The sequence below is a fragment of the Rhinolophus hipposideros genome (genome assembly GCF_964194185.1).
Source record: "Rhinolophus hipposideros genome assembly, chromosome: 9".
Classification (NCBI taxonomy): Eukaryota; Metazoa; Chordata; class Mammalia; order Chiroptera; family Rhinolophidae; genus Rhinolophus; species Rhinolophus hipposideros.
In genome coordinates this window covers 7602115-7724010 of record NC_138055.1, presented here as the reverse complement: position 1 = coordinate 7724010, position 121896 = coordinate 7602115, and the positions used below count along the sequence as shown (strand labels likewise).

Here is a 121896-nt window from a genome sequence, read left to right as displayed (position 1 = left end):
AAAAACAAAATAAATGAACAAACAAAATAGAAACAAACTCAGAAATACAGAGAACATTCTGATGGTTGCCAGACAAGAGGAGGGTTGCAGGATGGATGAAAAAAACTAATCTTTTTCTGTAGTTTCTGTCAGTTGTTTCCGGGTTGCTCTGTACATTTTTCAAGAGCATGTTATATATATACTCCAAAAGCAGGGACCCATCACAGAAATGAAAATTCTCCACTACTAGTGTGAACCAGTGAATACAGTTCCCAATTAAAATCGCATGCGTGTGGCTATATGACATTTCTCAGGTTTAATTAGGTGGGAAAAAGAGAAATTGAGACAATCTCTTCATCTCCAAACCAGCTCTTAATATATGTCCTAGTTCTGCCCCAGACTCTGCTAATTTGGGTGTAGACATGAAAGAGGGCAAGGATGGGCGGGGGAGTGTGTATGGAGGCGGACAGCTCTTCAGAAACAGGGGAACCAACAGAATATCCAGAAGGTCTAGGGTGGCAGCTTGGGCACAGCAGTCCTAGGTGTGGGGGTGGTGAGCAGCTAGAAAGCAGGAGGTGAATGAAGAGGGCAAGTGTGGAAGGCAGGAGCTCCAACTCCCCCCCAAGCAGGGGACAGACAGGCTGGACCTGTCCATCTTCCCCACTTTCCTTTTCCAGCCAATGGCACCGCCACCCACCTGGCTACCTTTACCTTGAATTGTGAGGCAGTGCGACCAAGTGGTTACAAGCACAAGCTCGACACCAAAACAGACCAAGAGTCAAGGTCTAGCTTTGACCCTTACTACAGTGTGACCCTGGAGAAGTTCCTTAGCTTTGTTCACGTGCAAATTGACAATACTAGGACCTCCCTGGTAGGGTTGTTGAAAGAATTAAAAAGTGCTTATAATATTGTTAGCATTCAATAAGTGTCAACCCTTATTATTATTGTAGTAGTAGTAGTAGTAATAATAATGATAAAAGTAATAATAAAAAAACAATTCTGGAGCTCATCCTTCACTCCTTATCTCTCACCACACATTTTTAATTAATCACCAAGTCCTAGAACTTCTACTTTTGCCTCTATGGGTGTTCTGCTTTGTAAGAGTGATGGGGGATACACTGTAGAAGACAAGTTCTCAGCTGCAGCACAATTGAACACACAGATCGTGCTATTTTATAATGGAATTTTACTGTTTGAATAGCTGCAAATGCCTGAGGGCATAATTCTGCAATAATTACCATATCTTTGAGAACTTTCTGCACCATCAGTGAGAAAACAGAAATCGAAATTACCAAACAAAATCGTCTTGAAAACCTAGTTTCTTCTGAGCCAATTTACTCTTTTCTAAGCCTGCCTGCTGATAAAAGGTGGCACCATATTCTGCCACAACAATAACGTGATTGGCTTCCTCAAATGACTTGGTGTTCTGCAAGAAATAAAAATCTCTCAATTCCACATCTCTAAACTCTTTTATCACATCTCAGAATCGATTCTGTTAAAAATAAAGTGAAACCTAGCAAAACAGTCCGCAGTAACTGAGTATGTAACCAATTCATGCAATATTCCCAGTATTCCCTTTCTCTTTAAAATGAGGGCACAAAAAAGTAAGGATCCTTGCACACCCAGGAGCAAACCACTGTCACAGTGAACTTATTCTGTGGGGAGATGAGTCACCAAGGTCTACAAACCCCCTTTTTAAAGTCTATTTTTATCAGTTTGGGAATAGATTTTGGAAGCCCTTTAATCCCCAAATTTCTACGACACTCTACTTTCAATCTGATCCATTTCTGTGTCATTCAGTCTTTTTCTGTGACTCAGGCTATAAATGCTATTTAACTACCATCTACTGTGTTGCCCAGTAAAGGGAAACGAACAGGCTCAAACTTTTGCCCCACCAGTTTTGTACATCCCATTCCCAAACTGGCCTAGTTCTCTCTTGCGCCCAGCTTTTGTACACATTATTCTCTCTGCCTAGAAAATTCTCCTTCTACCCCAACTCCCCTTGCTTGACTAACTCCTGCTTATCCTTCAGGATTCAGCTTGGACTTCATTTCCTCCGGGAAGCATTCCCGGACCTGCAAATCAGAGCTGGCTGTCACTTAACCCGGCCTTCCCACACCACCCAGTGCTGCCCAAATTCACAGGACTTGCACATTACACTCCAATTACCCATTTATCTCTCTGTGTCTCCACTAAGCTCAGCTCTGAAATAGGACCGCATCCGTCTTGTTGACAATTGTGTCCCCAGTGTCTAGTAAATTGCCTCCTCATAATGGGTGCTTAATAAATATTTAAAGAATGAACACACGAGCAATTTGACAGTAAGTAAACTGTAAAATATTTTTATAACTGCCTTATAATAAGATCCTCAAGTTCCAAGTAAAATACTTAAGAGAGTAACATCTAATGAGATATTTTTAAGCTGAGATAATTACAAAGTCAATCAGAATATACCCACTTTTAATTTAAGCCAAGTTTGTTCTATTCTTTTAATGGAGTTGGCTAAACAGAAACTCAAATAAGTGCTTGTTAATTATGCTAATTAACAAATGGTGGAATTAAAATATGTGAGCTATGTGAAACCTAGTTAAAATCTGAAGTTACTAGTGTGTGTGTGCAGGAAGCACATAGTAAGTAAGGTAGTTTCTCAGAAGGATAGTTTTTGCTGCCTCAGTTATTTGTGGGGTTTGTATGTGTAAATTTCAAGATACCTGGTTCAGCAGGTTTTGGTGATGGAGGATGGGGAGGAAGGAATGCTTCATCTCTGGAGGTTTTTTCATCTCAACTCTCAGTACGGTACAACTTGGAAATGTGATAGCCAGTACAAAAGGGAGACAGCATATCCTTCTCTTCCCTAAGAATCCACTAGTGGACCTTCTACATGTATGAAGGAAGCCAATAGAAAAGGTCTTAAGATTTTTTTTATGTTCTATTTTATTCCATAAAAAAAAGTTTATTTGCCGGATATGTCATCAGCAGCATTTATTTCAATAATCCTGGAATTCACATTTCAGTTCAAAAGTTACTTTTGAATTCCTAAAAATTCCTTCATCAGGTCAAATCCTAAATATTCTTTCCCAGAACTATTAGCCTTTATATTTGTAAGAAACAATTTGATCAATCTTTTCAATTAATCTATCAAACAACTCTAGAACTCCAGCTCTGTGAAGACAGGAATTGTATCTGATTTTGCTCACCACTCTATCCCCGGGGCCTGGGACAGAATCTTCTGAGTAACAGGCACTGAAAAAGACAGAGACCAGATAGGTAAATGATCACAGAGGCCCCTATTTCCCTAAGGGCATTGTTGAGTTCAGCAAATTCCTACAGTAGTTTTGATAACATTGAAAGGTGACAGGAACAGAAATCACCTCACACAAGATGGGCAGTCTAACAAGAGATGGCCCTTACAACAAAGTGGGGCCCAGTGACTCTGCAATGGGAATGAATTGGAAATGAGCCATCCCTTATGAGGAATTTGTAATTCACCTGAGTATTCTAGAAAATTCCAACAATGGTCTTCAAGAACCTATACTATCTGGCGCTACTCCCTGTTCTTTCCTCCATGACCGCAAATCTCCCACTATTCTCCCCTTTCCTCACTTGGCACCAGCCACACTGGCCTTCTTGACATTCCTCAAACGTGCCAAAGATCCTCCCGCATTAGAGTCTTTGCACTAACAGTTCCCTCCAGTTCCTAACCCTGTTGGGAAGATGAAAATCAGGTTTGGTTCGGGAGTGGCACCCAGGCATTTGGATATTTTTCACATGTCCCATATTTCTTCAAAATTACCAGGGATCATTTTAGCTTTTAGTAGATAATTGTTGACACTGAGTGATGGGTACATGCAGCCCCTTACACTGTTCCCTCAGATAAATATAAAACAAAATAAAAGCTTCTCCAGTGATTCTAAGATACAGCACAGTCGAGAAGCTCTGGTCTATAATCCCCAAAGTAGATCATTTTCCCCATAAGTATAATAATTGGGACATTTCTATTTGAAAGGCTGTCTTCATGAATTTAAAAGATACTTATAAGATGAAAAGTGTCAAATTTATTTTCGAAAACACAAGGAAAAAGAGTATACATTTGAATTCATTTTGCAATATACGTTAACAATAACAACACCTGTTCCATGTTCTCTGTCTCATCTTCACTGTCAACCAACATAGCATCCACGAGAAGGAATAAGTTTCTGGCCTTTGGTCTGCAGAACTTGAAACTTGGCACGAGAACATGTGAACCATGTACCCCAGACTCAATCCTCCTAACTCAAGGCAAAGGCTTGTTAACAAGGACGTCCCATCCCGATGAAAAGTAAACGGCTCTTACTGCCAACTTCTCCAGAATAGTCACCTGCAGTTTGAGGTCTTACCACAACTTTCACTAACGCTAATGCATTTTGACGTAAAGTACAGTGCATGGAAGAATGAAATTCTCTTTAGTTGCAAATGAACTAATATCTAAATGTGAAAATATTACCAAAGGTGATACCTTTACTGTTTAAAAAATAAACCACTAAATGAATTTATTGGTTTGAAAGATACTTGTGCATAAATCAGACGAGGGAAAATCAAACCATCACCCTATTGTTGCCATAGCAATGATAATCCATGAAAGGTTAATTTCGTAGTCTTTGGGAAGTGGGACCACATGAGTTCTATCAGAAATGGCTCTTGTGATGATTAGATTTGACCTGGGCCCCCCTCAGAGGACTGGGGAAACTGCAGAGACGTGCTTTTTTGTGGACTATTTCCACTCATGCATACCAGATGGTTACTGATGACACTAAGCTCTTGTATCACCATACTCAGATCTTCGTGTAATTTGACTATCGCATTTTTCACCTCCCCTAGAAGAACTTGAATGGAATTGTTTGCTTCGGGCTCCTTAGGCAGGCGTTTGGTTGTCTGCAAACTAGAACAGGACACAGAGGTGAAGTGGTCTACATTTTGGGTGGAAAACTCTACCCAGTTACTTTTAGAAATATGACTTATCTTCTTTACATCAGAATCAGAGTTATCTGGAATAATTTCCAGTAGATTGAGGTTGTCAGTTTCTTCTTCATCAGAAGACACTGTGCTCTTAGGATCAAAGGAATGATGGACACTGGCTGTGTTATGTTTATCTTTAGAGGAGGCAGAAGAAGACTGTTGATGGGACAAAGTCCAGAAGGAAGATCTGGCCAAAATCGAGGATAAGAGAGGAACAGGCTTCTCTAGAGAGGTTGAATCAGGAGACGACACAGATAAAGTAGAAAAGGAGGATGTTCCTTCAGAGGTGGTTGAAACTAAAATGTATAAATGAGAAAGAAAGATTATGCAAATACAAATGAGAGTAGTAGCTCAAATAACTTTACAGTGTAAAATCCTATCTGGGAGGATACTTAGAATTTTATATGCTAAATAATCATAATAAGCCTAAATAAACTCAAAGCAGGAAATAGCGAAAATCTAAAGATGCCTTATATATCAATGATACCATAGAAATGAAACAAAAATAGAACAATATTCATCTTGACTCTCAAACCCTGACCAACACATTTTTATGCTTCACTTATCAGCAAGAGCAGAAAAGTAAAGTATTACACCCTCTTCTACTGGTAGTATTTTAAGTTGGCATTTAAAATAGTCAAATATAGTCAAGACTGAAGTCCAACCCATCGGAGATCTAGGACAGTAGCACATGTGCACAATTAATTTTCCCACCAAAAAACTGGAAGTAAAATAGAAAGCATTCTAAACCAATTTTCCATAAAATTAAAAACTTAGTAACACTTTAACTTCCTTTCAGGCAGAGTCATATAAAACCTCTTCATTCATATGCGTACTTCATTCTAAATCATTATTTCCCAAATGTGTTCTGAGAAATACTGTGTTCCTTAAGATGTAAAAAGATATTTTGTGAAAACAGCTCTTCTAAGTCAAGTAAGACTCGCATAATGGGCAGCTATATAATGGGCCTCCCATTCGGAGATTAACAATGTCCATTAGCACATTTAAAGTTCTGAGAAACCTACAGTAATTTATTCAAATATTTTCCAATCTTTCTTGGACACAGAATTTTTTCTTGTGTCCCTGGAATATCTATGTACATTCATTTATGTATTAGGTGGTACAAATTGGTGAAATCCAGTTCTAAAATCTTTGAAACTAACTCTGGACTTGCTACTTAAATTTAAAAAAAAATTATTCCTTATAGTCATAGGATGGGGAAATTAATGCTTATCATTTGGCACACATGAATTATCTGTTTACATTATTTTACTTCTTTTATATATTCATGTTCCTCTAAGCTAAATTGGACCTCCTGTAAAAATCATGGCTGGAGTAGGTGGCTTCTATTTTCTGCTTCAAAGCTCTCCAGTGCTCTGGAAAATTTCTAATCACAAAATTTTGGGGGGTGAAATGAATATTCTCAGCTGATGCAGCAGCAGAATGAAAAGGAAAGTGGGGACTTTAGCCCATGGTCAAGACAAGAGAAGTACACTTAAGAATCTAGGTCAGGCTTCTCTGGACATTCTATCCTTGGATTAAAAAGGGTCTGATGGTGATGGGCAAGCTCATGAGGAAAGCCTCCACGTATATGCGCCCCGAGTCAGAGTCACACTGCTGCATTCTCAAGTGGGAGCAGAGACCTGTCGTGTGACACTTCCCTTCACCATCCTCTTGTGGTGGGCTCTGTTTTCTGTATCCCATGTTTTTCTGTTTCTTGGTTTACTCTCATTTTGGAGTAGCACATTCTCTAGTAGCTCATTGAAAGGATGCAGAAGGAAAAGCTTTGAGTACTTGCAGGTTTTGAAAATGTCTGTATCCTACTTTTAGGCTTAATGATAGTTTGGTTAGGTGAAGAATTCTAGGTTGGAAGTCCCTTTCTTTCAGACTTTTGAAGGCAAAATCCCCGTCTTCTTGCTTTCAGTATTGCCGCTCAGGAGTCGGAGCCATTCTAATTCTTATTCATTGTATACAATGTGTTTTAGTTCTGAAGTATTATAGAATTTCCTCTTTGTCCCCAGCTTTCTGAAGCTTCTCCGTGTGCCCTGAGGGGTATTATTGTCAGTCACTGAGATCAACTGAAAGTCAACTTATTTAATCGAGCAACTCACTTCCTTCAGCTTTAGAAAATGTTCTTGAATGCTTGAACGATTTCTCCACCATGTTTTCTCTTTTGGAACCTCCTCTTGTTCAGATGTTAGATCTCCGGGACTAGTCCTCTAATCTTCCTATTTTTCTCTCCCATTTTCCCTACCTTTGTCTTTGTGCTCTAGTTCTTGAGAGATTTTATCAACTTTAGCTTCCAGTCCTACCAAGGAATTGTTAATTTCTTCTACTATATATTTAATTTCCAAGAGCTATTTTTTTTTTGGTTCTCAGAAATTCTTTCTGCAACACCCTGTCCTTGCTTCATAGATGCAACTGACTCCCTTATGTCTTGTGTCAATGTTCTATGTTTGAAGTTTTTTTCAGAATGGCCTGGTACTCCTTGCTGTCTGCTTATGATTAAGAATGGAGGATTAGAAAGTTGATGGGATGCTCTGAGTGGGAACGTGGGACTTGTCGACTTAGAGCTTCAGTGCACAGTCATTTGGTGGTTCATTTATTGGGGAACGATTAATGTCAGTATCTTTAGTTCTTTCCTCTGACGGGGTTAGATTCTTGTGAGCATAGTTTTCCTACCTCCTGCCAAGAAGGGAAAGATCTGGCTCCCAGGGTGCAGGAGTCTGGGAGGGAAGCGGGCTGGGTTCTCAGCATCTGGCATTTGTTTGCACATGCTCACATAATTCGGTAGTGTTTGTTACAGCACCCGCACACTCACCTATACCTAATACCTCTCATTTCAGAGACCCTCCATCTACCTTCTCCAGAAAACACATCTCTAGACTTCTGCAGAGGGTATAGGAGTAGGTGGTGATTCAGGGCAACTGTTTATCTGTTTGGAAATAAGAAGTCTAAGGATTTAACTGCATTTCAAATAGCTGTTTTCTAATTCTCTTTATTTAGCACCATCCTCCAATAGCAACATGTGGAATAGGTTTTACAAGGTCAGACGATTAAGTTCGTGAACTCATCCTAGAAAAAGTGCTACACACCTCATTGCTGAATATCACTACGGTCACCTTCGAAGTACTCCCCTTGGGAAGCTATGCACCGACATGAGCACCTAGTCCACCCTTCAAAGCAATTTTGGAACTCTTGCTGGAATGGCCATCAGAGCTGTCGTTGTATTACCCTTAATGTCCTGAATGTCATCAAAATGTCTCCCTTTCAATATTTCCTTTATCTTCAGGTAAAGAAAGAAGTCATTGGGGGCCAGAGCAGGTGAGTAGGGAGGGTGTTCCAATACAGTGATTTGTTTACTGGCTAAAAACTCCCTCACAGACAGTGCCGTGTGAGCTGGTGCATTGTCCTGATGCAAGAGCCATAAATTGTTGGCAAAAAGTTCAGGTCGTTTAACTTTTTCATGCAGCCTTTTCAGCACTTCCAAATAGTAAACTCGGTTAACTGTTTGTCCAGTTGTTACAAATACATAATGAATAATCCCTTTGATATATAAAAAAAGGTTAGTAACATTGTTGCAACAAGTTCGCGAACTTAATTGTCAGACCTCATATAAACCCATTTTAAACACGAGGCAAAGAAATCTCAGAGGCTAAAAATCTTGCCCAAGATCACAAGGGTAAAAAGGGGCAGAGATGAGACTCAAATTCAGGAGTCTGATGTCAAAACATATTATCTAAAACCACTATGTTACACATCCATGCCATCCCAGTATATTATTACAGAATTAATTTTACTCTATTACAGAATTATCTTAAATTTATGTGTAATTTCTGTATAAATTGATGTTAAATTATGCATAAAATTTAGAAGGCAGGCAACCAGGAGACTGAGGGAACTTGACATCTTATCTATAAAGAATGGTTAATAGATACACAAATCTTTACCCAAAAAGGGATAGTGGAAAAAAGGGTGAGAGGCTATATTTAATTATTAGAATATAGTCACAAAACCTTGGTAACATTTATCGTCCATTTCTCATATTGCACATGAGTTAGAACTTGGGTTAATAGGCGAAAGTTATAGAAAAACAGATTTTAGCCCAACTTAAAAAAGAAAACTTTCTAATAGTCATGGTTTTCCACACATGAAATGAGCTGCTTTGGTAAATGGTTTCCTGACATCCATGAAGCTCATACACACCCTGAATAACCATTTGGCAGGAATATTACAGGCAGGATCCATGCATCAGGTGACCAAACTATATGTCCTTGATGAGAGTCTACAATTCTAGGACCCAAAACATATTTGTTAGAGTACTAAGAAATAGTACTAAAAATAGTTCACTCTAGTCAGAAAGAATGATTTTAAAAAGAAATATTTAATTAGGCCAGAGCCAAAATAATATTTGGGTCAAATACTAATATAATGTTACCTTAACATATTTAAAGATAATACAGTCAGTCTGTCACTTACATAGGATGTGATTAAAGTGCCTGGCATCTAACTTTATGCTAGTGGTTCTCTGAGTGTGGTCACTGAGTGCTTGCTTCGGCAGCACGTATACTAAGTGTGGTCACTGAACCTGCAGCAGCGGCGTCACTTGGGAATTTGTAAGAATGAAGTTCTCAGGCCCCATCCCAAACCAATGGTATCAGAAACTGGAGGTCGGGCCTGGAAAACTGAGTTTTAACAAGGTTCCAGGCGTTTCTGATGCATGCTGAAGTCTGAGAAGCCCTGCCCTCGACTGCATGTCCACCTTTCGTTGGCTTTGTAGTCCCAACTGCTGGCTGGCTACAGCTTATCATTGTTTAGAGTTCTGCAGCTTTGATTCACGGGCTCCATGATGTCTTCGCTCCTGAAGAGCCACTTCATGTCTAATTGCTGCACACCAATTTACTTCAGTTTCCAAACACTCGCAGCTGTACCAGGCACTTAGAGCTGCACTGCGGGCTGCATCTCCCCGCCTGCTTGGTTACCCTTCTCTGCTCACTACAGAAGTTGTCTGGGGATCTTGTCAGCATTCATCATCTTCACACAGTTTACCTGCCAGAGCTGAAATGCAGGGATTATTGCAAATAACCCACAATAAATGGCTGGGTTTTAACACATCCAGCCAATTAATGCTGAACTTGCTTGAAGATGTACCGATAAAACAATCAAAGATGCTGTGATGTGTTAGCTCTAACTTTCTACACTCATGGGTAACACTGGACCAGTGAGTTACTATATTGCAGCTTGAAATTTAAAAAGCATTTAGAACTACAGCGCTGGAAAAATAAAATCACAAATACATTTCTAGAAATATTTTAGAATTCTACTTGGCTATAAATATAAATTTTTCTGTAAGCAGCAGGTTCTTCGTTAACTAAATACTTCAAACAGTTCATTGTAAAACAAGGGTTTTTTTTTCATTCTCCACTTCATTTCTTTCAGTCTTCCTAGCATGTAATAACTGTCATGTAATGACTGTCAAGTTAGCTATACACATAAATTATAATATCCCGATTTTGTTCAGTGGTTTAAAAATGGAATATTTGACACATTCATAGCAGAATTATTCATAATATGTAAAAATGGAACAACTCCAATGTCTATTGACTGTTGAGTGGATAAAATAAAATGTGTTTATCTATACAATGGAATACCAGATATGACAATTAAGTTCACGAACTTACCACCGTGTGCTTACATTGGCAGCTCTGTACAAACAGCTTGGGAAGGTTTCATAACCTTGGTGTATCAGTGTCTCACAGCTGTGTTCGTGTCGACATGTGGCGGTGTCTTGCTGAGTGGTGTTCATTATTGTTGTTGCATGTTTTTGTGTGCTGTCATGAGAATGTCTGAGCTTGAATTAGAGCAAGGAACAAACATGAAATTTCTTGTTAAACTTGGCAAGAGTGGAAGTGAAATCAGGAACATGTTATGGTGGGTAATGCCGTGAAGAGAACAGCAGTGTACAAATGGATTAAACATTTTTCTGAGGGGAGAGAATGAGCCACTGATGAAGAGAGGTCAGGAAGGCCAGTAACGTGCAGAACTGACGAAAATACTGCAAAAATTTGTTGAATTGTGTGTCAAAATCATCGGCTGATGGTGAGAAGCATAGCAGACCAAGTAAACATCAATAGAGAAAGAGGAAAATCTTAACTGAAAATCTTGGCATGAGAAAGGTGTGTGCAAAAATGGTCCTGAAGGAGCTCACCAATGAACAAAAGCAAAGGAGAGCTGAAGTTTGCCAAGACCTTTTGGAGAGGCAAGACGATGTTTTGGACCGTGTTATCACTGGTGATGAAACATGGGTGCACAATATGACCCTGAAACGAAGTGTCAAAGTGCACAATGGAAGTCAGCCAATTCTCCACGACCAAAAAAGTTCTATCAGTCCAAATCAAGAGTCAAAACAATGTTGCTAACCTTTTTTGATATCAGAGGGATTATTCATTATGAATTTGTTCCAACTGGACAAACAGTTGACTAAGTTTACTATTTGGAAGTGCTGAAAAGGCTGCATGAAAACGTTAGATGACCTGAACTTTTCACCAACAATTCATGGCTTTTGCATCACCACAATGCACCAGCACACATGGTATTGTCTGTGAGGGAGTTTTTAGCCAGTAAATAACTATATTGGAACACCCTCCCTACTCACCTGCTCTGGCCCCCCTTGACTTCTTTCTTTACCCAAAGATAAAGGAAATATTGAAAGGAAGCCATTTTGATGACATTCAGGACATCAAGGGTAATACGGCGACAGCTCTGATGGCCATTCCAGAAAAAGAGTTCCAAAACTGCTTTGAAGGGTGGACTGGGTACTGGAGTCAGTGCATAGCTTCCCATGGGGAGTACTTTGAAGGTGACACCGTAGTACTATTCAGCAATGAGGTATGGAGCACTTTTTCTAGAATGAGATTGCGAATTTAATCATCAGACCTCATATTATTCAGCCATAAAAAGGAACAAAGAACTGATATATGCTACAACATGGACGGATCTTGAAAACATTGTGCTAAGTGAAAAGAAGGCAGTCACCAAGACCACATATATTATATGATTTCATCATATGAAATGTCTAGACTAGGCATTTGTAGAGACAGAAATCTGTAGAGATAGAAAGTAGATTAGTGATTGCAGGAATCAGGGAGAGGGAGAAATGGGGAATGACTGCTAAATGGTACAGGACTTTTTGGGGTGATGAATTAGTGGTGATGGTTGTACAACTCTGAGAATATACTAAAAAGCAGTAAATTGTACACTTTAAAAGAGTGCATTTTATGGTATATGAATTAGGTCTCAATTTTTAAAAATAATATTTGAAAATTTATTTTTAATGTCATGATTATAACTAAGCTACATAAAAGAAACGATTTAGGAATAAGATATGGTTAGAGAGAAATGCTAATAAGTCTGCCTCTAAATCACTTATACTAAATTTTCACTGAAAAACTGCATTACTGGATTAAAGATGAGATTTCTCGCTTACCTATGAAGAATGAATTTGGTTCGCTGAATTTTAAAAATCAGCTCAGTGTGTTCTTTGGTCTGCACATATGCAGTAAGAGGAGCTGTGCGGCTAGAAGAGCCACTGGGGCTGTGTCTGGGGGCGGGGCTGTGTCTGGGGGCGGGGCTGTGTCTGGGGGCGGGGCTGTGTCTGGGGGAGGGGCTGTGTCTGGGGGCGGGGCAGAACATTGGCAGTGACTTTCCTGTGTGTAAGGCTCCCTTCAACACGCTTCTGCTAAACCAGCCCGACCAGTAGCTCAAGGTTAGCTGAGATGGTTTGCAGAACTGTGTTCTGTCATTTCCCCCATTTCTTTTAGGGAAATCGTCCATTGTCCTGGCTCTGAAGCCTTTTGGAGAAAAAAATGAAAAGAGCACGGTGAATGAGTGTGTGTGTGTGTGTGTGTGTGTGTGTGTGATATGTTTCGTTTCTTTCCCTAGCAAAAATGAACTGAAAAATCCGGAACAACTACCACTGAAAACCAGAGTTAAAAATGGAACTAATGAAACACAGAAACAAAGGATGAGAACACTCACCACTATCCCAACATAAGAAAGTACAGAGTAGCGTTTTTCCCTCCAAAGAAAATTAAAGTCTAGTGCAGTCTAACACACTGACTGTGCTTATGAGAATATAAAGAAAGCTGCCTGCCACGAGATCTGGCTTCTAAACATCCACTAGCTCTTTTTCCCTTTTTAGTATGCATGATAAGATATCTAATGACCTAAAAGAAGAGTTTGAGCTACAAATAAATAACTTAAATTTAGATGGAGGAGCAGAAGGAATGGGTTGCTCTAAGAACGGAGGGATTTAGTATCAAAAGGTCAAAGGAGGTTGCAGTAGCAAATCAAATCGGTCCCTCTCATTCAGTAAAAATATTAAGGTGTATTAGCCAGTGGCCTCAGACAGCCTCCCTGATATTTGAGATCCACTAAAACACGAGTGTGCAAGTATTTTTTAAATTTGCCCAGCTCGTTATCTCCAAAGAATTTATAACATCAAACCTGGACTCTTCATATAAATAAATACTTCTTAAAACCAGAAGATAGATACGGCAGCTCCCCCTTATCCAAGGGGGAAATGTTCCAAGACCTATATATACAGCTGACCCTTGAACAACATGGGTTTGAACCACGCAGATGTACTTATATGCAGATTTTTTCAATAAATACTGTAAATTTATTTTCTCTTTCTTTTGATTTTCTTAATAACCTTTTCTCTAACTTACTTTATTGTAAGAATACAATATATAATACATATAACACACAAGGTATGTGTTAATCGATTGTTTATACTGTCAGTAAGGCTTCTGGTCAACAGGAGGCTAATAGTTAAGGTTTTGAGGAGTGAAGAGTTATATGCAGAGTTTTGACTGCTCAGGTGGGTGTTGGTGCCCCAACCCGGTGTTGTTCAGGGTCATTTGTAACCATGTTTTTTTCCTGTACATACATATCCCTGATAAAGTTTAATTTATAAATTAAGCACAGTAAGCGATTAACAGCACTAACTAATAATAAAATAGCACAACTATAACAATATACTGTAATAAAAGTGACGTGAATGTGGGCGCTCGTTCCAGGGGAGCCCTAGCTGCAGTCTCCGTACAGGCTCAATGCTTTTATGGTGCAACATGCTGTTGGCTTGAACATGTTTTCTGCTCACGTCTTCCACCCACAAATTTAATGCCTTTTCCATCCTAACTAAGCAGTTATCACGCACTGTGGCCATAACTTTTGCAGCCTGAGGTGCGACAGCAAATCTAGCACAGATTTATGTTTCCTTCTTGACAATTTCATGGGCAGAAGATTCGTCCTTACCATAGATCTTAGCAACCTCAGCATACAATGTTTTTCTTTCCTTATTGAGTGGAGAACTTTTACCTTTTCACTTAAAGGATGCACTTTGTGGCTTCTCTTTGGTGTATCCAAATTGCCAGCATCCCTACTCTTGCACTTAGGGGCCATGATCGAGTAAAATAAGGGTGACTTGAACACAAGCACCGTGATAGATCCCACGGCAGTGCATCTGATCACCGGGATGGCTACTTAGTGCCTAATGGGTAGGCAGCGCATACAGCGTGGACAAGCTGGACAAAGGGATGATAAACGTCCTGAGCCGGATAGAAGAGGATGACACAGATTTCATCACGCTACTCAGACCAGCACACAATTTAGAACTCATGAATTATTTATTTCTGGAATTTTCTGTTTAATATTTTTGGACCACAGTTGCCTGGTGGTAAGTAAAGTTTTGGAATGCAAAACCACATTTAAGGGGGGAAATACTGTACCATCTTATCTATCCTCCATCATCCCAGGTGATGCCAGTGTCCATGGAGACTAGCCATCTATCCTTTCCTCATTTCTTGGAATTCCTCAACCTCAATACAATGACCTTCAGCCATTCCTCTGAGTACTCCCTAGAACATATAATCACTCAGAACTGCTTCGCTCTGAAAGCTTTTCCAAGATTACTTTCCTTCTCGATTACTTCCAGCCCCCTCATTCCTTCTAATACATTTACACTTTGGCCTCACTGACACAACAGATTCTTTTTTGTTCTCTCATTTTTATCAGCGCCCACCTGGCTCTGCCTCCTTTCTTGTCCAGTCTAGGACCCCATTATCCATCATTTTAACCACTTTCTTGCTACACCTTTCTTGCTGTCTTCTGCCTTACATGCTGCTAATTCCTAATCCAGGAGTCAGCAAACATCTCTGCAAAGAACTAGATAGTAAATATTTAGGCTTTGTGGGACATACAGTCTCTGTTGCAACTACTCAGTTCTGCTGTTGTAGCCCGAAAGCAGCCAAAGACAATATTAAACCAATTAGTGTGGTTGTATTCCTATAAAACTTTATTTATAAAAACAGGCAGGGGGTCAGATTTGTCCCCGAGACTGCAGTTTGCCAATCTCTGTCCTAATCCTATTTCAATTTAAATATCTGCCTTTTTCTTTTCTTTTTAAATTAAAGGATATCGGTTTGACAATTGTTAGTAAAGTTACATAGGTTTCAGGTGTACAATTCTGTAATACATCATCTATATATCATGTGTGTTCACCACCCAGAGTCAGTTCTCCTTCCATCACCATTTATTTGATCCCTTTTATCCTCATCTACAAACCCTCTCGTCCCTTATCCTCTGGTAACCACTAAACTATTGTCTGTGTGTATGAGTTTTTGTTTCTTCATTAGTTTGTCTTGTTCCTTTGTTGTTCATTGTGGCTTTATTTATGGTTACCAAGACATGGAAACAACCAATGTGTCCTTCGACAGATGATTGGATAAAGAAAATGTGGCATATATACACAATGGAATACTACTCTGCCATAAGAAAAGATGAAATAGTGCCATTTGCGACAACATGGATGGATTTTGAGATTATTATGCGAAGCAAAACAAGTCAGACAGAAAAAGTCAAGAACCATATGATTTCACTGATAATGTGGTATATAAAATTGAAATATCTATGTGTTTCATTCCTATGCCCAGGCTGCTCAGCACTATTGGAGAAAAGCACAGGATCCCGTAAATCAGGACTGCTACAAATGACTACTCCATCTTATCAGTGTCTTATTAGCTCCCTCTTCCATTCTCTAGAGTGGCTACTCGAAATCTCTACCAGTCTCTTCATGCTACTATGCCACTCCCAACTCCTCAGTCTTGGCAGGTGACATCAGACAATAAGATATTGAGGCCAATATGGCACACAAAGGCTCCATACGTCTTAATTACTAAAATCAACAAAACCCTTCCCTCATCCTTTCTCCTCCTTCCTTACAGGCCCTCAGGCTGAGGTGACTCTGTTCTGGATTCTGGCCCACCTCCCCCAGATCATGCTCCATCTCCTGCTGTCTCCTTCTATCCCGCCTTCCCGTCTCCTACTTCTCAGCCCTCCTTTCCTACAACAGCCTCTGAGGTGCTGCTGCCCTGTTGCACCACCTGCAAATCAATCTACCACATTCTCTGACAGAATAATTTTTCTAAAACACATTTGTAAAGCTACTCACCTATTTAGTGACTTGCATTGTCTTCAAAATAAAGCCCAAACTGAACCTGGCTATATAAGTCATCATCTGTCCTGGCTTAATTGTCCAGTGTTTTCTTCTATTCCTCCTTCACGCACATTTTCCATTCCTGCTCTACTAAGCTGTCTTTAGTTTGCTTATTAAATATTGAGTGCCCCTATATGCAGGGCACTATGGTTGGTGCTGGGGGTATAACAATAAGCAGGGCAGACATGGTTGCTTCCCGCATGAAGCTGACATTCCACTTGGGTGGGAAAGACAATAAACAACTTAATACGCATGTAATTATACTTAATTAGAATGCAATAAGTGCTACCAAGGAGGATTACAGGGTACTAAGATAGCATACAGTTGGGGGGATTTGAAATAATCTAGGGGTCAGGAAATCGTGAAGAAGTGATACTTTAGCTGACCTCTGAAGGATGAGTACGAGTGAATTAGAGAAGGGGTGGGTAAGAAGTTAGAGGGAACGAGAGTCCAAAGGTGGTGAGGCCACATGGCTTATTTGACAAATGGAAAGAACGCCAGGCTGCTGAGAGAGGCAGAAGCTAGACTGCGCAGGGCCTGGAAGGCTATTTGATCTTTAGGAACATGACAAGGGGGCCATAGTTTAAGTGGGGAATATTAGTTATCTGGTCACTCTGGCTACTCCACCGAGGTCCCCAAGATCTCTTTGCTCAGTCACAGCTCAATATTATTCCTCAGCCTGGAATGCCCTTTCTGGAAGGATAGAGTCTTAATTTCAACTTCTTATTTCTCAGCTCTGGAATTTTCATTTGATTCTTTTTTTATAGCTACTCGTATTCTGATGAAATTCTCTATCTTTTCTTCTGTCTTCTTGATCATATGAATCATAATTATTTAGAAGGATCTGTCTTACAACTTCAGTGTCTAGATTATCTGTGACTTTGTTGTCTGTTTTACTCCTATATTTCTGGCCATTTGTTCATTTCCTGGTATGGCGTGTAATTTTTTTGTTGAATGCCAAAAATTTTGCACGAACAATGGTATTAGCTCTCAAGAAAGCACTGTCTTCTAGAAGACCGACAAACGAGGCTATCACGAAGCTGTAGTTGAAGCTGGGTTGCAGCATTTGTGAGGGCTGCTGTACTTCTGGTTTGTCCTTACTCCTAGCGTATAGTTCTGATGCATAGAGTGGAGCCCGTCAGAGGTCCCAGCTGAAAGCATGGAGTATTTTTCTGGGCCTCTGCATTAGGCATATCCTGAACTCCAACCGCTGTCTCCTAGGACCACGAGATTTTCAGAATCTCTGCTTAGCTTGTTGCCCTCTTAGAAGCTGCTTCCCTTTCAGTTTCTTGGCATCTCATCCAGAACATGTCTAGCTTAGCAATAGGCAAATGTTTCTGTGAGAAATTGTACAAAGACTTGTGGACTTTTTTCCCTATGATTCCCTCCCCTCTGGAATATTGGACCCTTGAATCTGCCACTGTAGGAGCCCCAACTCTAACCTTATCTCCAAAGCTCAGTGAGAGGTGGTATTCCCTGACATTCCCTGATTTTCCCTCAGCTTCTATCACCCTGCTGTGATAATAGGCAAAGGATCCAAAGATGGAAAACTGAGGTGAATATGAGTTCCATTATGTAGGCATGATTGATCAAATCACTGGCCATTGGTGATTAACTCAACCTCCAGCCCCTCCCTACTCCCCAGAGGCCAGGGGGTGGGGCTGAGAGTTCCAACCTCTGATCACCTGGTTGTCACTCTGGCAACCAGCCCCATTCTCCAAGAGTCAGCTCATTAGCATAAACTCAGGTATGATTGAAAGGGGCTTATTACAAATACCAAAAGGCACTCTTCTCACTCGATCACACAGGAAATAACAAGAGTTTTAGAAGCTGTGCCAGGAACCCAGAAAGAAGACCAAATATACATTTCTTATTATACTATAATATCATGGCCCTTTTCCCTATGATCTTGACCCACCCTGTGTTTTCCACCTTGGTTGTTTTACAATTGACTTCAAACCAGTTTTTAATAGTTTTCCAGCTTTAACTGGTATTTTTGGTGGAGGGTCAGACCAATACTATCTACTTCATTATAAGTAGAAGCAAAAGTCCTCCTTGCTAACTGGTTTTGGAGGAACTCTAGCTCATTTTTATAATTAGGTGTACTTGGCACACAGGCAGTGCCAAAAACGATGTTCAATTATCTTTTTGTAGTATTTGTGAAAGAAATTAACCAAAAGTAACAACTTCTCAGGAGACCGCCATGCACATAAGCCATTATAACCAGTTTCTGGTTACGTCAACGGTCTCTGCAGAAAAGTGAATTTGGTGACAAAACTAGAATCAGTATTTTTAGGTTATTCAATTCTAAAAATTCTGGAAAGGGTTATAAGGAGAATCTTTTATTATTCACTGACCTTACTAGCACCAAGATACATTTCTTTAACTTCAACATATTGGCTTCTACTGTTTGTATTTACATGGTACTTTGGACCTGAGTGTGAGGCAATTTAAAAGACTTATATTAAAAACTTTATATGCGTTAGTAAGCATTATTATAATAAGAACCAATAAGACGATTTAGTCTTTGAAAAATGCATGAGCAAACAAATTATTTTCTTACTAATTAACTTTACAGAAGAAAGTATAATCATAAAATGTAGGATTTAATAAATGACAGCCAACAACCTGGAATCTCGACCGCTTTTATCCTTCATCATCCAGTCAAAACAGCACTGCAACTCTCTCAATGTTTTATAAGACAGAAAAAAGAAGAGATTCTCCAGCCCTTTTTTTTGCAATCAGTACACAGCCCGTTAAAAAAAAAAAGGGCACGTGCACATATATTGGGTTTGTGTATACACCAACACACACAATAACCAATTCTTTTTCATATAGTCTCTTAATAAATAACCTAAATGTCTAACAGCAAGGTCTTAATTAATGTTGGTTCTTTCTAATTTGTTCTCCATCAAAATTTCTCAGAACTTGTGCTTTAATCAAACATTTGGAACCCAAGACAATGAACTGCCTATTAGCCCTTTAATAAAAGGGACACAACTAAGAAGTACTTCTATGGCATGTACTTTATTTCATGCCACTGGATGGAGAGTGAAAGGAGGTAACAAAAAAAGGGGACAGAAAGCAGAGAAAAGTAAAAGATGAATGCTTCAAAGGAGTTTTTTGTTTGTTTGTTTGTTTGTGGTGGGGTTTTTTTTTAGACTCACCCAATGTTGTTAAGGTCTTGAGGTTTTCATTATTCGTCTGAGCAATGCTGGGTTGTGTTGATTTCTGGGAGTCCTTATTGATTACAATCTCCTTCAATGAATCAAACATTTTGAATGAGGGAGAGACATAGAGTGTCTCTACGGAGGCTTGGTCGTAGAAAGTAGAATCTGACTTTGATATCCTTAAATTAGGGCTGATAAACTCTTCTTTACTTGACCAAAATGCTGGCAAAGTTGTCAATGTTTCAATACTTTTTGCAGTTGACTGCTCTTTTAGAGGCATTTGCAAAGAGTTTTCTGTTACAGTATTTGTAATGGTACTGTCTGATTTGTCTAAACTCACATTTGTCTGCAGAGATGGGTTATTTTCTGAGGGAGGAGGCACTGCATCTGTAAAATACCAAATAAAAACTATACTCAAAAAATAAAACCAAAAATACTCGATTTCAAATGTTGCAATTTTAATCAATTAATCTTTTTTATGCCCTTACAGCATTCTTTCCTATTAGTGATTTCTACTTTCCTACTATGTTTCCATTCTGCCTATTTGAAGTATATCCACACTACAACTGATACATTCGTCATTTGGTGGCTGCCTTCTCTCTCTCTCTCTCCCCTTATTGAAGTGCAAGGCAAGGAAAGCTCCAAATGACAGTCTTTAAATATATCTCCCTTCACCCATTTACCTGTCTCTGAAGCCACTGTATTTTTAGTACCTTCAAACTTCCAATTTTTACAAGATAAACTAGAGAAAATATACCACATAATACTGGTCTAGCCTTACAGAACCCCCAGCTACAAAAATGTCTTTTTCCCCTGAAATAATAAAATGTCCTTTTGCCCCAGTGTTTCTACAAAGCCTATGAAAGAAATTACTTTAGGGAGTAGCCTAACTTTAATTAAACCCTTTGTCTACGTGGGAGTAAAGAAGCAATCTTTCAGAGCCATTGAGATGATTACTAAAATGTAATTTCCATCAGGTTGGGGATCTTTGTCCATTTTATTCATTAATATCACCAAAGTAAATAGAATATAACAAAGTACCCGGAATATGACAGACAAATAATGTTTGTTACAAATAGAAGCAATTGGAGGAATTTTAAGGAATTGAAATTTAAAATAGGTGTGAAATAGGAATATATATCTCTTGAACCTATGAATTATGAGCCTGGTCCAAATTTCTAGATGCCAATTGTTAATCAACACTCTCAGTGCTTGACTTGTTCTCAAATAGTTTCATCTGAAGTTGGATATGGAAAGAAACTGATTTCTAAGAGGGAGAGTTCATGAAATTAGAAGCATAACTAGGTGAGAGAGGGCAAAAGGAAGATTCTATCATTTGAAGCTCCGAAAAAAGACGATGATACAGAAATTGTGTAATTCATCATTGAGTGTTTATATATCACAATGTACATCATAACAAACCTCATAATGCACATTTATTTTTTTAAATTTACTTTAAATTATAGTTGACATACAATATTATATTAGTTTCAGGTGTACAACATCAGTGATTCAACATTTATGTACCTACAATGCACATTTATATGCTATCATCATCACTTTCAGGCTCTGAGTTATTAACAAAAAGAAATTTTCTTTGACACTAAAAACCTTCCTATCCATTTTCATTCACAGTTGAAGGCCAGCCTGAGCAAAATAACGCTGCTAGTATACCAGTCAGACAATTCAAGAAACTTACATCACTACCTCTACCAGGAATTTCTGTTTTCCCCAACCCTCTCTCATCCCTAAGCTTTTTCATCTTTTAAAACTCAATTCAAGTATCACCTTCCCTATAAATCTTGCCCCAATCCTTTTCTTTCCTGCCCCTATCCTATTATGGTCTGTCTTAACATATCCTGTTTGGAGCCCTGTGCGTGATAGTAACACTTCATCTCGTTTAGTATAAGTCTGACCCCCATACCTGAAAACAGCCTCCTTGAGGAGATCTTATTAGGAGTTATCTTTGTGTCCCAGCACCTTACAGTGCCATTCACCCAGGATGTGTTCAATAACTGCTCGTTGAGTGAAAGGACAAACTGAAGCACAAGGATAAAGGAAAAATAATGCCTTTTTACCCCTGAATTGAATATAGGTTACTTAATAACGATTGAAGGAAATGGAAGACTGGTAGATGAAAATAATTTCTATGATACTCCTAATTTGCATATAATCAAGTTATATCTAGTTGATAAAATGTTCTGTTAAAAACACTGATATATTCTTAGAATATTAGATTTATAATATTCCAAAGTACATCACCATATTTACATAAACGTGTTCCTTAAAAGTAAATTTCAGGGGGCCAGCCTGGTGGCTCAGGCGGTTAGCGCTCCATGCTCCTAACTCCGAAGGCTGCCGGTTCGATTCCCACATGGGCCAGTGGGCTCTTAACCACAAGGTTGCCAGTTCAATTCCTCGAGTCCCGCAAGGGATGGTGGGCTCTGTCCCCTGCAACTAAGATTGAACAGGCAGCTTGAGCTGAGCTGCCCTGAGCTCCCGGATGACTCAGTTGGTTGGAGCGCATCCTCTCAACCACAAGGTTGCCAGTTCGACTCCTGCAAGGGATGATGGGCTGCGCCCCCTGCAACTAGCAATGGCAACTGGACCTGGAGCTGAGCTGCGCCCTCCACAACTAAGACTGAAAGGACAACAACTTGACTTGCAAAAGAGTCCTGGAAGTACACCCTGTTCCCCAATAAAGTCCTGTTCCTGTTTCCCAAAAAAATTAAAAAAAAAAAAAAAAAAGTAAATTTCAGTCAAATATTTTTTCACTGACTTTCATGTTACATGTGAGAAAATGGGGAGCAAAGTCGTTTTCTATAGTAATAGAATCATTTTAAAATTTAGTAATATGTAACCTAAGATAATTCAGAACAAAGGCTTTCTGATGAAAATATTCGTAACACTCAATTTAAATCTCAAAATGGTATATGTATAATGTATAATGTCATCTATATTACCATTGTTTTAATGTTTAGTGCGAAAACTTAAAATTACAAAAGAATAAAAAATACCTCAAAATTCAATGAAACAAACCAGACTGAAGTCATTCTGTTTCTATCAACTCCCTTTCCCAATAGTTGAGGAAGAACAGAAATTTGGTTGCTTAGACATTTTTTTTTTCTTTTTAACCCATAACCTTTTCAATGAATAAAATACTATGATCTAAAAGAAAAAAGCATGAAGACAAAAAAAAAAAGCACTGATTTTCAAATGCATAGATTATCTAAAAGAGGAAATGTTTATTTAAACAGAATGCTAAAGAGGCCTGAAAATTCTAGAAAGCAAGCTGAACTAGGTTTCTGTGCCATCAGCCTTGCTCCACCCCTGCTCTTTCTGTGCAACATGCCAAGTTAATCCTCTTCAATTTAATCCCTACTTTAGTTATTTATAGTTCATATTCAAAAATCCTTCAAAAACTCCCTCTTATTTCAGTGACAAAGTCTAAATTCTTTGGGTTTTAAAGGCGCTCCATTACTTATTTCTATCACTACTCAACAGAAAACTAACCCGCCAGGCCACTGTCGTCACTACTCATACGCCCCATATCCACTGAGGTCCCTTTATCTTCGTTCTCCATGTTAATTCCTGTTTATCTCCATTACCACTGATCCCTTACCCTGCACTCTAACACTGGAACACCTTCTCCCCCTTCTCTATCCGTTTAAATCCTATCAATTCCTTAAGGCCCATTTCAAAAAATTACTACGTTTGGAAGCTATTTCCAATCAAGTTTATCACTCCATCCTAATCCTTCCCTTCTCTGAAATAATAAATATTTCTTCATGTAAACTCAGTTTTTCACCTAATTATATGTGAGATAGAGCTTTTTGCAGGTATACAAATACAGAGGGTGCCAAAAAAATATATACATGTTTTAAGAAAGGAAAACTGTCTTAAAATTCTAATACTCAATATATACCGATAACAAAAGATGAATACAAGTCACGTTTGACTTCTGCAATTACAGGAGGTGCTCATAGTGGTTACCATCAGCATCCAGACACTTCTGATTATAGTGAACTACTGCTTGAGCCACGTTGACCAAAGTGTCCACTTGTATACATTTTTTGGCACCCCTAGTATTTGTTAAATTTAATAATTCCTTAATTTATAAAGTATCTAATATCAATTTTATATGTTGATTTTATGTATAATGATATATACGACATGGTGAAGACTAAAAGTAAGAATGATCAATAAAGAAACACATATTGAGCACCCACTTTTTGCACTGGCAATATATATAAGTGGAAGTCGTAGTTCCTACTGTCGGCGAACTTAGGATCAAGTGTGGATTTTAGATAGCTAGGTAGGTAGACAGGTAGAAAGAAACAATATATACATATACAGATACTTGCATAGATGTACACACACTCAAAAGCATATGTATGATAAAAATATAACTAAAAATAACTAATAATATAAGTTACAAGTTTAATTTGACAATATCTAGGAGATTGTAGTTTCTCAGTAAGTGAGTGAACATAAAGAATATATATTTGTATAACACAGTAAATTGAACATGTTCCAGTTTGGATTCTTCCAAAAGCAGACTCTGAGAAAAAGACTTGGATCACTGACTAAGGCTGGTGATCCCAAGAACACAACTGAGGGACTGGGAAAGGTCAAGTACAAAGGGGACAAAAGCCAATACAGTGTATTAATGACCAGGTTACCAATGGGAGCCAATGAGGTTCAATCCTGCTGGGTGCCTCAGAACAGCCCTTCCAGGAATGGGGAGGTGGAATATTTACTCACTCTTACCTTGCCTGGCTGAAGGTTGTCCCAGGAGTGCTAAATCTGTGGCATTTCTAGGCTATCCTGCCACGTAGAATGAGTGTCAAGGTTCCAGAGAAAAGTTTCAGGTAGAGAAGCAGGGAGACACAGACGCTCTCAGTATAGTGTTGGGAAGTGTTCCCAACACTGTCAACCATCTTACTGAATCAACGTTTATAAAGCACCACATTCAACCACTGCAGAATATACATTCTTTTTTTTTTTTTTGGAAGTTTGCAGGTACACATGGTAGATTTATCAAGATAGATCATATGCTGGGCCATAAAATAGGTCTCAACAGACTTAAAAAGCTTCAGTTCTTACATTAAATTCTCTGACCACAGTGGAATTGAATTAGAAATAAATAGCAATAATGCACCAAAAAAATACTCCCAAATATTTGGAAATTTAAAAACACACTTTAAATATCCATGGGTCAAAGAAGAAATTCTCTGTTAAAATAACTAGTGTTGATTAGACTTTCTCTTCTGGCTAAGATGGAACAGGGTCTGGATTTAACCTACTGCTTGCAACAACTAAAAACCTGGACAAAATAAATAAAACAGTGTATTCAGACAAATGAAACGGTGTATTCAGACACTGTGCATCAGACAGCACAGGATAGTGAATGTTGAAAGAGGGAAATACACAAGGTAAGCCCAGGATTGTGCCAGTGTACTGCCTGGAGAGAGTTTTCAGGCCACAGAGCAGGAACGGGGACCTCGTCAGAGGGCAGTGGTCTCCGTTCCACCTGGATCTGGGGAAGCCACCGTGATTGGAGTTTGCAGTGCAGAGCCCTGGAGAAAGCTGTGGAGACCTGCTATCGTGCATGGAGGTAAGGAAACTGCCGGAAACCAGGGCAAGCAGCCCTGAAAGGAAGAGCAGGCGTGCTCTGCAGAGCTCACGCTCCACCAGCCAGCAGATACCTCACCATTCACAGGACACGGGTAGAGTAACACACTGCTGGTGGGACTGTAAAATAGTGCAGCTGCTTTGGGAAGCAGTTTGGCTGTTCCTCAGAAAGTTAAACACAGAATTACAAAATGACCCAGCCATTCCACTTCTAGGTATTTGCCCAAGAGAAAACAAACCATAGTCCTCACAAACACTTCACAAATATTTATAACAGCTTTATTTGTAATAGCCCAGATCTGAAAAAAACCTAAATGCCCATCAACAGGTGAATGAATAAACACATTATAGTAGATCCATATAATGAAATACCACCCAGTGATAAAAATCAATGAGCTATTAATATCACAGCAACATGGTTGAACTTCAAAATAATTATGCCAGACAGAGAAAGAAGTCGGACAAAAAAGTACCTACAATATGATTCCATTTATTGAAAATTGTAGGAAAAACAAATAATCTATAATGACAGAAAGTAGATCTGTGGTTACATAGGGAAAGGGATGGCGCAGGGCATGTGGAAAGAATTACCAAGGGCACACTGAAACTTTTGGGGTGATGGACATGTTCATTATCTTGATTGTGGTTGTCATTCTATAGATGTGTATGTATATCTTATCAAATTATTAAAAAGCTATCAAATGCATAAATTATACACTTTAAATATGTGCATTGATTGTGATAGTGAAGTAGTGAGAAACATCACTGGCACTGTTTTTTGGTCTCTTGACTGGACTCTGGCTGATACAGTGCTTTAGGAAAATTATTGTTCTATTTTTAAATGAAATGTTCTGGGCTGGGAGAGAATAGAAATAAGGAAATCAACCCAGAGACCAATGAACTAATTCAGATTCTAAGGTTAATTTAATAATAAAACAAGTACCAAGAAATTAAATTTAGGCACTGTGCCAGGTTTAGAGGTACAAAGATGTAAAAGAGGTTCCAGGAAGTCTTCTAAAAGAGGTGATGTTTGAGCCAAGCTAAAAGGTTGGGAAAGTCAGCCAAGATGAGAAAGACAGGAAGGGTGTCCAATGGATGGAACAATACAAACCATTCAGTGTCACCAGTGCAAAGTGTGTGGCAGAGAGTGGAGGAGCCAAATCTGGAGAGAAAGAAAGAAGCCAGGTCTGGCGGACCTCTTGCCTGATAGTGTGAATGATGAGGAATGAAACCGAAATATTAATACAATCTCCTTGAAACTCCTTCCTCTATAGATGCTTCAAGAGAACTTGGCTGGCTCTCTAGGCAATCTCTTCATCCGTATTGTTCCCAAGTCCTGTTTCCTCTAAAACGCAGTCTATTCTTGACCCTTTTCTTCCTCCTCTACAGTCTCCCAAGGTGATGTCATCAGTTATCTTACTGAAACTAGGACTAGAACTAGCACCTGTATGCAAGTAAGTCACACATTTTAATCCTCAGCCCTGACTCCTGCTGAGGTCTAGCCCTAAACACACACCTATCCCTCTGCACAGGGAGGTCTCACTGACCTCCAGAATCCTCCTCTTTGGATGTTTGTTTTACCTCTATTAATGTGACCACCAACTTCCCAGTCACTCAGGTTATTTTGAAGATACAGTTGCTAGCACAGCCTCTAAGAGGTTTTGTCCCCTCAGTTCATTCTGCACAGCACAGCTAGTGTGACCTTTCTAAAATGAAAATCAGATGATGTCACTTCTCTCCACTACTTCTTCAAACTAGTTAACATGATTTATAAGGCTCTGCATAAATTAGCCCCCTTTTGTCTTTCTTGCCTCACTTTGTACTATTTTTTCTAAATCTGTATGATCCTGCTACACTTAAGTTCTTTCAGTTCGTCAAATCTCCCACGCTTCCTCTATGCACCCAGCTTTCACTCATGCTGTTCCTTTGGCCTGAAATGCTCCCCCACCCCCACCCCTTCATAGTTAGCTAAGCGGTTTCCAACCTCCAGGGTGAAGCCCATTAGAAGGAGATACATTATCACGTCTCTGTGCTTTTGCTCACGCTGTTCGCTCAGCCTAAAATATATCTTTCATCCCTACTCTCTTTCTCCATCAAAAATGCTTTCGTTCTTCTACACTCAGTTCAAATACGACTGCCTTTGTGAAATAGTTTACCTTCCGAATTAAGATGAAAAGTTTTGCATAACATAAGTATTCATATTTTCCCCATATTTCATTATGTCAAATATTATTAATCCATTTGATAAATATGTATTAAGTACAAGGATGTGGCAGGTATTATTCTAAGCTCTGATAACAGCAGTAAACAAATTTGTCGTTTATGGCTTGCTATCATTTCTTGCATATATTATCTGTCACCTCCATTAGACAGCAAATCCCTTCACGGCACACATCTTATCCAATTTATTTAACAGGTGACTAGCAGAGTACCTGACAACCATTTGATAAATGTTTGTTCAACGAATCAGTATCTGGATAGTCTAACTGTAAAATAAACTCAACTGGAGAGAAAGACATCTTAGAGAACTAGACTATTTTGACCCGTCGTCATACACACAGACCCTGAGGCTTCCAGGAGCACACAATGATTGAAGAGCGGAAGCAGGATGAGAAACCCCGATTCCTGAATTCTCAATCAATGCTCTTTTTCCTAGAAGAATAAAGGAAGGAACAAAAAGTCTGCTCGGACCGGCTATAGCATGTGTTTCTTTACTAACAATTGTTCCCACAGTTCAAAACTCTAAAATGAGTGAAGTTTTACCTTGGGATCACTCCATTTGTCCCTGGTGGTGCTTTCAGAGACGCAGGGCCATCTGGAGAGGAACTGAGTTAGGTACAGAGTTGGTCTATGTATCTTAGATCCATATAAACAATGAACAGCATTTATGGAAAATTTTCTGGAGCCCAGAACTTGTGGGGTTGATGGAGAACAGCAACGAATATTTATATGTTTGAACACAAATCACATAAAATGTATACACTGTAAACACTAACGTGATTGTTTCATGAGGGCTTCCCAGAGTTCCCTGAGAGAGAATTTCTCTGAATTCCACTGAAAAGGCACAGACGAGCAGAGAATGAATTAATTTGGTTGGCTTGCTTTATCTGGTTTCTCATTTTCTTTCCATTTAAACCTGAATGTCAAAGAGCTTTGTTCTCAAGTATGTACCCAGCAGGCTCTTGGATGGGAAGCCTAGTATTAAATTAAGACTGTATCTAGTTTTCTTTATTGTACAGTGCTTTACACCTGCTAATATACTTGATGAACATAAAATGGGACCTTGAAATGTTGGTCATATCAAAGCTAGTTTGATTATTCTTGATAGTTATTTTTAGGAAGCAGCTTATTCTCTATGTAAGATGTCAGACTGCAAATTTAAATACAGACTATCACTACAATGCCTGAAGTAAGGAAGAAAAAACACACAAAACACACAATAGCAACACACCTCCATGCTTTGAGCCCAAGGACAAAAGAGAATAGCTATGCTATTGAAGGTACTGAAAATGTTTTTGCTAGTTTGAGAAGACAATGAAATCATTTCTGAAAGAGAACTTCAGATTTAATTCTGAGTTAAAAGACTTTGCCTACAGATAGGAACATTCCATTTTGGTAACTCTTTTTCATTTTTCAATAATTCTGCAGCCTTATTTCAGGTACTAGAATTACTGAATATTATTTTATATTCCATTATACCGTGTATCTAATAATGAATGTTATACCCCAACAGAACTATTGCTGGTATCAGTTCTCCTGTTGGTCTGATACATAGTATCCAATTACAACTACATAGCAGGGAGCTGGCAAGCATGACAAAAGATAGATGCCAAAATATGTCTTCTTGTAGTTTAAAAATGTATAACTGAAGGAGCTTCTACTTTAGTAATTATGTTAATCAAGGATATAGGGTCTGAAGATAATACGGCATTTTGCTAAGAGGCCACAGGTATAAATGGTTAATATAGAGGGGTGATCTGAATTGCTCATTGATATATTGGTTTAAAGTAGACATGCCACTAATTTAAAATGGATATTTAATATGAAACCTTAATAACATATTTGACATAAAAATCTTAATATATTTGTCTGACAGTATATACATGAAACCCCAAATAATCATAATAAGTTAGAATAACTAATTTCCCTATGGTCTCTGTTAAGAGTGTGTGTGTGTGTGTGTGTGTGTGTGTGTGTGTGTTTGTGAGTGTGTATGTATACACACAATTGTAGATTCTGAGAATTTTTTTATCTTATATCATTACATTTAACTGTATTATGTATTATATCCAAATATTAAAATAAGAAAACATATTTGGAAAATATAGCTATAAAATATGCCAAGTATATTTACTACTTTCAATATAATTTTGAATTAATAGTTTAACTTCTCGTAGGAAAATAGAGATGTGGATACACTTAAAGGTGCTTTTCTTTAAAAATCTCTTCAAGTCCACAGCTGAAGCCTTTTCAGCCATGGAAATGGATTGTAATAAATGCATTATGAAATAGGTACACGATGCTCGTTATTAAATTTTACACCATAGTTATGCTTCGATCAATTTAAAAAATCATACTTTCCTTCAACAGATTATCATGATAAAGATGGAAGCTGAGAATGTCTTTGGGAAGCTGGTGATCATTCCCTATGTCAGTGTTTTCTGTCTCTTAGGTTGGAGTGGAAACGGACTCTGTCTCCAATGCTAAGGTCTCCATGCTTAGAGACAAGCAGGGGCCTGAAGGCACCAGTGTTTGTGACCCTCAAACTAATCTTTATAATGACAATAACACCTTACAGGTAACGCTAGGAGAGTAAGAAATCAAGCTAGATTGGGTCAGAGGTTTACTTCTGACATGAATTAAATATATGGAATGCTTGCAATGGTACTTGACACAGAGTAAACGCTGTGTAGTTATTTACTGGGTTTGTAATTATGGAACAGTGGGAAGAACTGGAATCAGGAGGGATCTCCCGCCGTGACCTGAGTGGGAGCAGACAGGACCCGGAACACACCAGGACCCGGAACACACCAGGTACACTCCCCCGCTCCAGAAACCCCTGTGTTTATAGGCCACCAGCACAAAGCACACCCTTTGTGCCCACTGGTTCTTTCAGGAGAACTGGTGTACTGGAAAGACGGCAATGAGAACAAGAATTCTTCACCATTTTCCCCGTTAGATGTACAGACCAATAATAAAATTTCTTACCACAATACTGAGTAAGAATCATGCGTAAGTCTGCAATAAACCTTTGAATGTCATTTACACTGTGAATTCAGACACAGTGCTATTTCTCATGAAGCACAAGTGTGCTATTACTCAAAACAAACAAACAAAACCCCCAAACCAGAAACCCACGAAAACGAAAAAACACCTACAAAAACTTCATGTGTTATATCTGTCCCTTTGGAAGACATCTCACTGAATACCTAAGACGACACATACCATTTCTCTTCCCCCCCAGGCAGACGCAAGTGTACGGTCCTTGTTCTCATAGCTCCTTGCTTATGTTTTAATAATATGACTTACAGCACTAGATTGTACTTTATTAATGTTTCATCTGCTCTGTTTGTTCCAGCACCTTCCACATATTTTCATTCATTCATTTTTGCAACAAATGTAGTGAGGGTAGACATGTACGAGTCACTGTGCCTGAAAATACAAAAGCCAGCAGCGTTAGACCAGCACAGCCTTTAGACCAGCACAGCCTTTATAGATTGTAATTCGCTGGAATTACAAAACAGGGAAGATAAAATAACCACAGCTACACTGAATATGTGTAAAGAAATAAAAGCTAGCAAATATGAGCAAGGGACAAGAGATTATAAAAATACAACCAAGTAGATTCAACAAAGATCCAAGCAGACTTCCAAAAATGAAAAATAACTGAAATGAAAAAATAATTGGTTGACTTTAAACGTCAGATTAACTCCCATTGAAGAGAAAATTGGGAACTGGAAGATAGGTACAAAGAGATTTGAAAAACGTCCAGCACAGAGATCAAAGAAAATGAAAACATGAGAAGAGAGGTTTATCATCACATCTAATCAGTTCTAACTATCCTTCCAGTCTAATTACCTGCTCCATCACGTCAGCCACTCTAAACCACTTGAATGACTTCCCTGCTCACCCGGTACTGTCACACCTCTGTGCTTGTGAGATGGCTGCTCTCTCCTCTTGGTCTCCTCTTTTACTTTTATTTTCCTTTCCTCTTCTGGAAGTCAACTTATGGGACAAAGCAGCCTATAGGTCACAGCTCCCTCCTCTGAACTCTGCTCTTCTTGGGTGTTAGAACAGAGGAAGGGCAGTCAGACACAAGTGTCGGTGTCTCTCATGCGGCTACTGTTGTGGTCATGTATCTGCTGGTTATTGCTGCTTCTTTGGCTAATATGGCCACCCATGCCCGCTCTACGACAGGTACCCAAATGCTGGCTTTCTTGTGGAGTAAATCTGAGTCTACCCTGCGGAGCTCCCTAACTGCACCATTGCTTCATGTGGGACATCCAGCCACATCCCACCGCATGCCCCACCCCACCTCACCCCCGCCAATGATTTTTAATCTTTGCATCTAGCACTGGGGCCTGACACACGTCAGAATCCCATCCTTCTGTCCGCTCCCAGGTGACTGACCACTGCTGAAGAAGATTCACAATGTAAACCCATGGTCTCCAAGTCAGCTGGCTCCTCAGGTGTGCCCATCAATCCTGTTGCTTGTCCTGAGGTCTCTCCGTCAAAGACAATTCCAAATATTCACCATTCTCCTCAGGTAGCCTGTCAACTGGACCTTTTCTACCTCACTTTTAGTAGATGATGTTCTCCCCTATCCATCAAGAAAAGAGGCCTTCAACCTGACCCGCTTCAGCTGCTCGTCCCCCTGCTTAGCAACTGGACGACAGCACAACTGTTCCTCACACCCTTCCCTGCAGGCTTAAGGTCCAGAAACCCGTCCATTCAGGCCTGTCCTGCATTCTGTGTCACTGAAACACCACTCAGGTCACCTTCTCTGCTCCCTGTCTTCCACTTCTTTTTATTAGCCTGCTCCTCTCATCTCACAGAGGTGCCCAGTCTCTCCTATTTTAAATACTTCTTCTCTAGGCCCCTCTGGTTGTTGTCTAATCTTTCTCCTGCTCCCCAAACCTAAACACACTGAAAATAATCATTTTTTTATCCCACTGAATTCACTTCCTTTTCACCTGTTCAACTCCTCACAACACTACGATCTGGCTTCCATTCCTACCTCTCAACGGAAGCTGTCTTTTGCGAGGCCATCACTGACATCTTAACTGTGAAACCCAATGGCAATTCCCATCCTCCTGTCACCAGGACTGTGGCATTTAAGATGGATTAGTCTCCCCTCCCTCTGCATCCTTCACTTCCTACCTTCATTCATTCAGAAGATATTGATTGGGCAGCGTGTCACACTAGTCTAGGTACTAAAACGACAACAGCGAACAAAAATGCAGTCTGCGTCCTCTTGGAGCTCAGGTCACAGTGGGGGAAGAAGAAATTTACAACTGCACCAGTTTTTGTCACAGTCAGTTAGATGGTGGCAGCGTCTGTGGAGGTCAGTGAAGCCATTAGGGGTGCAGGGAGTGCCAGGGAATGAGCAGGCTGGTGGGGGAGAGGACAGGCCTCACTGTTAAGGTGACATTTGATGACAAAGCTGAAGGAGGTGCGAGGAAAAAGTGTGGACTAGTGGAGGGCAGTGTTCCAGTCAGAGGGCAGAGTCACTGGAGAGACCCAGAGGCAGGAAGTCCGGGGAACACGCAGGGGCCTAGGCCTGTGGCAGAATGATGAGGAGGAGGAGCGGCAGGAGAGGAAGCCAGGGATGAGGCTGGGTGGCAGATCAGAGCCGTCCTTGTGTAAGATGAGAAGACCTAGGAGGGTTTTTAAACAAAGGAACGATATGATACGACTTACTTTTTATAAAAATCACTTTGGCTTTTATGTGAAGAAAGGCTGTGGGGACAAGGGAAGAAGCAGGGTCACAAGTTAGGAGACTACTGAGTAACCCACATAAGTGATAACGGTAGACACGACAGGGACAAGCAATGGAAGGGATCTGATTCTAGTTATATTGTGAAGGCAGAGCTGATACGAGAGAAAGAAACAAGCCAGGGACGACTCTAGGCTTTGGGACGGACGCATCTCTACCCACTGCTGTTTGTGACACTGTCGTCACAGACCTCTTGCCGCTTTCTGCTACAGTATTTCTGCCCTCCTGCCAGCCCTCGTGGACAAGCCCCAAGGTGACCACGATGGCTCTCTCTCCTGCACAACCTATGCAGCCCTTGCATTTATCAGCTAAATGGCATGGGCCACTCCCAATTCACCAGGCCTCCGTGGCTTTACCACCAAAGCTACTCATCAGCTTTTCTCTTTCCCAGGCCGGAGTCAGATCCTGACTCCAATTCTAGGCATAAGTCTGGCACCAGTTCTTCAATTCCAAGGGACATATTTCAGAGCCTCTCTCACTGGGATTGGGTTTAGCGAGTGGCAGTCTTCCTACTGCTCCCAGCTCCCTCCCAAGAAATCTCACCTCTTCTACCACACTGTCCCCTTATAGGATTCCAACTCCCCACCCCCCCAAAAGGATGGGGCTCAATGGTTACAGAGAAGGTTTTCATCCATTTCCTTTAAAAATGTCCACATATGGATTTGATATCTGACATCCATTTTATTATTAGCACCTAAAACAAAAGAGTCAGAAAGAGTCCTATTTAACATCCTAATTCACATATGCACCCACCTCCTGAATTGTTAGTCAGAGACTTTAGCAGAGGCTAAAGTTAATATATTAACCCACTTCCTGAATTATTAGTCAGAGACTTTGGAACTCTGTAACTCTAACTTACCCCTCTCCAATTATATGTTACTGTTACCTAACATTTTAGTTCTTTTTTCTAACATCATAAAATTAGGTGTTATAATTATTTTTTTAACTACATTTATTTAGATTGACCTACACATTTACCAATTTCTTTACTCATCACTCCTTCTTACACCTCAGATCTTCCTTCTGGAATCATTTCCTTCTTCCTAAAAATATACAAGTTCCTTTACTGAAGGTCTGTGTTGGTAAATACAGTTTTTGTTTATTTGAAGTGTCTTTTTTTTTTTTTTAAAAAAAGAAAACACTGATGTTATTTCACTCTTGTTCTTAATGATTACACCCTTTAGGTTGACAGATACTTTCTCTGAGAATGTACAAGATATCATTCCCTGTCTTCTGGCTTCTACTGTGTTGTTGAGAAATCTGCTCTGTTACTCTTTCATAGATAATCTGCCTTTCTCGCTGCCTTTGGTATTCTACAGCTTCACTATGATATGTGAGTTTGCAATTTTTTTTTTAGTTCTTTATCCTATTTGGTAGTATACATGTGTATTGTGCTTCTTGTATCTTTGGATTCATGTCTTTTATCACTTCTGGAAAAATTATCTCCCATCATCTTATGAAGTGTTGCCTCTCTTTTTGCATATATATTCTCTTATTCTGGGATTCCACCTGGCAATATTAAACTTCATTTAACGTTTGTGTCTCAGCTTTTCTTTAATATTTTCCATCTTGTCTTCTCTGATGCATTCTGGGGAATTTCTTCTGATACACATTCCAATTCCCTAATTCTCACTTCAGTTTTATCTAATTTATTTTAATCTAATCACATCTACTGAGTTTTTACTTTAAAACAATTGTGTTTTTCCTTTCTGAAAGTTTTACTTGTTATTTTTCAAATATGTCTAGTCATCTGTCCTTTAGTAATTCCATCTTTTTTTTCCCTTAAGCATTTCATACTCAGCTTAATATTCTGCAGCTCTCATATCTGAAATCCTAGGAAGCTAAACCAGTGGTTTGTATCTTTGTAAATTCTCAGTCATGCAGGCTTGTTCCCTTGTGTTTTTGGCTATCACTGACCTTGTGTTTGGCTGTGGTTAACCTGTAAGAGTCCTGGGGGTCTAAACCAGGCCACTTCCCTCCAGAAAAAAAATCTACATTTCAGTCACGAGCTGAGACTACAAACCTAGAGCCAGTTTAGCCCCCTTGAGTGATCCACTTAATGCAAAAGTCTGAGGCTCCACTTCCTCCCTTGCTGTTGGCTCAAGCCTTCGTTTTCTGAATGCAATGCTGATACAGCATTTGCCTTCAGGGAAACCTGTCTTATGATTCCTTTACACTCACGGCTCCCTGTTCCAATCAAGTTAAGTTCTCAGGTTTATTGGGTTTGTGTGCTTTTGTTCAGTTTTGCCTTTAGAGATTTCCTTTAGCTCCCATGAATCCAACAATGCATTAAAAGGCATCTTTTATCCAGAATCTAGTTTTTTTTTTAAACAGCAGGAGGACCTGCAGAGTGTCTAGTCCACCATACTACTAAAAATGAAAGAAGTCAGGAGTATAGTTTTTATCCTGCAGATAATGAAAAGCCATTACAGGCTGCTTTAAAGATTTGTGTTAAACAGATCACGGTGGAGCTTACGTGGCAGGCAGATAGGAGTGAGACTCAGGCAAGGGGATCACGAACAAAGGTATTCTAACAGGGCAAGCACCAGATGACAAAGGCCCACAAAGTGGGGACAGAGATGACAGTTAAAATATGATTATCAAAGAACTGTCATAATTTAGAGATTGAATATTTCTGAATAATCAAGCTTATAGGTAGCAAGGACTGATAACTGTCATTATCGGAGTACTAAGTATTCCTTTCTGGGTTTTTCTTCTCTCAGTTGAATGAGTCAAATATGTATTCAGACGTGCCACTCTGGCCTGCAGATTACTTCAAGTTTAAACAATCAGGGCTTAGAAGGCTCAGGAAGCATCTCTGGCCTTTCCCTTAACTGCCTAAAAGAATCTAACAGAGGCCTAGTTCCCGGAAGGGAGCTGTCATCATAGATAACTGTCGTTTACTATGAACTAGGGAGGAACCTAGCAAGGCCTGTCTGATCAAACCCGCCTGTGTCCTATTGTTAAAGACGGCCCAGCAAACATCTGCTTACCAGACATTCACTTTTTTCATCTGCTCGTGAACTGCCTGACTTCACTTTGAAGCCTAGGTCCCTACTCCCACTCCTTAGTCCTGAGTCACATACATACCTCGTTTTGCCTACTGTCTTTGGAATGCCCATGCTTATGTGAATTCCCCGTATGCATGTATTAAAACTTGATTTCTCCTGTTAATCTGTTGTATGTCATTTGAATTGTTCCACCAGAAGAACTAAGTGGGAAAGAGGAAAGTTTCCTGTCGCTGACACCTCCAAGAAAGCACAACGCCTTTTTCACCTACATTTACTAAAAACATTTACCCTTGGCATGAACCACAGCTGAGCTGTTAGAATTTGTGACTGCCCTAGCCCTTTGCTTAGCTTGTCTCCAGGCCACACTGCATGTTGATCCAAATGAAACACCTGCTGCAAAACTCCAAGGCGCTTCCAGAGTACCTTTTCTTTGTAATGTAATCGTGCTATCACCTTACACACACACACACACACACACACACACACACACACACCATTAGAAAGGAGAAGAGAACACCTGCAGGAGTCTAATCTACTTACCAGAAACTAGGTCATTCATTGTCTACTTTGCCCAGTCTCCTAAAGCATCCATACTTTGTTGTACGGGAGATAATAATACAAAGTGGAAAAATTAAGTACCACTATTTACATTCTGTTAAAACTGCTAACTTCAAGTAAAATGAAACTGTTGTTTGAACATGCTGGACTGTAAACACTAGATTTCTCTCAGAATTTTAGTAAGGGATTGGGCATATTTGGTGATGACCTACATTCAAGGTGTATTCTTTCTTTTTTTTTTCTTTATAATGGAATGCTCAGATCTCTGAAATACGCAGCAGCCATACAACCATCATCCAGAAAGAAGTTAGAATATTTAAAAAACTGGGTGTCTCAAGGAAAGAGACTGATTAAAGAGGTAGGAAAAACAAGCTCTAAGTTCCAATTTAGTTATTTTAGTGTACTGATAGTCAATATTTCCAGAATACATGAATTTAAATAGATGTCACAGGCACCTCAAATGTAACATATGCAAAAGCAGCTCATAATGTTATCCCCCAAACCTGCTCTCCCCCTCATCGTCCCCTTCTCAGTGAATGGCACCATCAGACACTCAGTTCCCAAAGGCAGAACACTAGGAGTCATCTTCGTTTCCACCCTTTCCCTCTGACAACCCATCATCAGGACATCTTGAGGCCTGAACTCCAAAATGTATCCCAAATCGACACTCTTTCTTCCATAGCTGCTGCCTCCGCCCTCGGCCACGGTCACTTGGACGATCTATATAGCTTCTTCATTGATCTTTCTGCTTCTGTTTCCCCCATAATTCATTCTCTTTGGTTTATATTTAAGAAAATATCAGTTATAGTCTATCACTCCTATGCTTCAAATGTTCCCACCATACTCAGACTTCAGTCTGAAATGACTCTGCATGACTAACGTGGTCCTGTGTGATACGGCGCCTGCTTACCTCTCGCTGACCTCCTCTCACACCATCCACCCCTCATTTGCTGCATTCCAGCCTCATTGGCCCACTTGCAATTCTAGGAGCAAGTTAACCTTCTTTTCTCCACGCCTGAGCTTTTGAACATGCTATTCCCTCTGCTTGGAATGTTCCTTCCTTCTCTCAAATCAGATCATCTCTGCACACAGGCATTCTCTGACTACCCTGACCAAAATTAACACTCCATCATCACTTTACTGCAGCTCCTGTTTATTTCCTTCATAGCATGTGTTACAATTACGTTATTACTGGTTATCTTCATTAGAACAGAAGTTCCTTGAGGCCAGACAGGACCTGCCATGCTCACTGCCATACCTCCATGGCTACCATAGTGCTCGACACACGGCAGAAAACGCAATAATTATCTGTTGAATTAAAACCAAATTTCTCAATCTTCCCTTTTAGAATTTCACTACTATTTAACTCTTAATATCTAGTTGTTGATAGCTATTTCAGATTATACTTATAAAAAGTTGAATAATCCCTGAGTTTTGACTCTAACTTAGAGACTTTATTTACTATGTTGGGGTCTAGAGAGCACCTACCATCGCAAGCCATAAAAATAACAGCAATACTTCTTATTAGTATTAACATTAACAAATCATGTAGCTTTACTGAACAGAATTCTGTTTCAACAAAGAGTCAACAATATGGACCATTCCTTCTATGTCTCATTTCATCTTTACCCTGAGGACTCCCCCAAGCTTCTACTCTTCTCTCTTCAATATCTTACCGGTTTCTGACTCATCCAATATTCAATTCCATAGAGATTGAGAGCCTACTATGTCCTGAGCATTGTGCTAGGAACTGCTGATACAAGGATGAAAGGATGATGAATGAAGCATTAACAGACACAGTCTCCCTCCCCACAAACTCCACCCACATCTACTGAATCCCCAAGGCCCTTCCCCGGAGCATAATCACTGAAATATGAAGCTGCTTTTGCCCAGGAGGAAGTTTCATGATGGGTTCAGAGATAAAGACTTAAATTAAAAACAAACAAACAAAAGCCAGATTAACCTGTTATGGGGAATTTGGGATGAAATATTGGTTTAGCTTCTCTACCCCTACCCCAAACTCTAAGCATTTACTTCAGACTAAAAATCCTCTGAGGGAGAAGATAAACAGAAGAAGCAAGAGTTAGCTACTGGTGAGGAAGGTCTCCCACCGAGCCTGTCCAGGGCCAGGTCTCGCAGAAAGAGATGTGGACAATTAAAGAACAACGGGACCAGTTTTCTCTCAGCAAAAGTTATGGTAATGAGATGCCCAGGAGCCAGGGAGCGGATACCTCCCCTGTCCCCATGAGGCCAAGCTGCTCACTGACACTGATGGCAGCCTCAAGAGGAAGAGGAAAAAGGGATTCCTGAATTGACTGAGTTTAAACCAGAAAACGACTGAGAAAACAGAATAACCAAGGTTGTATTTTATGTCACCAGGAATGTAAGATTATCTTGAATTACAGAAAAATATAGTTCTCCTTTTGGCACACTTGAGGTCAAGGCCTGAAAATATCATGCCCCTGGCTCAAGCATGAGTAAGGTGCCACCCCTGACTTTGAGAAGCTCTTCATGTCCAGATAGCCGTTCGTCTGTCTTCACCCATCTCCTGTAATTCACCATTAAAATAGTCCTTCGGGGCTCTCTCTGCCCTCCAGACTTTCCTTCCTCTGAGACCCACTAAGTTGAGTAACAGCATCTAGAACTGGGGAGAAACCATCCATGCTGTGTCTCTGGATTCCTGCCATACTAGAGACAGGTCCTGGTTCCATACCACACTTGAAGTGGTATGAAAGGAAAAGCTACATAAATAATATCTGGGCCAACACCAATGCCCATGTGTATTCCCTCTCTATATCCTTGAATGTTATTTCAAACTGTATGTGTTGTGAGCACTTCCTCCTTTTAAACAGACTCTCTTTAACTCATATAACAACCAAGTGTTCACGAGGGATGAGGAAGAGTCTTCAAAAGACAATTCTGCTGGCCACAAACCTCATCGGTGAATTTAAGAGTACACCCATTGTGCTGCTCAGGCTGCTCTTCTTTGAAGGCACTACGACAATCTTCTCTGAAGACACTTTAAAAGTATATGCAAAAAATACAGAAATATTGGGTGGCCAGTTGGCTCAGTTGGTTAGAGCGCAGTGCTCATAACACCAACGTCGCTGGTCGGCTTCCCACATGGGCCAGTGAGCTGCACCCTCCACAACTAGACTGAAAACGACTTGACTTGGAGCTGATGGGCCCTGGAGAAACACACTGTTCCCCAATATTCCCCAATAACAAACTTTTTTAAAATACAGAAATATCATTTCAAATGATACTTATTTAGCCAACAAATATTTTATGGAGCCCTTATTAGGTGGCTAAGCACTGGATTAGTGAGAGAGAATACAATGATGAGCAAGACACAGACCTTCTCTCAATAAAATCATAGTCTAATCAATGAAAGACTAGAGATTCCAGAAATAAACACAGGCATGTATGGGCAATTAATTTATGACAAAGCAGGCAAGCAGATACAATGGGGAAAGAAGAGTTTCCTCAATAAATGGTGTTGGGAAAACTGAACAGCCACATGCAAAAGAATGAAACTGGACCACTATCTTACACCATATACTTAAATTAACTTAAAATGGATCAAAGATTTGAAAGTAAGATCTAAAACCAGAAAACTCCTAGAAGAAAATAGAGGCGGCAAGCTCTGTGACATCACTCTTGGAGATGATTTTTTTGGATCTGACACCACCAGCAAAAATAAACAATTGGGACTACATCAAACTAAAAAGCTTCTGCACAGCAAAGGAAACCATCAGGCAGATGAAAAGGCAACCTATTGAACGGGGAAAAAATATTTGCAAATCCTATATCTGAAAAGGGGTTGAGATCCAAAATATATAAAGAACTCATACAATTCAATAGCAAAAAACCAAACAATCCAATTTAAAAAATAGGCAGAGGATCCAAACAGACATTTTTCCAGAGAAGACGTACAGATGGCCAACAGGTACATGAAAAGTGCTCAGCATCACTAATCATCCGGGAAATGCAGATCAAAGCCACAGTGAGGTACCACCTCACACGTGTCAGAAGGGCTGTGCTCAAACAGACAAGAAATAACAAGTGTCGGAGAGACTTGGCACACAGGTCTGTCTTACTCCGTTCATGGCTGCAAGAAAAAAATGTCACAGACTGGGCAGCTTATAAACAGCAGACATTTATTTCTCACAGTTCTGGAGGCTGATGTCCGAAGTTGGGGTGCTGGCATGGTCAGATTCTGAAGGCCCTCTTCCCGGAAGCAGCCCGCTGACTTCTTACTAGTCCTCATGTGGCGGAAGGGACTATGGAGCCCTGGGGGGTCTCTTTTATAAATCATTAATTCCATTTGCGATCTCCACCCTCATGACCTAAGCACCTCCCAAAGGCCCCACCTCCTAATACCATCACCTCGGGGACTAGGTTTTCAACATAGGGATTTGGGGGAACACAAACAGACCATAGTGACGCCACTTTGCCCAGGAAGCTCCAGGCTTATACTTGCTATCCTGGCGTAAGTATTAATTGTGCCTCCTTCCACTTCAGAAATGTCCTGGTTTGGAAAATAGATTACATGGTGACCTTTATTGATACAACTTAGCTTGCCTTTCTGGCTTTGTCTGGCACCTTTCCTGCCATCCACTTAATCCTAAGGCCCTGCTACAATTCTTTCCGTTCTTCCAATTGCCCAGCTTCCTCCTACCCCACCCCGTGGTCTCTCACACACCGTTCACTCTGCCTAAGATACTCTCTTCTTCTCTCCTCACTTGGTCTGGTTCATTCTGTGCAGTAGGTTAAATAGCGCAGTGAACTGTTTTTCAAACTGTGGGTTGTGACTGGTTAGTGGATTGTGAAATCCATTTGGTGGGTCACATCCAATATTTTTTCTTCAAGTAAAACTGTCTAGAATAAAATAGAAAAGATCAGAGTACACTGCCAGTAACTATTGTTTTGCGAAACTACTGTTTCAGGTGCGCATATGAGTGTGTGTGCTGGGTCATGATGTAAAAGGCATTTCTGACTGAATCACAGTCAAAGGTTTGAAACACGTTGGCACAGGCTCTAGGATCAGACTATTTTCATCTAAATCCTGACTCCGTCTCTTCCTAGCTCTGTGAACTTGGACAAGGTATTTAAACTCTCTGTGCCGATTTTCTCATCTATCTCACAAGATTGTTACAAAGATTAAATGAATTAAAATGCTTAAAAGTACACCCAGCACACACAGTGCAAGTGTTGACCAGCTTATCATTACCTACCCTTCAAGTTCTAGTTTGGACATCACTTTCTCCAGAAAGCTTCCCCTAGCATCCAAAGTCAGCGTTCGGTGCCCTCTAAGTCCTCCCCGCAACTTAACACTGATCTCATTTGTCTCCTTAGATCTGATCAGGTCTGATTAGACCACTAGACTGGGAGCCACATAAAGGCAGGGAACTTGTTCATCATGGACATCTAGCAGTTAGCACAGTGCCTGGCACATAGTAGGTATTCAGTAAATCTTTGCACGATGACTCATTTACTCACTGTGGGAAATAAATACATAGCCATTTGTTTCGCTCAAATAAAGTCAACTTGGGACTTATACACCTGAGAGGTCACAGTCATTTTGATGAAGAATCTGTCACCTTAGTTTAGATTAAGCTTGATTTTCCTAATTTGAAATGTCAAACGGGTTATATGACTTTATAATACACACACTCATTAGTAATGTAGTAAAGGATTTAGGTTGGATGGCTTCTTGACCTAAAATTCATAAATAATTTAAAAATCAGCATCTCTTAATTTTTCTTTTAATCATCACGATGAAAAAAATTGGCCCCTGCATGAAAAATAAAAGGTGGCATCTTTAAATGGAGTTACTGCCCTTCTAGTCTGTTAAGTATCTAATTGACTTCTGCAAATGATTGTGGCTTTGCTCTATTCATTCATTTCAATGGAAGTCTTTAATAGTTTCATCTATGTCTGTTTTTCATTAATCATGTTCCCATATTTTTGAAGTAAAAAAAGGAAACAATTAAGCTTAAAAAAAAGTTTTAATTGGCTTTCTTAATACCAACCATATAATGCACAGTTACTGTGCTGATAACCTTTCAACTTTCTATAGTCAGTTCTGTAATTTGAAGCATGCTTTGTAACACTCTGAGCATTGATATAAGGACTACTTCAGGGAAATGTGAAAGCATACAGCAACTGCCCTCAAAACGAAAGGCATTAGTGCAATGCACCCAATTCATGAGCAACATACAAAAATCATACGCATCTCTTGAAAAGTGTCACACGTACCTAAAAGTGGCAAAGAGCAGAGTCCAAAGTCAGGGCTGTGATTATGGCAGATTCACTATGATACCTGTGGGTAGTCCGGGGAACTCCCATATCAGACTATCCTCTTACTAAATGTCAGATGATGATAAGTGTTACAAAGAAAATGAAGCAAGGTAGAGGGATAGGGAGTGCCAATGGTGGTGGCACGTGTCAATTTTTAATAAAATGTTCAGGAAAGCCTCCCCAGACTGTAACATTTCAGCAGGACCTGAGAAGAGGGCGAGAGAGCCAGAGAGTGAGAGAGCATCGTGTGAACAGGCACATCTAGGGCACACTGTAAAGGAAGCTTAAAGGCTCCACAAGAGGGGATTGTCAGGGTGACAGGTGTGTTATGTTCAACCTTCTAATTGCTCTGGAGGGCATTCCCTCCACCAAGGCATTAAAAAATGTACAGTGATGGGGTACCAGCCCCATTGGAGCTCTCTGATGGTGGGTCTTCTGCAGGCTGGAGATGACCATCAGGAAGGTGCAGTGGAAACCTGATCTCAATGGGATAATGGCCTCCTGCCGTGGTAAAAGCCAGGTGGCGGTGCGTAACTCTGGGAGACAGGCGAGGCACAAGGACCACAGGAGGCCACAGACGTGATGTCTGTTCTGTTGGTAATGCTGTCGTACTTTCAGGGATGTATGGTAATGGTTAATGAACCACAAGATCTATAGGAAATAGGTGAGTAGCCTATTAAGTGCTGCTTAACGTACATAGGGGGAGACTTAACCAGCGTCATCCTGGGGGATTCACGGCCTCTTCCCCAATTCCTAACCCAGTTCACAGAGCCAGAACCTCTTGACCGAGGGGAAGGTGGGACCCTTTGGGGAAGAATCCTGAAAGGCCACCACAGGTGTATGTAATAAACCTTCCTCTAAGCCCTTCCTAGAGGTGCCTGAAGCCATTTACAACAACAACTGTACTTGGAAAGGGAAATACACAGAATTTCCAAGTCTTGTTAGGTACTTGTTCTTAACCGACACCAATCCCTGGAGATCCAATAATACCACTATAGTCTGAGTAGGATTTATGGAAATCAGGTGACACACTAAGTCTCAGTCTGGGCTCCACCTCACAATGGGTCCAGTAAAACCAGACCTACCTCTAGTTATTTCCATGGTCTCAGAATGTATAACGAGAACAGATACACTGAGTAACTGGCAGAACCCCCACATTGGTTCCTCTACCCATGGAGTTCAGGCCATATGGGTAGAAGGACCAGGTTGCAACCCCTAGAATTACACCCCCTCACCCCAAAAAACCTTTCAGGGGGAAACTGCAGAGATTACTGCCACCATCAAAGACTTGAAAGTTTTAGGAGTGGTGATTCCTATCACATTCCAATGTAACTAGCCTGTTTTCCTGAAAAGCCAGGTGGATTGTGAAGAATGATTGCAGATTATTGCAAATACAATCAGGTGGTGATGCCAATCATAGCTGTAGTTCCAGCTGTGGTATCCTTCCTAGAGCAAATCAACACAGTCCTTAGCGTCTAGTGTGCAGCTCTTGGCCTAGAAATGTTTTCGAGCGTCTACTAATCAAGATAATTAGAATCAGTTAGCCATCACGTGGCTGAGACACAGTATACCTTCACTATCTTGCCTCCCAGTTATGTGAGCTCTGCTTCTGTCTCTTAATAGAGACCACAGGAACTTGGATTTTCTTGACACCCCACAGAATGTCACACTGGTCCTTTACACTGATGATACAATGTTAACTGCTTCCTATTAAGCAGGAAATAGCAAGTATTTCTGGTGCTACCTGCATGCAGAAGGGGGGAGAGAAGTCCTGGGAAAGTTCAAGGGCCTGCCACCTCTGTGCACTGTTTCTTCAGTGGTCTGGAGCATGTCAGCGCATCCCCTCTAAAGTGAGAGACGAGGTGCTGTACCTTAAACTGCCACAAAGAAGAGAATCACAGTAATCATGTTCTCTTTGAATTCTGCAGGCAAAGTATACCACATTTGGGGGTGCTGCTCTGACCATTTACCCCAGTTCTGAGTGGGGATCAAAGCAACAAAAGGTTTTGCAGCAGGCTCAGGCCACTGTATAAACTGCCCTGACAGTATAATCTAGAACTTGAGGGGCTTGAGGCACAGCGAGATGCTAAATGCAGCCTCTCATGAGGACAATCACGAAGCTGACCTCGAGGGCTTTGGAGGAAGGTCATGCCTTCTTTTGCCTACACTACAAGACACCAAATGACTATGTGCCCATGATGTCATGTGTGTCATCTGGTCCACAGAACATAAAATTGGACCTGCACAGCAGATTCCCATTGTAAAATCAAAATGACATATATGAGACCAGACTAAGCTGGTCCAGGACGCCCACGTGAAATATGCTAGCAGGTGGCTCGGACTCCATGGGACCTGTTTCCACTCTTTTGCTGCCTCCTCCCAACCCACACCTATAACTCCCTAGAGAACTGACAGTTAAGAGGGAAAAATACAAGCTTGGTTTACAGATGAATCCGGAAGACATGCCAGCACTAGCCAGGAGTGGATATCTGCTTAATTAACTCCTACTCACACGTGCCCCTGAAAGACACTAGGATAATCCTCCAAGTAGAATTGCAAACTACATCTGAACGCATACTTCATGCGGAAGGCAAGATGCAATTCACAGTGGCGAAGGGTGCACCTGGGGACTTGGAAAGAATCAGACTGGAAGATTGGTGACAAAGAAATATGTGGATGGACTTCTCTGGATGTTTGTGCGTACTATGTGAAGACATTCATGTCCCATATAAATGCCTATGAGGGAATATTCACTGTGGAAGAGACTCTCAAAACTCAGGTGGGCAAGAGGCTCTGTTTACTGGCTGCCGATCATCCTCTCTCCCCATCACACCAGTGGTTGTTCAGTGGATTGACGTGGCCATGTGGCAAGGATGGAGGCTATGCCTGGGCACAACAACATGAACTTCCTGTCATCAGGGTGACGTGGCTACCCAGCATGCTGAGAGTAGAGGTTAATGCTGCATCCCTCACATGTCACCATTTTCCAGGGGAAACGGCAGTTACCTGGTGTCAGGTTGATTACATTCGAGCCCTCCATTATAAAGGGTGCAGTACTTTGTCTTCATATTCTGGGTGCAGATTGGCCTTCCCTACCTGCAGCCCTTCTGCCAGCACCACCATTTGTGATCTTGCAGGATACCTTATCTATTTTCTCATCATCTCACAAACAACCCTACACAAACTATTCCAGAGGATGAACAAGCAAACAAACAACTTTCCAACGCTTTTTATGAGTCTAGCAAAATCTCAGCGTCAAAACATGACAAAGAGAAAATGAGAAAAGACATTTCTGGCGAATTTCACTCACAGGAATAGATGCAAAACTCCTAAACAAAACGTTAGCAAACCAAACCCAGCAACATATACAAAAGCTCATCTGGCATGGCTAACAGGAGTTTATTACAGGAATTCAGGTGGTTTTCTCCATTTGGAAATCAACTGATTTACAAAATCAACGACTCAAAGGAGAATAACCTATATCCATCAATGTAGATGCTAAAAATGGAGAAATTCAGCATGTATTCATGATAAAAGTGTTAAACCAGGAATGGAGATCCGCAAAAATACATAGAGTAAACGTGCTTTAATAGCAAATGTTGAAATTGTTCTCTTTCCGATACAGACCAAGTCTAGGAAGCCGACAGTAATGCTTTCGTTCAGCACTGTCTGAGCGGTTCTACCTAGCATGACGAGATAAGAAAATGAATACAAAGTATATGGTTTACAAATGAAGAAACCAATCTGCCATCATTCACAGATGACACGATTTTCAACATAAGAAACCCAGAAGAATCAACAGATAAATTAGGAAAATGGGTAAGAGTTAATTAACGAAGGTTACTGGTACAAAATCAATATACAAAAATTAATTCCATTCATTTTTAACATCAACAGTTAGAAAATACAATTTATAAACTGTCCTTTACAGCAGCGACAAAAATACATAAAGCACCTAGGACTAAATCTAACAAAAGATACACAAGTCCTGTATGGAGAAAACTATACAATATAATACATTAAAGAACTTAAATAAATAATTTGATATGGTAAAGATGTCACTTCTCCAAATTGATTTCAAGATTGACGATGCCAATCAAAACTCTAACAGTTTTTTTTCAGGAACTTGACAAACTTTTATGTGGGAAAGCGAAAGGTCAAAAATAGACAAAACACTCTTGATGAAGGAGAAGTCATCATGAATTATTACAAAGGTAGAGTAATTAAAACTATTTGTTGGAGGAGGGATAATCAAAGAACTTATGAAACAGAATAGAGAGGCCAGAAACAAATCCACACGTATGTGTAAACATGCTTTAGGATACAGATGGTATTATCGTTGCGTGGGGAAAAAGAAAACGGGCTTTTTGATAAATGATGCTGCGACAACTGGATATCCATTTAGAAGTACTACTGGACTCCTGCTTCTACCATACACAAACCAGTCCAGCTGCATTAAATGTTTCATTGTGGAAAGCAAAACTATAAAAATTTTAACTTATATAGAAGTATCGCTGTGGTCTTGAGACAAGAATTTTTAAAAATAACAAGATACAAATAGCACAAACCATAAAAAATAAAATTCTACCTCATTAAAACCGAGAACTTCTGTTATTCAAAGGACTCCTTACAAAGTGAAAAGACAAGTCATGAACTGGAAAAACGTATTTACAAAACGAAATGTTTTGCCTCCAGAATAGATAAAGAATTCCTACAAATCAATGAAGAAAAAGACAAACAACCAAATAGAAAAATGGCCAAAAGACATGAACAGGTAAAGAAACATGACTGAGCCATCTACATATGAAAATATGCTCAATTGCATTATTTAAAAAACACATTTTGAACAAATGAGATACCAATATTCACCCAACAGATTGGTGACTTTTCCCCCCAAAAAATAACAATATCAAGGGTCGGTGAGGACATGGAACAGCCAGAACTTTGGAAAACAATTTGGCATTGTCTAGTAAATTTGAAGATGCTCATATTGAACCATTGGCAATTTCAGAAGAGCCCTAAAGAAACTCTTGTCCATGAGAACCAGGAGTCTTACACAAGTATGTTTATAAACAGCACCGTCTGCAATACAAAAAACTTGACACACCATATCAACGATAGTGTTGTAGAGTAGAATAAATAAATATATTCTAACACATGTACACAAAGAAATAGTATACAGCAGTGAAAACAAATGACAACCATATACACACGTAGATGATTCTTAAGAACATATTATTGAGTGATAAGAAGTCACAGAAAAATAAATTCTGAATGACTCCATTTACATAAAGTTTAAAAGCCTGTAAAACTAAATAATATATTGTTCAAAGAATTAACATACATAGCAAAACTACAAAGAAAAGAAAGGAATGATGAGCACAGAATTCAAGAGAGTGGTCACTGAGAGAGGAAAGGAAAGGGCTGGGATCAGGGAATCAATGATGGAGTGTTGGTGAGGGTGTACATACCCCTATGTGCCACAGGCCAGAGTGTAAACAGCAGGTCCCTGTGCACCTAAGGAGGGGAGAGGCAGGAAGGAAAGAACTGAGGAGGCCGTACTAGAATGACTTTTCTACTTTATTTTTGCCTTGGGCTGAAGTTGCCAAAATTATAACATGGAAATTAGAACCATCTGTTGACAGGATAAGTTAGCGAGCTGTACAAAATTTACCAACAGAAATTCAGAATACCGTATTTTAAAATCTGCTTCAAATTGTGGAAAATTATAAATAAAAAGCCTACTTTATTTGAGAGAGGCGAAAGATGCCATTTGATCATTATCTAAAATAGTACAAATATGAAAATAACTTAAGTGATCACTCACATAATAATAATGGTTAAACAGGATACATTCATACTATAGCATATTATTATAAGAGCAAAAAATTAAATAGACCAGGAATAGAAAAATGGATCAATGAAACAGAATAGAGTTGTCAAATAGATACTATTTAGTACAGGTTCAAGAGACATTTCAAAAGAGAAGAGAAAAATGAAGCACTCAATAAATGTTGTTGAGACAACGGGATGCCCAGTGACCTATCTAAAACCATTCACAAGTGCTTTAAATAAATCCAGCTGGATTAAAGAACTAAGGCAATTACAGTAAAATACGGTTGAATATGTAGTACGAACATAGGGAAAGCATCTCAAAAACACAAAAAGTTCAGAAGAAAAAGAATAAATGTGGCTACACAAAATTTCTATAAATATACCAACAAAACTTTAAAGAAAGTTTAAGGACAATTCACAGCCTGGAAGATGGTATTTGCAATACACATAACAGAAAGGAATAGTAACACATATACAAAAATGCTGCAAAACCAATTTAAATGAATAATACACAATCCAAAAGTAAAACAGGTTAACGATATAAGCATGCAATCCCCAGAAGAGGAAACAGAAATATCCAATTAATACATGCAAATACCCAAATTATACCTACTATGCAATGCAACCTTTATTCAAGTGATAAAAATGTAAGACCTGAAAAATATCAAGTACTGGTGAGGGTATGAGTCAATAGTACTCTTATATACTGCAAGCCAGTATTAACTGGTATTGATATTCTGAGGGGTTATTTAGCACTATTAAATAAAATGAAAATGGGCAAACATTATGACCCAGGAATTCCACTTCTAGGACTCTACCTTGAAACACTCAAATATGTGCACAAAGCTATTCACTGAAGCATTATTTGTATTAGTGAAAAATATAAAACCCCAAAATGTCAATCAGCAGGGAAATAAACTATAATGTCCAGGCAATGCAAGAGTTAAAAAAAAAATACATGGTGAATCTCTAAATATTAACACTGAAAGATTGCCAAGTGATACTATTAAAAAAAAAAGTTTCAGGAAAATACAGAACAATGTCCTAAAACAAAATAAAGTCAATTCTACATACTTCTAAAGATAGATGTATGTATGTAAATGCACTGAGAAAGGTCTGGAGAGTAACCAACAAATTAATAGTAACAGTTAACTCTGGAGAGGGGACTACGTTGGGGTAAGGAATAGAGAAGAAGATTTTAACTCTATATTGTTTGAATTTTAAAAAATAAGATTATATTCCCTTATTACTTACATAATTTAAAAATAAAAGGTAAAATAATTATGATACAAAACCATAAATTCTATACTAGGGTATGGGCCAAGTCCTGTGGGAACATAGTGAAAGGAGAAGTTAGTGTGTAGAAAGAGTTCACAGCAGCAGTGACATTTGAGCTGGGCCTTGCGGTTTGAATAGGATGTTGTCAAACACTCATCATTTGGCGGGGGACTGTGGCAGATCGTATTTTCCAAAGATGACTGTCCTGACACACCTCCCATCCCATATGCTTTTCTTTCAGAATGACATTGACACTTGTCCATGGGGAGTCGGGAGTCTACGTCCCCTCCCCTTGAACTTGAGCAAGATTTTGTAATTGCCTTGATGAACTGAATGGGGAAGAAGCATCACAGCATGACTTCCCAGATTATTCAGCTTCTGCCTGGTCCTCTCTTTCACAGGATGCTCACCCTTGGGACCCCGCCACCTGTGTGCTGTGAGGAAGCCCCAACTAGCCCATATGGTGAGACCACATGAAGAGGCCCAGGAGGAGAGAAACTCAACCCCCACCGATAGTGACCATCAGCTAGCAGATCGATGAGTGAACAAACCTTCAGACGATTCCTATCCTCAGCCTTGGTATTCTTGGGCTGAGGCCCAAACATACAACATGGAGGAGAAAAATCATCCCCACTGTGCTGCCCTGTCCTACTTCCCGACCCAGAGAATCCATGAGAAGAATAAATGGTTGTCTTACCCCACGAAGTTTTAGAGCAACGTGTTACACAGCTGAAATAAATGGAACAAAGACATTGTAAGGAGAAGACAAGACACAAGTAATAGAATTTCACAGAGCATTGTGAATATTGGCCGTGTTGGGTGATGAGGGTAAAAAGGCTGGCTGGGATCAGACTATGAAAAGTCTTATATGACAATACAAAAAAAAAATTAGACATTCTATTGGCAATGGAGCACTGTTGAAAGTTTTTAAGCTCGAAAGTGAAATGCTAAGATCTGCATTTTAGCAAGATCTCTCTGAGATCAGTGTAAAGATTGGAGAAGAGACAGACTTAAAAATAGGAAAAGCTCCTTCAATTAAGATGAGATCTGGCCAAGTAAAATGGTGGATCCATCCCTCACACAACATATTTTGTGACTTTTTTCTTCTTAAGGGTTGCCAGTAATGCTCATTTACACTCAGTTCCACTTGTATTAAAATGTTGGCGGAGGAAATTTTCAGCCACACAAAAACCTGCACATGGATATTTATCAGCTTCATTTATAATCGCCTAAACTTGGACACACCAAGACATCCTTCAGTAGGTGACGGGTAAATACCTTGGTACACCCTGTTCAGCACTAAAATGAAATGGGCTATCAAGCCACGAAAAGACACAGAGGAACCTTAATGCATATGACTAAGTGGAAGAATCCAGTCTGAAAACGCTACATGCTGTATGATGCCAACTATATGATTTTCTGGAAAAGGCAGAAGTATGGAGACAGTTAAAACATCAATGGTTGTCAGGAGTTAGAGGGGAGGGACAAATGAACAGGCAGAGGATTTTTAGGACAGTGACACTTCTCTGTGTGACACTATAATGGTGGATGCATGTCATTGCACATTTGTCCAAACCCACAGAATGTACACCACAAAGAATGAGCCCTAATGTAAACTATGGACTTTGGGTGATAAGGACGTGTTAATGTAGGTTCACTGACTGCAACAAATGTTCCACTCTGGTGGGGGATGTTAATAGTGGGGGAAGTAGGGGTGCATATGGGGAAATCTCTGTACCTTCCACTCAATTGTACTGTGAACCTAGAACTGCTCTAAAAAATAGTCTATTAAAAAATGTTGGGGTGGGGGAAATGCATGGGAATAGTAGAAAACAAAAACGTTTCCTTACTGTTCTTGCAAGCTTCTGGGATAGTTTACATAACGTATATTCTAAGAATACAAAGCAAGGTGTTTAAAAAATCATAACCAGTTATAACTAATTGCCCATGTGAATAATGCCATCCTTGTACTACAAATATCACCATAACACACAACGTCTTGTTCCTGTGTCTATTAAAGTATCATTCTCACTACCAGTTTTATGAAAGAATTATATAAACATGAACTTGTAAAACAAATCTATAATAAACTACAGTTTTTATATTTTGGATAGTGGGGATCTATATAAAGGGAAAAGTGAGGTGCATGGTCCAAAGATGAGGGAGAGGATGAAACTCAGAACATAAGGAGCCACTGCTGTGATACTTTTGGAAAGGATGCCCACTGAGTTTCAAAGCAAAGATATATGAAAGATACTAATGAGAAAGTTTCATTCACATCTTGGCAGAAGATCTCTCAACCTATTTTTTGAGAAAATCAAGAGGAAGAATGTACTGAAAACTGACAGTTCATGGAGAATAGAGACAGGATGGAACAGCTCGACAGTGAGTCAATCAGACCTTCAGGAGCAGCAGAGTCCAGCTGGAATCTCATCGTATAATTTATTGTCAGCCAGTTTGGTATAATTTTACACTGTGCCTTTCCCTAATGTTAATTCCTCAAGAGGTGATTAGTCAATTTGTGGGATACCATGCATCTTGCGTGTTCACATTTTTGTCTAATGCCTGCTTCTGGAAAAGGTCATAATTTAAACTTTTTTGTCAAAGAGAAGCTAATACAAATGAGAAAAGGAACTAAAATTAATATTTTCTGCTATTCTTAATGATTTGTAAAAGCATGTAAGGTTTGTAGTTAATAATTTTTAAAACGATGAAAAAAGAAAAATAGTGAAAAAGATGGAAACAAACGGTAAAATAAGGTTATAGAATCACCTGTGCATTGACGTTGTCCCTGCTGGCCGTGTCCCCCATTATCGAATCTAAATTAAAGCGTTGTTGCTATATTTCACAAAATAAAATCTGATGAAAAACCTTCCTGCCCAGTGTTCTGATTCATATTTCTGAGTAAACTTCCTATCTTTAACCAACTTACCTACATTCCAGAGGTTACACACGTCTGCTTGCCCTTCTGACAGCCATGCAATTGATGAGATGATGGCAGGAGGAGCTGCTGGCAAAAGTGGCTTTGGGTCATCCTCATAAAACAGCATCAGGTCCTTATAGAAAACAAGAGGGCACATAAAAGTTAGGAAAAAACGAACCCCACTGCCTCAATTTGTTACAATGGATGGACAATTTATGGAGATACAATCTATACGTGCTAACATCATCATAAACACATTTTGATTGAAAGAAATCACACATAAGTTATCTGTCCAGTTGGGTGTCAGCTGAGTGTAGGGTGATTCAAATGAAATCTAGACAGTGGGGTTGGTTGATATGACTTTTTTCCCCATGAATGAGGATTTTTTTTATAGTATTTTATTATGGTATAATTAACATACAGTAAACGCATAAACCTTAAGTGTAGAGCTCAATAACTTTTGACTTTATGTGTGTACCAATATAACCACACTTCCTTTATTCTGGAAAGTTCCCTCAAGCTCCTTTCCAGTTGATCCATCACCAGTAAACAGTATTCTATCTTCTATCACCATCAATGAGTTTGCCTGTCTTGAACTTCATATAAATGGAATCAGACACTATGTATTCTTTTGTATCTGATTCCCATTGTTCAACATAACTTTTGTGAGATTCATCCATATTTTGTGTGTAAGTAATCCTTCCATTATCTGAGGTTTTGCTTTCTGTGGATTCAGTTACCTGCTGCCAACCATACTCCAAAAATATTACATAAAAAATTCCATAAATACACAATTCGTAAGTTTTACATTGCACACCTTCTGAGTAGTGTGATGAAATCTTGCGCTGTCCCGCTCTGTCCCACCCAGAACCTGAATAATCCCTTTGTCCAGCATATCCATGCTGTAGACACTACCAGCCCATTAGTCACGTGGTAGCCAGCCGTCTTGGTGATCAGAACAACTGTCCTGGTATCATGGTGCTCGGGTTCAGGTCAAGCTTACGCAGCCTAACGATACATCACCATGTCTACGTCACTCACTTTACTTCATCTTATCACAGAGGCATCGTATCATCTCTCGTCATCACAAATAGAAGGGTGAGTACAGTACAATGAGGTATTTTGAGAGAGACTATATCCACCCTAACTTTCATCAGAGCATATTGTTATAATTGTTCTTGTTGTTGTTGTTAATCTAGCTGTTGTTGTTAATCTCTTATGTGCCTAATTTATAAATTAAACTTTATCATAGGTATGTACGAGTAGGTATAAGAAAAAGCATAGGTACGAGTATGTATAAGCAAAAGCATACTACATACAGGATTCAGTACTATCCTCAGTTTCAGGCATCCACTGGGTTTTAGAATATATCCCCCAGGGATAAGGTGGGACAACTGTATTTGTAGTTTTTTTCATTTTTGTTTTTTTTGGTAAGAAGTACTCTGTTGTATGAATATATCACAATTTTTAAATCGATCTTCCTACATATGGACATCTGGGTTATTGCCAAATTTCAGCTATTATGAATAAAGCTACTATGAATATTCTTGTATAAATCTTTTTGTAGACAAATGCACTCATTAGTCCTGGATATTTACACAGAAAACAGACTAGGCCATAGGATAAGTTTATTTTTAACTTCATTAGAAACTGCCAGGCCAAGTGATGTGCCACTTTTTATAATTCAAGTTTTAGTTTTAAATCATTATAGATTCACATTCACTTGTAAAAAATAATAGAGAGATCCTGTGTATCCTTTGCCCAGTTTCCCCTAAAGACAACACACTGCAAAATTACACTATCCCATCTGGATTATTGACACACGTGGTCAGAACATTTCAATCACCATAAGGAGCCTTCCTGATGCCTTGTTATTCCCATACCCTTTCCCCACAACTACTAATCTGTTCTCAATTTCTGTAACTTTGACATTGAAGAATGTTACAGGAATCATACAGGATATAACCTGTTGGGATTGGCTTTTTTCACCTGGCATAATTCCTGGAGATTCATTTAAGTTGTGTGTATCAATAATTTGTCCTTTTTTAATTGCCAAGCAGTATCCACGGTATCCATGGTAAGATAGTTTAACTCATTAAAGGGCATGTGGGTTGTTTTCAGATTTTAGCAATTACAAATAAAGCTGCTGTGAACAGCGTGTATAGGGTTTTATATGATAGTAAGTTTTCATATCCCTGGGATAAATGCCTAAGAGTGAGATTGCTGGGTCGTATGGTAGTTGCATGTTGAGCTTTATAAGAAGCTACCAACTGTTTTCCTGAGTAGTTGTACCATTTTACAATCCCACCAGTAATATATATGTGATCCAATTTCTCCACATGCTCACGAGCATTTGGTGTTGTCACTATTTTTTATTTTAGCAATTTTGATATTTCACTGTGTGTTTAAATTGCATATTCCAAATGGCTAATGATGCTGAACATCTCATCATGTGCTTATTTGCCATCTGTATTTGCTGAAGTGACTGTTCATTTGCCCATTTTCTAAGTAGGTTGTTTGGTTTTTAACTGTTGAGGTATTTTATTATTTTTTTTCCAGTTATAGTTGACATTCAACATCATTTTATATTAGTTTCAGGTGTACAGCATCGTGGTTAGACATTTATATAATTTATGCAGTGATTTCCCCCCAATTAGTCTAGTACTAATCTGGCACTATACACAGTTGTTTCAATATTATCAACTATATTCCCTATGCTGTGCTTTACGTTCCTGTGACTATTTGGTAACTGCCAATTTGTGTTTCTTAATCCCGTCACCTTTTTCACACTAACTGTTGAGTTTTAAGAGCTGTTTACATTCTCCAGATATTAGTCCTTTGCCGGATACGTGGTTTGAAAACATTTCTCCCAGTTTGTACCTTGCCTTTCTATCCTCTTCACAGGGTCTTGCACAGAGCAAAAGTTTTCAATTGTGATGAGGTTTTACATCATTGTTTTTCTTTTAGGGATGATGGTTTTGGCCAGCCCTAGATCCCAAAGATTTTTCTCCAATATTTTAAAACAGATTTACAGTGTTACATTTTATAGTTAAGTCCGTGATCCATTTGGAGTAAATTTCCATACAATGTTTAAGTTGCGAGTCATGGTTTTGCCTGCGAATGTCCAATTGCTTTAATATCATTTGTTGAAAACGTTATCCTTCCTTCATTGAACTTTGTCAAAAATCAGTTGGCCACATTTGTGTGGGTCTATTTCTTGGTTATCTATTCTATTCCACTGACCTAACTGTCCATCCCTCCATCAACATGAAAATCCCTAAATGATTACCAATACAGAAATGGTTAATAAATTAAGATTCATTTATCCATCAAGAACACAGCACAGTGGCTCTCTCCGAGGTTGGCTGTGTAGCTAGAAGCCAAGCTGGCTTCTGTCCAGGTTGAGCGGGCGAGTAGCCTCAGGCCTTTGGCAGTGGCCTTTCTTTGACATCTGCAGAGATAGTGAGAAGCTGATCTGCAGGTTGAAGCTTAAAAGTAATGATTAGAGCCCTGAAATGAATTAAAGGTGTTGGTTGTAGACTGAAAAAAGTCACACGAAAACCATCATGTTAAGGTGTTGAGCGTAAGGATCTTCGTGATGAAATTTTTATAAATGGTGATCTCCCAGTAGTGCCAGACAGAATCAGCAAAGCCTCTGTTGCTAATTGCTAAGGCCTATAAAGTATCCCCCCAAAGGAGAAGCATTTCACAGTTCTTTGGACTTCATCTTCAAAAGTAGCCGAAGAATTCAAGTGACAGTGAATTTATCCCAGAAAATCTTTGGCAGTCAGTGATGTTAGAGTATAACTAAGAACATTCAGGACAGCACAGTGTAGGTAATTTGGGTATTACTCACGTATTGGCAGGACGACAGCAGTTGTACACTGAAGGCAATTAACATGTATATGCTCTTTTGTGGAAAACTATGGAGAAACAGGTGCTCAGCCTAGAAAAACATTTCTCAGAGTAGATTTCCTGTGAAGTCAATGTGTTCTGGGCTTACATTTTTAGGACAAGCAAAAATTTTTTCAAATGAAAATAAAAGAATACAGCACAGTTATATGTACTGATCTAGAAATATGTCCTTAACATTTAGTTTAGGGAAAAAACATACGTTGGAACAATATATATTGAATGATTGCATTTATTATTATAAAACAAAATCCAAAATATATCGCTTAGTTCAAAGCATGTTGCAGAGCAGTATATATTGAATGAATCCACTCAGGTAAAAGAAATGTGTGGATACAGAAAATTTTCCCCCCCAAAAGTCATAGAAAGCTGCTAGTAACAGTTGCCTCTGAGGAAAGGAACTGACGGACTGTAGAGAAGTAAGAAGAAACTGCTTTTCACTCTGAAGCCTTTCATATTGTTTAAATTTCTTTCAATAAGTACTTTCTAATTTTTTTTTTTTTTTTGCCTTTTTTTGTTGAGAGCCCGCTGGCCCATGTGGGAATCGAACCAGCAGCCTTCAGAGTTAGGAGCACGGAGCTCTAACCGCCTGAGCCACCGGGCCAGCCCAAGTATTTTCTAATTTAAAAGTAATAAAAGTACCTACATGAAAATCAAAAGGGATTTTTAAGCATAAAGCAATAATGCAGAAAAGAGGTAAAGGAATAATAAATTAACATAATTAGAATAAGTATAATTTCCAGTTCTCTAACAGCTTTGATAAGTTCAGATTTTTGCAAATATAAATGACATGCTGGTAAACCCAAAGATAAAAACTCTTTACTCTTCACTTAGCAAAATAATAAATGGAGGCAGTAGGAAATAAACATTTATCTTCTATCACTAGCAATTTAGTAACTTACAACCAGACTGAAGGCTTTGGTCAGCTTTAATTTTGTGGGAACCAATTCATAGCATCCCTATCTGTTGCTATGGAAACAACTGTTACCAAAAAAGTCATAACCTTTGCTGAATCTCCTCTAACAGGAAAAGAGGAAGGTCTTTTGAGGTGATGAAAAGCTACAGATACCTTTATTAATTAGCAAATTTAATAAAAAAATTCTGGACAATAGGCAGAGAGAAAACACATCCATGTCTAAGAGTCATAAATGTAAATAAAGACTTTCCTTTACACAGGTAAGCACTGTTCTGCTTTCGAAAGCCTTATTCTGTGAAGAATTTTATTTACTGCTTTAAGATAATTCTTTCATTTGTAGAAAGACAACAGTTAAAGAGGTTTCTATTTAAAGTTTTTAAAAGATACTTTTTAAGCATCCCTCATTCTGCCTAAGCAACCAACAGTATCATTTCCTTCTCATTCTGTATTAAGAACATGAGAATGTTAATATAGATGCAGTACATTTGGCAAAAACAATTAGATTTACTGTTCAACTTGATAGCTTTTGTCTCCTGCTGCAAAAGCAGATTACTGAAGAGGACATATTGGAATACATCAAATGTTTCTAACAGTAATAAGAGGAGATGCTTGTCAGTAGGATGATGGAATAGTGTTATGATATAGTGATATTTTGAAAATGGAAAATCCAGCTTTAAACTTCTTTTGAAAGAAGGGCTTTTTCTGCTCACTGATATAAGATGTGCAGTGATGTAGATCAATGACAGTAGGTTCCTCTAAAATAAGAAAAACCAATAATAATGAGAATTTAAAGACCCATACCAAAGAAACCAAAAAAAACTAAGTGGTATTTTATGCCTTCGTTAGGCTCCAAAGCATGTTAAAATTATTCCAGTCTATTTTCTCCCTTAGAAGTCATCAGCAGCAAATAAACTGATCTCAAATTTAAAAATCATTTTGACTTACTATCTTTTAAAATAATCTACATATGTTCAATCTGCGGACTATTATGCAGTTAAGGAACCGGGAAATTTTAATTTTATGTACTTTTGGTTGCTGCTAGAAAATCAAGTAAATTCAATACCTAATTGGGTTGTAGGAAGGGGTTGGGAACACAAGGTCAAGAAATAATTTCAACCTCCATCACAGGAGCTGTGGCAGGGAGCACTAAACAAAGCACTGAGCAGGGGACCAAAGAGGCCTCTTTCACAGGAAACACTGGAGGCGTCAACAGTGAATGTCTACTATTCCTTCATTTCTTCATTAACGAAAATGTGGCAACTGAACATTTGGTAATGAATAAGACTAAAAAGGTCTCTACTCTCAAAGAGCTGTCCTGCTAGTAGGAGAATCACACATAAAACAGAAAAACAGATGAGTGAATCCAACAATTTCATATTGTCTTAAGTGGAACAGATTTCCAGTCAAGACAGTTCTGTAAGTTCATACTTTGGGGCACCTTCCTTCTCCAAACACATAGCAATGAAAGAGAAAATACAAATGTGAAAATTAAAGACCCAGTCATGCTCAAAAACAAGATACCTTCATGGAGGAGAGCAGGAATAGAAAGTGGGAGCTGTGGACCTTTGGGGCTTTGGGTCCAGAAAAAAAGGCAGAGAAAACCAGGAGCTCAACTCCTGAGAGGTAAATACGGATTTAAAGTGTCCGTCCAAGATAGGAATGTTAAACATGGGCTCACTACTTGAAATTATGCCCGGGCACTGGGATCGCCTACTTATAAAGGAAGCTGAATTAACCTGGCATCAATCACAGCCTGGGACTACGGCTTCTAAAAGTTTCACACCCAGGTGGGTGAGAAGATACAAACTCAACTTCACCAGCAATTGGTCCTCAGTGTCCCTGGGGACCAGATCTGCAATATCTCTGATATGAGCAAAAATGAAGAAGCCCCAAGCTGCCAGTGTAAGTCCTGAATGTGGACCTGCAGTGCTGGGTATCGGGAGGAGACAAATGAAAAACTGGTAGGCAGGGAAAGGTAAGAACACTGAGAGAAGGAAGATAAAAAAGAACGTGAACCACTCAAAAGAAGCTTACGAAACAATATTCCAAAACACAGAAAAAACTGAATTCACTCCTGACCAAATGAAGCTAAGAAATCTAAAAAGTATTTAAAATTAAGTATGTTTAGAGTCCTCAAAAAGATAATGGAAAGGATAACATTAATTTAAAGGAATAAGAAAACAAGAAACAAAAACAGGCAAAGATGAAATAAGTACAAATGGATATAAATAAGCAATGAGAAATCCTAGAAATGGAAAATATGGCTATTGAAATAAAACGCTTGATGCATGGAGTTTATAATGAGACAAAACATATTTTTAAAAGCAGTTGAAAGACATGGAAAATGAGAAAATAAGTGGCCCAATATATCTAATAGAAATTAAGCAGAAAAAATATTTCAAGGAAATAGAGAAAAAGTAATACTTGGAGAGCTACAGATGCCAGAATTGAAGATACATGTTTTCATGTGAAAGTACTAACAGGAGTAAATGAGTGTATGTCTGAGAAGGTCAGAGAACCCTGAAGAACAGAGCAGGTTCTGGTTCTGGTTCTCGTGGGTCCCCTCTCAAGATCAACCCTGGAGGTACTATAAAGAGATTACACCAAAATGAGAAGAAACTAGAGAGGCTGCTGGGAGGAGATGGAGGGGTGTTCTGACCTGGTACGCTTGAGTGAGTGGGGGAGGGGAGTCAGTGTAGGGTTTTGCCTGAGGCAGAAGGTGGCCTGAGCCGTGGTTGGATAAAATAAGGAAGAAGCTGGTAGAATTACCCCCACCATGCGTTGCCTTGGAACTTGTCTGCGCACCTGCTGTGACTCAGATAGCTGTCCTCAGGAGCGCTTCTGGTCAGTGCAGAAGCCCTGAGTGGGTAAGGAGAAGAGAGCAATCAGTGGGGACCTCTTCCAATCCCCCAGGGTGGGGGGTTCACAATTTAAGGAGTGTCTCCCCCTAAAGCTTCTTCTTGGGGTGCTAAGGATAATGATGTAACTTGACGCATTGATCCTTACAGTGAGGAATGATTAACTCTCATATTCTTGGAGGGAGAGGGTAAGGGAGAGAAGTGCTCTCCACACGAGTCCATTTCCCCCACCTCCCACTTACACTGATAGAACTGATACACACTAAGTTTCCGCCTTTAGCAATCCCAGGCAAAGCAGCCATAACCCCTCGGAGTAACCAGTACCTTGAGGATCTAAGTTATTTCAAAAGGAAAGTTTTAAACTGAATTATAGGTTTCATCAAAAGCACAGCTATCAGAAAAGATGGACCAAGAATTTAAAATACGCTTAATATACATACTAAAATAAATAAGGAAAGATATAAGCAATATGAAACAGGAACAAACACAATAAAAAGAATAAAATAGAATGTTGAAATAGAGGACTCAGATGGGATTAATAGAGGAATGAATACAGCTGAGAACAAATTAGTAAATAGGAGGATCAGACTGAAGAATTCCAGAAGAAAAAAGAAAACAATAAAGAAATAGAAACTTTAAAGAAAAATGAAGCGATATACAGGTAGAAAGAAAATTACTAATACCCAGATATGAAGAGCCCAAGAAAGAGAGAAAAATGAAAATAAACAATAGGAAATATTTGAACCAGAAATAACTTTCTCAGAATTAAATAGAGATGAAAGACTTCCCACTGGCAAGTCTCACAGGGTGACAAACAGGAGAGAAAAGGAACTCACCTTTAAGCGTATACCAGTAAAATTTAAATCTTTTCAACAAACAGTATTGAAACAATTGGACATTTGTAGGCAAAATAAGTTTTTTTTTAAGAACTTCGATGTATACTTTACCCCTTATACAAAAATTAATTCAAAATAAATCACAGACCTAAATGTAAAACATAAAACTATAAAATTTTTAGAAGGAAACATAAAAGATAACCTATGTGACCTTGCATTAAGCAGAGTTCTTAGATATGACACCAAAAGGATGATCCATAAAATCAAAAATTGATAAGTTGGACTTCATCAAAATTTAAAACTTTTGCTCTGTGAAACATATTGTCAAAAAGAAAAGACAAGCCACAGATTGGAAGAAAATACATGCAGATCATATCTCTCACAAAAGACTTGTATCCAGAATATATGAAGAACTCTCAAAACTCAATGGTAAAAACCAAACAATCCAATTAGAAAATGGGCAAAAAATATGAACATATATTTTACCAGAGAAGTTAGCACGTTGAAATAAGCACGTGAAAAGATGTTCAACACTATTAGCCATTTGGGAAACACAAAACCACAGGGAGGTGTCACTACAAACCTGTTAGAAGAGCTAAAATGAAAATAGTGGTAATAACAAAAGTTGGTGAGGATGCAGAGAAACTGGGTCTCGTACGCACTGCTGGTGGGAATGTAAAATGGTACAGCCACTCTGGAAAACAGTTTGACAGTTTCTTACAAAAGCTTAGTATGCACTTACTATAGAACCCAGCAATCACTCTTTGGCCTTTATCCCAGAGATATGAAAACTTTACATATAAAAACCTGTACACAAACGTTCACTGCTGCTTTATTCATAAATAGCCCAAATTGGAAAGACCCCAAAATCTTTCAATGGGTGAGTGGTTGAATAAATTCTGGTGCATCTATAAGATGGGATGCTACTCAACAGTAAAAAGGAATGAATTATTGATATATGCAACAACCTGAAGGGATCTCAAGGGCATTATGCTGAGTGAAAAGAAAAATCTACCTCAAAAAGTTACATATTGTCTGAGTCCATTTACAAAACATTCTAGAAATAACAAAGCTATAGAGATGGAGAAAAGATCAGTGGTTGCCAGGGGGTAGGGTTCTGCGGCGTGAGATGAGGTGGGTAGCAAAAGGGGCTTCTTTTGTGGGAATAGAACAGTTCTCTATCTTGATTTTGGTGCTGGTTACATGAATCTACACTTGGGATAAAACTACACACACACACACACACACACACACACACACACAGAGGTTAAACAATTGAGTACTAAATCGAAAATTTGAAAACTGATTGATGTACCAATGTCCATTTCCCGGTTTTGATGTTGTAGGACAGCTATATAAGGTGTCAACATTGGGGGAAGCTGGGTGACGGGTACATGGGACTCTGTACTATTTCTACAACTTCCTATAAGTCTACAATTATTTCATAATGAAATGTTTTTTAAAATGAGTAGAGTAAGATGGACTGTTCAATAAATCATATATTATTTATACACAGGGGTTCAAATAAAATAAGACCCCTATCTTACCCTATATAGTAAAATTCTAAAAGGCATAAGGATTTCAACGTTTAAAAAAACAGAGAGAGAGATCTTTATTACATTAGAATAAAAAAGAATTTCTTAAATAAGATTTTTTTAAAGCACAAATTATAAAGGGACACTTTGATAATTCAACCTTATTCGTATTTAAAACTCTGTATGACAAAGACACCAAAAACCAAAGTTAAAAGACAAGCACAGTTTCTCTTAGAACAGATGAAGCTGGAAAACAAAAGAAAACAGATTCTCCCCCAGAGGCTGCAGAAAGGAATCAGCCCTGCTGACACCTTGATTTTAGCCCACATAGACCAGCGAGATTGCGTCAGACTTCCAACCTGCAGAACTGTAAGCTAACTTAACATTTGCACTGATTTAAGGCACTCATTGGACAGCAACTTGTTAGAGCAGCAATTGGAAACTACTCCAGTGACTTACCTCCGTTGATTTGCAAGCATTCAACTTAAGTGGTAGCTTTTCCTGGGATAACACAGTTCTACTAGGCGACAGAACGTCTTGGCACTGCTCTTGTTTCAATCCTTCCTTGGAAGCATTTTCTGTCAATGACATAAAGCTAAGATTTTACTTTGCCCAAAAATAGTAATGTTTTTACATGAGCTCACAATTTTTAAGTTCATCACTTCTGAAGATCCATTTCGCCTACAACATATACATCATCTGCTGATGGTTACCTATGAATATTAATCATCTTAATATATCCCTTTATAAAAATTGACAAGTTCAGACAGATTTCAAAAATACTACTTGAATTCTAGCCCTCTCTCCCATCAACAATTCTGTTTTATAACTTTATTATTTGAAACATCTTTTTAAAAATAAGATATACTATAGTATAGCAAATAGTTTGAAAATGTGAAGATGATTCAAATGAAATTTTAGCAAAGCAGGAATAACAACTCTAATTATTCTAATTAATATTTAAAAGAACTTAATTACTGCTGTGTGAACTTCATGTGTTCCGAACAAAACTAGAAATGTATAGATTGGGCCTGTCCGGTGGCTCAGGCGGTTAGAGCTCCATGCTCCTAACTCCAAAGGCTGCCAGTTCGATTCCCACATGGGCCAGTGGGCTCCCAACCACAAGGTCGCTGGTTCAATTCCTCGAGTCCCGCAAGGGATGGTGGGCTCCGTCCCCTGCAACTAAGATTGAACACGGCACCTTGAGCTGAGCTGCCGCTGAGCTCCCAGATGGCTCAGTTGGTTGGAATGTGTCCTCTCAACCACAAAGTTGCCAGTTCCACTCCTGCAAGGGATGGTGGGCTGCGCCCCCTGCAACTAGCAACGGCGACTGAACCTGGAGCTGAGCTGCGCCCTCCACAGCTAGGACTGAAGGGGCAACGGCTTGAAGCTGGATGGCACCCTCCACAACTGGGATTGAGGGGACAACGGCATGACTTGGGGAAAAGAAAACAAAAAACTGTAGTACACACTGTTCCCCAATGAGGTCCTGTTCCCCTTCACCAATAAAATCTTTTTTTAAAAATGTATAAATTATTTGATAAGAACTTTAAACAAAATTTTTTAAAACAAACATAAAATAATATGCCAATGAAAATAAACTGACACTATATTTTTTGCTGAACTAATGTTTTTGTAGTCTTAATATTGTTTTCCTTCCTATGTGAACTAGTACCAACTATCTATCTCTCAGCATATTATTGGGTACAATAAGAAGTGTAAGAAAGCCATTTCAAAATGGTGTATATGAACCACTGGGGGTACTTAAAGACTTCCCAAGGGCTAGGTGGGCATAGATAGTTTTAAAAGCAAGAGTATCTTTCCAAACACTGATGTGCCTGAGAATGCGCTGTGTAGAAGCCTCAGGCTGGTTCTTCCCCCTTCCCTTTCATAATCAATTTTCTTCTACTTTATAAAGAAAGACATAGCCTTTACCCAATCTTATTATGGTAGATCTTCCCTTAAAGTACAAACATGAGAATTTCTACAGCACCAAATACAGTAAAAGAGATTGGTATGGGGAAGCCGCCTTCAATCAAAGCACAGAAAACCCAAAGTAGAGCTTCAAAGTTTGTCTGGTCTCACACATACTTCTTTTACTGGCAAAGCGTAAGTAACAGGGAATTTTGGCCCCTAGCAGGATGTTTAGTATTCAGATACATTACGGTATGGAGAAGCACGACAGGTGACAAGTTTCATTTAATGTCCCCCACACACACTATTGTCAAAGAATGCACCATTCCCAAGGAAGAGTCCAATGAGAGGAAAGCAAAGAAAGCATGGGAGGCAGGGGCACTTTATTTCATCAATGACACAACTTTATGACAAGGTTCCAGAGTTGGCTACCAATCTTAGGAAAAGAGTTCAGGTATGCGAATACAACCAGAGTGGTGTCTGTTTACATGTCTATTTGAATAAATAAGGATGTTTACGGAAGAAAGTTTGAATCTGATTTGGCGGGTGGTTTTGACAATGAGAGCTGGTTTTGCCAATTAGGTAAATATGATAAATAATTTCCAAAAATTGAATGAATCAAATCTGCTGTTCTGAAGAGTTGATGAAAATATATTTAAAGAATATGACACAAAATCCTTTTCTCAAAAAATTACTGTATTGACAGATATGTTGCAATTAATGTTTTTTGTTTAGTGTAACAGGAATAATGAATATTCATTTGATAAATTTTAATAAAGGGTTTTTTTTGGATTATCATCAGAAACTGAGAAAGTAAATTATTCCTTATGACTATTTAACAAATCTTTTCCTAAATAGGGTGTTTCTAATCCTTTGATTGCAACAATATTGAAAAAAGAAATAATCAAGTTGACATTTGACAAGAGATGAAAAATATTACTGTAATAAATCACTATATAATTTCTGGCATATTACTTGGAAGGTATTTGTAGAATTGATTGACATTGCTAAAATAAAACACCTTCGTTTCCCACCTACAATTTTATGTGATCGAGTCCTTGGACCTTCTACATCTATAAAAATATTAAACAAACAGAATTTATGCTGAACCCTGCTTATTTCTAGCAATGGGTAATATTCCTATGTGGGTAAATCAACAGTTCCATGTATCTCATAAAAGCACGTATTTCAATAAAATTGTATCCTTTATGTTTAATAACTATTTATAAAAATTTATAATATATTTATGTGGTTTTGGTTTTGTGTACTAAAAATAATTGTAATGATAAGTCAATCTAGAAGGACTATTTTACTACTTAAAATCTCTGGTCACAGAAAATTTAGAAAAATAATTTCAATTTATATACATATTTGATATAGAGAAGACTTTCAAGCATAAAAGTACTTTTTATTAGGATAAAATTCTGTGAGGGATGTGGAATAGAAATAATACTTCAAGTAGAAAAGGGACTGATGTAAAAATTCCAACAGTTAAAGAAGACTTCATGTATTTTTTTCAAATGAATGGTTACAGGTATCAATCATAACAGTATTTAGATTTCTTTAGATACGTTTTAAAGTCTCATGTAACAGTTTTGTTTGTTTTATTCTTTCATCTTCGATGTCAATATTTTGAATTATAGCCTTTGCAGTTACTTATACTTAAACGATAAAATATCACGCATCAACTTAAAAATGTGTTAGATGTAATTTTTCAAAATCATCTTAGAGGTCATGCAAGAAAAATAGCTTGAAAAGCAATGGTATAAGACATGGTTCTTGCCTTCAAAATGTTTATAGCCTGTCTGGAGAGATAAGTCTAACATACAGACCTATAGGAAACAATTGGAAGAGAATAATTACACCCCAAATTTCCTTAAATTAACTTTAAGGAAAATTAACTTTAGGCCTAGACATGCTAAGTAGGAAAAAAAAAAATCAATGTATACCAGAGTACCCAGAAAAAGCCTCAAATAGGAAGTAAAGTTTGAACAAGCTTTGAAGGATGGCTATGTTCCTGATAAACGTGGAGGAAGAAATTATTCCATGCAGGAGGACCTACATGGGCAAAAGAAACAAGTCTGGTATATACCAAAGATGCTGCAGAAAGAATAAGAACTTCTCACTGATGATTCTAACTTTTCATTTTCTTGTAAGTTCACATGAAAAAAAATAATTAAAATAAGCTTATTTTGGACTTGGAGATTTTATAATAAATATTGGCAAACAGTAGTAGTTTGAGGCTTAGATCACCTATGTGCTTTCATGTGATTTAATCAGGAACTGTATTATCACCCTTTGAGAACTCAACAACAAAATCACCCTTGAGATTATATGAACCTAAGTTTTAGACATCACAGAAATAGATTAATAAAAATTTCAGGAAGTCCATTTTGAAGTAAAGGATGAGGAAAACTGAAGAATAGCAAGAACTGTGAAAGAAAAACATCTTGCATATTTGGTGATGCGTTTTAGCCTAGCATAACTAAAATGTTATAACCCTACATTAACTAATCTTACAGGGGCAAGAAGGTAGGCCGTTATAGTACAGTGAGGCCATGGGAACTCATCTAGAAATGATTTCAGTTTCAGGCAGCACAACACGGGAAGCGAGGTGTGCTTAATTAAATGAGATGATCACACAACACTGATTTCTGGATCTTCACAAGCAAGCGGAAGAAGAGAACACACATTTAGTTCCTTAGTGGAAATGAAGTCCCATTGGGATCATAAGCTATTTATCAGTTGAGACTGTGAACTCACAAACCAAGAAGAACTAGTGTGTGAATTAGAAACCTCAGAGGAAACAGTGAAGATGCTACAGGAAATGATGCTACTGAGTCATGTGAAGATGAGGGCTGAGATACAAGACTAGGTACTTGGTAGGAACGATTTAGACAGAAGCTGTAGATCTCCTTCAGCCTGTACTACCCCGATAATACCACAAAGCAGAACTGGTAAACTCTGTGATATTTCTTAGATGAGATAATCAAACTGACATTCAAACTATCAGACATTAACAATGCAAACAGCACATTTTGGAAATGAAATGCTCTATAAACTGAACAAATTCCCAAATGTTTCCATGTATTATTCAGCATCTAGTAAACATTGTTGCTATGTATTGACAGTGCCCTCTCAGGTATAATTTAAGTAAATTGGACATTTTCTTAACAAAATTAATTTTTTAAAATAAACAAATGTGTCCTTCATAGAAAATAATCATTGGGCCAATGAAGAATTGATAAGATATAAAAGTCTCATGGTGATTAAGTTTATAACTAACTTTTGCAGAATTATGACCTTAACAATTTCACTTAGAGCATAATAATACTTCACCATCTTCAAATCATTGACATTTATCCTAATTTTTTAAACTTTCATTTTTTAATAATTTCAAACTTAACAGAAAAGTTGCAAGAATAGTACAAATGACTCCCATACACTCTTCACCCAGATTCAGTAATTGTTAAGATTTTGCCCCACTTATTTTATAATTCTCTTTCATTATGTACACATATTATGATATTCCTATATTTTAAATCTCGAGGGGAACTATTTTAGGACCCAGCAATTCTACTCTTAGGTATCTATCCAGAGAAATCCAAAACACTAATTTGAAAAAATTTATGCAGCCCTATGTTTATTGTGGCGCTATTCACAATAGCCAAGATATGGAAACAACCGAAATGCTCATTGGTAGATGACTGGATTAAGAAACTGTGGTACGTTTATACAATGGAGTATTACTCAGCCATAAAGAAGAAAGAAATCTTACCATTTGCAACGATATGGATGGACCTAGAGAATATTATGCTAAGTGAAATAAGTCAGACAGAGAAAGACAAATACCATATAATCTCACTTATATGTGGAATCTAAAGACTAGAATAAATGAACAGGCTAATCAGAAACAGTTTCAGAGATATAGAGAAAAAACTGAGGGTTGCTAGGTGGGAGGGGGTGGAGATGGGAGAGAGGGTGAGGGGATTTGAAGGCACAATTGGTAACCAGAAAATTGCCATGGGGATATGAAGGACAGTTTGGGAGTATAATCAGTAATGTTGAAAGATTTTGTAGGGTATCTGATGGACACTTGTCTTATTGGGGAGACCACTTCATGAAAGGTACAAGTACCTGACCACTGCAGTGTGCCCTGAAGCTGAATAGTGATGGGTGTCGACTGTGGTTTTTTTATTTTATGCCGGTGTCTTGCTAACAATAGCATACAAAATTTAAGACACTGCCAGTAGTTCTTACTCAAGAATAATGAAAAACAGGAAAAGCCACAAGCTGTGTTAAATGCTCGGCTATGGGGACAATAAGAAATACACAGTCACTACAGAGCAGGTTTAAATAGTGAATGGCTGACTCCAGAATGAAACTGCAACACAGAACTTCCATCACTCAATCCTCAATGAGGCGTTTAAAACAAAAGTCAAAACTCATAAAAAATTTTACAACAGCAATCTAACGCAGAAACAGATACAACTGAAAGTAATTTTTCAAAGAAAAAAGATGAAAATAACTGGTGGCCAAGAAAAGAAACGAGATCTAGGACATCCCCTCTTCCCCAAAGGTGACACAAGTTGACAAAATCCTGAGATTTCTTATCAATATCCAAATGTCTGGAAAAGAGGGAACTGAGCAGACGATATTTTTTCCCCTCCTTATGACTGAGAAGAGGTGGAAATAGCTAAAGAAAAAAACTAGGTGTAGCAGAAGGAGTAAATAAAGATGCTGACATTGTAATGAAGTGAAAGTCACACTGAACTGGTGGATGATCTGAAGCTCGAGGGTATCTCTGCAGCCCATGGGAACAGGACACATTTCCCAACTAGACAGAATGAACAGGAACTTATACAAAACACTCAGAAGACAGAGCACAGTCCAGGTATTCTAAATAAGATAGTGTATGGCCGAATGGGACTTCCATTCCTCCTGCTGCAGGAAAGTGGATAAAATAATAGCCCACAAGCTACAACTTCGTGGAGAAAATAGACTGGTCTCAGATATGATTGGAAGAGTCCAGAAATCACTCAGTGTATCTGAGCAAGTAACTGCCAAACTTTATTGTGCTATAACTACATTACCCCACTTCTTACAACAACTCTATAATAGGTAACTGTATTATTTCCATTTTATAGACGATGAAATTGCAGCACAAAGGTTTAAGTAACATGTCCGAGGTCACACAATCCACACAATTTGAATCAGGATTCAAATCCAGGCAGCATGGCTCCAGAAGCTGAGTGCTTAACTCTCTACTGCCTTCAAAATAGTGCCTCATCAGAGCTGCCAAAGCATCAACAAGCTGTAAAGAAATGACCTAGCAACTAACCAAACATATTTCACAAGGAAAAAAGGAAAGAGAAGGAGGAAAAGAAGGAGAAGCAAGAAAGAGGGAGAGAGAGAAAGGAAGATGGCACGCAAAAACATTACAAATGTAGAAGGAAATTCCTCACAATATGGCATTAGATGATTTTTTAAGTTACTGTAAATTGTGTATTTTCATATATTTCATTTTGTAATTGTTTGTTGCTACTATATAACAATACAAGGTTGAACATTTTTTTAAATGTTTCTTTCCATGTTTCCTCCTATTTTTTAGAAAATGCTTTCCACATCTCCTTTCTACTTTCAGTTGGGCTGTCCTTTTCTTCCTCTTCTTACTGATTTGTAGGAATTCTTTATATATTCTGGATACTAATTCTTCGTCAGTTATATGTGTTGGAAATTTTTCTTCTAGTTCCTGTCTTTTTTATTTTTTATGTTTTTTTTGATGAAGAGAAAATTCTTAAATCTAATATCGTTTTATTAGTTTTCTATTGCTGCCAAAAAAATACCATAAACGTAGTTGGCTTAAAACAACACCCATTTATCACATAACAGTTCTGTAGGTCAAAAGTCCAGGCAAGCTTGACTGGGTTCTCTGCTTCAGGTCTCACAAGGCCCAAATCCAGGTGGCAGCCTGGCTGGAGACTCACGGGAAGAATCCACTTCCAAGATTATTCAGATTGTTGGCAGAATTCAGTTCCTTGTGATTGTAGAACTGAGGTTCCCATTTCCTTGCTGGCTGGTAACCAGGGGTCTCTCTCAGTTTCTAGATGCCACTAGCATCTTTTATCACCCCATCTCCAAGTCAGTAGGGAGCATCAAATCCTTTTCACAAATGGAATCCCTCTGACTTCCTCTTCTGCCACCATCTGGAGAAAACTCTGCTTTTAAAGGGTTCGTGTGATTCGATTAACCCACCCAATACTCCCTTTTGGACATATACTTAACATAATCATGAGGTGATCATTCATCATATTCACAATTATACCCACACTTAAGGGGAAAGGATTATATAAAGGCAAGGTCATTGGGACTTATTCTTAGAACTGTGCGTACCGCAATAGTCAAATTTGTAAATTTGACTTTTTTTTGATGTTTGTACTTTTTCTGTTTAAGAAATCCTATCCTATCTCAATGTAAAAAAGGTATTCTCCCATATTTTCTTCTAAACATTGAGGTTTTGTTTTTTCACTTTTGAGTCCTTAATTCATCTAGAATTTGTTTTTGTGCATGATATGAGGTAGAGACCTAACTGCATTTTTTTCAATACGGATGAATATTGCCCCCGTCATATCCAGTCTTTTCCCCACCCAACTGAAATGCTATCACGTCATATATTAAGATAACACAGTTGCCTAGGTCTGTCATCTGGGTCCTACAGTGTGTTCCACGGTCCGCACACTAATTCTGCATCAATACCACTCTGCAATGATGACTAATGCTTCAGTCTTATTATCTAGAAAGGCAAGCCCTTCACCTATTCTTCAGGAATGTTTTGCAAATTCTTGACCGTCTGACTCTTCCAGCGAAATTATAGAATCAGCCCATCACATTCAATCTGAAAACCCTTCTGGGATTTTGACTGTAATTTGCACTTACTCAGTGGTTCTCAACTGGGGGCGATTTTGGCCCTCAGGGGACATCTGACAATATTTGCAGACATTTTCGGCTCTCACTACAGGAAGGGATGTGTGCTTATAGCATCTAGTGTGTAGAGACTGCAGATAATGCTAAACACCCTACCCTGTACAGGACAGTCCTGACAACAAAGAATTTTCTGGTTTACAAAGTCAATAGCACCAAGCTTAAGAAGCCCTCCACTAAATCTTTGCAATTTGGCGAGAACTGATATTTACATTTTCGAGTATTTCAATAGACAAACATGAATATCTTTCCATTTATATAGGTCCTCTTTAATGTATTTCATTTGTTATAATTTTCAGTGGACAGATCTTGTACATCTCTTGTAAGATTTATCCCTAAGCCAATCATAACTTTTTGCTACTATAAATGTTATTTTTTAAATTACGTTTACTGTTTATAGCTGACATATAGAAATATAATTTGATTTATATATTTTGATCTCAGAACCAGCTATCTTGATAAAACTCTCTTAGTATTTCTAATGTGGCTACAGGTCTTTTCAAGTTTTCTATATGAAAATCCTATCATCTGCAAATAAATTTGTTTCCTCCATTTCAAAACTTATGCTTTTAATTTCTAAGCCAGATTTTAATTGGTGGTTGAGCAGGCTTTCTTCTTGCTGAGAGAACAACCTGGAATCACTATGGCGCCCTTTGAGTGTCTGGGCTTAGCATAGTAGTCCCAGGCTTTCCTTCCGAATGCTCAAGGCAAGCCCCAAACTCGTTTTCCTAACTACCGACAACTGCCCTGAAGCAACTCAAGCCCTACAGTCACCTGCAGTGTCCCACAGGCACCAGCTCAAAGTCCCTCTTAACCCAGCTCACACGTCTTGTTCTTGTTTTGCTTATTTAATTAACTTAATTAATTAAATTTTTCGGAAGGAGAGATCCTTGGAGACTTCCCATACCTCTGCTAAGGTTGGAAATCTCCCAAATAGTGTGTCATTTCCAGTCTTGGGTTATTACGCAATAAAGGGGCTTCCTAGAGCTCTTAGTAAGTCTTATTGTCAGAAGTAGACCTGCACTATTTTTCAGTAAAAAATAGCATCTAGTGTAATTATATTTTTATAAAAATGATTTTTCTCTAGTTATCCCTCTTTCTATATGTATGTATGGATAGAAAGATGCCTAGAATTCATGTTCATCTAATATTAATTATGGCTACTTCTGAGTGATGGGATTAGAGGTGATTGATACTCTAGTGAGCCTGTATTGTTTTTACAAGAATAAAGTGATTTTTCTGAAACAAAAACAAACAAAAAATAAGCAGACTGGAAAGCAAATATTCTAAGATGTTAACAGTCGTTGCTTTAAGGTGGTAGGAATACAAGTTATTGTTATTTTCTTCTTTGTATATCTGTTTATTTTCAAATTAAAAAAAAAATCACTGACATTCATCAATGCAAATGCTTGAGTAGCGACTACCATTCGTACCACAGACTGCCATCTAGACCCTATGAGACAAGGCAACCAAGTATGACTCCATGTCAACTCTGTCAGTACAAAGTTCACTGGAGGGAGTCCCATCTACACTGGTGTTTTTGCTTATAAAAGCATGACAACTACTTTGAAGTTTAACTTTTGGTCCAACAGGAATCATACCATTTTTAGGGAAATAATTCTATGACATAGACTAGAGTCATCCTTCTCTAATAAGTTAAAGTTCCATTGCAAACACTATTACTACTGAAGAGTTTTTTATGGACAATCAGATGACCACAGAGCTAAAGCTTTGCTAATCTGATTGTACACAATGTCTGTGGCGATGGTGTTTATTCCTATTACCTCTAAGCAAAAGACCCAACTCTCATAGCTCACAGAAACTGAGTTATAACCGTGCTTTACATAATTTTCGGTCATGCCATCAAGTAGCAATTATCCTTCAGCTCATCTCTTTCTTCCAACATCAAACTCATCTAAATAAAAACCTCCCAAACTGTCTACCAGAATTAAAATTGGGGGAAAACATCCAGCAATAGAAAAAAAAAGTAAAAGTAATGATGTGTATATAACACCTTCTCTAAAGTACTTCTTTTCCCTTGCTAATTTACAACAAAGAAGCTAGGCACAGCTGTTTCAGCTCTAGTTCCTAAAGCCTGAAAATCATATTTCTAGCAATGCATTCAATTTTACATTTCATTATAACCAAATAATTTAGAAACATCTTTAAATTCCCACTGATGGAAATTTACCTGTATGATACCATCACTTGCCTCCATTTTCTCTGACTCAAATGTTAGAGTCATTTTCAATTTCTTTCTTCTCCAACACATCATCTACTTACCCCATTTCCTCTCTATATTCTATCTTTAAACATTGTCTTTCCCTCATTTCAATAACCCTGGAGCAGGTCTTGGGTGCTTGAATTGAAACAACTGTCTCTTATAAGCTGCCCTGCAATTCGTATCTCCTTCGTTCTACACAAAGCAATAAGAATTATCTCCCACCAACAGCTGTTGTTAGTAATAAGAAAGTTAAGTTCTGTGACTGAACTAAACACCCCTTCTGTTCTCCAAGGCCTACAATGGGTCCTAGTTGCTAGTCGTATCAAATTGAAATTTCCAATACTGTTCATTATGTCCTTTATGAACTGTGCTGAGTACTCTATCTGCCCACGTTTTCTTACATATTCACATTCATATTCTCTGTTCTAGGTAATCTGACAACCATGTATTACCACAATTAATTCATTTCTTGTTTGTATTCTTTCCCACTACGGTAGGAACTTTTGCTGTTCTTTATAGTTATTTATTCTCTCCTTCTTCCTTAACAATAGATTCTCTAACTTTCATCCGGGCACAAGGCTGTCCAGTATAAAAACTACATTTCTCAGCCTCTCTTGCAGCTAGGACTTTCCATGTGACTAAGTGGTAAGTAATAATATGTAAGCCAAGATGTCACGAGCAACTTCAATAAGTGTCCTTATAAGGAAGGGGCATTCATATTTTCAAACTCTTCACCTTCCTACTGGCTAGAAAACAGATGTGATGGCTGGAGCTCAAGCAGCTATCTTGGATCATGAAGTAGAAATTATATGCTGAGTTTGGTGGAGCAAAAAGACAGAAAGAGCCCTGGGTCTCTGACTTAATAGAAAGCAAAATCAGTCTTAGAATACCTAGTTCTGAATTATTTTTAGAGGAGAGGAATAAATTCCTATTATGTTTAAACTGCTACCATTTTTGTGGCCTCTACTGCTATCACTTGTGGGTACACCTAATTCTAATTGATCCACCCACCACCCAAGTTTTTGTTTGCTACTTGTCCTGTTCCACTAAGAATGCTCCTCCCCAATTTATTTTCCTATCTTCCCCCGGCCCCAACCAAACTGTCAGTTTTCTGTCTTCCTTTAAAATACAGCTTCAGATTCAAATGCCTACATGAAAATGGTTAATATTGCTAAACTTATTTAGTTCAATTAGTCTTTTTTGAACAAAAACATACACATCTATGTATCTAGTATATACAGTGATAGATAAATAAAATTTTTAAATAATGTAACAGATTTTTAACAAATTTACTACAGCTTTTACACCCAAACATTCACTATTTACTTTAAGTAATAGTACTCTCACTACAGATTCATTTCAATGATGCCATCATTCAGGAAAACTTTTTGCAAAGCCCATCACTAGATACAGCCTTCATGAGAGGAGAAACATATCCAATTGGCCAACTAGGCCTAGAACAGTGTCTGGGATATAGAAAGTATGTACTCAATACGTGTTTGTGGTATGCAAAAACTAAACTGTAGCAAAACTTCTTCATTTGAAGGTAGAGTCATCAGAGCTCAGTCTAGTAAATAAGATGTGTCATAAAGCTGGAGAATATCATTTTGGATTTAGAAAAAAGCAGTGACTATAAAGCAATAAACTAGATTTCTTTGTATGAATCATAACAATGGCTCAAAGCTGAGCTACTTCTGTAGCAATTCAGGGCCTCGCTTCCTCAGCTTACAATTACAGATGCCAAGATCGCTGGTTCCACAGCTTTGCACCTGCTGTTCTCTCTGCCTGGCACACCCCAGGTACACATGGGTCCCTGCCTCACTTCACTCAGGAATCTGTTTACATAGTCACCTCTCCAAAAGGCCTGTCCTCACTACCTGACCTAAAATAAAGCCGTCCCTGTCACTCTCTGTCCCCAGGCGCTGCTTTACCTTTAAAAAAAAAAAAAAAAAAAAAAAATATATATATATATATATATATATATATATATATATATATATATATGACTTGTCACTATCTGACATAATAGTTTTACATCTATTTTGTTAATGTGTATTTAATATCTGTCTGTTACTAGACTATTTGCTCCATGACGAAAGGGACTTTATTTAGTGCAATAGCTCCAAATTTCTGCTAGATATCCAAATTTCAAATAATAAAGTCAATAAATATATGTTTATAATGAAAGAGAAAAGAAGAGAGAGAAGAAATGGAGGAAGGAAAACAAGATAACAGAAGTAGCAAAAGGGGGAAATAAACTCCAGATGAGTCATAATTGGTTATTTTATTCTGTAACTCCTTTTTAGTATCAGTTTCAATTTAAGGTTTTCATGAGAAAATTTCAGAATGGGTCTATGTTTCTTTTGGAGATTTATTTCAAAGGAATGGGTACCCTAAAGAAAGAGGTTCTTTTACTTTCAGAAGCATTAGATGGTATTATAATTCCAATGGCCACCTCTTTACTGTCTTTCCATCTTCCCAGGCTACACAGTACAAATTGAATGAACATTTGAGAACTCTTCACTAAGTCAGACAAGTACTTTTGTGATTGTTCGTAGGATTACTTTGTGTTGGTATTACTATTAAAATTTTTAAATTTTCATACTTAACTGACATTTGGAATACCTACTCATCTACCCATCACCAGCATCTCTTTCAGGATCTTGAAAGATTTCCATGATAAAGCTAGGAGGTGAGCCTCTGAAAGTACTGTTGTTCCTCCTATGCTGTTCACTTAGAGCACAAAGGTTAGTTCCTCTTAAGGGACAGTTATCCAAGTCACATTTCATTAATGTTTCTGCTTCTTCAAACAGTCCATTCCTTGTACACAACTTATCAAAACAAGGTTTGTACTGGAGAAGTTAGGGCACAAATGACAGTCTTTTATGTTTTAGCAAATTTGGTAGAAAAAATAATTTCATTTTCCTGCTGATTTCTATTATAACATTATAAACAAGTCCCTTTTTTAAAAAAGTTCAATAGTCCAAATTTAAAATTTTAGGCAAAGGAAAGAGTTACATAACACAAGGTATTGTCCTAGAAGAGTTTTAGAGCAATTTTAGAATTTTGAGGCACATTGAAGAAAATGTCAGTTTCTTGATTTGTAGGATCAAATGGCACAAATGCACACATGCCCAGACCCTGGGCTCAGAGAACAGTTCTCCTTCACCTTCTAGTTATGATCAAAATCTTAAAAGTTAATTAGGGTGCAAAAAGGTCATCACTTGTTTACTACCTTTTAAGCTCAAAACCATTTCATTTGAATCCCACATAACGGCATTCAGAAAATAGTCATAAAATTTTCTACTGAATATCATTAAACTTTGTTCCCTATAGTATGATGTCTACAATAGTAATAGAACTAATATAATATTAATATGTTACTACGAAAAGTCATGTTTTCTATTTTTTAGTTGTTCGTAAAAACTTATTGCATTTTAGGCCAATGTTCATTATACGCACTTTTTTTACACAGCCTTGCAACCTTAAGAAACTTTTGCTTCTTCTCCGAAGCAGGAACTTCTGGTGTGGGGGCAGAAGCACAGGCTGTTGGTGAGTTACCTGTACCAGGTAATCTTTCAGGAAATGTCACCGAGTAGGAGGTACGCCCTCTAGTCCGACAGGCTACTTCCCTCTCCTTATGCAGCAATTGTTCATCCATTAGCAATGTTAGGACTTGCTTAGACTTTTCCCGGATATGATAACCTGAAAAACAAAAAATTTGCTTAGAATATTAATTAAGGCTACAATTAATTTTTATTCAAAAGAAAATTAGGAAAAATGAATATGTGAGCAAAGTGAAAAAACCTGTGCCCAATGTAGAGGGAAACCTAAGTTTCATTAGGATTGTTAATAAATACGTTCCTTTTCTTATACTTTAAGTAGTAAAAATAACTATGTAATGAAGTCATACATTGGCATTACAATTTTCATTTTAAATATGCTATGGATTTTCCTTTTAAAAGCAATACATACTCTTTAATAAATCCAACAAAACAGGCATACAAAGAGAAATGAATCAGCTCTGGATGTACTCACCTAATGTATGACCATGACACATGGCTACAGAGTTAAAATAATAAGCATACTATGATTCAAATCTATAAAACATAGAAGGAAATACACCAGTATATGTATAGAGAGAGAGGATGGATGGATGATGGGTGGGTAGGTGGGTGGATGGATGGACGATAGAGGATAGATGGATGGATGGATGAATGGATAACGCATGGATGGATGGATGGATGGATGGATGGATGGATGGATGGATGGATGAATGGATAACGCATGGATGGATGGATGGATGGATGATGGATGGTGGATGGGCAGACACAACCAACTGTGCGACTGTGTACCCACAACATTGCTAACATACGTTACCTTACAGGGGTACACGTGGGTGAGACAAGAGAAGGGAGGGTAACTGGTTTTTCTTTGACATAATATCCTATCAACTTGATGCAGTTAATAGAGAGCCACAGCACAGTCTAAGCCATGAATTCTAACCGTGGCACTGCCCTTCACCATCTGTGTGACTCTGAGCCAGGTGGGTCTGCTGGGCCTGAGTTTCCTGCCTAAAACCAGTATAAGCATATCTGTTCAGTCTAATTCAGATACAAAACTATATTCATTCAAATACGTGGTAATATTATGACTATCCTCAACCCTCTCCCATGAGAAATAATATAGAAATCCTTTACTTCTCCACATCATGGGACCAACTTATATTAACAGCTCATGTCTTTCCAAGCTTTTTCTTTCTGAAGTAAACTGAAAAGTCCCTAAAGATCCACTATATGTTCATTTTTGGCTCCAAGTGTGATGAATTAAAGTGTTAATGTTTCCAACTATAATTTCCTAGTAGTGGAAGTAATGAGCAACGTCAAATTCAGGGTATATTTACACAAGGGCCGACAATGTTCTCTGCCAGTCTTTTCATTAAGGATTGATACTGTGTCAGAAACCTTTGCTAGAGTTGCCATCTTTTCCAAGATTATTTTCTCTCATTCCACTTCTTAGTCATTGCTTCCTTCCAAACTTCTTTTATAACTGCTTCAAACTTCATCATTCTAAACACACTTAATTTCCTATGATTAGCTTGCAGTCCATAAACCAAAACTTGCCACAGTGTTTTAGGTTACCACACATTGTGACACGACAGATTGTCACATGCTGTCACTGTTGGTCTTTGGGGACTAGACAATACACCAGATGCTACCTTCCCCCATAACTGACATAGCTTGGTCTGGGGGAGGGAGGAGTGAAACACTTAACTTCAGGAGCTCACCCCCTCCCATTTTTCCCCTCGCTCCCTCTACTCTAGCCACTCTGGCTACGTTATTCTGCAATCTCACCATGCTCTTTATCATCTTAGACCAGTGTGCTCGCTGTAGCTTCTGCCAGGAACTCTTTGCCTGGCTAGATCCCTCATTCATTCAGGTCTCTTTGCAAACGTCACGTCCTCAGAGAAACCTTCCCTCTGCCTATCTGCTCTAAAATAGCCCTACCCCATCACTCTCTAGTCCTTTATCCTACTTATTTTTCACCGTGGCATTTATCACTACCTGATATTGTATTATATATTTATTTGTTTCCTTATTGTTTGTTTCCTCACCTAGGATATAAGCTCCATGAGAACAAAGAATCTCAGTCACCCAGTATCTTCAGTGTCTAGAATAGACTGATTGGCACATAGTTGATGCTCAATCAATATTTACTGTGACTCAATTGATAAAAAGTCTCAATTTTCTCCTTGACATAGTGCAAATGGAACCAGATGGGTGAAAAAATAATGAGCGCCCATTTACAACGTGGCTTGGCTCGAAATAACTTCTTGCAACACCCCTAATTAGAAAAGGTTAGAACTAGAAGTTATGGGACAGATGTGGAATATTCTCCTTGGAGTCTGCATGGATTGATGGGGTTGGAGGGCAGGCGCACTTGTTCAAAAGGACAAGCAGGCACCTGAAGCAGAAAGCTAGCTACAATGCTGGAAGACTTCTCCCTGAATCACCAGGGCTCCTCCCTGAGGAAACAGTCTGCAGCATCACGAAGGTCAGGCCACAGGAGTTTACAGAAAATAGGGACGAAATCACCCAGAAGTGAACTTCCACTCAAGGATGCCCACTGCCCTGGCTCCCTCCCCACCACCCTTGAGATGCTGGAGAATAGAAATCTGGCTGTTCTAAAGTATCAAAGCTGAAAGTGAAAAGACCAAAGAACCCAATAAACCTGCTTCAAGGATGAGTTAAATAATAACAGTAGTAACAATAAGATGGCATCTACTTCACTTCTAACCAATATGTTTCTAAAGAAAGGAAGGTGGACATAGTACTAAAATACAATAATTCTAGAAATAGAATACAATTGGGCAGCAAGTGCTTTGTATCTCAAAGAGAGAAAAAAGAGGGGGGAGGGGGAGAGGAGAGGAGGAGGGAAGAAGGAGAGAGAGGGAGAGAAGGGGAGAGGGGTCGGGATATATATATGTATATGTATATATATATGTGTATATGTATACATATATATATACATATACATATATATAGAAAGAGAGGGAGAGGGAGAAAGAGAGAGAACATGGATTCTCTGAAACAAGAAATTAAAACTATGCAAGAGATCAATATCCAAAGATAAATAAATAAAACACATCAAGATGAAGTCTGTTTGTTGAGGTGAAGGTTAAAATAAAAATAAAGCTACATACTGTTTTAATTAGAAGTCTTTTGGTTGTAAGTGACAGAAACTCAATCTGAACCAGCTAAAGCAAAGGCCATGGGAAAATCAGGGACTGCAGTTGGTTCTTAGGTCCAAGTGAAGCAGAGACTGGAAAAACTACCAGGAAGGACTCTTTTCTGCCTCCCATCTCTAATTCTATGTAATGCCTTCACTTCCTCCTGTTGCAGATTGGCTTCTTCAATCTGGATGTAGATATGACCACAGACAGCTCCAGGTTCACACCTCACTCTCTGCCACCTGAGAAGTCTCCCTCTTCCTTCATTCCAATTTGAAAAAAATCCAGGAGAATAACTCTGATTGGCCCAGCTTGAAAATCACATGCCCATCACTATGTCCAGAGAGTGGGTTGCTACCATTGGCACCCCCATTAGAAAGACACAGTACAGTGAGGGGAGGAGCAACAGGATAGAAAAATGAACAAGCAGGAAGCCAATGTGAGGAGTCCTCCCAAACTCAAGGCAAAGGACAAGAACATAGCAAGCACAGAACAACTATGTAACAGACCAATACCCAAGGTTATTCACATGTCATCATTTCTCCAACACATAAGTTTTAGGAAATGTTCTAAGCAGTGGGGGCACAGGTGAGAAAAGAGACGAGGTCTTTAAACAAGACTATTCCAGGTAAAAATAAATGTTCTAAAGAAAATAAGAGTGATGTGCTAAACAGTAATCTGGGGTATGGTCAAGAAACGTCTTACTTTGGAAGTAACGTATTGGCTGAGTCTTGATGAGCAAGCAAAAGCCAGCTATGCAGCTATGCCTGGCAGAGGGACAGCAGCTCAGATTTCATTTCTTCAGGAAAGCCTTCTCCTGAGAGACAACAATGCCTCTCCCACCTGACCCAACACATACACACATCAGGGCCTCAGACTTGGTCAGGCCCCACTTTCACGCACCTACATTTGTCTTTCATAGTTCTTCCACCGTTTGTAATTGCCTACTTATTTCATAAATGTCTTTTTCCTCCATTAAGGTATAACATTCATGGAAGTTTTTTGTTTGTTTGTTTTTTAAGGAGGGTGCAGCTCACAGTGGTCCATGCAGGGATCGAACCAGCAACCTAAGTATTATTAGCACCACGCTCTAACTGACCTAACCAGCCACTGCCGTAACATCCATGAAAGCCAAAACTACTTTTAGCTTAAGAGATACTTATGAAATGTTTGTTAAGTAAAAGAATGAATATGCCGAGGAAAATCTTCCCAAATACAGGGGAGGAGTCTATATAGGTTCACAACTGAACATCACATAAAGAGATCTGGAAATAGGTAAATTCAAAGGTCTTGGCCATGGCGATGCACCAGCAGGAAAGACATATACCAGACTTTTAGTACAGCGTGTATGAGGCTTCACACAGCAGTTACAAAACATCTTAAGACTCCTCTCTTCATTCCTGACCCACTGATCCACCAAAATCCTACATTTCTTTCTCAGTGAATTGTATCTCCATTCTATGCCAGAAATATGAAATTCACCTCTTCAAATCCAGCAATCCATGTCTATTCATTGTACCTAGTAAATATCTTCTAAACCCATTCTCTCTTCTCCATCTCCCTGACCGTTTGTTGCTGCCTTTGGTACTCTAAATTATTTATTTTATCTTTAGACTCCCTCCCAAATAACCCTCCACAATGCCTCAGGGGTGGGGGTGGGGGAGGCACTGGGGAAGAAGGGGAAAAGTATCCCAAACAGGATATCTGATCGATTTATTTTCAAAATAAAAAAACTTCAGTCAAGTTGGCACAGTAAGTTCATGCTTTAAAGTACCCCTGTGCTCTGCTCCAAATACCCAGCAATAATAGATATCACCAGTCTCAAAAACTAGATAAAAACCTCTATGAGCCAGAAATATAAGAGAAATAAAAAAGCAGTGAGCAAGTCTGAAGCCAAAAGGCTGCTGGGCTCTTAATCTGACAGTCAGGGGGTCAGCTCATCAGGGGTTAGGGAACCAGCGCTGGTCTCATTCTTTGATGTTAGGGTTTATCTATGTTTGTGAGAAAAGTCTGCAAAGAAAAGAAAAAGGAAAAAAAAAACAGCTGCAAGTTGCTTCCTGGGCTATAACTTACTCGTAACTGTGAGTCAGAAGCAAGAGGACACACGTGCAGCCTTAAGGCTTAAAACTGAACAAGCCACCTGCTGGCTCAGGGACTGGATCTGTGACACAGACCCTAGTATTACAGGCATGAGCCCTGCCTCCCTTTACAAGGGCTGTCCTGGCGGCTCTAAGGGAGGGGGAGAAGGCAGGACTGGAAAACCAACATACAGGGAAAAGTGAACATGGGTAGCTGAGGAAGAACCTCTCACTCAAAATAAGCCTGAAAACTAAAATTCCAAAATAGATTTTTTAAAAATATAATGCCAATAGCCGATAAAAGAGCAACCAAAACATAAATTCAATCCAAATGAAATCAGTGTTCCATAGGATGTTCTATAAATCAATAACCTATATTGTTATAGGATTTTAAAATACTGTAACAAATGTTTTTAAATAAATATGATTAAGAGAGAGTAATACAGGTATGATATCCATAACAAAAATATGAGATTATAAAACAAAAGTAGGCAGAAATGAAGAACAGATGGGAGAGCCAATTAAAAATCCTAGAAATACAAACTATAGTCAGTGGGATTAAAAAGAGAAAAATCCTCAACACCCAAGATAAACTCCAGAATCTAACAGCCAAAGAGAGAAATTGGTCATTAAAAAAGAGTACTAATAAATTCTTCCAAAATAGAGCACAGAAAAGCAACAAGATTAGAAAGATTAATTCAAAGTCGTACAGGACAGATTGCAAGGCCCCAATATTCATGTAGGAGTTCCAAAAGAAGAAAACGAAGGTAATTGCAAAAAATTAATATTGAGAGAGACAACAGCTGGGAATTTTATAGAAAAGATGTGAATACTCACATCAAAAATGATCTCCAAAGACCAAGCAGGATAAATGAATCTATACCTAGAAACATTATAGAAAAATTGAAGAAATTTAGGATAAAGAGAAGCTCTTCAAAGCTACCAATCCCTTCGTTGGGACTCCAGCAGCCCACTAGCCATTCGATCAGCATACATTTACTCAACATCTCCACCAAACCAAGTGAAGAAACCAAGATACAAATGAAGTAACCCCAGCCCTCCAAACATTCCCAGCCCAGTGAAGGGGACTGACATGTGAATACGTCATTACAGCTGTGTGTTATGTGCTGTAACAGACGTGTGGACAAGGCACTCTGGATGGGCAGAATCTGCTGAGCTGCACAGGGCCGTGGGAAAGAACGTCCTGGTGAATATTCACACTGAGCTTTGTTTGAACACGAATATACATGGCAGGAAACAAGAATGATAAAAGTAAAAACACGTAAGGACTCATAGTATTTGCTGACACTGGCTAATGACTTACTATGTACCTGTCTTTCAGAAATTATCCTGTGGGGACAAAGCCCCAGAAAGCAGTTTCCAGGCTCTCGGCCTCACATAGAAAGGTGCTGGCTCAGGTAGTAAATGGCCATCAAATGTGATTGGATGGCCATCAGCTGTGGCTAGTTGACCGTCAGCTGTGACTAGTGAGCCATTGGCCACTAATATAACTGCCGTGGCTACGCTAGCAGGAAAATGGGGGCCAGCAAGAAGATGGTGGCTGAGCTAGCAAGCACAGATTGCAGTTAGCACGGCGGAGTGTGGGTTGCGGATTGCAGAGAAGCGGACGGCAGGTTGCGGATAGTGTGGCTCCTGCTTCCTGTGTCTCCAACCCAGCCGCCAGCGAGACTATAGTGGTATGACTCCCCCATCTATGGCTCCGTGGGTGTTCCTTTTTGGCCTCACCATGTTCTGCGTTCTTATGTGGGGAGCGGGAGCTGAGACCCCACATACCACCCTGCATGACACATGGCGCAGCGAGCAGAGTACGGTGCCGGCCAAAACTCCCCGAAGGGCGGTGGACCAGTTTGTGCGTATAAACACTCAGTCTCAGGAAGGCCAGGAGGAGCAGCTGCCGGAGAGCTGAAGACGTGGATGGTTCCCCAACCAGCAAAGGCCGGAGAAAGCAAAGGACATTGCAGCCCTGTGGGCTGGGAAGTGCTTGCTGAGGCAGCCCAGATGCAGGACTTGTAGTCCCAGGAGGAAACACTTGCTGAGTCTTCCATGGGAGATGAGGGTGAGGTCAAGGTTGTCCCTCACCCCCAGGACAGCCCTGGTGAATGACTATGGACTATGGGGAATTGCCTTCTATCCCTAATTTAATGGACAGTGTGACTGTTTGGGAACGTACCACCATGTAGTGGGACTAGCGGATGTTTGCTTTTGTGTCTTGACCGGCCGCCATCGAGAACAGGTAAGCACCTTGACTGTGAGCCGCTGTTGTTCCAGCAGGGTACCCTGAGAGGCCCAGAGAGAGTGGTAGTGCCCTGAGAGCCCTGGCTGAGTCCAGGAAGTCTGGCTGTGCCCAGAGAGAGTGGCAGTGCCCTGAAAGGCCCTGGCTGTGCCCGGGGAGACTAGTGGTACCCTAAGAAACCCAGGAAGTCGGGCTGTGCCCAGAAGTACTGGTGGTGCCCTGAGAAATCCTGGCTGTGCCCAGAAAGACTGGTGGTACCCTGAGAGGCCCTGGCTGAGTCCAGGAAGCCTGGCTGAGCCCAGAGAGTGGCAGTGCCCTGAGAACCCTGGCTGAGTCCAGGAAATCTGGCTGAGCCCAGAGAGTGGCTGTGCCCAGAGCCTGGCTGTGTCCAGGATATTGCATTCACCTCTAGGCTCCTCGCACAGGGCCCCTCGCAAAAGACACTTGTCGCGTGAGGCGAGACCCTTTGGGTGGACAAAGCCCCAGAGAGCAGTTTCCAGGCTCTCGGCCTCACATAGAAAGATGCTGGCTCAGGTAGTAAATGGCCATCAAATGTGATTGGATGGCCATCAGCTGTGGCTAGTTGGCCGTCAGCTGTGACCAGTGAGCCATTGGCCACTAATATAACTACCGTGGCTACGCTAGCAGGAAAAATGGGGGCTAGCAAGAAGATGGTGGCTGAGCTAGCAAGCGCAGATTGCAGTTAGCACGGCGAATTGCAGAGAAGTGGACGGCAGGTTACAAATAGTGTGGCTCCTGCTTCCTGTGTCTCCAACCCAGCCGCCAGCGAGACTATAGTGGTATGACTCCCCTACTTATGGCTCCATGGGTGTTCCTTTTTGGCCTCACCATGTCCTGCGTTCTTATGTGGGGAGCGGGAGCTGAGACCCCGCATGCCACCCTGCATGACATATCCCTAATCCTCAGACCAACCCTCAGAGTTTATGAAGTCCATCTTACAGCTGAGAAAAGTACGTTTACAGTAAGAAACTCTCCCAAAGTCACAAAGTTAATACATAGAAAGTAGAGATTGGTTCTAAAAAAATAAAATATAGACTTCAATTACTTTGACTGACTTTGGTATTTTATTTGATGAAAACCTTGGCAAGAGAATGGTGCTGCCTTGGCAGCACTGTAGTGCTAAACTGGTTCCTCTCCCTTGTTTCCCATACTCTGTTGTTCACGTGAGGACAATAAATAAAGAGCATTGTGGGAAGACTGGTGAGACGGGCACGTGGAAGTTCACAAAAGTCATGATTTGCTTCTTGCTACGATATCAATACTACTATATTTGTTTAAAATGAGCAAATGGCAATCCAAAATAAGTAACTGTTTGAAGCATAAAGGTTTTGTTTAGACGCACAATAATATAAATTTTAACAACATAACAGAGCAGGCTTATTGTCATGAGGTTTCTCTGGTCCCGCTCCCCACATAAGAACGCAGGACATGGTGAGGCCAAAAAGGAACACCCACGGAGCCATGGATGGGGGTTCATACCACTATAGTCTCGCTAGCGGCTGGGTTGGAGACACAGGAAGCAGGCTCCACACGATGCGCAATCCGCCGTCTGCTTCTCTGCCAACCAACCAACCCCCTTGCCACTGTAGCCACAGCAGTTATATTAGTGGCTAATGGCTAACCGGTAACAGCTGGTGGCCACCCAGCCACAGCGGATGGCCATCCGATTACAGCTCCAATGGCCCTCTAATCATCGAACCAGCACCTTTCCACGCGAGGCCGAGAGCCTGGAAACTGCTCTCTGGGACTCTGTCCCCACACTTATGATGACCCAAAGCCTATAACAAAAGTTTCTTGAAGGAACTTCATTTGTTCATCAAGACCATAAAAATGTTTGACGGCGATCATATTTGCTCACGTAAGCTATAAATGAATTCAGCAGCCTTGTCTTGTTAACCAACACACCTCTCTATAAGTGAGCACACCTATATTGAAGTAATTAATCCACCACCATCTATCAGGTGGGTTCGATGGTTAGAGAATTTTGATAATTGCATCCGCTATAGCAAAAAATTGTCTAACTGCTTTGAAGCTAGATTTTTCCCCCCAGTGCTTAGGCACTACATCATACTGCCTAGGAACTGTCTGCCTGATACCATCCCACATCCAGGCCCTTCTATAAAAGAAGTCATATCCCCAAATTTTAGTTATTTGGCTTTTAGAACAATATGGCTAACCAACATCTAAAGTAATTTTTTTATTATTTTTTCATATATATATATTTTTTTAACTTACTCTTTCCGGATATCTTGGCTCTATGCAATTCATTATAGTCACCTTGAAAAGGAAAATCCCACTCATCCCTTTTTTCTCCTACTTGGCTCCCACTTTCTCTAAACTTTTTCAGGACTCAAATACCTGCTACTTTCTCCCCTTCTATGAGAACCTGAACTCAATAAACAACCTCTCCCTAAAAAATATAGATTTTAATAATTTATAAACTAGAATAAATATAAATAAATGTATCACATCTTCCGAAGTACCTGCCTTTTACCTTTTAATCTTTATCTCTTAACCATGGCTTAAAAGGCTTAGTTTTTACTCCAAGACATTCAAACTTTGATGGGTAGATGATTGGCAAAGTCCATCCTCGAGTTCTGGAGGGCACACAGAGAGGCAGCCTATACATAAATTAGCCATGAATATAAATGTGAAGTATCTAATTTCTTACATTGGGTGACTAATGATGATAATGGAAAGCTAAAATGGCAGTAATGTCACTAAGGTATGCTACTTCTAGTAAGACAGCTTAACAAAACTTTTTAACAACAGTGAAAATTTGTCTTTTTGAAGTGAACCTTTTAAAAAAATTACCTTTAATTTAAATATACGTGTGTATGTATACATAAAATGGCCCACTTAAATGAAATTAACTGCAATTTCATGACTTACCTAATTGAGAAAAAAAACAGCACATAAACCTATGATGCACACATTTCTGCACCCTGAATTTCTTTTATAAAAAGAATGCCATTTGTGTACATAAATAATTCGATGGTATGAAACATTCAATTAGGTATTTTTCAGACAATTTTAATTAAGTTTATTCTAGTACTTCAGTGAAACTTTGTTAGAATATTCTAAAGAACTCAATTAGGAAAGGCTGTGTAGCATAATTATAGCGTAGGACTAAACAGTATTAGGATATATGATTTTTAATCATGTTCATTCATTAATTAGCTGTGCAACCTTACCTAAATAACTTAATCTATGTGAGTGTTAGCTCTTCATCTCTGTAATAGAGATAACAGAGTCTTTGTTCCTCAGAAGATGTTGTAAGAGTCGCATGAGATACCGTACACGGAGAAGCTCTATTATTACAATGTAATAACATTCAAACAACTAGATACTATATAGAAAAGAATGATATTTACCTCTGCCTCAAAATATACACAAAATTTAATTCTAAATCAATCATCGACCTCGCTAAAACTATAAAACACCTAAAAGAAAACACAGGAGGATACCTTCACAGCTTTGGGGTAGGCAGGTTTCTTAGACAAGGCACAAAAGGCATTAACCATAAAAGAAAACAGCAAACTGGACTCTGTCAAAAGACAAAGTATATGCCCAAGAGAACTGAATGTGTATGGGCACAAAAAGACTAGCACAGGATATTCATGACAGTTTTATTCATGATAGCCAAAATGTATACACAACCCAAATATCCATCAACAGAAGACGGGTAAACAAACTGTGATACATTCATAGGATGGAATATGACTCAGCAATAAATAGGAATACTACTGACACATGCAACACCATAGATGACTCTCAAAAACATTATGTTGAGAGAAAGGAACCAGAAACAAAAGAATACATACTGTATTCTACCATTTATATGAATTTCAAGAACAAATGCAACTAATGTATATGGTGAAAGAAATCAGAGTAACAGTTGCCTCTGGAAGGAAGGATTGGCTGGAAAGGGGAATGAAGGAATTTTCTGGGATGATGGAAATGTTTTTTATCTTGATATGAGTGATGGTTACACTTACCCCAAATTCATCAAACTGTATGCTAAAGATCTGTGCATTTTATAGCCTGTAAATTATATCTCAATACAGAACTGATGATATTTAAAATCTACTTTGAAAAGTAATTTATAGTAAAAAATAGAAATTTTTGTTATTGAAGGAGTCAACTCTGACATTTTTATTTTTTACATTTCTAAAAGAAAGTCAATTGATATAAATTTGCTAAAAGTACGAAAATACTAAGGTATGAATCATCCAAACATCAAATTATTTATTGAGTGATCCTAGCCCCCAGGCAATGTACTAAGTGCTAGGGACACTGTTTTTGCCCTTAAAAAATTCACAGTTTTGCAAGGGATACAGATATGTACATAAATGTGCTCTGACAGAGGTGTGTAGACACTGTGGACATAAAGGAGAGAATGTTACACTCTCCCTGGAAACGTCAAGGAGATACAGGACTATCAGCTGGAGACTCTACATCATCTGTGGGAACATGAAACCTTTCTGATGAGGTTGAGCCTAACCTGTTATCAGCCCTAAACCTCAGATGAAAGAAATTAGCCCAGCCATCAAATTAGTTGGACTCGAGTGAAGGATATTTTAAGCCATGAGAGCCAGAAATAAAGAATATAAGGTACGTTGCTTGTACCATCTTTGACCTAAGTAACTCTGAAACAGGTGCCAAAAAGAACAAACTTCCCAGTTCCTGTCCCAGATTAGTGAACAGAGCTAGTTCAGTTCTCAAAATTTCTAGCTGTACCATCCTGCTATATATAACTAATTAAATGGTTGGTCAAGTTTAAAGACATGACACATGCTGATAGGATGGAGTAGAAGAGTGAATAGCATGATCAGGATGGGAATAACATCATTCATTCATTCACTTATTCATTCACTCATTCATATATTGTAGTAGTTAAGAATATGGATTAAGCAGAGGATTGAATCAGTGATCTAGAAGATAAAGTAGCAGAAAACACCCAATCAGAACAGCAAAAAGAAAAAAGAGTCCAAAAAAAGGCAGACAGTTTGAGGGGCCTCTGGGACAACATCAAGTGTATCAACATTTGCATCATAAGGGTACCAGAAGGAGAAAAGAGAGAGCAAGGAATTGAAAACCTATTTGAAGAAATAATGATGGCAAACTTCCCTAACCTGGGGAAGAAAACAGACACACAAGCCCAGGCAGCGCAGAGAGACCCAAACAAGATGAACCCAAAGAGGCCCACCCCAAAATACATCATAATTAAAATGCCAAAGGTTAAAAACAAAGAAAGAATCTTAAAAGCATCAAGACAAAAGCAGTTAGTTACCTATAAGGGAGCTCCCATAAGCCTGTCAGCTGATTTCTCAACAGAAACTTTGCAGGCCAGAAGGAACTGGCACAAAATATTCAAAGTGATGAAAAGCAAGGACCTACAACCAAGATTACTCTACCCAACAAAGCTATCATTTAGAATTGAAGGACAGATAAAGCGCTTCCCCAACAAGAAAAAAATGTTCGTGATCACCAAATCAGTATTACAAGAAATATTAAAGCGTCTTCTTTAAGAAGGAAAAAAAAGATTAAAAAACATGAATAAAAAAATATGAATAACAAAATGGCAATAACTACATATCTGTCAACAATAACTTTAAATGTAAATGGATTAAATGCTCCAATCAAAAGATATAGGGTTGCTGAATGGATAAAACAACAAGACAGTAGTAACATATGCTGTCTGCCTACAAGTGGCTCACTTTAGACCAAAGGCACACACAGACTGAAAGTAAAGGCATGGAAAAAGATATTTCATGAAAATTGAAATGAAAAAAAAAAATCTGCGGTAGCAATACTTATACAAGACAAAATAGACTTTGAAACAAAGGCTATATAACAAGAGACAAAGAACAACTCAGCAATTCCACTTCTGGGTATTTATCCGAAGAAACCCAAAACACTAATTCAAAAATACATATGAGTATTCATACATATATGTTCACTGCAGCATTATTTACAATAGCCAAAATATGGAAGCAACTTAAGTATCCATCAACAGATGGATGGATATGGTATATACAATGGAATATTATTCAGTCATAAAAAAGAATGAAATCTTGCCATAAGCAACAACATGTTTGGACTTAGAGGGTATTATGTTAAGTGAAATAAGTCAGAGAAAGACAAATACCATATGATTTCAGTTATGTGTGGAATCTAAAAAACAAAAACAAAAAAACAAAACAGAAACAAACTCATAGATACAGAGAACATTTTGATGGTTGCCAGATGGGAGGGGGATTGGGGGTGGGTGTAAAGGGGGAAGGATTAAGTACAAATTGGTAATTACAAAATAGTCATGGGAATGTAAAGTACAGCATAAGGAATATTGCCAATAATATTGTCACAACTATGTATGGTGTCAGGTGGGTTCTAGATTCATTGGGTGATCACTTTATAAGTTATATAAATATCTAATCATTATATTGTACATCTGAAACTAATATAACATTGTACGTCAACTGTAATTAAAAAATAAAAGATTATAAAATTTTTTTAAATTTAAAAGGAAACAAAAAAATCATCATAATGTTTAGTACAGTGATAAAATAGCTGCTCTGTATAAAGTATTTTATTTTAATTTTTAATAATAAATTTAATCCTTATGGTACCTTTACAATTTCTGGATTACGTAGTACAGCATGATCAAAAGCCAAGAAGATTTTCTTAAATTTCATCATTAAACCATCAAATCTGATCTAAAATAAATACTTAAAAAACAGAGAGGCTATACACCATGACCAAGTGGGATTTATGCTAGGAATGCAATTTTCACATATGAAAAGCAATTAATGTACTACATCATATTAATATAATAAAGGGGGGAAAACACATACTCTTTTCAATAGATGCAGAAAAATCATTTGACAAAAGTCAACACCCTTTCCTGATAGAAACACTCAACAAACTACGAATAGAAGAGAATTTTCAACCTGATAAAGAGCATCTATGAAAAACCCACACCTAACATCATACTTAATGGTGAAAGATGGGAAGCTTACCTCTTAAGATCAGGAACAAGACAAGGATGTCTCCTCTCACCACTTCTAGTCAACACTACACAGGAGGTTTTAGCCAGGGCAATTAAGCAAGAAAAAGGAATAAGAGGCATCCAGATTGGAAAGGAAGAGGAGCTCCAGTGGCGCAATCGGTTAGCGCACGGTACTTATACAGATTGGAAAGGAAGAAATAAAAGCATGTCTATTTGCAGATGATATGATCATGTATGTAGGAAATCCTAAGGAATCTACCAAAAACAAACAATTACAGCTAATAAGTGAGTTCATCAAAGTGATAGGATACAAGATGAATATAAAAAATCAGTTGATCAGTTATATTCTATATATTAGCAATGAACAATCTGAAAATGAAATTAAGAAAATAATTCCATCAAAGAGAATAAAATACTTAGGAATAAATTTAACATAAGACTTGTACTTGTTCTTAAAACTATAAAACATTTATAAAAGAAATGAAACAAGACCTAAATAAAGGGAAAGCCATCTTGTGTTCACGGATTGGAGGAACTGACATTGTTAAGATGGCAATATAACCCAAATTGATCTATAGATTCAATGCCATTTCAGTCAAAATTCTAGCTGCCTTTTTTGTAGCGATTGACAAGCTGAAGCTAAACTTGAAAACGAAATGCAAGAGACCCGGATTAGTTAAAACAATATCGAAAAAGAACAAAGCTGGAGGACTCATACTCCTTTATTTCAAAACTTACTGCAAAGCTAGCTACAGTAATCAAAATAGTGTGGCACTGGCATAAGGATAGACATATAGATAAATGGAACAGAAATAAACCCATACATCTGTGGTTATTTGACTTCCATTAGATGCCAATATAAGTCAAGGGGGAAATAGTCTTTCTAACAAATAGTAGTGGGACAACTGGATATCCACACAAAAGAATAAAGTTGGACCTCTACCTCATACCATATACAAAAATTAACTCAAAATGTATCCAAGATCTAAATGGAGGAGCTAAAACTATAAAGCTTGTAGAAGAAAACATAAGTATAAATCTTTGTGACCTTAGATTAGGCAATGATTTCTTACATGTGACACTTAAAGCACAAGCAACCAAAGGAAAAATAGACAAACTGGATTTCATCAAAATTTAATCAAGAAAATAAAAATACAGCCTAAAGAATGGGAGAACACTTTTGCAAATCACCTATCTGATACGAGTCTTGTATCCAGTATAAGGAACTCTTAAAAGTGAACAATAAAAAACAACCCAGTTAAAAATGGACAAAGGATTTGAATAGACATTTCTCCAAAGATATATAAATGGCAAACAAAGACATGAAAAGATGCTCAAAATTAGTATTAAGCAAAATGTAAATCAAAACCACAATAAGATACTACTTCATGTCCATTAAGTGGACATGGCTATGATAAAAAAGCCATATAGGATGGCTATAATAAAAAACGATGGATAGTAACAACTGTTGGCAAGGATATGGAGAAATAGCAACCATCTTACATTGCTGGTGAAAATGTGAAATGGTGAAGCTGATAAGGAAAAGTTTAGCAGTTTCTCAAAAGCTAAACACTGAATAACCATATGATCCAGCAATTCCACTCCTAAGTATAAATCCAGAAGAACTGAAAACTGGGGTTCATACTGATACTTGTATGCTAATGTTAATTGCAGGATTGATAATAGCCCAAAAGGGCAAACAACCTAAGAAGCCATCAACAAATGCATAAGCAAAATGTGGTATGTACACACAATGGAATGTTACTCAGCTATAAAAAGAATGAAATTCTGATACATCTTACAACATGGATGAACCTTGAGGACATGATAATAAATAAAATAAGCAAGACATAAAAGGACAAATACCGTATGACTATACTTATATGAGTGTACCCAGAATAGGCAAATTATTTATAAAGACAGAAAAATTAGAGGTTAGCAGGGGAGTTATGCTGAATGGTTACAGAGGTGCTTTCTGGGGTGATGAAAATTTTTAGAATTCGTGGTGATGACAGCACAACATTTTCAATGTAATTAACATCACTGAATTGTACACTTACAATGGCAAATTTTATGTTACATATATTTTATTACAAGTTTTAAAAATTAATAATATACCCAAGCCATAGAACTGTACACGTTAAATGGGTGAATTATATGGTACTGTAAACCAATAAAGCTGGTTTTTTAAACATGAAGGAAAAACAAAGAAACGAGGTCTCAAGCTATAAAAAGACATGGAAGAATCTTAAATACATATTGCTAAGTGAAAGACAGCAGTCTGAAAAAGCTACATATTGTAGGATTCCAACTATACGACATTCTGGAAAAGACAATAGTAGAAAGATCAGTGGTTGTCGGGTTGGGAGGATGAACAGGTAGAGCAGAGGGCATTTTCAAGGCAGTGAAATTATTCTGTATGATTCTGGAATAGTAGATACGATATTCATTTTTCAAAACCCATAGAACTAGAACACAGTGAGCCCTAATGTAAACTAAGAACTTTAGTTAATAATAATGTGTCAATATTGGTTCATCGATTGTAACAAATGTACTAGACTATTACAATATTAATAGGAGAAACCATGTGTGGGTGGGGAAGAGTACATGAGAACTCTGTACTTTGTGCCTAATTTGGCTGGAAATCTAAAACTGCTCTAAAAAATAGTCTATTTTAAAAATGTATACTTAACACAGAGATTGCACTGAATTTTATTCTTTTCTCATGATTCATAAGACTACTCATTTTTAATATAAATGATAATTTCACATGAGACGGAAGTGCTGATCTTTTACCCTTGTGGACTATCAGGTATTACTGAATCTTCGCAGTTCAGTGTTCTACACCCTTTCCCTATTTCACCTCCTCCTCCATCCCCGACGAAATTCTGACCTAAATTTCTGAATTCATAAAACTATTTCCATCTAGCTAATCTTTGAAGATTCCATAGTCTTTGGAAACACTTCCTTACATTTATGACTAAATTCTAGTCTAATTAAAATTATGAATTACAGTGACATTATTATACCAATTTGCCATGCCTCCTGCTTTTTTTACTTGGCTCATTTTCTATGAGGCATCATTTCTCATGAACCTAAGTGTGTTTGTTTTACACATCCTTTAGAAAAAAACAATATATTGTTCTCTAAGGTACTCAGGAAGACAACACAAAGGATTAAACTGAAAACTACAACTGTCCCGGAGGAAAAGTAGCTAATACATTTAAGAACAACTTTTCCCCAGTTCCTGGTTTAAAATGATCCCCTCCAAAACCCTTAATCTTTAGTAACACACTGTATAAACTTCTTTAACTGTTACCTTGGTCTTTTCCAGCTTCATCTATGTGTTGAAAATCTTTTAGTGTTTGAAGGTTGCAGAAGCCCTCTCTACAATGCTGAATAACTTTCTTTGATCCATTCTTGATGAGATAATCCATTAGTGTAAGGGATTTATACACATGACGCCAGTTCTTTCCATGGTCGTTTAGTCTCTGCCATAGCATATTCATAATTTCTGAGAGAGAAATCGTGTTGAAGGTCAGGTCACTGATATCTAACATCAGAGAACTAGAGGGACCCCAAGGGTCATTAGAAGTTGCTTCCCTGACTTTGATTTCAGCATCTGAGTAATTTTTCACAAAGTTTTTCACTTGCCTCCTGAATGCCATAAGTAAGACAAGGTGAGATGGGGCTGAGAGCAATGGAATAAGAGTTTATGTGATTGGTTTATAAAACCCTTGAGAGGTAAGTGGTCCCCATTTCTGCTGCTCCCAAATACAAATGATTAATCTCCATCTTGACAAGGTATCAATTTTCTGCAAAGAAAAGCAAAAAAAATTTAAAAAGGTAACTATTTTTTAATGTCTAAAGAAGACCAAGTCAGTCTGAAAAATCTAGCTTTAGTTTCTAAATCAGCCCCTCACTTACATCAGCCAGAATTGAAGGTACCATATAAATGTTCCGAGGATCAGTATGGGAAAATCTCTCATAAGGGATTGGCCTACTTTATTTCAAGAAATATAGGTGGTCTTTCCAGTCCTAAAGTTTCCTGCAGAAAATATCATTCAACCCCTTTGCCAGAAATAAAATTATTATTAAGCATTATATGGACAGTGGACAACTTAGTATAAGAAAATGGAACTTGGGCTCTGACATTTCACACTTAAGATTTGTTGCCATGTATAAAATATTAAATGAAGTTCTTAAATTAAGATCATGAAAATTGAGTCTTAGAGTTACCAAGTGACCCTATGGTCATATTCTTTTTAGAACTACAAGTCATTAAAATCAGATCTAAATATGGTCTGCTTTCTTGTTAATCTAAAGGAGGAAGGGTCCTCAACTAATTAAGACAAGTAGTTGTACCTCAGTGGACTCCATATCTGACTCTTGGTACCCTAAACCAATTATTTTACTCCTGGTAAGGCTAGTGAGTTCAAGGAAAAACTTAAATTACTTTCTTTACTCAGCTTTAGAAAAGGAAGTATGAGTTTAGAATTCCACAATGTCAATAGTATGATTCAAATAGTGTAAGGATTTTCCTAAAACCTGGAGTGATCAGCATGTATCTCTCAGATCTCAAAACAAATAGACAAAGAAAGGCCCATTTAGGTTGATACAAAAATACATTAAACTTTAAGTGATGCTATGAATAATCAATTCACAAGTTCATAGGAAACCATTTCCTTTCTTCTTTTTCATTATTTTGCATTAAGGTGGGTTCCCTAGAGATGCACCAATGTTGGCCACCAGGATAGTGTACCATACTGATTTCAAGACCTGATGAGCATGCAGACCCAGTGAAGCCTTGACAATCTATAATCAGATTTTACTAGAGAAACTGTATACATACAAAAGAAAATGGTTGAAATCCATAACAAATGTATTTGTTATTTTTAGTTTTGTTTTGTTTCTCTTCTTTGACCTTCTCAACTCCCAGCTCAGGCTTGATTAATTCCAGGGTGTATTTAAGGAAGACATACATTTTCAGAAACATCCTAAGTGAACTATCACTTCTTTTTTTAAAAAATAAGAGAAGGGGTTAATTAGCTTTTTTTTTTTTTTTAAGCACAACACATCCTCAAATAAGCAAGATAGAAAATGTATCAGTTTAATTAAGGTGTCTCAGAAAAAGACTACCATCAACCCTAGGAAGAAAAATAGTTGTGTGTTTTTAAAGTTTTCTAATTTTCTTTCTTCAAATACAGGCATTTTTTATCTGACCCACCACTGCAGCAAAAACCCGATTTGTGGTGTGTTTCAATAAGCTATTAAAATTTTCAATCATGAGGTTTTTCTTTTTCTATTGTCCTTTTTCCCCTCTACCAAGCTCACTCAATGCAGAGATGCACTGTGACATTGGCTTAGAGCAACAAATATTGATCTGTTTCCTCAAAAGTTTATTTAAAGAAAACACCCTGTTAGAACCATAACCTGCAGTAATTAAACAACAGTCGTTAAAACCCATTTTTTCTTTTTTTGGATAGCTACCTTTTGATATTTTGGAGCAACGAAATCCTAATCCTTTAGGTTTTCTTATTTTCTCCAACCTGCATTTTTAAATTTTAAAAAATGTTTCCTTAAATGAATTTTCTGCTCCAGAAATCTATCTAAATAATCAGATAGCCTTCAATCCAATAGAGTAGTTTAAAGTGGATGTGCTTGACATCATGCCAAAATTAAATACATTTCCAACCATCAGAAAAAACAAAAAGAAAAAAGTTTGGATAAGTGAAATAGTATCATTTACTAATATGTGGTAGGTACTTTGTGACATGAATACAGACTACGTAAGACACCATTTTACTAGTGTTATTCTTTCATACTGTCATTCTTTCATACTAACGAGGAATTCAGCTAATCGTAGTTGTACATTGTATGTTGGCTTATTATGTGTTTTAGACACTTGACTACATGCAAATGCTCAGTCTACTCATACCATCAAAAACTTGAGATTGTTATTACAGTAATGTGACATCTGAAACAAAATTAATGCCTAAGAGGGAAAATTTTCACACCTGAATTTTAGTTGTCTGTCTACCCAAATCCTTATAATATTTAGAAATGGAGGGAAGATATTCCATGTCACAAATCTATGCCACCTCCTCTGAGAGGTCTTCACTGACCTTGCTAACTAGGTCTTCCCATCACACTCTTTTCAGCACCTGGTGTATTTCCTTCCTGGCACTTATCATGATCTGTACGTATGTGTTTGTCATTTTTCCTTTGGTTTTCTCCACCACCAGACTGGTCTTTGAGAGCAGGAACCGTTACCGTCTCATCTCCCAAGGTAATCCTATTGAGTAACATGTACCTAGAACATGGCAGGTACTCAAGAAACAGGTGTTGGGTGAATGACCAAATGGTTAAATGATTCTGCTTTGGGATAAACCTGAATTGATTCTACAGATTACAGACATGACATCTTAAAAATATAATCCAGCTCTTGTAATTGTCAAGTAAAATTCAAGAGTATGGAATAAATATTTTTAAATTAATCAGTAAATATTTCTTGAATACTTACCATTTACACAGAATAGTGGATGATATAAAAAGTATAAAACATGACCCCTACATTCAAAAAACATCGTTAAAGAGTTTTCTCCCTTAAAAAAATTCCAAAATAAACAAATGGTGAGGTAGAAAAGGTCTCTGTTTCGTTTTAGATTTACCCACTTCCACAGTGCTTTGGCCAAGACTGTTTCCCCCTGAACTGTACCTGGATTGTAACAGGAAATCATTTAAGTTATCAAGTGACATTAAACTACTGGTCTGCAATCTCTTATCTGAATCCTTTTAGGCCAGATGAGTTGCAGAATTCAAACTCAATGTTTCATTTTATCTTTTACGTTTGAAGGGTAATGCCATGCCTACACCATACATTGCACGATACCCACAGTACGGTATGGGGCCACTTGACCAGTCAAACACATTAATATGGCTATAACAAAAACCTGTAAATATTTGGAATAAATTAAGACAAATGGCTCATTTCAGTTCAGGTCTTGTCGCGAAATAAGTCAGGGGGGACACTGGTTTTCAAAACTTTTGGAGTATCAGAATTAAGAAGAAGGCATTGCGTTCAACTCAGGAGGAAATAGGGTTTGATCCAGGTTGTTTTGGGGGAATGATTATAGAGAATACTGTGGCATTAAGAGGTGTAACTGTTTTGATGGAAAGAACACTGCGAGAAGCGTAGAAACCGAGCCCCTCCTGTGTGTTCATTAATTCATTCAGTTATCAGTTTTCCAGAGTTTATCATGTGACAGGCTCCATTCTAGGAAATGGAGAAATAGGGCACAAGACACAGTCCGCACCCTCTGGAGTAAATGGCTACTCTTTACTGAATACTCACAATGTGCTGGCACCTAGACATTCTCGTATCTCATCTCATTACTTTAATTAGAATTCCAAAAACATGGATTTGAGGTTCTGCTCGGCCATTTCCTAATTAAGGCTTACAACTTCTCTGGGCCTCAGTTCCCTATCTGCCGCGTTAGGACTAATCACGTAGGGAGGACGGTTGAGAGCAAGAAATGAGATGCGTGGGAAAGAACTTTGAACATGAAAGGCGGAGGCTCAGAGAAAATCAACTTCCAGCGGCTACCCACTAAGAGCACACAATTTACCTGGAGGGGGAAGCTGGAGGCAGGAAAGCTTCTAGAAAGTGAGAGTGACGTGATGGCAACACCCGCAGCAGGGACCTGCCCCCCGCCCCCCCAGACTGTGCGGCCTGGTCCACCCCGGGCCTTGGGCCTTGGGCCGCGGGCAGCACCGGCCGAGGCGGGGCGGGTAGCAGACCCCTCCCGGCCCCTCCACCAAGAGAGTCTATTACCTGAGGGGAAGGTCCAGCTACCACATCAGGGCATTTTCCCACTCAAATTCAAGTCCCCTGGTTCCCAGGCCCAACTGCCCATCCTTCCCCACTTCCGCTTCCTCACTTCCGGCCGCTCACTTCCGGCCTCTCCTGGGTCTGGTGCCCCCAGGGCCTTAAGCTAGAGGAATGCTCGGGGCTAAAGTATCCCAGCCTGGGGATATCGAGTGGAATGAAAGTAAATGTCTTCATTTAACAATCAGTTGATCTGTGGTGCGGCCCTAATTCTCCTTTCAAAGAATAAATTTTACAACTTGGGTTAGTGTAATTTTAACTGAGTTGAAATGCCATCCGCAGCTGATTTCCATCTCAAAAGAGAAAGAAATTAATAGTAGTCTCTAGAGATGAAAAGAGCAGTGTGCGTGATGGGCAGTGATGGAGTGCCTTCCCTGACGGCCTCGGGTACCACTGAGGCGTGGGGGATGACACATTCAACTGATGTCCAGTGAACACCGCTCTGTGCCAGGCGCCCTACCAGGCAGTAAGGACCATGACCTGAAACACGAATGCAATGCTGGATGAGTTGACAGGCAAGTGGAGGTGACAGGCACCATCCCAGAAGATTGTGACTAGATGTGTATCCTGTAATAAGACAGGAGCGAGCATGTAATTTTGCCAAGGAGTACTTAAGGGCAGGTTTCACAGAAGAGTTTATATCAGAATTGAATCTTAAAGAATGACAGGCAGTTCACTGAGTAGACAAAGGAGAGGAGGCCATTAGAGGCAAAGGGCGCCTGTGTAAAGGCTTGAAAGTTGAGAGCACCTATCATCTTGGTAAAACTGCCAGGAGTGTAGTTACTATGGCTGTTGGAAAGGCTGTTAGTAGAACAGCAGAGGGAGATGAAGGGACAGAGGAAAGTCAGATCATTAAGGACCTTGTCCATACTACTAGGTGATTTTATCCTTTAGGCATTGAAAATACAATAAAACCCTCATTTTAAAGCATGTTGGTGGTTGAGTAGAATATGTCAACATTCCACTAGGGTGGAGGTGAAAGACTTGGCAGATGAAAGTAACATTTGTTTTCAGTTCCTACTACTTCAATTATAATTATTATTATCACAGATACTGACATGTAGATAGATAAATATAAAATAAGATGATAGGAGATGTGAAAGATGTTGGTGTGCTTGAAATATCGCTTAGCCTGCTATAATATAAAGTAGTGGGGGTAGGAGCCAGAGAGAAATTGAAAATGTGGCCCAGAAACAGACTGTTCAGGGCCTGAATACCAGGCTAAGGTGTTATTCTATAAAGTAGTAGGGGACAAACAACACAAATTTTATATATTGAGTTACAGTTTATGAAGGTTTTTTCTGTGCATATCTTATGTAAATTTCAAAGGAACTCAAAAGTCGGCATTCATTACCCCCATTGCACCTATGAGACAGTGAGTTTGAGCCACATGCTTTTATTCTACATTACTGAGCCCCTGCTATGTGTCAGACACTGTGCTGAGCGATGGGAGTACAAGGCAATTATAGTCTAATGGAGACAGGAATAAGTCAGCAATTATAAGTTGCCTTGATAAAGGCAAGTATAGAGTGACGTGGGAGTAAAAAGGAGATTTGTCTAAATCTACAAAGTTAGGGAAGGCTTCCTGGAGGACGTGAACTTGAGCTGAGTTTGCAGGAACAAACAGGTTACATGAATTGCCCAAAAACATTCAACTAGCAGGTGATTTAGCTAGAACTTGAAACCAAATCTGCTGCATCCAATTCTATGCCCTTTCCCCTACCCTAAGGAGTAACCATGGATCATTGACATTGCTTGAGCTCTGTTGGCATTCTCACTCACAAGTCTACCTTTTGTATTTTCAGAAGGTCAGAGATTCCCAGATTTAAAAGAAAAAAAAAAAAACACCCATTCCTCTTCTTCTTCTAGAATGAACTCTGGGTGAGTTCGAAATGGAATTGATTAGGCAAAAGTGTAAAGTGTTATATACCTAGTGGAATTAACTCTGTTAAAGTGGCATTATGTAAAAGGTCCTTCTTATCTGCTTTCCTCCATTTGGGGGCACCATAATTTAGTTGTAGTATTGTAGCATTCACCAAATGCAGACATCATTTCACAATAATTACTTGGTGTGTTTTTGCCCCCGAACTCAGAGTTTTACAAAAGACAACAAAGTTTTCTTCTCTTGATTTCTAGGGCATCACTGCTCCCTCCCATCTCCTTGGCTAGTTTCTCCTCATTTCTCTGACCTCTCAGCTTTGGAGGGGTCTGTTCTCTATCTGTATTCATTCTTTAGGTGGTTTTATCCAGTCTCATAGCTTTAGACATCCTTTTCTCTCTCAACAACTCTCAAGGTGTTATTAAGGCCCTAACCTCTCCTGACCTTGCCGCTGATGTTTCTCAGAAACATCTCGAATTTAATATGTCCAACACGAAGCGCCTGACCTTCAAAACCATCTCCCCCATTTCAGTAAATGACAATCCTTGCTTCTAGCTTCTCCAGCCACAATCTTGGAGTCATCGTTGAGTCCTCTCTTTGTCTCTCATACCACACATCATATCCATCAGTTCACCTTTAATACAGGTAGCTCCTGTCTGGGTAGTATGTGGTCAGTAGATAATGAATGGTTTATCAGTGCCACATTCTAATACATGATAAAATATAATATTTATGTTTCCAGATTTTATGGTCACCCTGTATATTCAGAATTCAATCACTTCTTACCACCTTCACTTCCAACCACCTGTCCTCTGTTGCCATCATCTCTTCCAGGACTATTGCAGTAGCCTCCTAACTGGTCTCTCTGCTTCTGCTCTTGCTCCTCTACAATATAATCTCAACACAACAACCAAAGATCCTTTTAAAACTTAAAACCCAGGTCAGATCATATAACTCCCCAGTTCAAAACCTGCCATTGGCTCCCATCTCACTCAGAGCAAAATCCAGAGACCTCGCCATGGCGAGCAAGGCCCTACGTGTTCTAGCCCCTCCTCCCTCTCCAACCTCTATCTTGACTCCTCTCCTCCTCACTGACTGAGTCAGGCTTGCTCCCCCCTTAGGCTTGCACCTGCTGGTCCTTATACCTACAAAACCTGTTTCCTCAGAGAGCTATCGAGCTGGATCCCTCACTTTGTTTTGGACTTTACTCAAACATCCTTTGATCTCCCAGTAAAATCGCAACCCCCTCCCCACCTCAGCCACACTCCCTCTGACTCTTGCCACATTTTCTGTTTCTCCGTGGTAGTACAACCATCTGACATACGTATTGTTTCTCCCTGTGCCAGAGGGTATGATCCAAGAGGGTGGGGACTATGTTTTGTTCACTGATACATTCCCAGCACTTAGAACAGGCCTAACACAGAGTAGGTGTTCAAACGTTACTTATTGAATGAATGAAAAGAGAATGTTTGGATCTACACTATTGAATGAGAAGTACACATTTTACCATAAAATTTAATTAAACATAATTATGCACAAGGAGTTTTGATATTAATAATAATCCTCTCAAAAGGAATTGATGAAAACTTTTAAACAAGTATGGTCTTAAAATTTCTCCACTGTGGATAAGTTCAGATTCCACATATTCCTGAACCTTCCCAATTTTGCTGATGTTTTTTCTGAGTGTCCATGACATTAAGGACTGAAATGCTGGCATTCTCACATTACGGTCTTTATTCTTAGGTCCTGCCTTAGCAGTTGTTCAATTACAGAGCTGGTATGAACCACTGCAATGGCCTTGCTTCTCTCCCAGGGTGCTCTATAACACACCTGCCAATCATTACTTACTACCGCAATAACTTCTTGTTGAGATGTTCCTGTCCTGCCTCTACCCCTTACTTGTAAGGGAGAGGGGCTCTAGTCTGCTCCCTGGGCACAGTGCCTTGGGGAAAAGTAGCTTCCTCATTAGGGTGTGAGCTGAAAACACCACCGTACTCCCTATAGTTCAACGCTTCCTCTTTCTTCTCATTCCCCAGTCAGGGAAGTTTTAGGGACTCAGTGTTTAACCACCTCTCAACACTGGCTTGGGATAAGGACTGTGGCCAGAGGATTGCAGTGTTCAAAAACTGGCAGAGGAGCTGGTGGGTGTAGCGATGACCCAGATCCTCACACCATAAAGACTGAAGAACACAGGCCAACCATTGTTTTAAAGTCAGCAACATGTCGTTATCTCAAAAATCCTATCTTTATAGTATGTGGAAATAATGGGGACCCTACTCAGACACAACTTGAATTTAAGAACATTCAACAAACCAGCATTCATAAAAAGAAAGTCCTTCATTAAGGAATTAAGAGTAGCAAATTACTCCTTTTAACTCATTCAACACATATTTACTGAGCACCCACTGTGATCACGGCACTCTGCTGATTCTACACCAGATTCTTCTTTTCTATTTCAACAAAAATATTGAGCAATTGTAGCCAAGGGAAAAGTTCAAATCAAAGAGTAAATCTTGAGCAAGATCAAAGTATAAAGGGGCAAAGAGATAGAAAAGGATGCCATTTCGCATTGTAGAATAAGGTTAAATTTTAGAACCCCAACTTGAGTCTTATATGGTACTCTCCTTCTTAGTCTTCAAGGGATTAATGCCTGGGACATCCTGTGAGCCCACATTTCCCTCTTTTCTTTTTGGATCTGGTCCCAAACTCTGAATTGTACCACTTAGCAACTAGCAACTTGTCTAATTTTGTGCAAAAGCTGCAATGCTGCAATCCATTTTCTAGCAAGAGCAAAGAGAGAGGAAGAGGCCTTCATGAGTTGGAGGAACTTCAAGAGGAGGGCGAGCTATGCATTTGAAGGTAAGAACTGAGAACGTTGAAGGTGACAGAAACTTTAGGTCAGTGAAAAACCTTAAAATCCCAGACATCCTTTTGTCCAACCAACTGAAGAGAAAATGAATCTCAGAAATTGAAGCAACCAGTCCCAGTTCATGTCTGACGGAGATAAAACTGGGATTAGAACACATCTTGGCTCAGAGCCTTTGTTTGTTTGTTTTCAGGGTGATTTTATGGGCTAAGAGTAATACTGTAGGTTGAGTGCACTAAGAAAGCATTTTCTCTGGGATTTTAATATAGTGAGTGATCTAGGGTGGTATTAAATAAGTTCCCCTAAGAATTCCTACTGCTTCTCTGAATGCATGGCTATACTAAGAGAAAATGAGAGTTTTCCTTCAGGCCAGCAGCAGCTTGCCAATGGACCATCTCTAGGATTAGAAATTTTCTTATGTGAACATAATCGTTCACGGAGGAAATTGTTAAAACTGAAACCAAGCACAAAGAAGCAAAAGTGTTTCATGGAACCTTCTGCATTTTAGTTCAACTCTGGCAGCAAGAAAACAAAACCACATAATCTAAGGCTCACGCCCAACACTCTGAAGCCTCATATCTGCTAGTTCCTGTGTGGTTTGCCTACAGACTGCAGGGCCGACTGGGGACAGTTTGGAGGAGGGAGTATGAAGTGAGGAGAGGGCGCCAGTAATGGATCTGTGAGCGTGTATGTGTTCTGTTAGTGTGGTACCTGGACGACAGCACAAGGTGGATCCGTACTCAAATGCAGTAAATTGGATGTGAATTCATCTTCCTTCTTGCAAGAGAGGATTCTAATAAGTTAGTGTTAAAGCCAAGATACAGATTCAACCTCATCTCTTCTAAAAGGTACGTCATTATGCAACATGGGTCCACATACTCTAGAGATCAGCTTTATAATTTGCAGAATGCTCTCTATGAGTCAAGTGTAATTAAAATGAATCCCATGGGCTCTCCAAATATTGTTTTTAATATTTTGGTTCATCAGCTGAGGTACCTAAATCTTTTGCGATAGCAATGTTTGTGGTGGTAGGATTTGACTTCTAGCAAATACACTAAGACTTGTTCCTTACCCAGCCCATTATACACACACACACAAAAAGAACTCTACTAGCTGGCTTCTGAGCCTTCTCAGGGAGAGACTTCAGACTCTGGGATCACAGAGGTGAAATTCCACTTGACCATAGTCAGCATTTAATCCAAGCTGGCATGGGAAGGGGGAGGGTGAAGGGCTGAGCAGCCATGAATGAACGCTAGTACTCAGAGGTCAGGATTTCTCTCATTGCTTTCATTTCTACTTCTGTGAGTATTTATGTTGCCCTTACAAAGAATGACAGTTTGGGTTCCTTTACAAAAAAGAAAATCACGTTAAGATAGATTTCAAGAGGGTATTGTCTCTTTGTCTCTTTATTCAAGTTAACGCCGTATCCCTAAGACTGCCTTCCTTCAGGCGTGGAGTCTTAAGACAACTCCTTTATGCTCTGTGCCCCACTTGTTCCTGAACCTGAGGTCTGAATACACACACCCAGAATTTTACTAACTTTAAAGTATCACATTTACATACCCGGAACTAGGCCCTATCAATAAAGTGTATGCAACTTAATTTGCACATTACTAAAAATATACATCCCTAGATAAATTAAGAGGAGGGAAAACGTTTAGGATCCAAAAACCCAATGGAAAAGATTGTATGTGCTCATGTTATGTCATGTGAGAATGGAAAACCTCAGGTTGGAGACTCTTGTTCTATACAACTGTATGACTGTTAGTTCTTTAGTGGGTCCCCCGCCACTTTTTTTCCTTTCTCATATTTGGTTTTAGAAGGAACATTTAGTATATTTTGCTTTAACAACCAAGTATTGTTTATAAAACTTCGCATTTGTAAAATAATTTTAAAGTGATTCTCTTTACAAAAAGCTCCATTACTAAACAAAGAATGCTGTGTAAATAAAGGATCATCTAAATGCATTTAAGTTTCAAGTTTTAAAAATTCTTATTTGTACTCTTTTTTCGAGAACTTTTTTGGTTTTGTTGCAAAGAGAGATGGCCCCATATCATTGAATAACATTACCTTTTTAGATTGAACTTGGGGTGTCTCCCATGTAGTAAACTGTAATCTTATTCTCCTAAATTGTAATAAAATTTTTTAATGACTTTGCTGAAGCAGAGGGGAAGGAGATGATCGATTTGTTCAATATGAAGAAATATCTCTATTGCTAATATAATATCCTTTTGAATAGCTTCCACATTTCAGGCCCTGATGAAAATCCTCCTTTTTAAAAAAATTTCAGTTGTTCTACATTTACCTTATAGGGATATTGTAAGAATAAATGATTAACACAGATATGAAGTGCCTTAGGAAAAGGCATTAATGAAAATGCAAAATGATATCATTATTAATTATTTCTTTGAGTTTTGATCATTTTCTTCCAACCTCTTATACAAAGTATATCTCACTGCCTGAAGCCCTCTCTTTTAAAACCATTGCCTTCTGGAAGAGCTGAAAATGACCCTAGTTCCTACATATTTTTTGAGTCTCAGAGAATAACACCCAATGGTGTTGGTGACTTGTAGGGTTTATCCCTAGACTTGAGCAGAACTTACCTCTTTTCCTGGATCAAGAAAAGTCTACATGTGTTCAAAAATGTGTCATTAAGTGTGATTCCATCAGGATTTCTTAAACAAGTAACAGTAGCTGCTGGATTAGTCGTAGGGACAGATTCTCCATTTTCGTGCCCTCATAAAACAAATTCAAAAGTTGGTCAAGAATCTTTGCGACCTAAGTTATTTGAATCAAAGGATAGAGTCAATTGGCCCCATTTTGTCGATCACAAGTATTTGCCCAGTATATCTTGATCCATAAAGAAACAACATAGCCTCATGTCTCTCTCTTTCGTTTTTCTTTTTCTTTTTGGTCACGTCACAATTTTCAGAAAAGCGTAGTACATAAATAAACATTTACAAACATTTATTGAGCATTTACTATAAGTTGGGCCCTGTGTTAGACGTTGCGTTCTCATCAACAATGTTAAATACATTTTAGCCAATAGGAAGTCAGTAAATATATTTTTTTTAATTTACTGGGGTGACAATTGTTAGTGAAATTACATAAGTAAATAATTTTTTAAAAACAGTTTTTTTTAAATATGCATTCAGGGGTAAACATTTTAAAGCATTAAAAAAAACACCTATTACTAAGTACATGAAAACAAAAATCTTACATGTTCTCCAAAGAATATGTAAGCATTGATCTTATGAAGACAGTAAACAAACTGTTCAAAAGTAAAATTGAACTATTAGTACATTGAATTCCTCTATACTCACCACCTAGATTCAACAATGGCAAACATTTTGCTACATCTGTTCCATCTATGTGTATTTCTTTCTGAACTACTTGTAAGTTACAGACAAAATGACACTTCACTCCGAAACAATTCAGTACACATCTAAGAAGAAGGACATTCTCCTAAGTAATCACAATACCATCATTACCTAAGAAGACAAACAGCAATTCCTTAATATCATCAAATATCTAGGCCATATCTAACTTTTGCCATTTGTCCCCCAAATGTCTTCCATAACTTAAAAATGGATCTAATTTTTTAAAAGGAAAGCACATTTTTTGCATTTGGGTTTTATGTGTTTTTATTCTACATTGGATTCTTCTTAAGGGTTAGGCTAGTTATCTTGTAGAATGTTCCACATTCTGGATTTGTTGATGCCTGATGGTGTTATTTAATTTGTTCCCTTACCCCCTGTGTTTTCTGTAAACTCCAAGTTCGAAGTAAAGCATTGATTCACTTTCGACTGAGCATTTTTTACAAGGTGCTCCATATTGCATCTCATCAGGAGGCACGTAATGCCAGGTTGTCCCTCTGTGATGCATACTTTGATCATGGCTCAAAGCAGAGCTCTCACTCCAGGGGTGTCTCCTTTGTAAAGGTACTTTTCTCTCCTTTGCAATTAACAAGTAATCTGAGCGAGTGACACTTTGGCACTGTGGTAATAGCCTATTTCCCAACAAACTTCACCAGTGGCTTTAGGGGAAAATCCTTGCCTAAATCAACTATACCGTTGGGGGTCGTATACATTTTAGCACACTTTGAAAAAGGATTGGACATACAAATTCATCATTAGCAGCAGCAACAGCAGATATTTATTGAGTATATAAGTTCAGGTAATAATATTAATACTAACAAACATAATAATAATAAGTAACATTTCCCGAGTGATTGCTGTGGATCCAGACATTCTAGGTTTGAGGCTGAGCTTCCAGTTACAAACTGGGCCAACTGGGACAAGTTACTTAGTCTCTCTGTTCCTTAGTTTCTTAACCTATAAAATGAGAGTAATAATGGCACCTATCTCATCATATTGTTTTGAAGATTAAATAATTGATACATGTAACATTCTAAAACAGCGTCTGTTATCTGCCAAGCACTGGTCTGATGCTTTGCAAATATTAACTCATTTGCTTCTCATAATAGCACAGTGAAGTAAGTGCTAATATTATCCTTCTTTCACAAGTGAGGAAACTGAGGTACAGAGAGGCTAAGTAACTTGCACAGTCATTTAATTAGTATGTGATAGAGCCTGGATTTGAAGCCCTGCGTCTGATTCCAGAGTCTTCTCTCTGAAGACAGCACATGTAATGAGAAGTGACACAAGGACATGGAAATTAGCAACAAGACCCTCCCACCACCACCTCCCAGGTTTTAAATTATTTTAAGTTATTGAAAATCTGGGAATGTTGCTACCAAAATGTGTTTTGGATTTTGTTCATCTGAATAATAGCACTCTGTTAAGCATAGATGAGTATACTTATTTGCATTTCTACAGCTTAAGGCTCTGTGTAAGAAACTTGAAGATAATACTGGGAACTGAAAAATGTAGAACTATGAAGAAATAGGAAGGAAAAAACTGAAAGGAATAATACAAGAGGGGAGTTATGAGACCTCAGAGCCTTGGGGTACAAGATGATATTTTGATGTAGTCAAAGGGGGAAAATCCCTCTCATTGTTCAACATTCCTGTACTGTATAAGATTTTATCACTAAAACAGAAGAGTATAGCCGTTGTCAGATTTATGGAGGGCCACATTGGATGTCTTCGTGGGACGATGGATGAGTCTTATTAGATGGGAACTTCCCTGGTTGGTTGTCTCATACACTCAAGGCATTCTGTAAGTCAGCCCATGGTTTCTGAAACATGATTGTATACAGAAAAGGCCTTACAAGCTGGGTATTGGCCTTCATTAGCATTACAAGAGGGTCCCAGTGCTGTCTTACTTGCTCCTTCAATTGCCATTACAGAAAGCTCTCAAGTGTAATTTTCTGAAGAGAACTAAAAATAAATGAGAAAAAAAATCCAACATTAATAATGTTTTTATGCATTTCTAACGCAGTCATTGCTAAATTGGTTCTGCCTTTTTAATGTTTTTTTTTATGAAAAGCAGCATAATTGATCAATTGGTCATGAATAACACTTTTTCATTTGTTTTTCTCCACACCTCTCAGCCTTCCAGAACCACAGGTTTAATGTGGCACCCTACAAATGGTTTATGATTTGTGTCTTTTTTCTAGTACTTTATGGGAAAATACTGGAAATGAACTGCTGAGAACTCAGTGGGAACTCAGTAAATAATAAGTATATAATTCTCTTGTTAGATAGAATTTTTTTAAAGCCTTTTTAAATAAGTAGGAAATATTACTAGGGAAGTAGAAAAAAATCTAGTTGATTTGTAATTTGAAATTTGTATTCACCACTTTATGTCACAGATTTTTATCACGTTATGGAGCAAAATGTGAGGTCAGATTTGCTCCCCTCCCCCAAATAGATTTATATTCTAAAACTATGGATTGGATTATCGAATCATTAAGGCTAGCAGGAAGATCTCAACCATAAGTTACATCTAAGAAAATTGTCATATCTCAATACATGATATCAACCCTTTGAGTTGATCAGAAATATGTTGATATCCACAGCACATAGTTTCTCACGGCAGTGGTGCGGTGGGGGTGGAGGGGAGTGTCAGACACATTTATGAAGCTGAAGAAAGCTATAGAAACTCTCCCGGGGGCTGGGGGAATGTGCCTAGCATTCATCCACACACTCCTTTACACAGAATTTCCAATGGTCCGTGGGCCTTGGAGTCCACCCATACGTCCAGGCAGGAAAATTTTCCTTTATCTGAAGTTGTGCTTTGTTTTGTTTTTAACCTTGAACCTTGTAAAGCTTAAAAAGAGTTTCACATATTGTCTCATTTGATCTTTGAGGTAGACAGACCACATATTTTACCTCTCATGTTGCAGAGTGGGAAAAGCAGAGCTGGTGAGTTTAAGAGACTTGCTCAAGGTAATTTTGCTAATATCTGCCGAGACTTTAATACCAAGGTTGATGAGTTACAGCCCAGGGCTCCTTCTGCTACAGTGGTCTGGGCACAGCATTCTGGAGATGCAGGGACCTTTGATGGGGCTTCTGGAAATCTGGATTCTGCCTCTACTGGACGCTACCTGTGTGACTTTGAATAAGACATTGTAACCTCTCTGCACCTCTGTTTCTTCCTTGGTCAAGTGAGAGGTTAGACTGCATGTTTTCTGAAGCCCTTTTGGTTCTGTGGCAAACTACCTAATCTTACTGGGTCTGAGAACAGAAATGACCTTTTCTGTGATAGATGGCAAGACCTTTCTATCCTTCCCGGTAGGTCATAAGAGCTGGCATCCAATTCATGATGGGTTCCTTTGCAATGTCCAAAGCCTGTTAGAAACTATAAACATCAATAGTGCTTTGATGGGACGCTTATGTGTCGTTCGGCTGGTGGCTTCATTTTCCTGCAGGGCTGACTGTCTCACAGCAATTTTGCTCGAACTCTGTACTCTACATCAGACAGACATACCGCCATCTTTTATTATCCCTCTTGGGCAGCTCAGAGTATAATATAGAAATAAAGAACACTGATGGACTTATTTTGGACTGATAGACCTTATTCTTCTAAAAAGGTTATTCCTCTTGAAGGACCCAAACCTTCCATCTGACTTTTCATTATTAAGAGTTATTTCCTTTAATGTCCCCCAAATGTGCTTGGAAATTGGAGACTCATGAGAGGGCTTGTAATACTGAATGCAGAAGCCCTGAGACAGGAAAGACATGGTCAAGCCCTTTAATTTTGGAGGTATTTGGAGAATCTTTGGGTCTTAGAACAAATTTGTAGGTTAGCATTTGTTTCAGATTTATAAAAAGTGTCCATAGCATATGCTGCCTAGTACACAAAATCCATGATATAGCCCCAGTTTAATTCTAAGTCTCTCTGGGAAGCTAAAGCAAGCAGAAGATTCTCATGCACCATATGTCAGTAAACTCGGGTTTTATAACATCAATTGTCAAAGCAGTGGAACCGCAGAGCCAAGGGTCTACTACACATTGCAGGAAACCACACTCCCCCACCCCCCACCCCGCTCTTGGCCTTGGGACTAATCCAAGCCCAATACTGTAGCATGGACAGGCTGGCTACCTCAATCACTAGGCAGGTGGAAATCTCTATTTGTGATTATCAGTATTATCAGTCGATGATAGGAAATTGGGGACCCTGCTTCTCAGTTTTTTGCTCTTTGAATTTTCTAAAAGAACTTCAGGCTGGCAGATGGAGTTATCCCAATTTCTTACAGACAAGTGTATCAACTTACTCCGTACCTTATCAGGTCATTGGACTGTGGGAGGTAGTACTGTCCAGGGATGAGGGTGATGGAGCGTGAGCTTAGCTCCTACATCCTGTGTCTTGTTCTCAGCCTCGTGGGTGGCTCAGTGTGCCCCATCCACCCTCTGTCCTTGAATGACAGGATACCTTTCTTCAACCTGCTGCACAGGAGACTTAAGAAGATACATACATTGTTACCCCCAAAGCATTTTTATATATTTGACACAGTGTAAATATGCAATACCTCATTTATAAAATGCATAACATGGTGCTTTCTTATTTAAACAAACCAATTTTGTTGATTTTTCTACCTCCTAGACCAATATTGTTAGACTACTCATTCATTTTATAAATCAGATGCTGTGGGAGGTTGTGACTTGACACTTGGTACCCTGTAAATATCCAGAGAAACAAAAAAGGAGAAATCGTCTTCAAAGGATCCCCTAGTGGGAGAGAAATTCTCAAGACCTAGAACAAGGAAGATGGAGCTCTTAGTAAACTTTGTTTTTGCCCAGCGTGAATACATAACTTTTAATTTAAAATGCAAAATATAGGGAAAAGTAAGAATTACTACACAGCCAACTTTGTCAGCTCATATTATTTTGGAAAGTGAAAGGTCAATTAGGTGTTATTATCGTCAAGAGAGCAAGCTGTAATGCTTTGTCATGTAGACGCTATAAAAAATTATCTGTCTGGTTACTTTAATTCATCTTTTGGCTGCTGTCAACCGACATCCGCTGTGTCCCTAATTCACTGTACCCAGATGTACTGAGAACATTTAGGGTAATAAAAACAAACACAAAATAGGGTCTCTTTCCCTAAGGAACTAACAAGCTATTAGGGAAACTGGGACAAACAAAATAAAATGCTACTGCGGGTGCAAAACTCATGATGAGGAGATAACAGAGTAAGTGGCTCGAGGCAGGGCTTTGCAGAGAGGGTGCTCCTGCAGGCAGAGGGAGATGGCTTGTCAGAGGCGCAAATGCATCCACAAATTTGCACATTTCAAGAAACTCATAAGAGGATCAGGGTCTTCTTCACTGAAGGTCTGTTTATTTTGCAAATGACAGAGTTGAGAAGGCTCTCTTGGATTTTTTTCCTTGGGGATCCAGACATTAAACTTCTGCCGCTGGAAACTGTGCCTCGAGCTCTTTTCCAAGACTGCTCTTTTCTCACTTCCGATTGTGCCCCTCTCCCAGTCTTTTCTTTCAAGCATAAATGTCCTGGGTTCTTTTAACTACTCTCTTATGATGTGGTTTTACATACTCTCATCCCCTTAAATGTTCACCTCTGACGGACTTCAGTTTAAGGGACTTCCTAAATCATGGTGCCCAGTGTGGGCCAGCACTCTCCAGGAGTAGTCTGACAAATGCAGAACACGATGGAGTAGTTGCCTCCCTTGATATGTACCTGATACTTCTGTTAGTATAGCCCAAGATTGCATAAGTCGTTTTGGCATTTATGTCACACTGCTGACTCATATTGAAATTGTGGCCAGCTAAAACCCATGCGCTCCCATGCACGATTATTAAGCCAGATCTTCCTTATTCTGTACTTAGACGCAGAGGTTTGAATGTAGAGAAATTTATCCCTTTTATACATACTTAATTGTATTGGTAACAACCTACGAGAGCTAGCATATTAGTTCTCCATTCCAGGGAGTGTGTACTTATTTGCTGATGAGGTCATAGTTAGTCTCCTGCTGGGTCCCTACAAGAGGCCTCCAAAGGGTTAGGACTCAATTATCTCCTTCCTGTCGATAAATTGTCTGCAACCTAGGACAAATCTACATCTTTAAACAAATCAGGGAACCTCAACTTTCCTAACTATAAAATAGGAGCAAATATGAATGGCCATTTCCTTCCCAAGTATACGCAATGATGAGTCAGATGTCTGCAAAACTCTAAGTAGAAATTACTCAGGGACAATATATATGAGAGGAAGAAAATTTCATTTAAAGCTCTCAGCAGCTTTCGGAAGATTTGATTATCCTTATCACTATCGTTACAGTAAATAACATTCATTCTTGCAACTGTTTTAAAGTTATAACTGAGTTATCTGACTTGAGGTTGTAACATCATGTCATGTTAGTATAATTTCCATGCACAATTTTTTTGAATTTGTATAAACACCATAAAGTATATCTGTTTAATTGCAAGGCCTCTTTTAAAGTGATTTTCCTTTCTCCATCTCCTCCCCCGGCCCCATCCTCACCTTCTTCTGTTAGTAAAACAAGGACTACAAAAGACCTTGAATTTTAGGTTTCCATCAGACTTTTGGAAACTTTTACAAGTCTTGCCAAACTGGCTTAGCAGTTTGTAGGTTTTTATTCCTGGCCAAAGCAGGGAACTCACAGGTAACTTGTATAATAATTACAAGCTCAAGCTAATAGAAATGTCACATTGTAAAACACATCCCAAGCAATTTCATTCATTATAGAATGGTGCTGGGAATGTCCAGATTTTTCTAATCTGCCATTCTAATGTAAATTTTAATGTTGCTCTCACGACCTTGTAATCATTAAGATAGACCCCCCCACTTCCACCCCTCCCTGGTGATTTTGATCTAGGGCCTTGCTACTCAACATGAAATTCGGGAAGCAGTAGAATTGACACCACCAGGTCCTGTTAAAAATGAGGATCTCAGACCCTGCCTCAAACTGACTGAATCAGAATCTGAACTTGAAAAAGATTCCCCGGTAATACTCACGTACCATAAAATCTGAGAAGAGTTGACCTAGGGTGAAGGGATTTCACGCACTTTCCCCATCATCTACCTTGTATCATAATACAAAACTTACAAAATTCCATTTGGTGCTTATTAAGAATTTAGAGTTGTTGCTAAAACTTTACCAGATTTAAATATTCTATATACATCCAGCTACTTCTCAAAGTATATATAATTGGCTTTAAAATACTTTTGCTTTTCCGGGTTCTTGCAGAGCAGGGGTTCTCAGCAGGAGATTATTTTGATAGCTCCTCCACACCAGGGACATTTGTCAGGGACTGGAGACATTTTTGGTTGTCACAGTTTGAGGTGTGTGTGGGGGCTGCTATTGGCATCTGGTGGGTAGAGGCCAGCAATGCTGCTAAAGATCCTACAACGCACAGGACGGTCCCCACAACAAAGACTTAGTGAGCCCCAAATGTCAATGGGAACGAGGTTGAGAGGCCCTGTCATAGGGGTAGATGGTTTGGAGAGAAAGATTCAGTGGGCATCCATACATAACAGAACGCCGTAGGAAAATTGAGCCATGTGGCATGTCACGAGATGGCCAGGCAAAGAACAGACAGATAGACAATGGCCTGAGTGATGATGGGGGTGCTTTCGGGGAAGGGAGCAGAGAGAATCCAGCCACAGGTGAGAGGAGACATGAAGAACAGATAGTAACCCGTGCTCTGTGCACAAAGACAGTCAGCTTTAGGGAACAGGGCTGGGGTTCAGAGACTGGACATGAGCTACGGGGAAGTGTGGGCTAGAGAGATGCAAAGTTTCAGTCCAAGAGTGGATTCTAGGTTTGATCTCAAAATCATGTTAGACCTGGAAAACAAGAAAGGATTTTGGATGTTAGGATAGGAGTACACAATGGATGTCAGTAAATCCAGTAAGATGTGGACTTAGGAACAAGTCAGAGTCCCCCTTGCTAGAATTGGCACACCTCACAGCCAGGGCAGCAGCAGGGGGTGACATGGCACAGAGTTAGCCAAGTTTTCAGCCAGAGTGAGCTTCTTAAATCCCTCCCAACCGAAAAAAAGTCTTAGTGTTGAGTCTGCAGTATGGTTGACTTGCAAGAAGGAGTCAAATGCTTCCAGCTATGGGGATAGGAGGGCAAGAAGCAATCTGCGTTCTGACACTGGCTGCTGAAAAATCATGGGATAAGAAGTGGAGTAGAACTTGAGAGGTTCTCCAGGTTATGTCCCTACCGCAGGGCGCCTAAATCGTTTCAGAAAGATTATCTACTCTTCAAATGTAAAATACTTAAGGACCTGTGTTGATGCCTTATAATCCATCTAACCCAAAACTTCTTCTGCATTCCTAACCCTAAATTCCCTTACTGCCATGTAAGGCAGCCTTCTTTCATCCTACCCTGCACAGTGTGCTAACATTCAGTTATGGGAAATAACACAAACTACCTCCACAACTGCCAGACCCAGCCTTCTCTTCTCTAGGCTAAAGCATCTCAATTCCATTAGCATGTCACCCTGAGTCTCTGCCCAACCTCTTAATCCCTTTTTTTTATTTTCTGTTCCCTCTCCACGTCTTGTCTGCTTATGATAGTCAGCACCAAATTCTATGTATTGAATATGTACTGTGTGTCGAGTGCACATTGACCAGGGAAAGCAAAGAAGGGAAAATATAAAAGGATGTATATAGCTTGGTTGGTTTTTATTAGTTTCTCTCTTCTTTGTCCAAGGTATTGTTAATCTTTGTCAAGTTCAGAGTCTACTTGGAGCAATCGTCCTAGGCTAATCCATTCTAATTTGTTGGTTGTCCTGCCAATGCTTTCACTGTGGCCCTCGGGACAGTGCAGTATACTGTCATATGAAATAGCTCTGCTGTGAATTTACTGTAAATAAAACTGGGATAAATGCATTTGCTCAGTTTCAGAGAAGACATTATCCTGCCATGTGGGTTTTGTTTCAAATGAGCTGCAAAGCCAAGTTCGTTTCCACGGAAAGGGGTTTATGTATTCAACGGAATTCACTCATTTTGCTGCATCTGGATTAATTCCATTTCAGGTCATGTCCCTAAGTAGAAAAGTAAACTGATTTGCAGCAGGCTAAATGGATATGTTGATGCACCCAACGTCAGTGAGATTTCTTCCGACTAGATTACAACCCTCATGGTGTGCCAGTGGTTTTAGCTTCTATAACGTAGTTGCAAAAGTGCACCACTTCAGTATGTGTGTTGAGAACAGCTTATCCAAGACGGGGGTGTTGGGGCATGAGAGAGAACGCAGATGTGCAAAATGGCGTGAGCCTACCTCCCCTTCCTCGGGCTGGAACCGCTCTTCGGCTCCACGATGTCATAAACAATATTCCTCTTATTCTATACCCGTGGTCTAAAAGCCACCATTTTAGATTTTGGAGTTGCATTTCACGTGGCACTGCTCAAGGTATACACCCCACCCGACCTGTGGTTGAGCAGGTCCTGGCAGGAGGCTTGCTGTGTGCTCAGCACTGTGCTCACCCCCACGCCCACCCCAGAGGAGTGGGGAGGGGCGGCTTCACCCGCCACGCGCGGTCTCCTGCGGTTGGCTGCACACTGTCTCCCCTGCATCACTGTCCATCTTCAAAGATGCAATCTCATCGTGCTCCCGGGACTCTCAGTGTCTAGTCCATCTTGGGACCCCTCCTTTCATTTCTCCTGAATTGCTCACTTGATCCTGGGGAGCACTTCCAACGCAACGAAGCTGCTGGTAGAAATTTTACTGATTTCTATAGCTCGTCCTTTCTGTAACTAGCAGTTACTCTCGAAATAGCTTGTGGAGATGGGCCTGTGGTGTCACAGGGCGATTATATGGATCAAACGTAATAATGTGTATAAAACAGCCATTGGTAAACAGTAACACGCTCTCCAAAGGTAAATTATTACTGTATTATATGATTTTAGGGTTTAGAACACATCTGGGTGATACATAAAAATTCAGTAAGACTCGGTAGCACAGCTGAAAACGAAAATTGAAGAATTGGGGGCGTTGACCCTTCCCTGGATAAGCTAGAGGCCTTTGATATTTCTTACAGCCAAAGCACGCCCATTTCATGGAGCACATACGCTCAGTTCAAGGACCATGTCTACGCAGCCTGCAGCACCGCCTTCACTCTTGCTTGAGTTCCTCTATCCCCCACATAGTCACCTTCCAAAATCCCAGCCAACCTTCGAGGGCTAGCCCCAAACCGACCCCCTCTCCCCAGCTCTTCCCCAGACAGGATGAATCTCTTTCTCCCCAGCACTCCTGTCGGCCTTCTGGTAGAATTACTCATGCCGGTATTGAGCTCTCTGAATTGCCTGTGATCTGTGAAAGGGCATCTGCCAGGCTCTCCCCTCCCTCCACAAGTAACAGCTCAAAGTAGAGGATAAAGGCGAGAGCTCCAGGGACCCAACATGCCTTACAAAAAGGTTTTGTTCCCAGAGGCTGGTCTCCGATATGGAAATGTCCTTGGGTGAGCAACTTTTGGACCCGCCTGAAATGGAACAGGGTCTATTAAATAGACTCATAAAAACCCTGTGAGTACGTAGAGGTTTCTGTTTCTTCTCTGGACTTTTCCGTGCATTTAAATGCTTTATCTTTTTAAATGAACATAAAAGACCCCACCCTATTAAAAAGTCACTGAGTTGAGTAACTTTCACTGTGACTTGATTTGCAGCCTATAAGTTTCCCTGTGGTTTAAATTACAAAAGTCATTCTAACTCAGTTGTATTTTATCTGCTGAATATGGCGCCCCTTGGAATTGTTAGTTCTTAAACTGTATTCCACACATTGCCAGGTTACACTGCACCTTTATTAAAAGGAACACCTTGTGCAGGGTGTGGGGCTCTTGGAGGATGCAAAGTACCACCTTTTAGCACATTTTTATTAAAAAAAAAAATCCTTGAGCTGTTTTATTATTTTAATATTTTATCTTTGGCAGAGCGGGAAATATTTTTTTAGGAATCGTCTCTGAACTAATGAGCTATATAACTATCGCCAAGTACATAAGTGCTCGATAAATATTTTTAAAATAAATTAAAATACTGTGCACTTCTAAACAAAAGATAACTTCAGTCATTTAAAATAGAAAGCAATGGGTATGGTCTCCAATTGCTACTCTTTTGCATTTATCAGAAATCCTAGAAAAATGGGAAATTGGGGGGAAATCAGACACTGTTATGGAAACTGCATTGATGAGAGCAGATTGTAATTTTGTTGATAGCGATTTGATACACAGTTATTTGAGGGTTTTATTGTTGCTGTGGATTAAAGCTGCGTTTTATACCTATAATAGAAGATTGGCCCAGAGCCCTCATCCAATGCCAGACTTGAGCCCTCTGTTCTTTCATCAGCAGCCCAGGGCCCCCTCTCTCAAACTGTGTGCCTGAAATCCTGGCCCAGACCCCTCACCTCAAACTCCGGCCAACTTCCCTAACAACGCACTTTCTCCCCTTCCCCTGCCAGATGCCTCTTGTTCTCAGACATTACACCCTGAAATCAGGGGCTTTCAGTGAGTTAAAAAGGGAAATATAGAATTACCTAGCTCTATCCGTATTTTAAGTATTCTTATAGACTTAAATGAGAGCCCTTGTGCAAAACCACTTGAACTTTCTTAAGATATGCTAATTTCTTTCCTCTCTTTGATTGAACTGTTGACCTTCTGGATATAGGACTAGTTATTACCTCAAGTATGTTTGGAACTATTCTTGCCCTAACCGTTCTAAAATGCAATTAGCACGAAGACATTATTGTAGGAGCCCATCACCTTGGGCTGGGATCTCATTAGACAGCACAAATCGAGCAGAATTAGCGTGCTGCATGCTATGAAAAGAAAAAGAACAAATCTCTAAGAAAAAGGTATGGCGTTGTAGGAGAAATTACAATTAATGATTTTGTGAGCCGTCTCTTGCTCATGCATTTGATTTGGATAAGGATCCAAGCATAGAGAGGGTTGAGGTTCTTCTGTTTGAAAAATGAAAGCAACTGTTTTCTCAGAACTCTGCTTACACGATGTGGCTGCCGTCACAGCTCTGGGTCAACCAAAACCAAAATAATACGTTTTAGAGCTCAAGCATCCCCCACCCCAAGAAATGCATAGCATTTTAACACATGATCCCATTTGTCCGTGTAACAACAGATGCGAGAAAAAATGAATATTCTCTAGGCAGCAGTTAACAAATATGGGAAAACTGAGGCCCATGGAGGGGCACTAACTCGTGGGTTATTCACACTCTTTGAACATTCCCCATCTCTTCCACCATGGAAGAGGAGCTCTTTATTTCTGAACTGAAAACCGTTTTATGCTGCCTGCTCAATTATTTCTGTGTGTAGCTAAATTTGGGACCAATCCCAACTATTATGAAACCATTATTATATGAATAATAATGAAGCTCCTCATTCCTGGCATCCCAAAGGTTGATATTTCCATTTCATTCTAAGGCACTCTGGATGTCCCCAGTCAGGCCTTCAATGATTGGGACCTTCGGGAGAAGGCAGCCTGATTCTGTCCTTCATCTTACTTGTAAGTCTATAATGTGTTTCAATGCGCAGAGGTGTGTCACGTAAACAATAATTTCCCATTATTATAATAACATCTTTCCTTAATTGCAAACATATTTCTGACCTGAATTTATTCTTGTCGTGGCTGTGTGCACAAGCAGCCATATTGCCTCTACTATTTGTTAATAATGTATTAATTAGCTTCCCAGTGCTGCCCAAACAAGGGACAGAGAGGATTTATCTAAATCAGGACACATGAAACAAAGCTAACACTTTGTTAATTATATTTTTAGGTAGTGTAGCAAAATGTAGTCCTAATTTTTGAGAGACGGTAACAGAAAACACTACTCAATTAACAAAGCATTTGTTTAGCACCTACTGTGCACAAACCTTTGAGGCAAAAGAGACTAAGACAAACAAAACTGGTTGATTTCATTTTATAGTCATAGTTAAAAGGCAATAAAGGGTGAGGTAATATAAGTGTATTAATTTAGAATCAATCAGCTTAAATATGTCAGCTGGAATCATATGAAATTGACAATGTCTGACAGTTTTGTACCAAACGAAATAGCAATTTCATATGAGTCAACCTGATATTAAGATTCTCTTGTCATGCGGTAGCAGCTCCTAAAAACACTATACCATTCATTTTCTTTCTGTTTTTTTGAATTAAATGATTCATTTCAAGTCAAAACTGTCATTATTAGACGATCAATGGAAGGTAAATACAGGTCAGAGATTTGACTCCTGTTTTTCGTATTTATTTTTGTAGACTCAAACTTAACATATATTTTGTAGTTTTAAAGTTTTTGATTATGTTAGATACTTCTGTTTATTTGATTTAGAGTCAGGGACCTAAATCAAAGTGTGA

At 38.9% G+C, this 121896-nt stretch overlaps 1 protein-coding gene across 1 annotated transcript; it reads right to left on the bottom strand.

Annotated features, from left to right (window-relative positions):
• Positions 1-4665: 4665 nt before the first annotated feature.
• Positions 4666-96178, bottom strand: ENTHD1 (ENTH domain containing 1; the record flags this gene model as incomplete). The annotated part of the gene is made up of 6 exons (XM_081059260.1): positions 4666-5270; positions 19699-20088; positions 53249-53372; positions 63756-63874; positions 77878-78120; positions 95830-96178. 6 exons carry the CDS (start codon positions 96176-96178, stop codon positions 4666-4668), a joined length of 1830 nt encoding a protein of 609 aa, XP_080915386.1.
• Between the last annotated feature and the right edge of the window lie 25718 nt (positions 96179-121896).